This window comes from Protopterus annectens, chromosome 11.part0 (assembly GCF_019279795.1).
Source record: "Protopterus annectens isolate FY-2018-M chromosome 11.part0, PAN1.0, whole genome shotgun sequence".
Taxonomy (NCBI): domain Eukaryota; kingdom Metazoa; phylum Chordata; order Ceratodontiformes; family Protopteridae; genus Protopterus; species Protopterus annectens.
Window position 1 is genome coordinate 1,396,321,450 of NC_056745.1, and position 144,179 is coordinate 1,396,465,628.

Below are 144,179 nucleotides of genomic sequence, written 5' to 3' on the forward strand. Positions count from 1 at the left end.
GTTTGTACACAGTGTATACTTCAACTGTCTTATAGCTAGGTTCTTACTTCTCTTACCTGGTAGACCTGTAGAGGGAATGTTTGTTAGAACTACCTGAATGTTTCTACCCATATTCCCAGATTCAAAGTTAATATTATGCATGTACCTCTCAATCTCTTAATGCACACACTCTGGACAAAGCTTGACAACATGGGGGTACAAATAGGGACATGTTTTGAATATTGCTGTCGTAAACCTGGAGAGTAGCATGAGTGACACGATTTGTTTTAATATGCATTTTCTGATGGTTTTGAGGTCTGAAAATCAAATGTATCTCATTATTTTGTGACTACAATTTTGAGATCATCCCACTGATTTGCCAGGGGGACTGAGGAACAGGCAGAATATATGAGACAATTATCTGGACATTCTGAAAAATCTGTACAGTTGAGACATATGATTATGCATACAGCTTACTACCACTCCCAGGATTCGAACCATGGCTGTGTCTGGTAAAAATACAACAATTTAAGTCACAGTAGAGTGTGCTATTTGGATTTTGCTGTCTATTTCTTTAGTGTTTTTGTCTCTCTTGGTTGTAGAATCTGACCTTGTAATTACAACAGTCTTACATAGACATTCCAACAAATATTTTTATGTAGCACAGTGTGAGAAACAATGTTTGACACAACAGTACTATTCTGATATCAGATGTTACTAAATGCTACATGGCAGGCCATATTATACCAGAGTAAACACTACCAGTCCAGGATTGAAATCTTTATTGGCAGGCACAGTTTTTTTATCTAACAGACCTGTGGAAGGAATGTTTGTTAACACTACCTAACTGTTTCTACACATATTCCCAGACTCCAGTTAATATTATGCACATACCTCTCAATCTCTTAATGCACACAGTCTGAACAAAGCTTAACAACATGGGGGTACAAATAGGGACATGTTTTGAATATTGCTGTCATAAACTTGGAGAGTTGCATGAGTGACAGGATTTGTTTTAATATACATTTTCTGAAGGATTTGGGGTCTGAAAATCAAATGTATGTCATTATTTCGTGACTACATTTCTGAGATCATCTCACTGATTTGCCAGGGGGGCAGAGCAACAGGCAGAAAATATGAGCCAATTATCTGGACATTCTGAAAAATCTGTACAGTTGAGAGGTATGATTATGCATACAGCTTACTACCACTCCCAGGATTCGAACCATGACTGTGTCTGCTAAAAATACAATTTAAGTCACAGTAGAGTGTGCTATTTGGATATTGCTGGCTATCTTTTCAGTGTTTTTTGTCTAAGTCTCTCTTGGTTGTACAATCTGATCTTGTACTTACAACAGTCTTATACAGACATTCCTAGACATTTTTTATGTAGCACAGTGTGGGTAACAGTGGTTAATACAACATTACTATTCAGAGAATGCAACAATAAATGCCATACAATACCAGAGTAAACACAACCAGTCCAGGATTTAGAGCTTTATTGCCGGGTAGTAACAGTTTTATTTAAATATGACCTATATGGGATGATTACTGTCATATTGTCTGGTTTATTCAGTACAACCCATACAACAGTTTTTATATTGCCAGATGACTTTCTACTACTTTATATTTATTTGGTATGACTACTACAAGCAGGATTGTTACTCACCAGCCTCGCGACACAACCTTTGTTGCCTACTTGCATGGGTTTCCTGATTTACAGCCTGCTCAGCTGCAGCTGTAAAGGAAATAGAGACAAATTTAGGCATACCTTTCCATTACATACACACACTGGACTTTAGTAAACAGTAATGGTATGACTACTTACACACAGCTGGGACATCACCACTCTGCCTTACTTCTTGGACCCACTTGAACAAGACCTCCCTCTTTCTCTACTTCAAGTCGGCATAGTGGTGCCTGACCTGCTCACCAGTCCGTGAGATACCAGTGGCACTGGTGAGATCACGGGCGAGACAGTCCCAGGCTTCCGCTTTATATTGGGAGCCCTGGTACTGGCCCTGCAGCAGTCTCTCAACATGTTTTTTTACCTGAAGACCCACCATGACCTTAGACTCTTGTATGCTCTAGTGCTGCACCTGGAAGCACAATCCCTCTCCAACTCCTGCCATCCTGCCTACAGTGGGAAGGTTATGAGCTGTATTCCCACCTGTGGGATTTAAATACGGCCAGTTTCCTGCCCTTTGCCATGATTGGACAGTTTTGAATATGCTGAGCTAAGATAAGCTATGGGCAAACCTGCTCAGCTAAGGTCGGCATTGCTTAAAGGGACAGATTTAGCACTGCTTACCAATGGGCAAATCCACTTAGCTGGGCTACTCGTTGTTTAGCAGTCATATTTACACAATGCTTACACCTGGTAAGCAGAGCTGTGCAATGCTTAGCATTGCTTATTTTTCATTTTATAGACTATCTGCTGTATGGCATTGATTCATCATTCATTACATATTATACATTTGTTTACTGTCCCTGAAATCCCCCAATGTGCTTTCATTATATTTATTCATGTGTGACTATACTGTATGGGTCACTTGTCTTAATATGGGGATTTCACAACTTTATTAAACTGACACCTCACATCTGGACCTAATGCAGTACTCCGGTTAACACATATATGTTATTTAGTAGGTAATACTAAAAAGTTCAGCTGCAGTGGTGCAGTGGTTAGCATTGCCACCTCACAGCAAGACGTTCTCTGGTTCAATCCTCAGCTGGGGTACTTTCTGTGTAGAGTCTGCATGTCCTCCCTGTGGTCATGTGGGTTTCCTCTGGGTGCTCCAGTTTCCTCCCATATCCCAAAGACATGCTGTAGGTGGACTGGACACTCTAAATTGGCCCTAGGTGTGAGTGTGCGCCTTCTGGGAAGGTTGGGTGCCAGGCTGGCAACTCAACACTGTAAAACTCCACTGACAATCATGAGCGGACAGGTGATCTGCTGTGGCAACCCTTAACCACAAAAAGCTGAAAGAAGTATGTAATACTAAAAAAAATTGTTTATGTACTGATTTTACATGTAAAATGTGCATTGGTTACAGTGGGGATCAAACCAGGATTATATCCCTATTCTGAAGGGTATAGAAAAAATAACACAACGAAACTTTTTTTTACAAATGTGATAAAGTTTAAGCATAGCTGCGTGGGTGTGCCCATTGCTTAGCTACACTTAATCCAGCTTAAACAGCACAAGAAGTTAAATAGCAAGAGACATCTAATATAAGCAGTATTGAAATAGTGTAGTGGTTTGAGCATATGCTTTGTGAGCAGCTATTCCTGGTTTGATCCCCACTGTAACCAATACACATTTTACAAAAAAAACTGTGGTGGTGGTGCTGCGATAGCGTTGTCGCCTCACAGTAAGACGTTGTCCCATTCGATTCTCAGCTAAAGCATCTTCTGTGTGGAGACATGCGTGAATGGGCATACCTTTGTTAAAGGTTGTGCGTCAGAGCTGGCAACTCGGCACGTCAAAATCTGCTGCCAATCATTAGCGGACCAGAGTTCCGCTGTGGTGACCCCTAACTGGGAAAAGCCGAAAGACACAACAACAACCCTTCAGAATATCCCTGATAATGGTAAACCTGTTATTTTATCAGCTTTCTGCTTTGTGGGACAATTGTCCCTTTTGGCTTTGTCCACATTCCTTACTCTGACTGGTTGGGAGGTGTGCGTTATGTGCTTATGCTGCCTGTGTTATCCTAATAACTTTTAACTTGGTAGCATACTTCTCAACCTCTTAGAGCAAAATATCTGGACAAAGCCTACAATGATGGGGGGACAACTAGGGGCGAATTTTAAATATTGCTCTTACAAACTTAAAAAGTCGATAGAATAATAGGCTTTACATTAGCATGAATTTTCTGACGATGTGTGGAGTCTTAAACTCAAATGTTTTGTCATTATTTAATGACTTCAATCCTCAGCTATTTGCCAGACAGGTACACATTTTAGGGGGAACACACCATAAATATGAAGCAAACATCTGGGCATTTTGTGAAAATCTGTACAGTTGAGAGGTATGCTTGGTAGGGACGATTGTCCCTTTTGCCTTTGACCACATATATTGTTTGTTTTCCTGATGGGTCAAGGTGTTATGAGTGTTATCGCTCAATTTTAATTGCCAAAAGGCAATTCTGGAGTGCAGGTGGCGTGTGTATTGTGAGAGCTCTGCTCTCAGACACACCCCCTGTGCTCGTACATGGAACTGTGTCTGTTTTAGAGCATGGCACCGCACCTTCATAAATATGTATGGTGCTCTGGCGTGCTGAACAGGAACGGTCCCTGCCGTGCAGGAATAACTTATTTCTGCATGGCTGCTTGCTGAATACCAGGGAAAATAATTAAGGCAGAAATGGAATAAGATGCTTTATACAGTGGAAGATAGGTTGTATATAATGAAATCAATCATTTTTCCAAAATTGTTATATTATATACAATCCTTTTCCATCCATCCTCCTAAGAAAATTATACAACAATACAATAAAATGATGATGAATTTCCTTTGGTTTAACAATAAGCCTAGAACCATGCTTAGTGACCATTTAAAAGGCTGGGAGAAGGGTGGAATTAATCTACCAGATATAGAGATTTATTCATTGGCATCTATTACTAAAACAGTTACTCTATGGCTGAACTCAGCCTATACAGCCAAATGGAAATTAATTCATGAATCTTTATGTATTATCATTAGTAACTCAGCCTATAACACTATAATATAGATCCAACCAAAGTTTTTTATAATGTGATAAGAGATATTTACTAAAAGTATGAAAACAAAGTATATAGTTGTTACTGAAACAATAATATTGTTTCGAAAATATATAAACATGAACCTAAATATAAAGACATGTTTTTTATATTACATCCTATAGCTTGTACACAAGAATGTTAACTACTTTGATTCAAATGTAATTAAAGAGCTTAAAGAAAAAATAAGTGATTTATTGGTATCAAATACTCAATGGCAATACATTACTCATGCTAGATCAAATCAAAAGGAAATTTGAGTTAGATGATAAATTGTGGCTACCAATATAACAAATAAGACAGTACATCACAAATAAGCTAGAACTGATGATAAAATTCCCACGTTCATAGAGCTTGTGATACTTTTAATAAATAATATTTATAAAGGACAAGGATATCTATACAAAATCCATAAGAGACTTAAAGAAACAAAGAATTATACCAGTAATAGTTATTGTAATAATTATAATCACGTTAATCAAATGGATCCTGATAAAAATGGGGAAAAAATTATCCTTTTATCACCAAGCATTACCACCAAGTCAGTTCAGTGGAAACTATACGCATGGAAATTCCTGCATTATTCCTTTCTAACTCCTCATAGAATGGAACTAATATATAAGAAACATATTGATTGCTGGAGATGTAAAACATATACAAAAGCATATTGGGAACACATTGTTTGATTGTCATTCACTGAATAAACACTGGTTTGAAATTAATTATTTCTTTCAAACAATTTTAATGATACTTTTCAGTTAGCCGACTCATTAGTTTTGTTTAATGTACCCATACCAAAATGTGTCCCAAAAGTAAAATATCCTTTACTGTGGACAATGCTTGCCATTGCATGTAAAGCCATAACAACTTACTGGAAGAATAAAGCACCGCCAACTTTTCAAGATTTCAAGAAAATCACAGACTTCGTGTCTCAAATAGAGGTAGCAACCATAAAGAAAAGACCTGATAAGACAACACATCATACATCATTCATTGGCAGAAAGTTGACAAAATATTAGACCAAACAAATCAATCTGATTAGTCAGCACAGCATCTTAATACAAATTGCATATAGGATATGGGAACGTGATGTTATAGATTGTATACTTAGGCAATTGTATATAGTGTGTTTTGTAAATAGTTGACTAGTTGATTATGTTATATTATTTTATGTTTCACTATTTATGGTTCAATCTATTTGAAGATATGGAAAAAGTTTTAATAAAAATTTATTTGAGTAATAAAAGAAACGTATCCTGTATTTGGCTCCCTGTTGGAAATGAGAGACCTGACACTGTGAATCTCAACACTTTGAAAATTAAATTGTGTTTACAAAAAAAAATAATAATCTAATTTTGAAACTCATTGGTACACCATTAAATCATTTTTACAGGGGGATTTCATCCCTTGCAACTCCAAAACAGGGGTCTCTGCTCCCATACCCCAGTACAGATATACATACATATATATGCACACACACACACACACACACACACACACACACACACACACACACACACACACATATATATATATATATATACACACACACACACACACACACACACACACTAACTCACAGATTGCTGAATGTCAGAGAAAGAGAATGGAGAATACTCTAAAATACCATAGTTTTGTAGTTAGCATATACATCCATAAATTGCACTTACATTTTCTGTGTTGCAAGGACTGTACTTATCATCCTGGAACCTTAAACGAGCACACTCCAAGGTTACTGCAAGTTAAAACTGTTGCACACAGGCAGCACTTTATGTATCTTTGGGGTGACAACCTGAAACTTTTTCCACATCACATAAATGAGATGCAGTAGTGGGTGCCTCACTCCCATGGCTTCTATAACAATATTTGACCTATGTTTGCTTTCATACTCATATCTTATCTGAGTGAGGTGCTGCAGCAAGGCAGAGATGGGTGGTAAAACTTTGTCATTTAGTTACCGTTTTTATTTATTTTTATTCTCTTTTTTAGTTATGCTTTTAGAAATTGCTGGCTTCATATATGGATTATTTTCTATGCTATTATGTTTGAGGAGTCATATCAGAGGTTATTCTACTTGTTGTATCTTTCGACTTTTCCCAGTCAGGGGTCACCACAGCGGAACTCTGGTCTGCTAATGATTGGCAGTAGATTTTTATGTGCCGAGTTGCCAGCTCTGACGCACAACCTTCAACGAAGGCACGCCCATTCATGCATGTCTCCACACAGAAGACGCTCTAGCTGAGAAAAGAACAGGACAACGTCTTACTGTGAGGCGACAATGCTACTGAGGTTACTCTACTATTTATTTAAATGGTCTGTCTGAAGATTATCAGTGCATTTGTTCTAAAATCATGAGCCATAGCCATAGTTTGTCATAGGCCTCATCTACTCTCTGGTAGACATTAAATGATTTTTGTTCATTGTGTTATCTCATTTCTGCAGGACTCTTAGAAACAATCAAAATGTTAACAGTGTTAGTCAGCGTAATGCTGAGAAGTGCTTGTGGTTTATCAGTGATTAGTTAAATTACCTTTACTCACAGTGTGTGCCTGTATTGTTACGATAAATATTAATTCTTTCCTTCACTTATTCATTCATTCTTTGAATTTCTGCTAAGACACTTCAGGGTTATAGGGTAAACAGAGTAATTCTTGGTCCCATTGCAGAACAAACACAGGTGTGCAGAGACACACACACACACACACACACACACACACACACACACACACACACACACACACACACACACACACACACACACTCACACTAACCAGACATATTCGGGATTCAATTATCTATTGCTTTGTCTGTGGCTGCTTAGTCATACCTTACCTTAGGTGACCCTCCAGCATCCAATTTACTTGCCAGACATGGTCAGCTGACAGTGTAAAAGCAATAACAGCCTCACCGTTAGAGTTAATAGATAACATTACATTTTATTTTATTTTGTATCTATATTAGAATGGCACATGGGTAAGTACAAGTCATAGCAATCACAAAAAAGGTAATTAGATCATATATTTTCCAGTTATTAAAATCTGCAACAGAATCCATCCTTCTATAACCAACCCCATTCCTTATAACAGTGGGACTTTTTTTAACTGAAGAACAAGGATTTTAACCACTAAATTCTACCAAATATCTGAGCTACAGACATATTCTTTAGAAAATGTGTACTAATGTAGTTCATTTATATCTTAACAGCTGTCCAATAATTAGTACCAGTATTTAAAGTGTCACTGACTGTCACTCTTTTTTGTTGCCTATTTTTGGTTCTGTACATTATTTTTTGAGCAGGATGTCAACAGCTGTGCCACACTGCATACTTCTTCTATGACTGCAAATATCTATAATAATTATCTGCTTTGACAAGCCAAAAATAAAAAAGGTGCAATAGCTCAGCTGCCAGTGGTCCTAAACAGGACCTAGACACACTGCATGCTGTACATATTTGTCCTATGAGGTGAAGAATGTTGTGCCTTTCTCGAAACTTTCATGCTTGCTGCATCATTTTTATGCAATGTAACTTGAAAGTCATCTGCTATTTGTGTCAGGCATCATATAATCCATGTTTCTCAGGTCATCCATTAGATGCAGGAGTTCAAACCCTGAATAAGTTCTGAAGGCCCTAAAGGGAATGCTTTTTGTTTTAAGCTTAGCTTAGCAGTATTGGTTACACTACAATAAGGCTCCATCTTACTCTGGCCACTCCCCTTTTAGGCATGCAATATCTAGAAATATTGTCAGTTTCTTAGAAATGTTTACATGCACAATCCTAAAAATATAAAACCAAATATGAAGTGATGTACTTAAAATATAACACTTACAACAAAGTACTCTTGTCTTGTTCAACACACAATTGTCTGATGTGACTTATACATGTAATTACTGGTTACTACTCTAATGTCATTATAATTTTCTTCTGCATCTATGAATACATAAAATTAAAACAGATTCTAGGTACATAACAAAAAAAATCAAGTTGACAGTATAAGCGGTAAATACGAGAAGAAATACAAGTCAAGATGAATGAGTGCTCTGACCTAAAATACCAAATCCCTTAAAAATCCCATATTTTTCTAATGCTCAGCCCAAAATTTGAATTTATAGTAGTTTTACAAAAAAAAGGAAAATCAGTGTCATTGTAGAGTACATGTAAAAGAGCATGGCTTTACAAACAAACTAGATAATTTTCATAAATAGAACAAAATACTCACAAGCCAAAGCTAAGACTTCCTGTAGCCGAGTCACAAATTCCCAGACTTTAAATCGCATCTCTAAGCTTCAGCCTTTGTGCACCATACCCAGACAAGTGTTAGATGGGACATTTGTCCAACTATCACAAATTATTATAAATTCAGCTCAATTACAATCAACCCAGTTTCAATTCTAATCAACCATTCCATAACAGAAGGCTATGTTCCCTTGATATGGAAAATATCCCACATCATTTCCCTGCACAAAGACACCCGCTCCACCGACCTCTCCAATTACTGCCCCATTGCCATCCTCTCTCTTCTCTCCAAGATACCCAAAAAATGTATCAACACCCAGGTCTCCAACTACCTCCTAGCTAATAATCTCCTCTCCAAAACCCAACATGGTTTCAGGCCATATCACAGGACTACCTCCACTCTGCTCTCCTTCACCAATGCTATACTTCATCAGAAAAACAATGGCCTCTTCTCTACTGCCATATTTCTAGATCTCTCAAAGGCCTTTGACATGGTATCTCATGAGCTACTACTCTCTACTCTCCCCAATCTCTCCTTCTCACAATCAGCCTGCAACTGGTTCCACAGCTATCTACACAGATGCTAGCAATCAGTAATCTGGGATGATAACCTATCACCTCACCTCCGAAATACTCTCGGAGTTCTCCAAGGGTCTATCCTTGGCCCTCTGCTATTCTCACTTTTCACTAAGAACCTACATACTGCCACCACACAAGCATCTCTTATACAGTACGCAGATGACTCTACTCTCATCTGCTCTGCCCCCACTCTACCAGAACTACAACAAATCACATAGGAATCATTCTCTTCTGTAGAAAGCTGGCTATCCAATGCTCAGCTCCTACTCAGCCCAAGTAAGACAAAACTTCTCCTGTTCCAACCTTCCAAAGCCACCCAAAATACCCCCCACTTCAACATTCTCACCAAAGACAATACCATCATCTCTCCATCAGAACACACAGAATTATTCGGTGTGGGAATAGACAACAAACTTAGATTTGACACCCACATATCTCTCACAATAAAAGAGTTCACAAGAAACTTGGTGTATTATATCGAAGCAGCCAATTCCTAACCAAGGCGTCTAGAATCTCCATAGCCAATTCCCAGCTAATCTCCACCCTACTCTATGCATCCCCCATACTTACTAACCTTAGACAGACAGACCTACACAAGCTGGATGCTTGTTACAACAAAAAATGTTAAATTTGCCACTGGAACCTCCTACCGCAGCCATCATTGTATCTCCCTTAAAGAACTAAACTGGCTAGAACTCCCACAACTCCTTCACTTTAATCAACTCACCCTCGCTCATAAACTTATTAACCAGCCCCATAACATCCCTTCCCTTCAAACCCTTCTCCAACCCTATCACTCCACTAGGCCCCTAAGATCAAGCAACAAAAATCAACTCACTGGTATCAAACCCAAAAACTCAGCAGGAGAAGCCATATTTTCATGTACCATATCTAAACTTTGGAATAATCTTCCACCCTCTATAACTACTCTACCTTCCAGCAGCCTTTTCAAGACTGCACTCAAATTCCACTTAAATTTGCACTGGCTTTGTCCTTGTTCTAATCCAGACTAACACCCCCACCCTTACCCCCCCACCTAGACCCTTAACCCAACTACACTACCGCCACTACTAACCACAGTCAGAAATAGCTAGTTGTCTTTACATACTTCAAAATCTTGTCTGACAACTTTGTTACTAATATTATAAAAGACAGGAACTATCTTAACTTGCAACATTTACTGTATATACTATTGATGATCAATATATTGTTATTATATTATTGGAGTGGGACCACTGTTGCTGTACACCATTCTCTGGGCACATATCCTGTAGTGAGGCTGAGATTGTATAGCTGTTTTATTTGAGGGATTAGTTCCTCTTGGAGTTCATGTAGGACGCAACCTGGGACGCCATCTGGTCCCATGGAAGCAGTGTTTGTTGCTTTGGAGAGGGCAGCCTTCACCTGAGCATCAGAGATGTTTGGGAGGCAGCCCTCTGCTGGGATAGATACTTTTGGGGGGGGGGGTGGAGAAGTTTGCACTGAGCCTGTCTGCCAGGATATTGGCGATGTCTGTCGGTTCAGTGTATTTTTTGTCATTTAGAATCAATTCAGAACAAGTCTGGGAGTTGCATCCCAGGTTCCTAACATAACTGAAAAAAGCCTTATGATTGTCTTTGGTGTCCTGTGCAATTTTTCTCTCGAAGCTGGCCTTGGAGAATTTTATGAGGGATTGTAATTTTTTGTTAGTACTGATCAGAGATGCCTTACCTATTAGGGATTTTGCTCTATCATGTAGTAGCTTCCTCCTTCTGTTGTACAGTTTATTTATGGCAGGGGTCCACCAGACTGGACGCCTGCCTTTGGATGGTTGGGTCTTGGTTTTGTTTGGGATAGCATGATCCATGCATTCCTGGAGATGTCTGTAGAATGCGTTTATGTAGGATTCTGCAGTTTGGGCTGTAGTTTCCACTGGCCCTGGGGCCTTGAAGGATTCCACTTTGGTTTTGAGAAGTGAGAAGTTCGCTTTTGAGAAGTTTTTCACTGTGGTTTTCTGGGCTGGGGGTGGGGTCGGGATGTGGACATCCAGTGAAATTAATTTATGGTCTGATCTTACCAATGAGGGATATACTTCTGGTGTGGAGCATAGAGTCCCCATGTTGGTAATGATCAGGTCTAGTATGTTGTCCCCTCTTGTGGGAGTGGTGACTAGTTGTTCCATAGCATTTCAGTTTATAATTTCCAGGAAACTTTGGGCTAAGGTACTTGGGCTTGAGTAGTGCTCCCAGTCAATGTTTGGGTAGTTGAAGTCGCCCAATATAATGGTGTTCGGAGAGATCTTCATGTTCTTCAATGTTTTCAGGAAAGCCGAGTGGGATTCCTGACTTTGAGAGGGTGGTCTGTAGGATGCTATAAACTGAAAAGCAGTCTTGCCCACTGTTAGTTGCACATGGATGGTCTCCGATACTTTGTGCAATGCCACTAACCTGGAGGTGTGGATTTCCTTGATAAATATGGAAACTCCCCCTCCTTTTGTGGTTCGGTCTGGGTTTTGAGGCCGAAAAGCATGATATGAGGTATAGCCTGGTAGTGCTGGGGTGCTCTCTGGAGCCTTGAAACAGGTTTCTGTCACTTCACAGATATCGATGTTCTCCATACTGAGGAGAGGTTTGAGTGCGTGCATCTTGAGGATAAGACTTCTGGCGTTAAGCAGCATTACCCTTAGTTTCTTGTTCCTTGAGCTGTCTATGGGGGTGGGTTTGACTTTTGAGCCTTGCCTAAAAAAGGCACTATGGGGATGGCAAGAGCCTTTGCCAATATCCGAAAGCCCAGTGGTGACAGGTGCAAGCCGTCCCTAGCGAAGCAATGTGGCTTGTCGAGCACGTCATCCCAAGCTGACAGACACTGGATCCCCTTTGAATGACACCAAAATTTTAGCCAATTGTTAAAATCGATCATTTTGTCTTTGTACTGTGGCATCATTCTAGGTGAGGGTAAGATGCTGCTCAAGGTCAGGGTCATACCAGCCTGGGGTACATGATCAGAGAGCTCCTCTATGTCTCTTTTCATGTAGTCCAGGGAGGTACAGCTCAGGTCATTCACACCAGCATGTACAATGACTGAGTTATATTTGTATTTGCTTTGGAGTGACCTGAGTGCTTGCATTATGTGGCGGATCCTAGCACCCGATAGGCAGCTCACCGTGACCTTCTCTTTATTCATCCTGGTGAGCAGGACGTCAGTGTGTCTGACAATAGAGTCACCTATTACAAGAGTATCAGGTGTGTTATTCAGCCTTAAGGGCTGTGGCTGCTTGGCACACTGACTTTGTGGGCTATGTGTTGTGCGTGTTTTGTTTTGAGGTAGCGTTTGCTTGGATGTCTGCTTTGGAGGTCTCTGTTGCTTAGGTAGATTTTTATTTAGAGCCTCCGAGTATGTTTTTGTGTATTTATGTGTTTGGTTCGCTGATGTGGTGGGACTATGTGATACTGGAATTGTGTTGTGTGAGGTTACCTTCTCCTCCTGACTGGTTACACCAGTTTTGGGATGAGAGAGCTCAGCCACCAGTTTGGCTAAATAGTTGCATCTCTCATATATATTTGAACCTGTTTGGAGGAGGAGAGGGTTGTCCGTGTACATGAGACAGTTGTAACATTGCCTCAGAATTCCCAGATTCATCAGCTGGACTGGAGAGGAAACCATTGACTGACCTTTGGACATGCTAGAGTAATATAGGGAAACTGAATTTAAGATGGACCAATAGAGGACAGGGTAATCGTAGAGAGTATAAGAGTAAGTAGTGCTTATGGTTTAGTAGTGCTAACTTGTAAGATTACTTAATTGGACCAGTGAAGGGCCTTAGAATGAGAATATGGTGTTTAAATTGAGAGATAGAGCAGTTCTAAGGGAAAAAGTGAAAAGCAGACTTTGTGGAGCCAGGAATAGTTTAAACCCAATTAGGCGGCGCTGCCCGCTGTTGCGCTATGCACAAAAATGCGTAAAATCACGCAAAAGAGGGTTTTAAGAGCCGTAGATGAGGGTAAGGTGGGTCACACTGCCTATCTAGATCTCACTAAGGCTTTTGACACCATCCCCCACTCTGGAATTATAGATAAACTCACTAAACTAGGTATACATCCATATGTCGCAAGATGGGTTGCCAACTGGCTCACTGACAGAACCCACACTGTGAAAGTAGCAGACTCCAAATCCAACTTCAGACTAGTGACAAGTGGAGTACCACAGGGTTCAGTCCTGGGTCCTCTCCTGTTTGGTATCTACTTTTCTGAAGCACAGGCTAATCTTTTGGCTAATGAAGTTTGTAGATGACTGCAAACTAGGAGCCATAATTGAAACTCCAATAGCCTAGTACCTACCTATGAACCTATGAACCAGTCATTTGTTGCTATGAGCCCCTCTTGAAGTATGTTAACATAATTTTCAGAGTCAATGACAGCACCCAACTTACTGTTGTCCACAAACTTGGTCAACCACAGGCTTTTGTCTTTGCCTGGACCTCTGAGAAGTGGATACCAAACAACAGGGGTCCCAGGGCAAATCCCTGGGGGACACTGCTAGTGACAGGTCTGCTATCAGAAGTAGTGGCACCTATTTTGACCTTGTGGGTCCTATCAGTGAGCCAGTTGGCCACCCACCTGATGAGATAGGAATTTACACCAAGTTCTGTTAGCTTTTTGATGATGCCCGAGTGGGGGATTGTGTCAAAGTCTTTGGCCAAGTCAAGGTAAGCTGTGTGTACTGACTCTCCCTCATTCAGTGCCTTGATGACAGTCCCAAAAATGTCAACCAGGTTCAGCAGGCAAGATCTGCCCTTGCCGAATCTGAACTGGGTGGGGTCAAGTGCTTGGAGATTGCCTATGTCTTTGTTTATGAGGGCCATAATAATACGCTCCATGGCCTTGCAGATCAGACTTGCCAAGGTAATTGGGTGATAGTTACCAGGGTCAATAGTGGCACCACCTTTGTGCAAAGGGATGATAATGGCAGTTCTCCACTCTGCTAGAATGAAGCCTGTACTTAGGCTATGGGTGCTCAATGGTGAGACTAGTTCTTGATGGAGATGATGCAGAATACACACTGGGATACTATCAGGTCCCATGAAAGCTGTGTTCTTTGCCTTGGATAGGGCCTTTAACACTTGATCTACGGAGATGTGAGGTGTCAGCACTTTAGCTAGGTAAATTAACAAAAAACAAACAGGCGATGGACTTGTGTATTTCATGCGACGATTTTATGAACTGACAATGCATTGTTGAACAATTAATATTAACAATTAATAACTGATGATGCCAAGGAAAGAGATATTACACACTTCACACTACACCATGGTTGTTATACACCTGAGGAATCATAACTTAAGTGTTTCTTAGTTTCTAGGAAAGCCATAAATGTTATCTCCACTAACTGTAACCAATCAGGGTCACTGCTCCAAGCTGAAAAAAAAAAAACAACATGCAGGAATCGCATCACTCCTGTCTAACTCCTAGTCACTGACTCATGCATGACAGGCAGAATTTAAGCACTATGGCAAACTAAAGAGAATGTCAGCTGAGGACAAGGTAGTTCTGGTACGACTGAAGAAAATGCCAGTAATTATGTATACTGTCCATTGTTCTTCTTGGCCTTGATAGTCTATCTCTGTTTTATTTTCACTTCAGCAGTCAAAATTTATGAATAGCTCTGCATTGCATTGTGAAAAGTATTCTTTCCTGCAGTACACAAAGGTGGTGACGTATTTATTTCTTTCAGAAATATATTGGAGAGATAGAAGGCATTTATTTAACAAGGACAAATGTAATTAATTCATTATTTTTTCTTTTCTTCTCTCTCTCAGTTTTTTTTGCAAACAACAATATTTGTTCTCTTATGTAAGATGGAAAGATAAGATTAATGTCAGTCTTTACAGAGCATTTACAAAGGCTAACCCTGAATTATGCATTTTAGCTGTGACCTCAACATCAGCATTTCAAAATTCCAATCAGTATAACTCCCAGATGCAGAAATGAAATCAGTAGAAATATATTCATCCCTTCAACCCCTTAACCTATTGCAAACACATAGGGGCGTGATGTGCCTACTTTATAGAACATATATAAACAATATAGAGATATAATTAAATGCTTTAACTGCAAGATGAACACAAGTCCTTCCACATGCTGTTGTAAAGTAAAAAATACTAAAATGCGATTCTGTTAGTATTCCAAATACAAATTTATAGCAGTATTTTTTAGCAGATCTAGAAACATAACAAAAATTAAAAAAAAATCTCTAAGGAAGTAAGATGCAAATGTAAAACATACTTTACAATGTACATCCTACCGCTATATAGCTCTGAAGGTATAATCTGCAACACCTAGATCAAGAAATGTGCACCATGTTGTATTGGATTGCTTTCACAGGAAAATTAAATTAATAAACTATGGTAACATGGTGTCGTGTGAACTGTGTAATATCTCTTTCCTTGGCATCATCAGTTATTAATTGTTAATATTAATTGTTCAACAATGCATTGTCAGTTCATAAAATAGTCACATGAAATACACAAGTCCATCGCCTGTTTGTTTTTTGTTAATTTACTTAGCTAAAGTGCTGACACCTCACATCTCCATAGATCAAGTGTTAAAGGCCCTATCCAAGGCAAAGAACACAGCTTCCATGAGACCTGATAGTATCCCAGGGTGTATTCTGCATCATCTCCATCAAGAACTAGTCTCACCATTGAGCACTCATAGCCTAAGTACAGGCTTCATTCCAGCAGAGTGGAGAACCACCATTGTCATCCCTTTGCACAAAGGTGGTGCCACTACTGACCCTGTTAACTATCACCCAATTACGTTGACAAGTCTGATCTGCAAGGCCATGGAGCGTATTATTATGGCCCTCATAAACAAGGACATAGGCAATCTCCAAGCACTTGACCCCACCCAGTTCAGATTCGTCAAGAGCAGATCTTGCCTGCTGAACCTGGATGACATTTTTGAGACTGTCATCAAGGCACTGAATGAGGGAGTCAGTACACACAGCTTACCTTGACTTGGCCAAAGACTTTGACACAATCCCCCACTCGGGCATCATCAAAAAGCTAACAGAACTTGGTGTAAATTCCTATCTCATCAGGTGGGTGGCCAACTGGCTCACTGATAGGACCCACAAGGTCAAAATAGGTGCCACTACTTCCGATAACAGACCTGTCACTAGCAGTGTCCCCCAGGGATCTGCCCTGGGACCCCTGTTGTTTGGTATCCACTTCTCAGAGGTCTAGGCAAAGACAAAAGATCTGTGGCTGACCAAGTTTGTGGACAACTGTAAGTTGGGTGCTGTCATTGACTCTGCAAATGATGTTAACATACTTCAAGAGGGGGTCATAGCAACAAATGACTGGTTCATAGGTTCATAGGTAGGTACTAGGCTATTGGAGTTTCAATTATGGCTCCTATTTTGCAGTCATCTGCAAACTTCATTAGCCAAAAGACTTTCTGTGTTAGCCTGTACTTCAGAAAAGTAGATACCAAACAGGAGAGGACCCAGGACTGAACCCTGTGGTACTCCACTTGTCACTAGTCTGAAGTCGGATTTGGAGTCTGCTACTTTCACAGTGTGGGTTCTGTCAGTGAGCCAGTTGGCAACCCATCTTGTGACATAGGGATTTATACCTAGTTTAGTGAGTTTATCTATAATTCCAGAGTGGGGGATGGTGTCAAAAGCCTTAGTGAGATCTAGATAGGCTGTGTGAACTACCTTACCCTCATCTACAGCTTTGGTGACTGCTTCAAAGAAGTCTATCAGGTTTAGGAGACATGATCTGCCTTTTACAAACCCAAACTGGGTGGGGTCCAGAGTTTGGAGATTACCAATGTCTTTGTTTATAAGTTCCATGATGATACGTTCCATGGCCTTGCAGACCAGTCTCATTAGGCGAATGGGGCGGTAGTTCCCAGGGTCCATGGTGGCTCCCCTTTTGTGGAGTGGGATAACCATTGCTGTGCGCCATTCAGTGGGTGCAAAGCCTGAGGTGAGGCTATAATTAAACATGGTGCTTAGGTGGGGTGTCAGTTCATTCAGTAGTTCATGTAGAATGCAGCCTGGGATGTTGTCAGGTCCCATGGATGCTGTGTTCTTGGCTTTGGAGAGTGTGGTTTTTACCTGTACAGCCATGATTACAGGAACTTTGCATTCTTCTGGTATAGAGATGGGCCCTTTAGGGGGTGAAAAGGGGGGAAAGTTAGCACTGAACCTATCTGCCAGGATGTTGGCAATATCAGTTGGTTCTGTATATTTAGTGCCATTGTGCTGTAACTCAGAGCAGATTTGAGTGTTGCCATTGAGATTCTTGACATAGTTATAGAATGCTTTGTGGTTGTCTTTAGAATCAGTGGTGATTTTGTTTTTGTAACTAGCTTTGGAGGATTTTATGAGGAATCTCAGCTTTTTACTGAGGCTGACCAGGGAGTTCCTCCAATCATGGGATTTTACTCTTTTTTGCAACAGTTTCTTTCTTCTGTTGTAGAGTTTGTTTATGGCAGGGGACAAGCAGATTAGCTTCCTTTTTTTGGAGGATAGCATCTTGCTTCTGTTAGGGATAGCATGATCCATGCCCTTGTGTAAGTGCTTATAAAGTGCATTTGTGTAGGATTCAGCAGTTGTACCTCTACTGTCCATCTGCATGGGTGTCATGAGCTTTGCCACTTCTGTCTTAAGAAGCATGAAGTTGGCACTGGAGAAAATCTTTAAGGTGGTTTCCCTAATGGGGGTGTGATGGGGGTGAGATGTGGATGTCTAGGGTGATTAGCTTGTGGTTAGATCTGACCAACGAGGAATTGACCTCTGTTGTGGAACACTGGTTGCCCATGTTGGTAATGACCAGGTCTAGGATATTGCTGCCCCTAGTGGGGGTGTGGATAAGTTGATCCAAGGTGTTGGAATTTATGAATTCCAGAAAACGTTGTGCAAAAGAGTTGGTACATGAGTAGTTTTCCCAGTTAATGGTGGGGTAGTTGAAATCGCCTATTATTAGGGGTTGGGTTGTACCCTAATATTTTCCAGTGTATCAAGAAATGAGGAGTGGGAATCCTGGGGCATGGTGGGGGATCTGCAGCAAGTTACAATTTGGATTGTGATCTTGTCCAAAGTTAGTTGCACTTGGATAATCTCAGGTGCATTATGCTGAGCAACTAGCCTGGAGGTGTGGATATCCTTAATGAATATGGACATGCCTCCACCTTTAGTGTTTCGGTCCAGGTTAGGTGGCCGAAAGGTGTGGTATGAATTATAGCCTGGTAATGCAGGGGTGCTCTCTGGAGTCTTGAACCAGGTCTCTGTCACTGCACAGATGTTGATGTTCTCCATTTTAAGGAGTGTCTTGAGTGAATGCATTTTGAGGTTTAGACTTCTAGCATTGAGTAGCATTACCTTCAGATTTTGCTTGCTTGTACCTGTTACAGTGGTGAATTTGTCATTTGAACCTTGCCTAAAAAAGGCACTATAGGGGTGGCAGGAGCCTTAGCCAGTATCCAGAATCCCAAGGGTGACAAGTGCAGGCCATCTCTGCCAAAGTCATGGCCTTAAGTTAAATGCAAAAAAATGTATTATCATACCATTTGGCAAAATCATGGCCCCTACTGATTACCACATTAGTGGCAACCCCCTAAGCACACAACCTGTGGTGAGAGACCTAAGTACACAATCTGACAGCAATCTCACATTTGACCATCATGCAGCGGCAGTGGTCAGAAAAGCGTTTTACTTGGTTCATCTCATAAGTAAAGGGATTGCATCCAGAAAAAAGGAGATCATTACTTCTCTGTATTCCTTCCTCATTAGGCCAATAATTGAGTACAATGCCCCGTTTGGTATGTACCTCTCCAAACACCTGCACCAACTGGAAAGACCACAGAAATACCTCACAAAGAGAATCCATGGCCTTCAACACCTGTCCTATGTGGACAGGCTCAAATCACTATCACTCTACTTTGTATCGTACAGATTGCTCAGAGGTGACTTGTGTCTCGCCTACAAGGCAATCTCAGACCCTGCTCTAATAGAGATGCTCCATATCCATAAGTCTAACTCCTTGCATAGTACCCAATTGATAGGCTTAAATCTAATATGTGACATTAACAAATCCTGCTGGAGAGACAGGTTTGTCTCCCAGAGGCTGTCCGTCTCTGGAATAGACTCCCCATACAAGTCAAGCAAAGTACGTCGCTGTCCCTCTTCAAGTGCAACCTTGATGAGTGGATGGGCAAACACAAATTTGTCCCAGGGTTTCCACCTGTGTCCCTCATTGACAGAGGCGACAGGTGCTGATTGTGGTTTCTTTTCTGGGGATAAACTCTTGGCTAGGCTTGTAAGGGCCCCAGAGCCATTAGCCTAGTATTCTCCAATGATCCTATTATAAAGAAGCAAATGTATGAAAGGCAAAACAGAACTAAAAACAAAAAAGAAAAGAAAAGCATAAGAGGTACTACAAAGCAAAATAACAAAGTATAAAACTAAGACCTAAAATAGCAAAAAACTTCTCACAGCAATGTCAAAAATGAAGTCCAACACTAAGTCTATATAACATACAGATTCAGTCAAAAATCAGAACTTCGACACGGCTATTAACAGGACATGCTGGAGGGATAGATTCATCACCCAAAGACTCCCTATGCTGTGGAACAAAATCCCGGTACATGTGAGGCAGAGCACCTCGCTGGCCTTGTTCAAGAGAAATCTTGACCAATGGATGGGAGATCGCAGATATACCCCAGGGATTACCTCAGTGTCACTGCTCGACAGAGGCACAGCAAAATAACGGGTATAGTTCCCCATACTTAAGGGGTGGCGTAAGCCACAAAACGATGGGCTAGGCTTGCAAATGCCCTCGGGCAGATAGCCTAGTATGAACCTATGAACCTATGAACCTATTTCTGAACTTTAGTAAGTAGAAAACATTGCAGAAACGCAGCTGTTTGAGCAGGTCATCTTAACCTCAAGGCAGTCCGCTATACCAAATGCTAACATGCCAATGTAAGTCTGTAAAACTCATATTGCAAACAGCAAATAAAGTGCTTCATATTCTATATATTTTATAATACACACCAAATCATTGTTTTGGAAGGACAACAAGTTCTCCCTAGCACACCTCATGTTCCAGAAATGTTCATCTTATAACTCTAAAATCATAATAACTTGGGGTAGAGGGAATAGAACTATCCACAGAGTTTTTATATACAGGTACAGGGGCTCTGGGGCTTAAGCGTGCTTGGGAACAGTGCTAGGGAACTTGTCCAGCAAAAACAGTTTAACAGACTTTACTTTGTAACTCATACTATATGTTGAACCTCAGTCAGTTAAGTTATACTTCATTTCACCTACAGCAGTTTTCAGTTGAAACAGAGTATTCTAAATACTTAGATTTGGCTTGTTGGGGGGGGGGGGGTGAAGCCAAGATGGCCAACTGATAGCAACAGTTTTTCAGAGCTCCATAAAACTACTATAAAAAACAGGAAATAACTTATTTTATTTTAGCAAAAATATTTCTAATTGATAGATGAAAGTATAAACTATATTATTAGTAACTTTGGTGAACTTAAGAAAGTTTTTTTCCTGTCAAATTATAAAGGACAATATATAATTTGTGGAGATGAGCACTTCAAAGACTTCTCATTCTGTCATGGCATTAAAAAAAAAGAAATGCAGCTTGTGACATCTGCTCTACAAGAACTCTCACTAAAAATGGATGATTTTAAGGAGACTTTACAAAACCTCAAGGAAAATTGTCAGAAACAAACATATTCTCTCAAGGAATTTATACAGCAGCATCAATCCAGAATAACACACTTAGAAGCATCCCTGAATAATCTTGATGGAAGACTGAAGAAAGAATTAAGCCAGAAAGATTTTCTCATCAAACAAAACATTTGGCTTCTGAATAAAGTGGATGACCGGGAAAAAAGGGAGAGAAGGTCAAATATAAGGATTTTTGGCATCCCTGAGAGAGCTGAAGGAGAATATATAATTTCCTTCCTGAATACCTGGATTCCAGAGATTTTAGATTTAAAGGAGGGTCTGTCCTTTGGTATTGGAAGGGCTCATAGAGCTTTAGGAAAGCCAGTGTCAACATCGTCCTCTACTCCTCACAGATCAATAGTCATAAAGTTTCTATCTTATTTGGACAAGGAGCTGGTCCTAAAATCTGCCTGTTGGAAAAGTCCGTTAAAATTTAATCATAGGTTCATGGGTTCATAGGTAGGTACTAGGCTATCTGCCCAAGGGCATTTATAAGCCTAGCAAGAGTGTATCAGCTTTCGCTGCCCCTTTGATTAATTAACTGATCCTCTGTCAAGCAGAGCCAATGAAGTGATCCCAGGGCTGTATTTTCTGTTACCCATCCACTCGTCAAGGTTTCTCTTGAAGAATGTTAGTGAGGGGATCTGCCTGATGTAATTTGGAATTTTGTTCCAAAGCATGAGGAGTCTCTGTGACAGGAATCTATCTCTCCAGCATGTTCTATTTATTGCTTGAGGTGAGGTTTAGCACACTAGAGCAAGTGGCTCGCAGTGACTTGGATTTCTTTAGGTGGAGCATGTCCATCAATTCTGAGTTGGACATGGCTTTGTAAGTCAGGCAGAGATCACCTCTGAGTAAGTGATATGCCACTGAGTACAGCCAGAGTTTTTTCAGTCGGACTGCATAGGACATATGTTTGAGGCCAGTAATCCTCTTGGTGAGGTACTTTTGTGGTATTTCCAGCTGTTGGAAGTGTCTTGTGAGGTACATCCCAAATGGGGCATTGTACTCTATGATGGGTCTAATGAGTGATGAGTAGAGGGGCACTATAACCTCTTTATTTCTAGATGCAAACCCTTTAGTAATTAGATGGGCTACATAGAAGGATTTCCTAACTACTTTGGCAATATGATTGTCAAAGGAGAGATTACTATCTACCTGGGTCCCCAGATCTCTTATTACCTCTTCTGTATTAAGGGGGCTGCCACCTATGTGGTAATTCGTGGGTGTTTAGTTTTTCCCAAACGGGTTGACTATGCATTTTTTGGCATTTAGCTTGAGGCCATGACTTTGACACCAGGTGTCCATCTCAGTAAGGCCCTTTTGGAGGATGTCTGTGTCAGCTGGAAAGTCAATTATGGCTCCCAGTTTGCAGTCATCGGCAAACTTGGTTAGCCATAGTCCTCCTGTTTTTGCCTGTACTTCTGAGAAGTATATGCCAAACAGTAGGGGTCCCAGGACTGAGCCTTGTGGGACACCACTTGTGACTGGTTTAGAGTTGGACCTGGAGCCGACTATTCTTACCATTTGAGTTCTGTCTGTAAGCCAGTTTGCAACCCATCTTGTGACGTAGGGTTGAGTTTTTCTGTAATACCCGAATGGAAAATGGTGTCAAAAGCCTTGGCGAGGTCAAGGTAGGCTGTGTGAACCAACTTCCCCTCATCTATGGCCTTGGTGACTGTCTCAAAGAAGTCAACCAGGTTTAGTAGGCATGATCTGCCCTTAACAAAGCCGAACTGGGTCGGGTCAAGTGTTTGGAGGTTTCCAATATCTTTGTTAATGAGTTCCATGATGATGCACTCCATAGCCTTGCAGATCAGGCTAGTCAGGCTTAAGGGGTGATAGTTACCATGGTCAGTTGTGGCCCCTCCTTTGTGGAGAGGAATAACCATTGCTGTGCGCCAATCCATGGACACTTAGCCTGTGGAGAGGCTGAGGTTGAACAGCGTGTTTAGGTGGGGGGGTTAGTTTGTTCTGTAGTTCATTCAAGACGCAGCCTGGGACACCATCTGGTCCCATTGATGCTGTGTTTTTGGCTTTTGAAAGGGCTGTTTTCACCTGTGCGTCTGTGATTTTTGGGACACTACACTTTTCCGGTATTGTTGTGGGCCCTTTTGGAGGTGAGAAGGGGGTGAAGTTTGCACTGAATCTATCTGCCAGGATGTTGGCAATATCAGTAGGTTCAGTGTATTTTGTGCAATTTTGCACTAGTTCAGTGCATATCTGCGAGTTGCCACTTAGATTCTTAACATAGCTAAAGAAGGCTTTGTGGGTATCTTTTGAATCCTTGGCTATTTTTCTTTCGAAGTTAGCCTTGGATGATTTCATGAGGGACCTTAGTTTCTTACTGATACTGATCAGGGATGTCTTTCCTTCTTGGGATTTGCTTTTTTCTGAACTAGTTTCCTCCTTCTATTGTCTAGCCTGTTTATTGCAGGGGTCCACCAAACTGGTTTCCTTCTCTTAGAGGAGTGAGTCTTGGTTTTGCTAGGGATGGCATGATCCATGCATCCTTGTAGGTGCTCCTAGAGTGCATTTTTAAAGGTTTCTGCATCTTGTGCAGCGTTATCCTTTAGCGTGGGGGCTGTGAAACTTACCACCTCTGTCTTAAGTAAGGTGAAGTTTACTTTAGAAAATTTTTTTACTGCGGTTTCCTTAGTTGGGGGTGGTGGTGAGGTGTGGACATCCAGTGTGATTAGTTTATGGTCTGATCTAACCAGTGACGGGTTGAATTCCGGTGTGGAACACCTGTCACCCATGCTGGTGATGACCAGGTCCAATATGTTTTCACCTCTGGTAGGGGAGTTTACCAGCTCAGCTGATCCAGGGCATTTGAGTTGATGAATTTCAGGAAGCACTGGGCCTGAGAATTTGTACTCGAGTAGTTTTCCCAGTGAACGGTAGAGTAATTGAAATCGCCCTATATCAGGATGTTCGGTAGGACCTTCATGTTTTCCAGTATCTCCAGAAAGGTGGGGTGGTGGTCCTGGGTCATGGAGGGTGATCTGTAGCAGGCCACAATTTGCATTGCAGATTTGTCTGATGTTAGTTGCACATGGATGATCTCAGAGGTATCATGCTGTGCCACTAATCTGGAGGTGTAGGTATCCTTGATGAATATGGATACACCCCCTCCTTTTGTGTTTCGGTCCATGTTCTGTGGCCGAAATGTGTGGTATGAGTTGTAGCCCGGTAGTGCTGGGGTGTTGTCTGGAGCCTTGAACCAGGTTTCAGATACTGCACAGATGTCGACGTTCTCCATACTGAGGAGTGCTTTGAGCACATGCATTTTGAGATTTTAAACTCCTGGCATTGAGTAGCATAACCCTCAGTTTTTTGTTAATTGTGCTGTTTACAGAGGTGGGTTTGACTTTTGAGCCTTGCCTAAAAAGGCAATATGGGGGCAGCAAGAGCCTTGGCTAGTATTCGAAAGCCTAGGGGTGACAGGTGCAAGCCGTCTCTCGCGAAGCAAAGTGGCTTGTCGAGCCTGTCGTCCCAGGCTGACAGACACTGGATCCCCTTTGAATGACACCAGAAGCTTAGCAAATTGTTGAAATTTATTATTATTTTTCTTTATACTGAGGTATCATTCTTGGTGAGGGCAGGAAGCTACTCAGGGTCAGGGTCATACCAGCCTGGGCTACATGATCAGAAAGCTCTTCCATGTCTCTTTTCATGTAGTCCAGGGAGGTACATCTCAGGTCATTCACTCCAACATGAACAATGACAGAGTCATATTTGTACTTGTTCTGGAGTGACCTGAGTACTTGTGTTATGTGGCAGATTCTGGCTTCTGATAGGCAGCTAACAGTAACCTTCTGCTTGTCTAGCCTAGTGAGTGGGACATCAGTGTGCCTGACTATAGAGTCACCTATTACTAGTGTGTTAGGTATGTTATTTCGCCTTAAGGGCTGTGATTGTGTGGCACACTGATTTTGTGTTTTATGTGTTGTCTGGTTTGTGACGGGAGATGCAGGTTGTTTGGGTGACTGCTTTGGAGGTCTCTGATGCTTTTTCAGGTTTTTATTTAGAGCCTCCGAGTATGATTTTGAGTATTTATGTGTATTTTTTGCCAGTGCTGTTTTAGTAGGTCTGTGAGTGGCTGGAGGTGTGATGCAAGTGTTAACCTTCTCCTCTTGACTGTCTGTTCCAGTCTTGGGTGGAGACAGCTTAGCTTCCAGTTTGGCTGTATAATTGCATCTCTTGCATATGTTAGTGTTTTGTGGTAGGAGGAGAGGATTGTCTGTGTACATGAGGCAGTTGTAACATTGCCTCATGATACCCAGATTCACCAGCTGGACTGGATAGTGCACCTGAAGTTGCCCTTTGGTCATGCCTGAATAGTAGGGTGAGCTGCTTAGTCGCTTGGTTTGTGAGGGGTGAATAAAGAGCCTTGCCCTGCTGGTCAATCAGTGTCAGATTATATTAGTGCTTACTATTAGATCTGAGCAAGTGCTGGGCTGTAAGATGCTTTTTGAGTGCTTAGGTTGAGAGTTAGACTAGTTTCAAGGGGAAAGACTGAAGAGGAGACTTAGTGGAGCCGGGAATAATTTAAGTGTAGCTAACCGGCACTGCCCAGTGTGCAAAACTGTGCAAACGTGGTTTTTATAGTAGGGAAATGAAAGAGATAGAAATTAGCCCAAAATAGCCAATAAACTACTAACTTCTGGGCTGGAACCACTCCTTCAGGGACAGATAGGTTGGTTAAAGCTCCCCTCTCTCACAGGTGAACAGAGAAACTTCCTTCTATCCAAGTAAGGTATGGGCTACTCAGAAACTAGTATCACAGCCCTGAATTCAGCACTAGCCTGAAAACTGGACTATACTAGCTAAGAAAGGCGGGAAACAAGGAATTTTTTTTTTTGATTTTTTGAAAATATAAGGCAAAAACAGTAAAAAATACACTTAAAACAGCTTTAAATGACTACAAAAAGACTATTGCACTTTAGTGTTTAACTTACAACAGTTAAACAAATTATTTAAACAAAAAACAACTTTTTAAAAGTGCAGGTAGTCAAATAAGTACAAAATGTGAAATAAACAAGCTTTTAAATCACAATAAACACTGGAAAATCTGCGTTTAGGCAGACAACAGTTAAGTACAGCAAGAAAGTACAGAAAACTGATACTTAATCACTCCAAAGTCACTCTTCTAAGCTAGAAGGCTTGTATCAGTTTAAGGCTTTCTAGTGCTACCCAGTAGGTTAGTTACAGGAAAGATGGGAAACAAGCACAGATGTGGTCTTTTAAACCAGAAAGTTGAAAGAGACGGGAAAACTGTCCAAATGATCAATAAACTACAATTTCTGGGCCGAGAACCTCTTCTCTCATGGTAGACAGGCTACCTAGTGCTTACCACTCCCACTGATAAGCTAGAAGGCTTTCCTCCAACACAGAAAGGCTTGCGGGGCTCAGAAGCTTACCAACAGTCCTGGATATAGCAACTCTGTATCTGGACTAGGCTAGTTACAGGAAAGATGGGAAACAAGTGCAAGTGTGGCTTTTAAGCAAGAACGTTGAAAGAGATGGAAACAAACTAGGTTTGATAATGACTATTCTACCAGGGCTTTCGAACAGAGGAAAAAAGCTTGGCCATTAATAAAACTGTTAAAGCAGAATAACATCAAAACTCAGCTTGTCTTTCCTGCCAGAATAAAAATTCTATATCAGACTGAAATTAGATCATTTAATGCCCTAGAGTAAGCCACTGCCTTTATTAAAAACAATAACATTATTTCCTTACCTGAAGATATGGAATGGGCATCTGCCTCTCTGAAGAGAGTTACTGATAAATCTTCTTGGACTGATGTTAAAAAGAGAAAAACAAAGATTGCTTTTCCCACTAAATCTGTCAAAGCATGTACTGCAACTGGACTTTAATTTGTTTTATACTTGCTAAATCTTCAAGCAAGGTATGTCATGACAATATTTTTCTTACTGCTTTTCTTTCTCTTTTTGCTTTTTCATTTCTATACTTTTTTTTTCATGTACAAATTAAATAACTGTTTATGCTTTTAGTATATTAGTATAATATTACTGGTTTACTGAGTGATATAACTGAGCAGTAAGCAATCTTTGTTTTTATGATCTTAAGATGACATGCTTTATTTCAAATAATATATAGCCCTTTGCCCTGCTAAATGTTCTTCTGAGTTATTAGACAGGCATAGTCACTGCTTAGATTAATTTATCAAAACTGTTTTGGATACATGGGATAACAGGGCATATCTATGATTTCGTATATATTAACTAGTTTCTTTAATATTTATAACTTCTGATTGTTTCAGAATATGTATTGGTACCTGAGTAAACAAAAAGCTGTTGGCCGGCTTTTAACATAAATTGGGTCTCTCTGACAGTTATATGCTTGTATGTTTTATGGCACAAGGTTTTTAAATGGTTACAAGTTATGTTTCCTGTAGAGTTTAATGTTAAAGTTCTGTTTTCTCTCTCACTGGCATTGAATGTTATTTTACTGTTTAGAAGTATCTGACAGTTAAACGTTGCATTTGTTATGTAAATAAGCAAACTTTGTGACACAGTTAAAGTGAGGTCAGGAAACTGTACTGTGTAGCATGCTGGGCAGGAAAATGTCAGTTTGAAATTTAAGATGTGAAGCTTTGTTACTTAGGTTCTTAGGTTCTTAGATCAGTACTAGGCTAACTGCTCTTGTGAGCCATTTTAAGCCTAGAGAATTATCCCTGGGGAGACTTGAACCCTGCACCTTGTGTTTGTAAGACAAACACCTTAACCATTAGGCCACCCTCCCAACCCAGCGACATCATGCATTCTATGCATGCAGGTCAGATTGCATTACATCTAATGTGTATATGCAAGCCTAATTGTGAATGCCAAGTCTCTGATTGGTTATTATACAATGACCCCCCCCCCCATTAATATTCCAAAACATGTACGCTGATTGGCCACCATGCCCATTGTAAATCCCACAATATACCAACGGAAAAAAGGTTTGGTCTCCTGGACTTTTTTCCATTGGTATAAAGTCCTCAACACATTTTTTTTAAACAAATAAAAGAAAAAAAAAGAAAAAATGGAGCAACAGAGACTTTTTTTCTCTGTTGCTTCCATTTCAAAGCATTGATGTACTGGGTATGCGTGGGACTCAAGTCCCATACGCATGCTCAGTACATCAAAACAAGGAAACAGACTACCACAACCAGCAGAACAGTAATGTGCCGTTATACAAAGACATTATTTAAGAAAAGTAAGTATTTTTTTCTTAAATAATGGCATTTTCTAATAGCAATAACTGACTCCGTGGTTGTGGTATATTGAAATTTACCAACGGTTGGTTTTATTTAATCACTTGGGCTTCACCCTTGTAATTAAACCACACCAACTGTGGGTAAATCTTCAATATACCACACCACATTGTTGGTTATTGCTTTAATATAGCATAGTAGGCTTCTTTTACAAGAATTATGAGCTACACTGTCTGCAGACATATTCATGGTTCCCTTTTATAATAGTGACTATATTTTGTGATCAAATATATACAGAAATTTTATTTTTTTTCTTGTAAACAGTTAATTATAGACACTATTTCTAGTGAATATACTGGAGTTTTTTATAAACAGATCTTTATAAATAACTTTCCTATGCAGTTAGCAAGTGTTTAGTATAGGCTTATACATTTACAGGAAATGCTTATGACTAATGATAATAACTGTAAGGATACTCAAACACCATACTAAATCCTAGCAAATATATGTACGAATAATTTTGATTGAACTATAATTACGTTGCATTTAATATGTTGACTTCCTTACTGAATCCTAGATATTCTTTCTATTTCAGATGTCATGTTTTCAGTTATTATAAAGTCATGGTTTTTAGTATATTAGCACTTTATGACAGGGAAAGAGCTCAGTAATAACTATAAAGTGTGATAAGACAACAAACAAGTTATGAGTTTCAGTATTACCCTATTACTATGGCACATATTTACAGCTATCTCTGTCTTAATTTTGTCTTTGAGTCATTCACTTTTAAGACCTGTTATCCATAGTAAGTTTTATATAAATAATGTTTTTTACTAATTTTTGTCATTTTAACTGATGCCAGTTTATTATTATTGATTTTAGTCAGTTATTTAAACATCTGCTATTCCAAAAGTTTAGGTGTTAATTAAGGACAAATATGTCTTATGGAATATTTCTAAAAATCTATGTTAGCATCTTTTGGAAATGACACACACTCACTATGTGCTAACACCCAATTCTCGTGAAGTTTTTATTTAGTGGGAGTTTGTCACAATAAGATTTATTCAGAGGGAAGTAAATACAAATGCTAAATGATTCTTTGATTTGTTCTGCCATTTTGAAGTTTTTATTAGAAATAATACAGATGACATGCTAGGTATTTTGGGTAATAATTTAGATTGTTAATAAAGCTAATGTTTCCTTAGTCTATTAAGCACTAAATTCAAATTATATATATCCTAATATGTCGCTTGCTTCCTTAGTGAATAATTACTGTATAAATGTTTAATGTTTCTAATAATAGTATATGTAACTCATCTCTAAAACCTAACTGGAATCAATATCTGATTAGTTGTTTATTACTACTATTTTTCTCTTAATTTATAATATATTCTCCATTTTTTACTTTGTTTTCATGGGCTCGAACCAGCAAAGGTTGATTGTTGGGATAGGTAGTCTAGCAGATTTAGTTCTGTTTGTATCTCATTCCATGTATAGGGTGTATTAAAGTTTATACCTGAGTGAAATATGCTAATTTTTTGATATTTAACTGTTTTTCTAGTTTTGAAGTGCCTAACACAATTGTTTTACTTGTATCTTTTATGGGGAAAGTTATTTGGATTGAGATAATTAGAAATACAACAATTGATATTCTATTGTCTATTCAGGAAGAGTTGTTATGTATACAGGATTCTATTATTACAAGTTCCTTTTTTATTTGTTATCTTTAAAGAATTCTGATATGGATTTAACATTGATATCCTTAAATACTAATGGCTTAAACAACCCATATAAGAGAGCCAACCTACTAAGGTATCTTAAACTAAACAAGGCTCAAGTAGTTTTTCTCCAAGAGACACACTTTAAAATAAATGACACATTTATATGGGACCCTAAGGAATACACAATACTTGTTCAATCTTCTTATAAAAATAAGACCAGAGGAGTAACAATTCTACGGAAAAATACTTTCTTAAATCCCCAAATCATTTACAAACATGTAGATAATGATGGACTGATGGCCTTAGTTATACTTAAGTTTAATAATAGAATTTGGACCCTGGTTAATTTATACTGGTTCCTTGGTATGGGGGATGGACTAGCTAATAAACAGACTTTATTACAACTACTTCTAAAGGTAATATTATACTAGGAGGTGATTTCAATTGTATCACAGATATTACAGGAACTACCAATTTGAAATCTCCTAGACTATTGTCCTCAGCCAAATAGTTAAAAAAATGGACAGAAATGTTTAAATTAAGAGGTACCTTTAATGCTTTGGGACCAAATTCTTTACTATTCACACAGCAGGACTATAGACATGGTACCCAAACTAGACTAGATAACATTTATATCTCACAAGATCTTTATTCTAAAATCTTGAATTTTATAATGCAACCTTGTCCCTTTTCATATCATAATTCCCTGTTATTAACAATACACTTGGAATTCAATCAATTAGTTATTACTTCAAGGATTCTTTCATATATCACAAAAATTAAAGACTTTAAATCTTGGATAACTTCTGAACTTCAGCTTTTCTTAGAGATTAATTATAAAGCTGAAGCAAACACAAATATAGTTTTGGATTCTCTTAAGGCTTATATATATGGTAAAACCATTAGCTGGTACAAAAATAAAATTAAAGAATGGAACTCAGAGTTACAGCAACTCCAAAATCAAATATTATCTCTTAAATCTAATAAAAACTTAATTGCTACAGATAATAAGAAGAAAATAGAAGAAGCAAATAAGAAATACAATGAAATATTATCCCATAAAACTAATTTAGCTATGGAAAAACTGAAATTAAATATTTATGCTACCTCTCCTAAGCATCTTTATAACCTATGAAAGTTAAGATACAATCAAAAATTAGTAACATTGATAGTATCTTTCATGAAGAGAAAAGGAAACAAGTCTCAGACATAGGGGACATTCTGGAGGCTTTTAATTATCATTATGCAGAGCATCATAAAGATAAAATAAGTACAAATGAATGTAAGAAGTTAGAGAATATAGTTCCCAACATAACAAGAATTCCTGAGGAACTTAAGTTAGATCTACAAAAAACTATTTCTCAAAAGGAAATTATAGACGGGATTAAAGAAAGTAGATCTAATAAAGCACCTGGAAAAGATGGCTTAATTATCAAAATGTATAGATTGTTCCCTTCTTCTATAATCTCTTTCTTACATAAAACCTTTCTTGAAGTTCAAACATTAGCAAATATTCCTCCTTCTTGGAGATATTCTCTAATTTCCCCTATATTAAAAGAGAATAAGGACCCTAATCATTGCAACTCATATAGGCCAATTTCTTTGTTGAATAATGATTATAAACTATTTATGTCAATTATGGTCAATAGTTTGAAAATACAGATATCTAAAATAATTAATGAAGACCAAACTGGTTTCATACATAACAGGCATATACAGGATAATATTAAAAGAGTATTATGTCTGATAGATTACCTCAATAGAGGAAACCATGAAGCATTGATAATAGGTCTAGATATTCAAAAGACCTTTGACTCCTTAAATTGGGGTTATTTATTTAACGTCTTACAGTTATTTGATCCCCCCCTTTTTATAACAATGATAAAGAAAATCTATGAAAATAATCTAGCATATGTCAGATTAGGTCCCTTTACTTCCACATCAATCCAAATCACTAGAGGTACTAGATAAGGATGTCCTATGCCCCCTATCCTGTTTGCTCTGGCCATAGAAATACTTGTCATTTGAACACATAATAACCCAAAGATAGGTATAAATATATATGACCAATATATTTCTAAAATATGATGTTTGCTGATGATGTCTTACTTACCTTACCCAACTCTAAGGAAGTGTTAGGTGAAGTGGATATAGTAACAATAAATTTCCAAAAAATCTTACGACTCTCCTTCAACAAATCTAAATCAAAATATTTATTATTAAATAAAAAAAGAACATACAGGTTCCAGTTAATCATATTATTGGAAACCAAGTTTCAACTCTAGACTATTTAGGAGTAGTCCTAGGCAAGAATATAGAGGAAACCTTACAGCTTAACTATGCTAAAGCCATAGAATTAATCAAGACATTAATAAGCAAATTGAATAATTTGTTTATAACATTTGATGATAAATTACAACTGATAAAAATGGTTTTGTTGCCTACAATATTATATATAGCAGAAGGCCTTATACTTCCACCAGGAAAGAAAATCCTTAAAGAAATCACTTCATCTCTGATGAAATTCATATGGTACCCCAAAAGAAATAGAGTGGCATATTCTTATCATATCAGAAAATGGGAACAAGGGGGGTTAAAATTCCCAGAGATTGAAACTTATATAAAGGCATCTATAATTAAAATAGTGATGAAATGGATAAATCCTAGATACTCTTCCAACTGGAAACAGTTACACTCCATTATACTAGTGAATGAAAATTATTTATCAAAGAATGCTCTGGTAACTGACAAAGAAAACAAGATATGGCACTATTTAAGTTTAAATTTACAGTATGGTACAACATAATTAACTAAACTAACACTAATAAACAATATTTTTGATGTGTTTAGAAAATTCATTAATACAAATTTAGATATAAAACTGTGGCATAGATTTTAATACCATTTACTATTACAAGGGATTTCCCTGATAAAACACATAGAGAGGTTTTTGGCTTATGGGTAAATAATAACCTATTTTGTTGGTTGCAATGTATTGAAAACCAACAAGCTTTGAACACACAAAGTATATTGTCAACCTATGGCCTATTCCCCCTAATGACTGGTTGGGTCTTCAAAGTGTCACATCATACACTAAGGATCTGTGTAGAATAATACATAACTCATCCTTCAAAACCGTACCAAAAATTATAAACTGGATTTTTGGAATTCTATATAATAATATCAATGTTAAGAATGAATTATATCTATATAACACTTTAATTGTCTATAAGACAGCTCCGAAAGATTCTTACTGGCAATACTTAACTAAAGGGTTTCAAGTATCATTATCAATGGAAGATAAAACAAACATTTTATTTTCAGTTAAACTAACTTCTTACTCACAATTCTAGAGGATTTTTCATTGGAAATTTCTACACAGATCCTTTTTGATACCTGAGAAACTCTCAAAAATGAACCCTTCAAACAGCAAGTTATGTTGGAGATGTTATCTGTCCACTAATACTGACTGGTCTCATATTTTATATGACAGTACTAATATTAAACCATATTGGAATGAGATTAACACATTTCTTCAAGCTATCTATAGTGATAAATTTGTTTTGACAAAGTCTTTCATTTTATTGAATGTTGTTAATAATAATAATATGAAGAAAGATGACCTGTATTTGTTGTGGACAATGTTGGCAATAGCCAGAAAATGTATAACTAGAAGATGGAACTCTAATGTAGCACCCACAATGGAGGAATTCCTATCATCACTGAAGAAATTCATACTAAAGGAGAAAAGAACTAAAGAGTTAAGAACTTTTCCTAAGGCATTGGTTAATAGTCCATGGAGGAAAGTTTTGAATTTGATTTATACCATCCAGATGGAACCAAACTCTTCTTAACTATCATAGTTTATATGTTAACTTATTATTTAACAACAAATGTTTTTATCTGAATCCTTTTTGTCAGGCTGAATGTAAATACTGTAAATAATTATTGAATGTTATGAATGTATTAAATTATTGTGTTATTTCATCAAAATAAAAATCATTTGAGTAAAAAAAAAAGATTTGGCTTGTTAAGAATTCATATTATGACTTTGAATGAACTTACGTAGACCTGTTTGAGCAGGGTACTGGAGTGTGAGCAGAGGGATGGGAATGACAGCAGACACATATATTCTGTGATGATATACAGTACCACCCATTCTGTGATGATGTACAGTACCACCTATTACAGCATGGGTGGTGTAGATGCAGTCACATGGAATTATGGGCCCAGACTAGACCTGTTTGTGCAGGGTATTGGACTGTGAACAGAGGATGGGAGTGACAGTGGACATGCACATTCCATGATAACATACAGTACTGCTCATTCTGTGATGATGTACAGTACTGCCCATCACAGCATGGCTGATGCATAGATGCAGTCATGTGGAATTATGGTCCCAGACTAGACCTGTTTGAGCAGAATATTGGACTGTGAGCAGATGATGGGAGTGACAGCAGGCACACACATTCTGTGATGACAGACAGTACCGCTCATTCTGTGATGATGTACAGTACCGCCCATCACAGCATGGCTGATGTTTAAATGCAGTCACATGGAATTATGGGCCCAGACTAGACCTGTTTAAACAGGGTATTAGAGTGTGAGCAGAGGATGTACAGTGTAACCCATCACAGCATGGCTGATGTGTAGATGCAGTTGCATGGAATTATGAGTCCAGACTAGACCTGTTTGTGCAGGATATTAGACTGTGAGCAGAAGATGGGAGTGACAGAAGACACATTCCGTGATGACATATAGTACTGCCCATCACAGCATGGCTGATGTGTAAATGCAATCACATAGAATTATGGACCCAGACTAGACCTGTTTGAGCAGGGTGTTGTAGTGTAAGCAGAGGATGGGAATGACAGTGGACATACACAGTCTATGATGACATACAGTGCCACCCAACAAGCATGGTTGATGTGTAGATGTAGTCACATTTATGAGCCCAGACATGGAAGGTGTCTGGTGAGTGGTTTAAAATGTGCACTTTATTTTATTTTTATGAAAGATTTTGTGTGCATTGCTGTTAAAGATTAGCATGAAATTCATTTTGATTGTTTTGTTTAAATCATCTGTGCCCCCCTGTTTCGTTTCAGTTTAGTTATTTTGCTGCAGTAGCAGAACATTAACTTAGACTCTTTCCTTTTATTTATATTCTAGAATTCATAAGCTATCTGAAATGTATGTGTTTTATTTGTCATATAATTTTCTTTGGTTTTGCCAGTGTTCACTTCTTTAGCTGACTTACTGCGGTGGTGATGCTGTGGTAGCGTTGTCGCCTCACAGTAAGACGTTGTCCTGTTCAATTCCCAGTTAGAGCATCTTCTGTATGGAGACATGCATGAATGGGCGTGCCTTCGTTGAAGGTTGTGCATCAGGGCTGGCAACGTGGCATGTAAAAATCTACTGCCAATCATTAGCAGACCGGAGTTCTGCTGTGGCGACCCCTAACCGGGAAAAGCTGAAAGACACAACTTCTTTAGCTGACTTGCAGTGCAGGTCAGACTGGTCAAACTGAAACTTGTTTTACTCACAAAAGCACAGTAAGATGTTTGACTTACACCAGTGGTACAAACCATGTTCTCAAAATAATTTTCAAACAGTATATTTCAGCTCACGTTTTTATTGTGACATACAGATCCCGGGCTTTTTTGCCCAGGCTTTCAATGGCTTTTAAAATGTGTTATCGGAATTATCTTTTTTGTTTTGAGCAACACAAATGGAAAATAAATCATGCTTTTACTACTTCAGTGTGAACAAACTTTATTTCTATCTGAAATGGCATTAAAAAATGAAGTTAAAAAGTGGTCGGCAATGGAATAGTCTAAAGCTCTTCAGAGTATGGAAAGAACCAGGGTAAACAAGCTAAGATGTCTCTATCTTCTTTATCAAAAATCTCAAGTTTAAGTGTTTTCATTATTTAATCATTAATGGTTAACAGAACATGTTGTATAGATAAGCATTCACTTCTGTGATGACAACAGTCAGAGTAAACATTTTTTAGGATCTCAGTATATTTTTCCAGCATATGCAGCAGATCTAGATTTATAAATGGCATAGTATTAGAAGGATTCAGAGACAACATCAATAAACAGTACCAAGACCTGTCTGAGGGGCATCATATTGTATTCACTGATGAATGCAAGATTCACAACCAGATTTGTATGTCATTATTATGACAGCAGGGTGAGCAGTATCAAATATAAAGGTATACTGACCAGCAGTTTAAATAATATTCATTTCAAGGGCATGTACCTCTCCACTTCTCTGCTCAAGCATTCTGGACAAGGCCAAACATAATGTGTGGCACAAAGACCCAAAGACGGGGACAGTTTTAAATATGACTCTTATTCACTTAAAACACTTAATAGAACAACACACTTTGCATCAACATGCATTTTCTGAACAATAACAAGTATGACTCTGTAATGTCTGGCATTATTGACTGACTATAATCCTTACTGATTTACCAGAAAGTCAAACATTTTATGTAACAAAACCAATGACATTCTGCAAAATTAGGGATAGTTGAGTGGTATGAGTACATGGAAGACCACATGCATAGACACAGAAGTTAGAGGGGGTGGCAGCAGACACAGACACAAGACACCACTGTGTATCCTACATTTGAAAAAGTAAAGGCCATGCATAACAATTGGTATTTGCTGTATTATTTATTTGTGATTATCAGCTTGTGTTAATATGCATTTTAGGAGAGGTGCAGAGGTGAATGGGTATGACCATGGCTATCCAGTCCTTTCACTTCTCCAAAATTTCCAGCACAACTGAGATATAATGTGTGTATGTTGAATGCATGAATTTTGAATTATATTTACACACACACACTTATATATCTATCTATCTGTATATATATATATATATATATATATATATATATATATATATATATATATATATATATACATATACATACTTCTGATTGTCGAAAACAAACTTTCTTGACACCCAGAAAATTGAACCGATTAAAGCGAAAGTACACTAAATTGAAAGTGCACTTTTGCAAAACCCAGTTCTCCAAAGCATGTTACAGTGGGTGTTAAGGAAATATATCCTTTTCCCCACTGTAGTGCGATCTCAGAGTTAGTATATTTAAGTAGGGGGGTGGGGGGTACAGCCCCCTCATGGGGGGTGCAGGGGGGCATGCCCCCCTGCAAAATACTGTTTAAAGTATTTTTTTTTGTTTACTTTTTTCCGGTTTGGAGAACCAGCTTTTGCAAAAGTGCACTTTCGATGCAGTGCACTTCCACTTTAATGGGTCTCGGTGTTTCTTGTTTGAGATTATGAAATTTCGACCAAGAAACATAGACTCATATATATATATATATATATATATATATATATATATATATATATATATATAAAATATATATATATATATATATATATATATATATATATATATGTGTGTGTGTATATATAATATATATATATATATATATGTGTGTGTGTATATATAAAATATATATAAAGCTTGTCTCACCCTTTTACTATAGCATCTTATACACAAAATATTTCACATGTATACAAAAAAAAAAACAAAAGATGAAAGCGTGGAAAGAATGGGTGCTGGCTTCTGAAGTCCAGGAAATTGTTTCTATTGGTCTCCTTCCTGTAAATGTTGGATACCAGGGGATTATTAGGTCTGTTGATCGAGATGAGGGTGTTCAGGAAAGCTATGCTTGAACCACAACCAGACATGACAAAATCCAAGTAGGGTATGCTGTCCGAGAGGACTTGTAGGAAGGTGGTCAGCTCTTTTTTGGGTCCGTTCCAAATAAAAAACTAGTCATCTATATAACGGCGGTATAAACTTATTTTACTGTGTGTGGACATCAGTGTTACAGACAGCAGGTAGCAATACCTCTAACAGCAGAACCTGCAGACACAGGCAAAATCCACATTTGGGTAAGGTTCCAGACCTACAGACTGCGTGAGTAGTGTTGTTGTGTGCATTGTATCTTGCTCTTCTTACAGGGTTTCTGTGTACACGGTACTTTTCATGGAATGTTGTCTGTCTGCATAGCTCTCAACTGTGGGCCTATCCATATGATACCAGGGGGATTGGCTGTTAGGTTTTGTCTGTGCACCACACAGGTATTATCCCAGATATATCTGTGGCATTCTGTCTGTTGAGTGCTATCAGTACATGGCTACATCCATTCGTATTTCAGTGTTGTATTCCTGCATAAGGGTATGCTGCAACAAATCCTGTAACACCAGCAATTTCCAGGGTGTGTAACAGCAATAATGCAAATATGGCCCTATGTTCCTGCCTCTGTCCTCCACATATATGCCAGTCTTTGTCCTGCTGTGATACAGGAAGGGCTGTTAGGTAATGGCCTTGCATTATTTACTGCTAGCATTACTGCTATCATCCAAGTCATATCATGGACTCCCACACCAACTGTTGGGCCACGTCTATATATATGAGGGCAACAGCTGGAGAACACATATGTGCCCTTGTGCATTCCAGAGGTAAGTATGTGGTACACAGTGTTCCTTGCCCTTGTACAGCTATTTATGGGGGGGTTCTATGCCATTAACCTAGGCTATGACACCATTTCAGGGACATAAACTATTAAGACGAGGGTCATTCAGTGTGATAGTGATATGTTAGGTTAAGCAATATGTACAAGATACTGTGACATTAACACAAATGCTACTTTTCCCCCTAGGGCTTGACTACAGGGTGTAATTGGAGGCTGCTGAACTACATCTGTAATAGTTGATTGTTACGTATCCTGAAGGCAAATCCTATTTCTACTGTTGCACTAATTGAAAGTCTTGGCCTGGACAGCATAGTATGGCATATATATACACATTGCTTGCATCTACTGTTTTGTGTAGGCCTTGCATTCATCACTGATTACATATTTCAAACCTTATGTGGTGTAAGTACTGGCATACATTATTGTATAGTACACAAATGAAGGCTGTCTGTGTATGCATACCTGTGGGTCATGTCATGTCCATTGAATTGTGGGTGGGTATATGTTTAATGTCAGTATTCTCATTTGTGGGAATGGTTGCCACACTGCACATTTCACAGGTGGCAGTTAAATGGCTTGTGACTGAGGGATATACTTTGCACCCAGTACTTCCACACTACTTCTACATATGTATGGCTACTGATACCTTTTGTGTGTGTATATGTGTATGTACCTATATATAACACATATGGCTATATCTATTTATATGTATCTATATATATATATATATATATATATATATATATATATATATATATATATATATATATATATATACACATACATACATATGAACATATATATGCATCTATATACAATTGATGTTACATGATTATTTGTGAGTCATATCTACATATAGCTGTCTATCTGTCTACATTTACAGATATATATCTGTCCATATGTCCATGCATGTTAGGCTCATATTTTGGCCTGTTCTTCATTCACTTGGCAATTATCATGGATTGAAGTCAGTAACTAGTGCCAACACTTTTGTGTTTCAGACATCATCTCCTTCTACATATGTGTTCTAATACATATAACTGTGCAACTAGCAACATTTTAAGTGTATTAGAGCACCAGAGTCTAGCCTCCCAAACATCTCAGATGCCCAGGTGAGAGCTGCTCTCTCTAAAGCAAAAAACACAGCATCAATGGGACCGGACGGTGTCCCCGGCTGTGTGCTACATGAACTCAATGAGGAACTAAACCCACACATAAGGCTGCTGTTTAATCTTAGCCTTACTACAGGATACGTACCCAAAGAATGGCGTACGGCAACTGTGGTCCCACTCCACAAAGGCGGTGCTTCTACGGACCCTGGAAATTACCGCCCCATAAGCTTGACGAGCCTTGTCTGCAAAGCTATGGAGAGGATCATAATGGAACTCATAAATAAAGACATTGGGGACCTACAGACACTGGATCCTACCCAATTTGGCTTTGTCAAGGGCAGATCCTGCCTCTTGAACTTGGTCGACTTTTTTGAAACAGTCACTAAGGCCATTGATGAGGGTAAGGCAGTTCACACAGCCTACCTTGACCTAGCAAAAGCATTCGACACAATACCCCACTCGGGCATCATAGAAAAGCTCACCAGCTTAGATGTAAACCCATATGTCACAAGATGGGTTGCAAACTGGCTCAAGGACAGAACACACAGGGTTAGAGTTGATGGTGCCATGTCAGACTCTAAGCCGGTCACGAGCGGTGTCCCACAGGGCTCAGTCCTGGGCCCCCTCTTGTTCGGCATTTATTTTTCTGAAGTGCAGGCAAACATAGGGGATTGTGGCTGACAAAATTTGCAGATGACTGCAAACTGGGCACCATAACTGACACTCCATCAGACACAGACATCCTCCAGAAAGGTCTCATAGAAATGGATAACTGGTGCCAGAGCCATGGCCTTAAGCTAAATGCCAAAAATGTATAGTCATACCCTTTGGGAAAAACAAGGTAACCCCTAATTACCACATAGGTGGTAATCCATTAAACACGGAAGAAGTTATCAGGGACCTGGGGACCCAAGTTGACAGTAACCTCTCTTTTGACACTCACATTGCCAAAGTGGTTAGGAAGACCTTCTACATTGCCCACCTGATCATGAAGGGATTCACATCCAGATCAGGAGAGGTCATTGTACCCTGTACTCTTCACTTATCAGACCAATGATTGAGTACAACGCCCCATTCGGAATGTACCTTACCCGACACCTGCAGCAGTTGGAAAGACCCCAAAGTTCCTCACCAAAAGGATAAAGGGGCTCAAACATATGTCATACGATGCCCGACTGAAGAAACTCCAGCTCTATTCGGTCGCATACCGTCTGCTCAGAGGTGATCTGTGCCTGACATACAAGGCCATGTCCAACCCGGAATTAATGGACATGCTCCACCCCAAAAAATCCAAATCCACCAGAGCCACGAGCAAGAGACTTAAACCTTAACACGGATATAAATAGGACGTGCTGGAGGGACAGATTCATCACCCAGAGACTCCCTACACTATGGAACAGAATCCCAGTCCATGTGAGGCAGAGCCCCTCACTGACTCTGTTCAAGAGAAATCTTGACGAGTGGATGGGAGATCGTAGGTTTACCCCAGGAATCATCTCTGTATCACTGCTGGACAGAGGCACAGCAAACTAATGGGTATAGTATTCTCATCCTAAGGGGTGGTGAAAGCCACACACACTCTGGCTAGGCTTATAAATGCCCTAGGGCAGATAGCCTAATATGAACCTATGAACCTATGAACCTATGAACCTATTAGTTGACATATATCCCTATTTGTACCCACAGTGTGGCATACTTTGTCCAGATGTCTTGCATTAACAGGTTATTTGGTATGATATTAATACATTTCCTGTACTGTTGACTGATTGTGCTACATGCTATGTTTGTGAAAACTTCAGATGATGTATATCTGCCATGGTTTAGTGGTAAATCTCTTTGTGTATGGAGTGCAGGATCCTGGGTTCGAGCCTTGGAGAGGCAGTTTACTTTGTTGCTGGGCAGAACAAGGAATGTTGACTACAGATTGATTAAGGCACTTTTAAGCAGTTGTAAGTGGGTTTGCGCAATGGTAAGCACTGCCAACATCCGCTTATGTTTTCTTGCAGTCAGTTAGCTTCAGATTTCTCAGCCTGTGTAGGCATAACTTACCCCCATGCAAACCTACGCAAACCCACTTAGCGCTGCTTAACACTACTTACTGCCATTTACCCCCGTGCTAATTCCTTTAAAAGAAAATAAAAAGGGGTTGATAGGAAAGTGGTGAAAAACAGGGCACAAAGAGGAAAAAACAGTAGGGGAAATAGCTAGGCATGTGCAAGAAGGGTATAGGAAAGGTCCATAGCTGTCCATTTCTTCTACAGCAACAGCTGTGCATATACACTATATTTGCAGGTACATTTGGACCCTCAAACCCCTGGGAGAGGGGTGAGGGCAACATATATTCATTGTGATGCCAATTAGACCAGATTACATGTGTCTACTGGACATGTGTGCAAAATGGACAGCTATGTATGGAGCGGGATTCTTTTGTGGGAACAGATTGCCCCCTTTTTTTTTTTTTAGGTGAGAGTGGGATGTTGGGGAGAGGTAGTAGGTATATTTTGGGAGGTAGGTTGGGTAGGTTAACAGTCAAGACACACAAGATGCATACAGGACCGGTATGTGACACATGTGGGGGGTAAACACCTTGGTCAAGGAGGGGTGTTTGGAAGTCGCAAGCCCATGAGCCCCCAACTGGAAACAGTGGGACTGAGGTCCCCACCCATGAGCAGTCACCACTGCACCTTCATGGCCCTGAAGGTGGCTGTGCTGGGGGCTATGTAGGAGGGGTAGGCTCACCTTCTAATAGCACCACTCAGCCCTCAAGCTGGTGTAGATGCTCTCAATACTCCAGATCGAGCTCCTTATGCACCATGGCCCAGACCTGTTGACGGATAACAGGTTCCCCTCTGCACCCACTCCAAGGGGGGTGAGCCCCATCCACTGCAGTGGTTCCACCTGAAGGTGTTGCAGGGCCCACGGAGGAGGAGGTCCCAGGCTGGGCCCCAGCTGTGCTGGTGCGCAGTGCCATGGCCAGCTGAGGTGGGACAGATGGGTTCGCTGGGACCGGCCTTCCCATACGAGATGTGTTGTCACAGGTTTATGACAGATATGGGTTAGTAAAAGTCAACAGCATTCAGGATTAGTTATAAAAGTATGCATAGGTATTCCCATTAACCCAACACACCAGATTTAACATAGTTGCAGAGCAAGCAGAACACATGCATATATGGAACAACAGTGGCCATTACAGGAGCATGCATGTTTTATTGATGGCAACAGGCCACCAATATGGGCGTATTTTCACATGGCACATGCATAGAAAGAAATGTGAATATTTATAAACCATTAGGACATATGTCCCAACAAAAGTTTGGCGTGTACACATACCAGTTGAGGAGGGTCATTGGGTTATTATGCACATATGATAGGGCTGAGAGAGAGAATTCAATTAACAACTAATATATCCTTATAGTTTTCATAACATTCTTAGTCACTGCAGTGGTCTTCCCCTTACATGTATTATTACACTACACAATTGCCTTATATTGTACACTGGTATGTTTATAAATTATTAAATACGTGACCTGTGTCTTACATACAGGCGTGACAGGCTGCAGGTGTTAATGCAACACATGTTGAGAATTGCTGTCATACACTTTGGGTGAGGTGCTAGAATGACAGGTTTGTTTCCATATACATTCTCTGACTATGTACACATTTGACTATCAGTTATATGTCATTGACAGCTGCCTACATTTCTTGGATCATCACACTGGATTTTCAGGGTAACAGGATACCAGGCTAGTGCTATGGGCCATTTATCTGGACATGCTGGATAGATTGGAACAGTTGTGGGGTATGAATATGCATACAACTTACAATATGAGCATTCTAGCACATTCTGTACTATTGTTGGGTGTAATTATGCATACAGCTTTCTATCTTAACATTGTATCACAATCTGTACAGTTGTGGGGTATGATTATGCATACAACTTAGTAGCATTCTTAGGATTCAAACCCCTGCTGTGTGTGACAAAATACTGTAGCTAACATCACAGTACACTGTGCTATCAGGTAATTCATGTAAAGCTTTCAACTCTTTTCTGTCTAAGTCTCCCTAACTTGTACAATATGACTGACCTCTTGGCACTTCTAACATTGTTATGCAGGACTTCATACCTATTTTATAAGCATACCACAGTGTGGGTGACACTGCTTAAGATACAACAGTACTATTTATAGTATGGAACAGATCACCAACATATGAGAGAAGAGTAAACAGAAGCACTCCAGGGGTTATACCTTTATTCACAGACTATTACACATTTATATCTACTGGTACAACACTTTCTAAGGCTCTTATATTTATTTGTTATGACAGTGCATGCAGACTGATTACTAACCTGCCTTGTGATGCAACCTTTGCAGCCTAGCATCATGGGCTTGCTGGTTCACAGCCCGCTCATCTGCAGCTGTCAGAGAAATGCAGTGATATTTAGCCATACCTATCCATAGTATACACAAGCTAGGAAATTATTTACTACTTAGTAGAATGAGTATTTACTCACTCCTGGGGCATTGGGCATCTGCTGACACTCCTAGATCCACTGTTCCAGTACATCCCCCTCCACCACTTCAGGTCAGCATGGTGGTGCCTGACCTGCTCACCAGTCCGGGGGATACCTGTGGCACTGGTGAGGTCACAGGCGAGACTGTCCCAGGCCTCCGTTTTATACTGCGAGCCCTGGTACTGGTCCTGTAGTAGTCTCTGATCATGGTGTTTTACCAGGAGCCATACCATGATTTTTGACTCCTGGATGCCCCAGCGCTGCGCTCTAAATCAAGTGCCTTCACCCACTCCAGCCATTCTGCCTGCAGTAGGAAGCTATAACCAGTTATGGGAAGTATTCCCACCTGTGGGGTTTAAATACAGCCATTTTCCTACACTTCCCCATGATTGGCCAGTTTTGAAAAGGCTAAGCTATGGGCAGACCTATTTACATGAGGCTGGCACTGCTTAAAGAGGTATACCAGCAGGCAGATTGAACTGGATCCCCTACACATTGCTTACACTTACTAACTTGAGCTGTGCTGTGCTGTGGTTAGCATTGCTTAATAGTTATTTAGCACTATATTTGCCACTTGGCAATGATTTATTCTTCATTACAGGTTATATATGTGTCTGGTATCCATGATTCATGTGTACATATACTGTATGGGGACCTGGGGACTACTACACTTTATTACAATAACACCTTAAATCTATGCTTACTGCAGTACTCCAGTTCACATATTTATGTTCTGTGGCAGGTTATCCAACATCACACTGTACATAGATTCAGTTCACATGTTTGGTTTGATTTTCCTGTGGTGAGGATTAGTTTGCTAATACCTCATTCATATCTATTGCTATGATGGCTACATATTTATGTTCTGTGGCAGGTTATCCAACATCACACTGTACATAGATTCAGTTCACATGTTTGGTTTGATTTTCCTGTGGTGAGGATTAGTTTGCTAATACCTCATTCATATCTATTGCTATGATGGCTTGGTGGTTAACTACTGTAACTATGGTGTGCAGGATCCTGAGTTTGAGCCGTGCAGAGGGAGTTTATGTTTTTGCTAGGCAGAACAAGGGCCGTTGGATACAGTGTGATTAAGGTTCTTTTGAGCAGTTGTAAGTGGGTTTGCATGGGGGTAAGCACTGCCTACACAGGTTAAGCAATTTAGAGGCTTACTGGGTGTAGGACACTGTAACCAGAAATTAGCAGTGCTTACCTTCACGCAAACCCATGCACATGGCCTTAAACTCGCTTACTAGTGCTGACATATGCTTACTACTGCTTCTTGTTGCTTAACCTAACTACTGCTTTATGCATAATGATACTGACACCTCACATGTGCATTTCCTGCAGTACTCTAGGTATATATATATATATATATATATATATATATATATATATATATATATGTTTTTTCATCACAGCAGTACTCCAGTTCATATATATAAATGTTATTCCATGTGTTATGCAACAAACATATTCCTCATAACATGCTTTGCCATGGGAAATGGTATGTCTCAGTTACCTTCCTGTTTCCCCCCCTCCTTTCTCACTTACATCCATGGGGAAGTCCCATTAGAACGGGTCTGTCCAACCCTGGCACACCTTGGTCCATAATGTCTTACCCATCATTCCCTCCACCCCCTCCACATCAATCATCCTTCCTACAGGTGCCATCTGAATCTCACCACACCAGTACACATTGCCCACTCTCCACTTCTCGGGATCCATCATGTAAGTTGTCTCATCCCATTGATCTTCAGGGTTCCCACACATTCAGTCCGCGAACATACATATCCTCCTTTGCTTACCTGTAAGGCATGGTATGTTACCCCGAGGACTCTTTTTAGCAGAATTTTTGGGGTCGTCCCGCTAAGGACGAACATACGTTTGTTTAAGATTAGACTTTGCAGGTTGACACTGTTTCTCCCACTGGTAGTATCCTGCCAGCAGTATGGTTAGCAGTGCTGTGCAATGTTTAGCAGTGCTTAATATTCAATTTGCATGATATTTGCCTTTTGGCATTGATGTCTTTTTCATTACATGTTATATATGTGTCTTGTATCCTTGATTCATGTGTATGTACGCTGTATGGGATCCTGGGAACTTCAACACTTTATTGCAATAACACCTCACATCTGGCCTTACTGCAGTACTCCAGTTCACATATTTATGTTATGTAGCAGGTTATACCACTTCACACTGTACATAGATTCAGTTCACATGTTTGGTTTGATTTTCCTGTGGTGAGGATTAGTTTGCTGATACCTCATGTGTTTCTATTTCTATGATGGCTTAGTGGTTAACTACTGTGACTACAGTGTACAGGGTCTTGAGTTTGAGCTTTGCAGAGGCAGTTTATTTTGTTGTTGGCCAGAACATGGGCCATTGGATCCAGAGTGATTAAGGCACTTTAAAGCAGTTGTAAGTGGGTTTGCATAGGTTTGCACGATGGTAAGCACTGCTAACCTCCCATTACAGTTACTTACACTCAGCTTCTATTTTGCTTAATCTGTGTAGGCAATGCTTACCCCCATGCAAACACACTTAAACACGCTTACTACTGCTTATTTGTTCTTAAACCTGCTTACTAGTGCCTTATTCATTATGACACTGAAACTTCACATGTGCATTTCATACAGTACTCCAGTTCACATTTAAATGTTATTATGTAGGTTAAACGGCAAAAAAGATGTAAATATATGTTCATATACAGATTTCACATGGAAAATGACGTGCTCCAGTGGGACTCGAACCGGGAATGCCTGTTTGTTAGGCAGATGCTCTAACCACTACACTACTGCTGTGTTGCTTCTTTTGCATATATATTCCTTGTTACCCTCTTCAGCCTTTTCAGCTGCTTTAACTGTAGCTAAGTGATAGGCAGACCTGTGCACCTACGGTTAGCTGTACTCAGGGTTTTAAAAAAAATAAATACAAGGGTTTCTTCATTTTATTTCAATGTACTGTTGCTGTTGAACACATGGGGACTGTTGGTGAGGATATGTGGACACCTATGAGCAGTCCCGCTCATTTATTTACACTTTCTTCTGTTCTACTTTGCAGGGGCGTGTTTATTTTGAGAGCTCTGCTCTCAGACATGCCTCCTGCACTCATCCACGCTCAGTGTAGGATTTGGAGCTCAGGCAGTGCGCCTTCATTAATATGCATGACGCACTGCCATTCTCTTCTTAAACTGCCGCTTCCATGCAGGACTAGATTAGTCCTGCATGGAAGATTAGTAAATCCGAGGGTATATCTTAATTATAAGATAATAATTTCTTTAGTTTCCTACTTGTAGCTGAGAGTGCAATGTTCCATCTAGAAATTGATTTCATTGACTCCCAACAGCTAGTAACTAAGTAATTTTGTTAGGCTGTATGTCCTAGGTGTGGATTCAATAAAGCCTACATAGTGTGCTAAAATTATGCACGTATCGTGGTAAGACATGCACACTGTAGTGTGCTGATTTTTATTCATACTCTGGCTCTACATAGTGTGTAGGGCATGCAAACACGGAAAATATCATGCATGCCAATTATAGCATAAGCTGCTGAACTGTATGCTAATCAACCAATCCAAGATGGAGGAACTATTCAACAAGCTATAAAGCAATCATGTACACTTAGGGTAGGTTTAGCCTCAAATTCCAAAAACTATTGGAATACATCCATGGAAACTACTCTACACAGAAAAATGTTAGGGCTGTTGCTGCTCTTCTGCGTGTGTATGTGCAACAGGCCCAAGTCTATGCTGCTGTTGCTGTTGCTGCTAATAGGCCTTAGCTAAGAAGAAGAAGAAGGGTATTTAGACCCCATTTAACTTTTCATTGTCTGCATGAGGTAGAAATAATAAAATGCTACAAGGTGAATAGACACACACACACACACACACACACACTACTGGAACTCTGCAATCTCTGTCATCATCAACTGAGAGCAAGGGCAAACCGAGGGGAATCAATACCTGTAGAAACTAAAGTATGTATAGCACTTGCATCATAGAATCATAGGAGGTTACTAGGCTAATGGCCCTGAGACCCTTACAAGCCTAGCCAAGAGTTTATCCCCAAAAAGAAACCTCAGTCAGCACCTGTTGCCCCTGTCAATGAGGAACACAGGTGGAACTCCTGGGACAAATTTGTGATTTCCAATACATTCATCAAGGTTGTGCTTGAAGAGGGTCAGCTAGGTACTCTGTTTGACATGTATGGGAAGTCTATTCCAGAGATGGGGCGGCATCTGGCAGACAAATCTGTCTCTCCAGCAGGTTCTGTTGATGTCACATACTAGATTTAGGCCTATCAAGCAGGTAATGCACAAAGATTTAGACTTACAGATACGGAGCAGCTCTAGTAGAGCAAGGTCTGATATTGCCTTGTGAGCAGGATACAGATCACCTCTGAGCAATCTGTATGATACCGAGTAGAGTGATAGTGATTTCAGCCTGTCTGCATAGGACATATGCTGGAGGCCATGGATTCTCTTTGTGAGGCATTTCTGTGGGATTCAGGCACCTAGGCAGCGAGACATTTCCCCTGTGGTACATTTGACTGGGGACAAATGGCTGAAATTACATTTAGCTGCAGAGAAATATGTCTGTTTGCAAATTACATGAGACAGCAGGCAATATGGCAGGCATAGCAGCAGGCTGGGGGCATGTCAGTGGCAGTAAAATGCAGTGCACAATGGGCAGTGCCTTTATAATCAGTGTGTGGACCACTACCCTCTTCACAGTGTCTAACAATCATTACTTCTTCTGCCTCCATGCATTTGGTTATTAAAGCTGTGGGCATGGCAGTATATACTTCTGCACCCAGGAACAGCCATATTTCTCTGCAGCTGAATGTCACTTCAGCCATGTGTCCCCAGCCAAAATGTACCACATGGAAATGTTTCGCTGCCTAGGCACCTGAACCCATTTCTGTGGCCTTTCCAGTTGGTGCAGGTGTTTGGATAGGTACATACCAAACAGGGCATTATACTCAATTATAAGCCTAATGAGAGAGGAGTACAGAGAGTTAATAACCTCCTTTTTTCTGGATGCAATCCCTTTAATTATGAAATGAACCATGTAGAAGGCTTTTCTGACTGCTGCCACCACAGATGGTCTAATGTGAGATTGTTGTCAACCTGAGTACCCGGGTCTCTCACCACAGGTTGCATGCTTAGGGGTAATCAGTAGGGTCCTTGTTTTTGGCAAATGGTTATGATAATACATTTTTTTGCATTTAACTTAAAGCCATGACCTTAACACCAGTTATTTGTAATTGTGAGACCCTCTTCCAGTATGTTAACATCATTTGGGGAGTCAGTGACATCACCCAACTTACAGTCATCTGCAAACTTGGTCAGCCACAGGCCCTTTGTCTTTGCCTGAACCTCTGAGAAGTAGATGCCAAACAGTAGGAATCTCAGGACAGATCCCTGGGGAACACCACCAGTGACAGGTCTGCTGTTGGAGGTGGTGGTGCCTATTTTGACCTTGTTGGTCCTATCAGTGAGCTAGTTGGCCACCCACCTGATGAGATAGGGATTTGAGTCAAATTGTGTTAGCTTTTTGATGATGCCAGAGTGGGGGATTGTATCAAAGGCCTTGGCCAAGTCAGGATAAGCTGTATGTACTGACTTTCCCTCATCCAGGGTCTTGGTGACAGTTTCAAAGAAGTCAACCACATTCAATAGGCAAGATCTGCCCCTGAAGAATCCAAATTGGGTGGAGTCATGTGCTTGGAGATTGCCTATGTCCTTGTTTATAAGCTCCATAATAATAATAATAATAATAATATGCTCCATGCTTTACAGATCAGACTTGTCAAGCTAATGGGGGCAATAGTTTCCCAGGTCAGTAGTGGCACCACCTTTGTGCAAGGGGATGACAATGGCAGTTCTCCACTCTGCTGGAATGAAGCCTGTAATTAGGCTGTGATTGAACAGGGTGCTCAATGGCGAAAGTAGTTCTTGCTGGTGATGGTGTAGAATACAGTCTCGGATACTATTAGGTCCCATGGAAGCTGTATTCTTTGCCTTGGATAGGGCCTTTAACACTTGATCTACAGAGATGTGAGGTGTGGGACAAGTATCGGAGATGTCGAATGGGCCTTTGGGGAGGATAGGGGGGTGAAGTTTGCACTGAACCAACCAGCCAGCAGGTTGGCTAGGTCAACAGGATCATTGTAGGTGATACCACTAAGTACTAATTTGGAACAAACCTGGGCTTTGCCATGACGGTTCCTGACATAACTGAAGAAGGCATTATGGTTTCCCTTTATTTCTTTTTTTTTTAAAATATTTTTATTCATTTCCAAACACAAGAAAACATGAATGCAGGTTATTTATGACAATGAAGTATTTACAAATTATTTAAAAAAAAAGGTAAAAAAAACTAAAAATAGATAAACAAAAAAAAAAAAAATAAAGTATTTACAAGGTGTCTACTGTTGACATATAATTGACTTCTATACAATTGTTCTGATTATAATCTGCTGCAGTCATTATTATTCAGTATTTCAGTTACTTTTTTTTTTTGCCATGATGTAATGAATGTAGTTCTTCTCCTTCTTCAGTAATCATGTTCATTTCATTGTGATACTGCTACATATTCATTGAATGATTGCTTAAAGTTGAGGAGCTTTTGGATTTCCAGTTTGATGTAATGTTTCTTCCTTGCTAGAGATTCCATAAGATTACATATTTTTTCTGTTCTTGTTCTTGGGGTACAGGTGGGTGCATTAAAATAAATAATAAAAAAATAATTTATCATTGAATACCATTTGATTGAAAATAATTTATTTTATTTTTTTATGGTTTAATCAATAATCAAATGGCATTCGTAGAACATATGTTGCCAGTCTGCTTTTATTGATAAATCACATCTCCAGTTTCCCTTTATTTCTGAGGCTAGCTTCAACTAGAATATTAGCTACAGAAACCTCCTAGAGACCAACAGAGGATATGCTAGGGGTGTCACAGGCATTAGCATCCAGGATCCTCAATTAATTCTTAAATGCTATGCTACAACATGCCAGTGACTACATAAATTTTTCCTCTACACTCGAGGACAGAGCTACAACTATGCAGGATTTCTACCCTGTAGCACAATTCCTTGAAGTCCTGGGTGCCAGATTGCATGCACATTGAGATCAAAGCACCACCCAGGGAACAGGGAAAGGTGTACATAAACAGAAAGGGCTTCCACTCCATTAACTACCAGGTCATGTGTAATACTAACAGAATCATCCTGAATGTGTGTGCTGGTAACTCCGGCAGCTACTGCGACTCCTATATCTGTCACATCCCACAACTTTACCAGAAGTTTTCTGGGGGGGAATATCCCACAAGGTCATTTACTGGGGATGCAGGTTTTGCACTTGAACTGTGGCTGATGATGCCCATCAGAAATGTACTCACACCTACCAAAGATTACTATAATGAGGCACACCCACAAACAAGAAAATCACAGAGCATGTGTTTCGGCTGCTGAATTTATGCTTCCGGTTCCTAGATACATCAGTACAATCCCATACTTGTGCTGAAATTTTCACTGTCTGTGCTATCCTTCACAATATTATCCTGAGTAAGCACCTTCAACAGGAACACCAAGAGGAAGGGGCACACATCCCACCACCACTGGCAAGGTCACCACAGCCACACACAGATGATGAGTCAAAGGGGGAACCGCCAGATGCTGTGGGTGATGGTAGATGTAGGCGTGCACAATATGCCCACTTTTTGGCCAAGATGCAATAAATAGCACACATGCTTACCACCTAAGGGAGTACAACAGTCATCCTATACACATACATACAGTAACACTGATGCCAGGCAACGGTCACAGTCTTTACTTACCCATGTAATGGCTGTGTAGTGCAAGCATCACGTAGAGTCAGCCTTGAATTAAAACACCTATAACTGCTGGACTATTAAGGTAAGCGTTGAACCTGGAATAGGAAAATAAATGGGTAAGAACACAAATGATTGTCAGATCCTTGCATGCTGTTACATGTTAATATACTTGGGTAGAAGGTATGTGCGGTTTACGGCAATGCCATCAATATGTGACAGGACTGAGTTATAGCAATAGATGTGTGCTATTCTCCAACTAATAAGCCTCATGCATTAAGGATACGCACTAAGAAAACAGTACAATTTTCAAAAGAGCATCACAAACACATATATACTAAGTACTCAGTCAAGTATGCAGTCTGTGCATCAGACAAAAGACTTATGTATCCCTGAATCCAAAAGATAGAATCAAGGATATGGCACAGTTATCATCATTTGCACAGGGTTCTGTCTGGGGGGGAGGAGGCCTAAGCTGACACAAAAGGTAGTGAGTGCATGTGAGTAAGAAAGACAGGCAGACAAAAATGTAGATAAATTATCAACTAGCCAATGAGACAGAATGAGATGCAAGCCTCATGAATGACCCATGTACCGGTTATGTGTGTGTGTGCATGTGTGCATGTGTGTGTGTGTGTGTGTGTGTGTGTGTGTGTGTGTGTGTGTGTGTGTGTGTGTGTGTGTGTGTTTGTGTGGGCACTCAAGGCAAAAATGTGTGTGAGTGTTTGCAGGAACACAGCCAAGCTCTGTGTTAGTTCTACATCCTGCCATGTCAGACAGTTGTGAGATATGCATGGTACAGGTAACAGTGCATCATCATTGTCCACAACTGTAAGAACTGGCTCTGCCAGGAGTTGCACTGGCATATCTATGCCCATGGTCAGATGTGTTGCTGCTACTTGAATGTGGCTGATGTCTGCTGGATGAGCTCTCCTCATGAGTATGTTCAGGACCGCAACCCCTTGGCCTACTATGTTTGGGTGTTGACACCACAACCACTGACGGAGAACTGAAAGTAATGCCACTACTGGTGCATGATCGAGCACTTACTTATTGGCTAACAGCAGAGGATGCTGCTAACCTATGTCCGCATGGATGCTGTCCCCCTCCCAGCAGATGTTCTATCAGAGACACTGCCCATTCCATTGTGTCATTCACCTGATCCACTGAATTGGCCACACAGCAGAGATAGTCAACACATCAGCCTGAGCTACATCTACAACCCTAAGCATGTCCTCAGAGGCCCTAGTAAAACATGCCTGTGCCTGTATGATGGTTCTAAACATATGCTGAGTGGCACATAATGACATACCAGGATCAGGTGGTGGGTGGACAACAGGCCTCCTCTGAGCACTCCTAACAACCCTATTGCATGGCACATTGCCCACAATTTGGCTACAGACACAGAAATCCATCACTGAAGCCACAGTAACCACACTACCTTGATCAAGTGTGTCACCCTCTACCTGTCCAATATGTGAGGGCTTAGTGGAATAGATATGCATAGGGCTACTGACTGTGTCTGAGAGAAATACAGATGATGGCTGAATGTGAACCACAGTGTGAGATTCATCCTCTGCACCTCCAATTGTTCCTTTATTTGGCCATCATCATCATCATTACAGTCTACTGATACTCTGACATCATGTTGTAAGAGTCCTACACTTCCTGTATCACGATCATTGCCATAATAAGCAACAAACACAGGAACAAAAGTAATACTGCACTAAATATTTCAAACAATTTATATGATAACTAACACTGGTCCCACTATCACAGATGGTACAGCAATACATACATGAACCCCCTCACACATACAGACAAATGCATATATCTGACAAATGGTCATCAATAAAAAAAAAAAGAAAGAAAATTAGCTTACCATGTGCTGATGACGCCACACTTGGTAAGGCAGGATGGTCCTGGAAGAAATGAAGCAAGGTAAAGACACACGTTAAACATCACAATTAGAATAACACAGGAGGACAGCAAATACACAGTTTTGCCTATATGTCCATTAAGAATAGTTTTAACTGAAAGTTGACTGACACGTCCACCCAAAGCCTATGTGTAATGAACAAGTATGTCATATAAGTCTATTAATTTCTCAACAGGGTCATAAAAAACTTACTTAAATTTTTATATATTTTACTATACAAGCAAATCGAAAACTTGCCGTGTGTAAGCTTACCTGGAAGATCCTCCTGGGACATAGGTGTCCTCCCAGACACATCAGCACCAACATCAGTCACACGTTGATGTGCAGTTTCAATTGAGCTCTCTGGATCTCTGACAATGGACAGGAACTCTTCATTTGGTGCCAGTGAGGGCTTGGTAGCATCTCCTCCTCATAGCCAGCAATTTATGGGCAACTGCAGCTCCCCCTGAGCTGATGAAATCATATCAGTGGCCCTATGTTGCATCTGATCATAAGTTTTGGTGTGACCCTCTACTGCATTGATGTCATTCACTAACTGGTTTCAAATCTGAATTCTGGCAGCCATATCTCCATGTCCTCTCTCAAGCAGAAAGGCACCAAGGTGCCTAAACACTTGCACTATGACATCATTTTCTGAGTTACTAAGAGGGGGTTTACATGGATTTGTATACTTGGGTGCCATAATTCTATGTGACATAAAACAAAGAAGGATACAACCCATCAATATCACCTAACTAAATTAATGCTTATATACACATTAATACGTTAAGGACTGGAAACACACATTTCATATTAGAATTGATGGTCATGTGGTTGTACCACATCACACACACACAAATCAATGTTTGGTCCAAACCAAGGAATACCACTTTAGTAATGTATTGTTTCCCACTAAAATAACAGTATTAATACACATTTTCAAGAAAAAAATACTTGAAACACATTTTTGTTGTGTCAACACACAAATAGTAGGTGGCTCCCCCACTCCCAAAACAAACAAAAAAACAAATGAAGGTTTGTACAAACCAAGGAATACCACGTAATTCAATTGGTATACATGCTTTCAACACAATTCTCACAATGTGTACTCATTTACAACTGAAAAGTTAATTTTATGATTGCCAGTCACCTCTCACTGTGCCCACCACTCCTCTGGAGATGTGTTTGGGCCATCTCAGAAGCATAATACCCAGTGTCCTTGATATAGTGCATTACATTTCCCTGCAATAACATAGAAGATTGCAAAATAACAATTTTAACAATAGCACTTGTGATGAAAGATAATAATCTGTGTAGCTGCAAAATGTAAATACCTGCCAAAAATTCCTGTCAACAGTGAACTGTATGAAGTGCATACAGATAAAACTTCCATTTTCTACTGCATATATATAAATTGTTTTGTAACACGTTAAAATATAGAATGCACTTGAAAAATACAAGCATACTTTACAAAATTAGAAGCCTTCTCTGCAGATAAATCACTTTCAAAGGAATAACAATTTTCTATTTTGTCCAAATACACGTCTCCTCACCTTCACCTTCCCTAACTACATGGTTACCTTTTTACTTCTGACTTTGTATAGCAGGTGTAAACATAATGTAGGCAATACCTGACTGTTAGTTGCTAATGTAGTGCAACTGTAAATGATTAGTGAGAGGGAGAAAGACACATCGGCAATTTGGACTACCTTACCTGTATTGGTTATGTCACCCAGGATACACTTACAAAGTGAAGTAACTTTAGCAAGCTTTTAAATGGAACTAAACAGCTTACATTTATTATTTGTGTTCACTAATACTCAAACTCCTGCATAGCACCATTGCTAGGCAGTCAGCAGCTTCTATGATAAGGACAGCATAAATGGAAGCAGTGAATCAGTTGTGTGTGCAGCACACCTGGTAAATATCCTGAAGCACATAGGATAAGTAGACCATGGTTCAAGTCCCACATTTTTAATAATAAAAGTTAATAACCAGTTTTTACAATGATAATGCATTTTGGCCTTTAACTATCTCATTTGCACATTGCTTACCTGTGCACAAATATGGCATAGTGCTGCATACAAAAAATACATTGTAACTTTCAAAAAAGATACATTGTTGCTTTTTTGCCTTCAGTCATGTAAACACAGTAGGTGGCATTGCGCGGTGGTCATCATGCATACAAAACACCTGCAGTTCCACAACACCTGCAGAAAATAGAGACATTGTCAGTTTCAAAAAGATACATTGTTACATGTGGGGTCTTCCGTCATGCAAGCATGCTAAGTGGCATTGCACAGCAGTCAGTACCCATACCAGGGGCGGCTCGTGCTATAGGACTGCAGGACTGCAGCCCCCCCACCTGTAAAAAGAAACGTCCCCCCACTGTACAACATGAAAATAAAAAAATTAAAAAAAAACAATTCATCGAACATGTGTGCTGCTGGAATTCCTGACTGCTGTGTTTGTCCCAGAACTCCAGCACGCAGGCATGCTGAGCTGGTTCCGAACCATAGACGCTGCTCAGATTCTGGGAGGAGAGGAAAGGAAAAGGACCCTCCAGCCCAGAGCCAGAGGTCTGTCATCATACAGACCAAGAGAACAGAACAGCACTGCCCCGCCTGCAGGCCTGCCTAGTCACATCTCATGGGATCTCAAAAAAAACCCAGAAACAGCCTGTGGGCTGTGGGGACTTGGGCTATGAAGTGATCGGGACAGAAGACAGGCACAGACAGGCAAATTAGGGAGACTCAGAGTGCTCATTCGGGCTAAGAAGGTGTGTGTGTGTGTGTGTGTGTGTGTGTGTGTGTGTGTGTGTGTGTGTGTGTGTGTGTGTGTGTGTGTGTATGTGGTGTGGTGTGTGTGTATGCTTTTGTGGCTAGAACCCTGTACCTGGGAGAGACCCTGAATGAATACCCTGTACCCCAACCCCCTTCTTAAGAGCCTGAATTCCCTTTCCACAGATTTTTTTTCTGTCATTTTTTCATAAAACTGTGGTTTTTCATATTCTTGTTACTAACACAGCCAGTAGTGCAGTAGTATGTTTGTCTGACAGCTGCAGGTTGTCTGTAGTATTGTCTGGTGGGGGTGCCATCTGTGTGGGGTTCTGATTCTGTGTGGAAGTGCCTGTAGGGTGTCTGTCCTCCCTTTTGTGCTGTGGGGTTGCCAATGGATATTTGTCCTGGATTTGTGACTGTATTTTTACATTGGGTATTTTGTCTTATTGGCTTTGTCCGGAGTATTTTATGGTAATAGGATGAATTCCATATTGATATTTTGTTCATGTGTTTTGGTGTTGTGGGCTTATTTTGACCTTTATTAGCTGTTCCCAGGTGTTTATAGAACAGAATATTTACTATGGTGTGAAACTGAATTCACTTTCAGTCTATTTTTTTTAGTTAAAACAGTTGATTTTCATATTTTGTATTGTTTGATGGTTTTGGTAACACAGGTGGTTCAGTACTTGGCAACAAAATTATTTTATTAAAACAAGCATTTTAATCTAACAAGCAATTTTTTAATATTTAAAATGTAAATTGTCTTTATTCCTTTTTTAAATTTGAGGATCCTAGATTTTTTTTTTTTTCCAGATTTTGTGCGGAAAGAGTTAGGATGCAGTTGATTAATTTTAAAATTGCTTAGGCAGGGGACGGAAAGTTTGTTTTAATGCCTGCTGTATGCTGGGTGCATGTTGTTAATAGCTGTGTAGGTAGTGTGCTTGCTTGTAGGTGCAGAAGGCTGTGGGTTCTACTCCCTGTAAAAGAGGGTACTGCTGCTGTACTGTTTTATGTTTGAAGAGGTAGATGATGCACTCCTTTTTTGTGAAATGCACCTACTAATTATGATACCTACTAGCTATTGCCATGTTATCTTGCAATATTACTTTCTTATTTATTGTTTAAACAATTTTATTATTTGATGAAACAACAAACATATACTTTGTTTTTAGATGAAACAGACAAAATATTATTGTTCAAGTTTCTTTATTAAAAGAGTTATCTTTTGACTTTACTGTTCTTTTTAGTGGGGAATTATTTACTTCTTCGAGATTGTTCAGATTTACTGATATTTTTGGACTGTAGAATTTTGAGTAAGTTTGGGTGATAGACATGTTATGAATTTTTGTGTTTGGGTTTATTGTTTACATGCATTTTGTGGTTTTTTGGGTATTTGTTGTGAATTGGGTGTTTTGGGTTGGGTTTGGTTCAAATTAAATTTTCAAAATTTACTGAAAAATGTTCGAAATAAATTTACTACAAAATAAAACAAAACAATCTTTAAACACTGGGTATAGTTTAATGAAATGATTTAATACAATCATGTATGTTTATCAACCATGATTTGAAAATCTTTATTTGCCAAATTCAAAATATGTATCTTCTTTGAATGTGGGTTAAAATGTGGTTTCTTTGAATGTTTCTCAATGCTGGAGCTGCAGAGGAGAAGTTTTAATGCTAAGTCTGTTTTCATTGTTTGTTTTGTTGCTTGCAAAATAAAACTTTCAAAATGTAAAAATGCAAAAATAAAAAATTCAATGCAAATATGTAGTTCAAAGGTAAGTAGAAGCAGTATACAGTAAAGTTTATATGAATGGTTGGGTGGGATAGAATACCATAGGAATTCGAGATTGGAATGTGGGGAGGGAGACGACCCCGCACCACCTATTTCTCTGAGGGAAACATTTGAACTGTCCCAGCTGAACTTTACCAATACCTGAACAGGTGCCATTTTCTGAATAGTTAGTTTTTCTTATTTTGGTTTTTTCCACTCCCTTTAAAATAATGTTTTCTGGAAAATTTTCTGGAAAATAATTTAGAGAAAAAATGACAACACTGAAGAATCAGCTTACATAACCTTCAGAAAAATGCAGATAAAAGCAAAATTGTTAGCAAATTAGTTGTACTGTTTATATGTTTAACCTAATATATAGTACTGTTTATTGTTTATATGTTCCTCCATATCCTTGTCCCTAGTAAATAAATTGCGGTTGAGAGTGCGGTATAGAAAATTGGCTAAATAAATCCCCATATCAAACCTCTCAACTGTAACCTTCCTCTCATCCCTTGCAAGAAATGCAAGTTTGCCATAAAAAAATTGCAATAATAAAGAAAATGTGGAGAAATACAATTTTGAGAAGAAAAGCAATTCAGAGTAGACTTTTAATGCATGTAGATTCTCAGATAGCGTGTCTAATGCAGTTAGCAGTACTAATGTATGTAAGCGTCCCTTCTTGGACAGGTTCATTTTTGTGTTGCTTGGCTATTTTTGGTTTTTTTTCCATGTTTTGTGCGGTTTCATTAAATTTGGCCATTTTATTAAAAATTAGCTTTTAATGTTAATGGATGGAAGTTCAATAATAGACTACTACATTTCAGATTACAAAGACTTTACCTTTCAGATTTATCATATTAATATACTAATACTATTATCAGATCTTTCTACATTTTAGCTTCTTTTGTTGGTTTTCCTCATTTTTCTTTCCCTTTTTCTCTATTCATTGACAAAAATTGTCATTTCTTGTATGGCCTTGTCCCGTAAATGTACATTGTGGTATCACACATAGCCAGAGAACCCCAGAATTGTGACATGTGAACCACTAACCTCCCAATACTCCCCATCAAAATTTGTTAGTAAAGGCCCAGCAGTTTATGCAGAAAGTGTATACAGTGTAGCCCCTTCAAATGCAAGCCCCTGTGCTACCAGTATTCTGTCATGATTTTGCAGAATATTCTGGTTTCTGTCATATTTTTATGCCTGTTGATTTATTACTCATGATTTTGCCTTGTTGGTTTGTTTTAATGAGAAGTGCTTCTTTAATAAGTAGAAATGTAGTTTTGTCTGAGATGCATTTAAGCAGTGGAGCTTTAATGTTTTGCCTGTTAAAAATTGCCTTGTACAAAAGCCCATTCTGTATAAAATATAAAGAATACCCATAACTAGATAATGTATAAACCTTAGGTATTGATTGCCATATGAAGAAGGTTAATAAAAAGGAGGAATTTATAAACTTTAAGAAGGTCATTACATTTGTTGACAGAACAGTCATCTTTTTGCAGGTAAAACTAACCTTTGATGCCATCCTGTAAATGTATTTGTCATAACCTTTGCAGTAATCCTTTAGCTTAATGTAATGTGTTTTCCCTTGTTTGCTGTTTTTTTTTTTCACTACTTTCATGTTTTGCATAAAAGATTAGTTTTAGTTTCAGAACCAACAGGTTTTTGGAAAGAAACATTTTTACAAGTGGGGTTATCACAGGATTGCTACTTTGGCATATTTACTTGGTACTTTAATAAAGCTAAATATAAAATATAGTTAGAACTGCAGTGCAAGGAGATGGTTTGAGTTGAATACTTAACTATTTTTTTTATACATTTTTTTTGATGGGCTAATGGTAATTTATTTAATTTTTTTTATTTTTTCTTTTGTCACTCAGCCACTTATTGTTTTGAGCTATATTTTAAGCTAGCATTTAATTTGAAATATTTTTTTTTTTTTTTTTTCTATTTTACACTGTGGCAGCTCTTTTAATGAAATTGATGGTTTTTGGGCATTTATTTAATTAAATTTTTTGTTTTTGGCCACACCTTTGTCTTGACTCCCTGGTATTTACCTGCCTTTTACAGCCCCCTCACCTGTCTCCTGCAGCCCCCTTGTTGTACCCATACACAGCAATGAATATAAAAAAACACATCTGCTGCCTTGTTCTACGTGTGGCAACATGCATAAGTTCATTGCCACAATACAGGTGAACTGGGATTCTACTCCAGTTTTATTAATGCAGTTCCACTGCAATTTATATCTACAACATAAAAATAATTATACATAAAAATAACTATGTATAGCAGGTGGATTAAGCCTACACATGAAATCATATATATTATTTGTCTAACTGTGTATCAGTACAACTAGGGTTCTGCAGTTAACAGTTTTCTTTTCTGAACTGTGATAGACTTCATGCTGTACCGACAGCCATGTCACGCACTTACATGGTTAACCACTCAACTCTTTAATGTGTCTATATAACTAATAATCATGTCTAACAAACATGTCCTCTGTGAAAATGAACACCCTGGGAAGTAATGAGTGTAAAAAAACACCTGCGGCCCCACCTTCCCTCTGGCAGTTGGTGTAACTTGATGGCCACAATACAGATGAGCCAGTGTTGTAATCTAGCACATTCCAAATTTTAGCAATGGTTCTATTCAATTTTTAATAAAAACTGACAATATAAAGATAATTATACATAACAATAACTATGTATAGCACTGGAAATCATATGAATTACATGTGTGGTATCCTGACAATTATGTTTCTGTAATTAAAAGTTTCTTTTCTGCCCTGGGATGGACTTCATACTTCAATGATAGTCATACACACAACTCACATAACACAAGTCTATCTGCAAAACTAAATGTATCCTGTGGTCTGACCCAGAACTTGGGAATCTTTCCTGCAATTAATACAAGTATATGCAATTCCACTATATTGTCACATATTACCCCTGCAACACACATGAGTAAGCATAAACCAGGACCATGTTAGGTCACACAAATACATTATTAACAATTCACTCTTTATTGTGTCTATAATTAATGATCATGCCTGACAAATACTTCTTCTGTCGCAAGGACAAAAAAAAATGCCTATGTGAAAATGTGTATTCTCTGTTTTACATAGGTTTCAATCCCACATTTTACAGGTCTACTTCACCCTGTCGAAGGCCGACAATATCGAAGCTGATATTGTTGACACCAAAATGTTGAAAGCGAAAGTCATCGCGCATGTAAATGGAAATCTCCGTAAGGGGAGATTTTCATTTACTGCAATGTAGTGCAATCCCAGAGTTGTTATATTTAAGTAGTGGAGGGGGGGTGCATAGAGCAATTTGTGTTGTGTATTTTTTTGTTTTTTTTGTGTGTTCGATGTTCAGGGGTTTCGACATTTTTGTGTTGATTATTACGCTGTCGACAGTTTGAGTTTTCGACAGCATAATATAAATGAAATTTTACAAATAAATTTTATCAGTGTGTAAAGCCACACAAAAAATATGTCAAGTCATAAAAGCTATACCCCCTCAAAACATGTCTTCAAAGTAAAGTAATCTAACAGGTACAGCAGCTGTCAAGCCATAAATTAATGTCAAATGTGACATTACCCCTCCTCATAGGTTCATAGGTAGGTACTAGGCTATCAGCCCTAGGGCTTATATAAGTCTAGCCATAAAGATTCCCTGGCTTCAGCCACCCAAAAAAATATATTTTCCTGTGCCCCTGTTGAGCAGAGCCACAGAAGTGATCCCCAGGGTAAATTTCCTATTTCCCTTCCAATTGTCCAGATTTTTCTTAAAAAGGTCCAATGAGGTGCTTTGTTTTACATGAATCAGCAGCTTGTTCCAGAGTATGGGAAGTCTCTGGGACAGAAACCTATCCCTCCAGCAAGTTTTGTTTATTGTGGTGACAAGATTTAGGTCCCTGGAACATGTGGCCCAAAGGGATTGGGATTTTTTAAGTGTAGCATGTCCAACAGCTCTGGGTTTGATATGGCTTTGTATGTGAGGCAGAGATTGCCTCTGAGTAGGTGATATGCAATGGAGTAGAGTTGGAGTTTCTTAAGATGATCTGCAGAGGGCATCTGTTTGAGGCCAGTGATCCTCTTTGTGAGATATTTCTGTGGTCTTTGCAGTTGCTGCAAATGTCTTGTGAGTTACATCCCAAATGGGGCATTGTACTCTATAATAGGTCAAATGAGGGTTAAGTAGAGGAGGACAATGACCTCTTGTTTTCTAAATGAGAAACATTTTGTGATGAGATGTGCCACATAGAAGGATTTACTGACTACTGTAGCGATGTGGTTATCAAAGGAGAGAGTACTGTCCACCTGTGTCCCTAGGTCTCATATCACAATTTCTGTGTTAAGTGGACTACCACCAATGTGGTAGTTCATTGGCACAGGGTTTTTCTCAAAGGGGATGAGTATGAATTTTTAGCATTGAGCTTGAGGCCATGGCTTTGACACCAGGCATCTGTCTCAGTGAGGCCCTTTTGTAGAATGTCCACATCATTAGGGGATTCAATAATGTCTCCCAGTTTGCAGTCATCTATGAACTTTGTTAGCTATAAGCCCTCTGTGCTGGCCTAGACTTCTGAGAAGTAGATGCCGAATAGGAGGGGACCTAGGACTGAACCCTGTGGCACTCCACTTGTCACTGGTCTGGAGTCGGATTTGGAATTGGCTACTTTCACAGTGTGGGTTCTGTCAGTCAGCCAGTTGGCAACCCATCATGTGACATAGGGGTTTATCAATGATACCAGAGTGGGGGATGGTGTTGAAGGTCTTGGCGAGGTCTAGGTAGGCTATGTGAACTGCCTTACCCTCGTCCATGGCTTTGGTGACTGCTTCAAAGAAGTCAATCAGGTTTAGGAGACATGATCTACCTTTCACAAACCCAAACTGGGTGGGGTCCAGAGTTTGCAGGTTACCTATGTCTTTGTTTATAAGTTCCATGGCCTTGCATATCAGACTCGTCAGACTGATGGGTTGGTAGTTCCTAGGGTCCATGGTGGATTCCCCCTTTGTATAGTGGGATCACCATAGCTGTGCGCCATTCAGTAGGCAGAAAGCCTGTAGTAAGGCTGTGATTGAACATGGTATTAGGTGGGCTGCCAGTTCATTTTGTAGTTCGTGCAGAGCACAGCCTGGGATGTTGTCAGGTCTCATGGATGCTGCATTCTTGGCTTTGGTGAGTTAATTTTTCACCTGTGTGGCCATGATTATAGGGACTTGATATTCATCTGGTATAGAGATGGGCTCTTTAGGGGGTGAGAGGGGGGAGAAATTTGCACCGAACCTATCTGCCAGGATGTTGGCAATATCAGCTGGTTTTGTATGTTTAGTGCCATTGTGCTGTAACTCAGAGCAGATCTAAGAGTTGCCATTGAGATTCTTGACATAACTATAGAATGCTTTGTGGTTGTCTTTAGAATCTATGGCAATTTTGTTCTCGTAACTAGCTTTGAAGGATTTTATGAAGGATCTCAGCTTCTTACTGAGGCTGACAAGGGAGTTTTTCCAATCTTGGAATTTTGCTCTCTTTTGCAACAGTTTCTTTCTTCTGTTGTAGAGTTTTTTAATGGCAGGGAACCACCAGATTGGCTTCTTTTTTTTTTTTGAAGGATAGCGTCTTGGTTCTATTTGGGATGATATGGTCCATGCACTCATGTATGTGTTCATACAATGCATTGATGTAGGATTCAGCAGTCATACTACTACTTTCCATCTGCATGAGTGTGGTGAAGTTAGCCACTTCTGAGATCCTCCTATTTCATAAACTGCCTTCCTCTCTGTTTGGCAATGTTGCTGTGTGTGCAACATCTCACATACGTGGTTGAGATGGTTGCACAGGTTTCCTCACTAGCTGTAAAATGCAATATCATTAATTGGTGGTGGGAAAACAATTTGTTGTAGGATGACCTGTGCAAACATGGCAGGAGCTAGGAGGGAAGGTGCCCAATTTAGGGCTCAAAGATTTGGTGCAGAGGAGTCCAGAATTTTTATTGCACCCTCGTAAAGTGCCACAGCTGTAGGCTGCTGCATGGGGACTATACTGGGTCTCAATATAAATCAGAGACTTGGAACAGTCTAGCCAAGGCTGTCTGCAGTGCAACTGGCATACCATGCACTGATGAGCAATGCAGCCACTATTACAGTGGCCTGAAAAGACACAAGCAGGAACAATTCAATCAGTGCCTAGATGAGTTTAGGACTGCTGACATCCCACAGTTGTGTAAGTTGTGTAAGTATACAAATAAAGATACTTTAAATTATATACAAAGCTGAAGATAGTCAAGAAGGTTCATAGGTTGGTACTAAGCTATCAGCCCTAGGGCCTATACAAGCCTAGCCATAACAATTCCCTGGATATTTCTTCCCACAATATTTACTTCTCTGGACCCCTGTCTAGCAGGGTGACTGACATGATCCCCGGGGTGAATTTCCTATCACCCATCCAATCGTCAAGGTTCCTTTTGAAGAGGGCCAAGGAGGCGCTCTGCTTGACATGTATGGGCAGTCTATTCCAGAGTATAGGGAGTCTCTGGGTCAGGAACCTATTCCTCCAGCATGTTTTGTTCATTATGATGACAAGGTTTAGATCCCTGGAGCATGTAGCTCTGAGGGATTGGGATTTCTTTAAGTGGAGCATGTCCAACAGCTCAGGGTTTGACATGGCCTTGTATGTTAAGCATGGATCGCCTCTGAGTAGACGATATGCCACAGAGTATAGCTGGAGTTTTTTTAGATGGTCAGCATATGGCATCTGATTTAGGCCTGTGATTCTTTTAAGTGAGGTATTTCTGTGGCCTTTCCAGCTGTTGCAGATGTCTTGTGAGGTACATACCAAATGGGGCATTATACTCTATAATGGGACTAATGAGGAATGAGTACAGTGGGACAATGACCTCCTTTTTTCTGGATGAAAATCCCTTAGTGATGAGGTGTGCCACATAGAAGGATTTCCTGACTGTTGTGGCGATGTGGTTATCGAAAGTGAGATCACTGTCCACCTGTGTCCCTAAGTCTCTCATCACACTTTCAATGTTTAGTGTACTGCCACCTATGTGGTAATTCATGGGTGCATGTTTTTTACCAAAGGGGATAACTATACATTTCTTGGCATTAAGCTTGAGCCCATGGCTCTGGCACCAGGCATCTGTTTCTGTAAGGCCCTTTTGTAGAATATCCACATCATTTGGGGATTCAGTAATGGCTCCCAGTTTGCAGTCATCTGTGAACTTTGTCAGCCAGAGTCCCTTAGTGTTGGCCTGTACTTCAGAGAAGTAGATGCAAAACAAGAGCGGTCCCAGGACTGACCCCTGAGGTACTCTACTTGTCACTTGTCTGGAGCTGAAGTTGGTGTCTGCTACTTTTACAGTCCGGGTTCTGTCAGTAAGTCAGTTGGCAACCCATTGAGTGACATAGGGATTAATGCCCAGCTTAGTAAGTTTATCTATGATTCCAGAATGAGGGATGGTGTCGAAGGCCTTGGCGAGGTCCAGATAGGCTGTGTGGACCACCTTACCCTCGTCCACAGCTTTGGAGACTGATTCAAAGAAGTCAATCAGATTCAGGTGACAAGATCGGCCCTTCACAAACCCAAACTGGGTAGGGTCCAGTGTTTGAAGGTTGCCAAATGTCTTTGTTTATAAGTTCCATGATAATGCATTCCATGCCCTGGAAGATCAGGCTTGTCAGACTGATGGGATGGTAGTTCCCGTGATCCAAGGCGGATCTCCCCTTGTGGAGTGGGATAACTGTAGCTGTGCACCACTCAGTGGGCACGAAGCCTGAGGTGAGGCTATGATTAAACATGACACTTAGGTGAGGTGCCAGTTCATTTTGTAGTTCATGTAGTACACAGCCTGGGATGTCATCTGGTCCCATGGATGCTGTATGCTCAGCTTTGGAGAGTGTGGTTTCTACCTGTGTGGCCGTGATCAACGGAATTTGGCAATCTTTTGGTATTGAGATGGGCCCTTTAGTGGGTAAGAGGGGGGTGAAGTTGGCACTAAATCGATCTGCCAGGATATTGGCAATATCCTTGGAATCAGTATATTTAATGCCATTCTGTTGTAGCTCAGAGCAGATATGAGCATTGCCAATTAGATTCTTGACATACCTATATGTTTTTGGTTGTCTTTGGAATCTTTGGCAATTTTATTTTCGTAACTAGCTTTTGAGGATTTTATAAGGGTCTCAGCTTATTACTGAGGCTGGTGAGGGAGTTTTTTGCATCCTGGGATTTTCCTCTTTTTTGCAACAGTTCCTTCCTTCTGTTGTATAGTTTGTTTATAGCAGGGGACCACCAGATCGGCTTCCTTTTTTGGAGAAGAGTATCTTGGTTCTATTTGGGATGGCACGATTCATGCATAAGTGGATGTGCTCATACAGTGCCTTAGTGTAGGATTCTGCAGTAGAACTTTCAGATCCTGTCTGCATGGGTGTCATGAAGTTTGTCACTTCTGACTTCAGTAGCATGAAGTTGGCTTTGGAGAAGATTTTTAAGGAGGTTTCCTTACTGGGGGGTGGGATGTGGATATCAAGGGTGATTTGCTTATGGTCAGACCTGACCAATGAGGGGGTGACCACTGGTGTGGAGCATCTATCTCCCATGTTGGTAATGACCAGGTCTAGAATACAGGAGCCCCTGATGGGACAATGGATTAGTTGATCCAGGGTGTTGGAATTTATGAATTCCAAGAACCGTTGGGAAAAGGAGTTGGTACCCGAGTAGTTTTCCCAGTTAATAGCAGGGTAGTTAAAATCACCCAGTATTAGGGTGTTTGGTTGTATCTTAATATTTTCCAGTATGTTTAGAAAGGTGTAGTGAGAATCTTGGGGCATGGTGGGGGATTAATTTGGATTGCAGTTTTACTTGTGTTAATTGCATCTAGAGAATTTCAGATGCATTGTGTTGGGCAACTAGCTTGGAGGGGATGCAAAATGCTCTTCTTTTTTTCTCCTCTTTATTTTCCAGCTGCCCAAAGATTTCAGCGAAAAGGGAGGCCAATGCTGAACACTTAGAAAGACTAAGAGAAGAAAGGGGTATGTATACAACACAAATTAACAATTATTTTATTAAAAGCATTGCTCTTCCATAAATTACTATAGCAATAACCCCGGGCTGGGTGTGGTTAATGCTGGATTTACCCATGGTTGGTATAGTTTGGTGACAAGGGCGAAGCCTGAATGACCAAACAAAGCCATCCATGGGTAAATCCAGTATTACCCACACCCAGCCATGGGTTATTGCTATTATACAATGATGTTAGTTTTGTGTTGTGTTATGTTTGTGTTGTTGTTATTTAGGTTTTTGTTTGCTTTACTTTGTATTCTTCCACTTTTTGTGAGGTAAAATAGTCCATACTTTGATGTAGTTAACCACAGCCCCTCTGCTTTGTCTTGAACTTTTGAAAATTATATTCCAAACAATAGGAGGTGACATTGAATAATAACCCTTTCTTCATACTTATAAAAAGCTTTTTTTGGATGAATTAATGTTTCAAAATAATTTATCATGGATTTTGTTAAAACATTACCAGTATATACATGACAGTCTTTTTCAGTGTTGAATAGCCTATCGGGAACGTTCCTCATAGAATAGTTGCAGTATAGAAGTATGATTTACATCGGCTTTTAACATTTGCGAAAAATTGAATGGTACATTTCATGTTGCTATGCAGTAAACGTAATTTTCCCAAGCACTGCTGCTCTTCTGCACTACTCTATGTCTATCACACCAACTATAGATGGAAAAAAATATAATTTAGATGTTATGTTCTCGCTTACCTTGCTAGCCGTGTAAAACTTTGTCGGACTACAACAACTACGGCTAAAGAAGCCACTAGGGTGTTGACGATTAGAGCCGCTTTGTACATAATTTCACGTTCCATTATAGAGAACTGATCATAAAACAGACATTCTCCTCCTTCACGCCTCAGACTCGTATGTAGCTAGGCATGCTGTTTCCCTGTCATGTAGCGTCAGTTTCAGCGCGGGAGCTCCCTTTTGTTCTTGTGTGCCGAAAATCACAATGAGGGAGTCGTAATGTGACCTTTGATGATTGGGGGTGGGTAGGAATCATTGTTCACAGTGAAAATGGAAGGTCTAGCCGTTTTGTTTTCTTTTCTTCATTTTTCCCACATTTCAGTAGCCAAACGGGATGTAAAACCGTTGAAATTGCCTTACTGTTTTTTTTAATTCAATATGCACTTTTGTATACGTAATACTAATAGTCTAAGGGGGTGCTGACAATGTGGTATTGAGAAAAAATGAGACTGGAGAATAGACTTAATATAACGTTCTCTGCTCCCTTCTCATGAAATGTGGACAGGTGAAGAATGCTTTTATTATACAATGTCATCTCCGAAAAGAAAGGCAGGGCTGCATGATTTCTTAGCGTCCGTACTTGTAACTTAGGTTACTTTGGATTTACAGTGTGCTCGCTGTTTGGATTGGCCAGCATGACGTTTCTCGTCTTTTCAGAGATGACACTGTATAATAGTAAATTTTGCATGCATATCTTAACTGTAAAATCAAACATGCATGCTTCATTCTGTAGCTCAAGGTAATTGTTGGAGTCAGTTGTAATAGTGTATTTAGATGTTGTGGGTTTCAAATCCAACAGGTAACACATGCATACTAAAATAATATTAAATATTAATTTCAACAAAATTGGTATAAATGCCATGCTGTTAACTTAATTTGTATTATTTTTAAAAGCATATGTGCAATATATGCATATTGCAAGGATTATTTGGAACAGCTGTCAGTCCTATTTTGGATTTTTTAAAAGTATAGTTAATGTAAAAGTAAAAATATATTTTTATTGTAGTAATTTATTGTATGTGACATATGATAATGAGAACTATCTTTTGCTTTTCTTTTCTCTATCCCCACCGCTTATCTCTCTATTTTATTGTTATATGTGTGATCACACTGCTCTGATGTCATAATTTTCCTGACAACTGGAAAATGATTTCCAGCACAGGGAGGTAGGCCAACCAGTGCAGCTCAGCCTGCCACCCCTCCAATGGCTGTTGCACCAATACCCAGTACATCTGGGATGCAACCTAGCAGTACTACCTCTACAGACCCTGCACTGTCTGGGTCCTCAACATCAGGTAGCATTACTCCAGCAGCTGATGCAGTGGTACCTTCTGGGAGTAAAGGTGGAGGTGCAGATTTTGTCACCCGCCAGGAGCTGCCAGGTATGGTGTGTATGGTGTTAGAATGTACCATTGGTGGGTGCCGCAGCCATCTGGAGAAGTTGCTTGTTAGAGTGCAGAGAAAACCAAAACATCAAGCAATCCAACAGCAAGCTGAGGAAAGGGACAGTGATGACAGTTCTGAGGGTGAGGACTAGATTCTCCCTGTCCCCATGCTTGATGGCCATGGGCCTACAATGTCCCCTGTCTATCCCCCAATCATGGTGTCCCCCAACTTTTTGTGTCCCTCGCCATCCTTGTCTCTGCTTTGATTGCACCTTCCTCAATATGCCTCTCTTTTTGAAATGAAATAAAAAAACTGGTCACTTGTTCCACAAAAAAAAAAAAAAAAAAAATCATCCCATACATAGCTCTCCACTTTGCACATGTATTTTCTTGACATACTTGATTCAGTCCATTTGGGTATGCAACATGATTGCATTGTTGTCACCCATCTGTGTTGTGGTAACAGTCCAAATTCAACAAAGTATCTATCCATACTCGTATTACATTGTTGAAGATGTGGATAGCTATGGTTCTTTGCTAGTTCCCTCCTGCGCATTCCTACATTGCTTACCTTTTGTTCTTCTCCCTGCTTACCCCTCGTTTCACCATTTTCCCACCTACCTTATTTTCACACCTTTAATCTGGTCAAAAAATAGAATCACAAACCATACACATAGCAGAAATGCCCCCAATAAAGCCCTTCACTTTTTGTCCTCTGTGTTTGTGCGGAGTTTGGCACCTCACAACAATGCCGAGTGAAATTTTATGGCTCTTCATGTCCTATGGCATCAGCCACACTAGTTTGGCTCCCTCTGCACAATGCTGCTTAAACTCACTGCTCTAAATGAAGAAGAGTTAAAGTAAAGGTAGTACTTTAAATATGTACTCAACATTTATTTAAACTACTGAATGTATAAAAATGCAAATCTATATGTGTACTGTTGACATAAACCAACTGACTGATATTTGTTTTCATACAGTACTTCACTGAAGTCACAGCTTCTCACATTTACAGGAATTATTATATTTTCTTCTGTAATGCCATCCTGACAACATGTGTAAAAAATTAGATTGAGCTGGATTTGAAACCTGTGTCATTTGTACTCCAAACATGAGCCCACTGTTCTTACGCCTGCTGCCACAGGGAAAGCTATGCAGCAAGTGTATTTTTTGCACTCAGTATTGTCAGAGTGCTGATGGATGCACCTCTCCACTTAGCATGTTTGTGTGATGGACAGCGAACCATAGAAATATTATTTTCCCATTTAAGCAGAAAACCGTTGTGTCACTATCAGCATTTGTATCAGTAATTGTTCTGCATGAGCCACATCCACCTCATTCGTAATGTGTCCATATGTGGTATCAGGCCACTCACACATAGCTTTCCAATGAAAATAATACTGGCTTATGTTGTGAAGTTAATGTAATTATGTGACATGGGTAGAGTTGTATGACTCTGTGAACAATACCTTCATGTGGCATGCGATGTGTACCCACAGTTGTATTTGGAGATGTTGTCACAAATCACTTTTTAAATAAGTAAGAAATGTTCAGCGTAATACAAAACTAAGCACAGAGCTGTTTGTTAATGCCACCAGGCATATGTAACCAGAAACAGGGGTCCAGGGAAGTAAATACTGTGGGAAGAAATAGCCAGGGAATTGTTATGGCTAGGCTTATATAGGCCCTAGGGCCGATAGCCTAGTACAAACCTATGAACCTATGAAAACAGACAATTTTCTAGCCAACAATTTGGATCAAACTTCAACCCCACACCCTCCACCCCCACTGGCCATCAGCCAAAGTATACATGCAAACATTACTCAGCTTATTTTCTCAGGACAGCAGCTCATCTGTGCATTATCTAAGGCTAAAAACACAGAATCAATGGGCCTTGACAACATCCCAGGTTGCCTTTTCTGACCTAGCAGACACAGTTGGATCCCTATTTAAACACAGCCTCCAGACAACCTATATTGTGGCAGAAGGGTATACAGCAACAGTAATTCATTTGAACAAGAGGGGACGTTCTCCTGTTATAGGGAATTAAAGACCCATAATCCTATGCACCTATAAACCTATGAAGTACAACTGTATCCTAGGTACAGCTGTAGTGTGACTGTACAGCATCATGGATGTACAAGTTCATCACATCAGTATTATCACTTGATAGTTTGCATGAACAGTTATGGATGTATTCATGGTAGTTTAAAATTTCCATGGCAATGTCAAGGTGGCAGTGATCATATGGCATGTCTTGGGTATGACATGTGCAGATATGAAGTGTGCCCCATGTATCTCTTGGTATGTGAACAGTATCACAGTGACAGCATCCTTGCTCATTAACACTACACTTTGCAGTGCTGCAGTTTCTGTGTACAGTGGCATACTGATGCAGAGCCATTGATCTCACATATTGCTTGCACCATTCATTATAATGGATCACTTCTTAATTCAGACAAATTGCAGATGTTGCAGACAATAGCCATTGATATTACCTGTTGCAGATGGATGAAATACCCAGTGAGCGGGGGGAGGAATCTACTGATAATAGTGTGTAGTTTTTAAGTGTTGTTATCCATATGACTGGCACCTTTGCCTTCCAGGGACAATTTACTCAAGTGCATCACTTATGCCACAGTATGATGCATAACCATTAGGCATTGACAGTGCAGACTTCCCTTCAAGGTGTTCTACAAGATGCATGTGTGATACGTCTTCCTGCGATGCACCCAGTGAATACACAGCTCATTGACAACATCGATGGCATGGGTTACATTCTTGCAAGTGTGGATTGAGGCACATGTGTCATGCAAACCTCTCAACTACCAAGGACTGCTCCTAATTTAAACTACAGGTGCAACAGTGTCCCTCTTAACACCTCCAAAAAGTGGTCATTTTTGAGGAAGGTGTGCTTGATTCCCCTTATAGATTACTGTACTGACAAAGCATTACAGTTCTACATGTGTGTTCCTGCAGAACATTTATAATAACTCACAATTACATATCTTATGCCAATGTCACAGATTAATGGTGGTATTATTCTGATATTGTCAATGATTGTGCCTACTTCTATCTACTGTTGTCCAAGACCCTGTTGCTAAGTGTCCCTGATTGGTTGAGAGCTATGTTCACACTTCAGTCACAGTCAAGCAACTCATTTTGCACACCTTCACAATTTGCAAATACCCCTATTGTATATACTGTCCTTGTTAAATGTCCTCTCCAGTGATCATGTCATGGTGTTTATATCACAACAAATTATCTCCATTGATATTTGACCTTGTGTGACAGTCACATAATATACGATAACTGCACGATGATATGGATATACCTGCACAGGTGGTGTAAACAGCAATGCATATTGTATTATGTACATATGTTATATGATCACTCTTCATGCTACTGACTTGTCTTTGTGGTGTACATACATTGACATGCCCTTATCCAGTGCACATTGCCATGTTTCATGTGTCCTATTCCTCTTTCCTATCATACATGTCTGTTGCCCTTTTTAATAAGCAAACTTCCCCAGACTAGTGTATTTATACCTCATTCTATGTACCCTTGATGATCACCACAAAACCTTTATTTCAATATGCCAAAAACATGTTGTAGTGTACATTGCACTGAGTACACTTTTCTATTATATAAACCAAACACTGGAGACGGCAGAACAATATGCTCCAAGTAGCAAATCACAGTCACAGTTCGTCTCAGTAAAATATATTAATCCAAAAAACGAATAGTCTCCAACCTCCAAGAATTATACTCCAGGCAAAAAGGAAAAACACATTTATTGGTATAAAAGGCAAGCGCTTTCACCGTCTAGGCTTCCTCAGGCCAATTCATAGATTTTTTAAAACAAAAGAGCACCTTAAATACTACAGGATATGATGACATCATTTCCACTTTCAATCAAAGCTGGAAATAAAAAACAAAAAGTGTTCTTGTATTTAAAGCGCAACTACAAATAAAACAACAATTAAAAACATATAAATATAAATCTATCTAGCCTACATATCTATTTAAATTAATAAATAAGTAAATAGAAAATCCATTTACATAGCGCTATAAGGGTGCATAGAAGAATAAACTCAATCCACAAACATTCAATGATGTATAAGTTAATAAACTTCATAAATAACTATCAAAAATCAAATACTCATGTAAGTGCAACCAACATACATTCATAAAAAAGTAGATATTAAAATATTACAAAGATAAAAATAGCTAATATATTTAAGTTATCTCACTTCCATACATCGCCATAAGCAGCAAAATATATGCTTACTTATGACTTATTTCCTTAATGGTCTACCTTTTAGGATTGGCTTAATCAATACCCTATCATTCAGTCCTGGTGTATTATCGGCTCTAAGCCTGATAATCCATCGACATTCAATTTCTTCAGTTTTATTCCTAATGTCCCCTCTTCTAACATTAGGAAAATTCCTTTGAATAACTTGAAACCTGAAAGTATGTTCTGGGGTATTACTACAGCCGTGTTTGGAGAGGGCGCTTTTCAAAGATGTAACACTAATATCATAGATATGTTCTTTAATCCGGTCCCTCAGCCTCCTGTCAGTCTTGCCCACATAAAATGCTGGGCATGCCGTACAGGTGGCGAGGTAGACCAGATGTTTTGTTACACAACTAGCATTAACTTGGAAAACAAACTCTCATGCAGTGGCGGGATGCATAAACCTATTAGTGTTATTTATGTATTTGCAATAATTAAATTTCTTACAGGGCTTTGTACAATGATCCATATCTACAATTGATGAACCAGCTTTTAAAATATTAGGACCACAAAGGATCCTATGTAAGTTCATCTTATTTTTGTAAGTAAATCTGGGCATATCACCTATTAACTTATATATCTCAGAATCAACCTTTAATACATCCCAAAACTTAGAATATGTATCTCTAACCTGACTAACATCTTGTGTATAATAAATACAGACTTTCACTTTATTTTCATTGCTTTTTCACTTTGATTAATAGACAGACTCTCATCCTGTTTCCTAGTGGCGAAATAAGGATATGCTCTATTTCGTCGCAAATCATCCAGGCCTGAAAAGCCTGTTGAAATCTCTTCGGTCTTGTAGGACTTCTCCACAAATTTCTGTTTGAGCTCAGATAATTAATTCCTATACCCTAAATCAGACAAATGCAAACGGGACATCCGCATAGCCTGGCCTCTAATAATATTTTTTTTAAAAAAATTTAGGATGCATACTGGATCTGTGTAAAAGTGTATTCCTGTAACATTCTTTTCTGTACACACCAGTGTTAACCAGGCCAGTAGTAGTTCTTTCAATAAATACATCCAGAAACGAAACTCTGGTTTCGGATGACTGTAAGGTAAATTTCAAATAGCTGGTTAGCATATGTATCTGTTGTAAAAATTCACCCAGCTTGACATCATCTGAACTCCAAACAAGAAAAAGGCCATCTACAAACCGAACATAAAACTTAACAAACTGTCTAAAATAATCCAATTTAAACAAATGGCCATCCTCCCAATCAGCCATGACCAGATTGGCATAGCTATTGGCACATGAAGTGCCCATAGCTACGCCATCTCTCTGAATGTATAACTTGTCATCAAAAACAAAAACATTATTTGCAAGAACTATTTCCATCAGGCTACACAGTGTCTCAACTTGTGTACCAGTGAAGGAACCTTAGTTCTCTAAACATCTGCGTATACTCCCTAAACCATCGGAATTAAGTATGCACGTAAAAAGTGATTGGACATCAAGGGTGGCAAAAATAAGATGTTCATCTGGAGTGACATCTGTCATACTGTCATATAACATGATTAAAAATTGTTGGGTGTCCTTCAATATATGTGCACACTGATTAACCACTGGTCTTAATTTAGTTTCTAGATATACAGAGATGGGTTCTGTGACCCACCCTCTCCCCGCCACTATTGGTCTCATAGGGGGGCTTCTAGGATTCTTGTGGATCTTAGGTAGACCCTGTATGCATGGGATCATAGGTTCACTAACTGAAAAGTATTTAAACAACTCATCACTAATCATAGCTGTATTGACCATTTGCAAAAGGGTGATAAACACCCTGTTGACAATCTTTTCTAAATGTTGAGTGTTTATACACTTATAAAAGTGTGAATCACTTAACAGATGTTTCATACTCAAAATATAGTCTTTATTGTTCATAATGACAGTAGGTCCACCTTTATCGGCCGGTCTGATAACAATATTACCATCATTTCTAAGATTTCTCAATGCAAGCCTATGTTTATAGTTCAAATTTCCATACCATTTCTTATGGCGATTATTTTCAGCTCTAATATGGAGCTCTTGCTCTACCAACTTCGAAAAAGCATCCACTAGGGGATGTAAAATGGGAACATAACTACTAGGCTTCCTATAGTGTACATGTTCAACACTAGAATTAGAATAACCATAGTTCAATTTTAATTGTAAATTACGTACAAACAGTTTAAGATCCATTACTGAATCGGTGATGTCACTTCTAGTAGAAGGAATAAATGAGAGACCTTTCTCTAAAACATAAACTTCCTCTTCTGATAGATATCTATCAGATATATTCCAAATTAATGATTGATCGCCCTTTCCCACATTTTTTTCAAGGTGGGCCCGATGTGTTCCTCTTTGGCTGCTCTCTTCTTCTGCCTTCCTCGACTCATGGAACGATCCCTCCCTTTCTTTCGAAAATCTGAAATGGGGAAAGGAGCCATCTCACCCTCTCCTACCTTGGTACTAACATCATTACTTATTTTCTTTCTAACTACCACTACGTCTGACTGAATGTTGACATTAGATAAATTAAAATCAGAACTGCTCTCTAAAGGAACAATGTCATCACTTCTATCAACCATTCGAGAATTACTAACTGAACGACTTACAGGACTATGAATAACAACAGGTTTAAATACATTTTCATTATGAACATCAGCTACAGTCACAACTAGATGGTTGTTATCCACCATCCTATTATTACTCTCATTGATAACCAAATTAGTCCCATCACCATTAGTGGTAATTTCAGTATTAGCATTCAAACGACTGTTCAAGTTAATGTCTCTCACGTTATAACCTGTAGTTTTATTTATATTTTTATGTTGGAACTTGCTATCACTATTACCAACATTGCCATTAGTCACTTTATCAGCTCTCGGCCAAGTGAAGATTTGGCCTCTCTTAAAATCAAGTGTATCTCTTCAAATTTTGTCCCGTTTCTGTTCTAACAGCTTTTTTTCAAAGAAAAATACATTGTCCAGCAACTTGTTAAGGCTTTTATCTAAAGCACGACTCGGATAAGTCTCTAGTATGTGCCATTGCTGTTCCTTTACTTTATCTCTTAACAAATTCTCTTCTATTGAAAAATAATCAATCAATAGCTGCATATATCGCATACCGGTATCGATATTAATTAACTGCCATTTATATAACAAGTCTGGATAAAGAGTACCTGTTGTGGGCATTTTAAGTATGCGTAAACCTCTCGGCACAATCTTTCGTTGAATACAAAGTTCAAAATGTTGCCGCTGTAGTTGCAGGCGTTTCAACTTAATAAAGTCAAATTCCATCTGATCAAGCAACGTACTAAGGCCACTATAATTCTCTTGTTCAGTAACTTCACGCATAGGGTCACTAGTGACGTCATACGCTAAAAGCGGGTTCTCCTTCCCAGCAACATAAGATTCAAATCTCTGTGTGTAGTTGAAATTCAATTCAGGTTTGTATGGCAATTCAACAACATCTTGAGCAAGTTCCGCCATTACAAATATGCAGCAAAATACGAATAAAACCAACAGAAAACAGCTGCTGTAATAGTCTCCAAAAAATAAAAACATAAACCAAACACTGGAGACGGCAGAACAATATGCTCCAAGTAGCAAATCACAGTCACAGTTCGTCTCAGTAAAATATATTAAACCAAAAAACGAATAGTCTCCAACCTCCAAGAATTATACTCCAGGCAAAAAGGAAAAACACATTTATTGGTATAAAAGGCAAGCGCTTTCACCGTCTAGGCTTCCTCAGGCCAATTCATAGATTTCTTAAAGCAAAAGAGCACCTTAAATACTACAGGATATGATGACATAATTTCCACTTTCAATCAAAGCTGGAAATAAAAAACAAAAAGTGTTCTTGTATTTAAAGCGCAACTACAAATAAAACAACAATTAAAAACATATAAATATAAATCTATCTAGCCTACATATCTATTTAACTTAATAAATAAGTAAATAGAAAATCCATTTACATAGCGCTATAAGGGTGCATACAAGAATAAACTCAATCCACAAACATTCAATGATGTATAAGTTAATAAACTTCATAAATAACTATCAAAAATCAAATACTCATGTGAGTGCAACCAACATACATTCATAAAAAAGTAGATATTAAAATATTACAAAGATAAAAATAGCTAATATATTTAAGTTATCTCACTTCCATACATCGCCATAAGCAGCAAAATATATGCTTACTTATGACTTATTTCCTTAATGGTCTACCTTTTAGGATTGGCTTAATCAATACCCTATCATTCAGTCCTGGTGTATTATCGGCTCTAAGCCTGATAATCCATCGACATTCAATTTCTTCAGTTTTATTCCTAATGTCCCCTCTTCTAACATTAGGAAAATTCCTTTGAATAACTTGAAACCTGAAAGTATGTTCTGGGGTATTACTACAGCCGTGTTTGGAGAGGGCGCTTTTCAAAGATGTAACACTAATATCATAGATATGTTCTTTAATCCGGTCCCTCAGCCTCCTGTCAGTCTTGCCCACATAAAATGCTGGGCATGCCGTACAGGTGGCGAGGTAGACCAGATGTTTTGTTACACAACTAGCATTAACTTGGAAAACAAACTCTCGTGCAGTGACGGGATGTATAAACCTATTAGTGTTATTTATGTATTTGCAATAATTAAATTTCTTACAGGGCTTTGTACAATGATCCATATCTACAATCGATGAACCAGCTTTTAAAATATTAGGACCACCTATGTAAGTTCATCTTATTTTTGTAAGTAAACCTGGGCATATCACCTTTTAACTTATATATCTCAGAATCAACCTTTAATATATCCCAAAACTTAGAATATGCATCTCTAACCTGACTAACATCTTATGTATAATAAATACAGGCTTTAACTTTATTTTCATTGCTTTTTTCACTTTGATTAATAGACAGACTCTCATCCTGTTTCCTAGTGGCAAAATAAGGATATGCTCTATTTCATCGCAAATCATCCAGGCCTGAAAAGCCTGTTGAAATCTCTTCGGTCTTGTAAGATCTCTCCACAAATTTCTGTTTGAGCTCAGATAATTCATTCCTATACCCTAAATCAGATGAATGCAAACGGGACACCCGCATAGCCTGGCCTCTAATAATATTTTTAAAAATAAATTTAGGATGCATACTGGATCTGTGTAAAAGTGTATTCCTGTAACATTCTTTTCTGTACACACCAGTGTTAACCAGGCCAGTAGTAGTTCTTTCAATAAATACATCCAGAAACGAAACTCTGGTTTCGGATGACTGTAAGGTAAATTTCAAATAGCTGGTTAGCATATTTATCTGTTGTACAAATTCACCCAGCTTGACATCATCTGAACTCCAAACAAGAAAAAGGTCATCTACAAACTGAACATAAAACTTAACAAACTGTCTAAAATAATCCAATTTAAACAAATGGCCATCCTCCCAATCAGCCATGACCAGATTGGCGTAGCAATTGGCACATGAAGTGCCCATAGCTATGCCATCTCTCTGAATGTATAACTTGTCATCAAAAACAAAAACATTATTTGCAAGAACTATTTCCATCAGGCTACACAGTGTCTCAACTTGTGTACCAGTGAAGGAACCATAGTTCTCTAAACATCTGCGTATACTCCCTAAACCATTGGAATTAGGTATGCACGTAAAAAGTGATTGGACATCAAGGGTGGCAAAAATAAGATGTTCATCTGGAGTGACATCTGTCATACTGGCATATAACATGATTAAAAATTGTTGGGTGTCCTTCAATATATGTGCATACTGATTAACCACTGGTCTTAATTTAGTTTCTAGATATACAGAGATGGGTTCAGTGACTATATTTTGAGTATGAAACATCTGTTAAGTGATTCACACTTTTATAAGTGTATAAACACTCAACATTTAGAAAAGATTGTCAACAGGGTGTTTATCACCCTTTTGCAAATGGTCAATACAGCTATAATTAGTGATGAGTTGTTTAAATACTTTTCAGTTAGTGAACCTATGATCCCATGCATACAGGGTCTACCTAAGATCCACAAGAATCCTAGGAGCCCCCCTATGAGACCAATAGTGGCGGGGAGAGGGTGGGTCACTGAACCCATCTCTGTATATCTAGAAACTAAATTAAGACCAGTGGTTAATCAGTATGCACATATATTGAAGGACACCCAACAATTTTTAATCATGTTATATGACAGTATGACAGATGTCACTCCAGATGAACATCTTATTTTTGCCACCCTTGATGTCCAATCACTTTTTACGTGCATACCTAATTCCGATGGTTTAGGGAGTATACGCAGATGTTTAGAGAACTATGGTTCCTTCACTGGTACACAAGTTGAGACATTGTGTAGCCTGATGGAAATAGTTCTTGCAAATAATGTTTTTGTTTTTGATGACAAGTTATACATTCAGAGAGATGGCGTAGCTATGGGCACTTCATGTGCCAATAGCTACGCCAATCTGGTCATGGCTGATTGGGAGGATGGCCATTTGTTTAAATTGGATTATTTTAGACAGTTTGTTATGCTTTATGTTCAGTTTGTAGATGACCTTTTTATTGTTTGGAGTTCAGATGATGTCAAGCTGGGTGAATTTTTACAACATATAAATATTATTAGTTTATTTTTATTCGGCAAAAGGACAAGACGTTATTGTGTGGTACCCGGTATAGTGTTTTCTCTCATATACTTCTCTTTTTATATACTGGGTTTTACCTGTAAGCCATTTTGCTTTTCGTTTATTATTTTTTTAAGACTGACAGGAGGCTGAGGGACCGGATTAAAGAACATATCTATGATATTAGTGTTACATCTTTGAAAAGCGCCCTCTCCAAACATGTCTGTAGTAATACCCCAGAACATACTTTCAGGTTTCAAGTTATTCAAAGGAATTTTCCTAATGTTAGAAGAGGGGACATTAGGAATAAAACTGAAGAAATTGAATGTCGATGGATTATCAGGCTTAGAGCCGATAATACACCAGGACTGAATGATAGGGTATTGATTAAGCCAATCCTAAAAGGTAGACCATTAAGGAAATAAGTCATAAGTAAGCATATATTTTGCTGCTTATGGAGATGTATGGAAGTGAGATAACTTAAATATATTAGCTATTTTTATCTTTTTAATATTTTAATATCTACTTTTTTATGAATGTATGTTGGTTGCTCTCACATGAGTGTTTGATTTTTGATAGTTATTTATGAAGTTTATTAACTTATACATCATTGAATGTTTGTGGATTGAGTTTATTCTTCTATGCACCCTTATAGCGCTATGTAAATGGATATTCTATTTACTTATTTATTAAGTTAAATAGATATGTAGGCTAGATAGATTTATATTTATATGTTTTTAATTGTTGTTTTATTTGTAGTTGAGCTTTAAATACAAGAACACTTTTTGTTTTTTATTTCCAGCTTTGATTGAAAGTGGAAATGATGTCATCATATCCTGTAGTATTTAAGGTGCTCTTTTGTTTTAAAAAATCTATGAATTGGCCTGAGGAAGCCTAGACGGTGAAAGCGCTTGCCTTTTATACCAATAAATGTGTTTTTCCTTTTTGCCTGGAGTATAATTCTTGGAGGTTGGAGACTATTCGTTTTTTGGATTAATATATTTTACTGAGACGAACTGTGTTTTGTGATTTGCTACTTGGAGCATATTGTTCTGCCGTCTCCAGTGTTTGGTTTATGTTTTTATTTTTTGGAGACTATTACAGCAGCTGTTTTCTGTTACTTTTCTATTATATGTTATTACTGCATTCATTACATTAATTTTAGCCCTGGTAAACGTTGTGGCTGCCTGCTCAGTCTCACAGAACATGTTTACTTGTAGGTAAACTTGTCTGCTTGTGTTATATGCCTTCATGCTGCTTACACAATTTCCTGGCTGGCAACAATGTTGCCAGCCATGAAACATTTATTGTATCTGTGTGGCATGCATATGCAATTAGCACTGCTGCTCATCACACAAAAATGTAAACTCCATGTAGACTTTGCGCTAAGCCTACATGGAGTTCATTGCATCCCCAGGCTGATCTTATTTCATTTTCAAGTATGTAACAAGTCATGATTTTCTTTCAAATGGATATTCATCCTTTAGAAAAACAGGATAATAAGATATTGATGGCAAAGACAAGAGAAACTACACATGCCCACACAAAAAACAGTGCGATAGGAGGAGAACAATGGAAGCAAAACATCCGCAAAATAGCGGAAGCCCATAAACTCAATGAAACAGATGAACAAAATGTAACCTCGGATAGGATGAACTAAGGGAAAGTCTTCCAAAAAGAGGAAATGTGACCTCAGACACAAAAAGAATGCACCTATAAACAAAATGAAATTTGTTAACAGCTCTAGACTCAGGGAGCTTGACATTAGGTTAGTCTTGCAACAGCTGTTATATCAGCGTTCAGCTCATGAAAAAATTCTGTAATTGAAGTAAAAACATGCACTGACATACAAACTAGTTTATCAGGATCACCAGGACTGACAGGTTGACTGCCTTTACCAGCATACAAACAGTACTGAAGGAAAATGTAAAGTCAATGAGATATGTACACTGTCACAACTAGTTAACAAGATTCAATTTGATATAAAATGAGACTTTGTAAACTTCACTGATATAGGATGATTGATCTGTCAATTTTTCAAGATGTTGCATCAGTAAAATGAATTGTGTTTGACCTGTGAAATCCAAGATGTAAGTTTAACAAACATTCTTCAGATTTTCACAAGTAAGCTAAGACTGGCTGCAGTAAAACATAACTTTTAAATGCCTGCCTCTTTTGGCAAGAATGCTAACCTCTTTCTTTAGCTAATGAGATAAAATATTTGAAATGTGTACGTACAAGTGTGAATTTAGCATTTTATAAGCTAACACATCTGAGTAAAATATTTTACATCTGTAACATTTTTTGAATCTGATACAAGTACTTTACAAGTTCTACAAATGTCATATTTAAAATTCTGTATTCTAGCTATTAAGGGGCTGATGTTAAGGCAGTGTCTCAGAAAAAAAAAACAGTACTACACATTGCCACCAACTGAAAATATAGCTACATGACTACATATTCTGGCGATTTATAGATGGCTCAAGCTGGATTTGAGCTCCAAGAACTGAACACAATTTTTTTCCATTGCTTTCATGGCATCTAAAGTATAAGAAAGTGTGAGGTACTTCTGGTGTAGACTGACATGGATGCAACAACTGAAGTATGAAAGACATGAGTAGTAGATATGTTTTTAACAAGAAACAGAGACTGTCTGCCTTAAGGCTTTGCCAGAGAAAACAGATAAAATGTTCATATGATGAACTGAAGAAATGCTTCTTATATGTGAATTCATAATGATATGTGCATGAGAAAAGATTCAACTCACTTATTTTGTTTTCTGTAGACACAAAGTCTTGGTTAGAATGACTTCAGTAGACAAAGTTGCCTGCTCTGTGAAATCTGAAGCTGATCTTCATACAGAACACAGTCCATTACAGAGATGTGCCCTCCCTTCACAACATAGAAAAAAGCAGACTGTTCATCTGATCTAGTTATGACTGCAGGAAAAAGTGTGACATGTAGCTCGGCAAATACTGAAATATCTGGTTAATGACTGATAATATAACCAGCGTTCATGTAGTTTTCTAATTTTCTGAGGCAACTATTGAGAATCATGTGTCCACATCATCAATAAGCCCCCGGATTTACAGTTTAAGAGGAGGATGGCAGCGCGCCATGCATATTAATGAAGGCGCGCTACCTGAACTCCTAATGATACATGGAGCGTGGACGAGTGCAGGGGGCGTGTCTGAGAGCAGAGCTCTCAGAATAAACATGCCCCTGCAAAGTAGAAAAGAAGAAAGTGTAAATAAATGAGCGAGACCGCTCATAGGTGTCCGCATATCCCCACCGACAGTCCCCATGTGTTCAACAGCAATAGTATATTTAAAAAAAATGAAGAGACCCTTTTATATTTTTTAAAACCCTGAGTACAGCTAACTGTAGGTGCGTGGATGTGCCCATCGCCTAGCCATGGTTAAAGCAGCTGAAAAGGCTGAAGAGGATAACAAGGAATGGTTGTAGCTTCCCACTGCAGACAGAATGGCTGGTGTGGGTGAAGGCACTCAATTTAGAGTGCAGCGCTGGGGCATCCAGGAGTCAAAATTCATGGTATGGCTCCTGGTAAAACACCATGACCAGAGACTACTGAAGGGCCAGTACCAGGGCTCGCAGTACAAAATGGAGGCCTGGGACAGTCTCGTCCATGACCTCACTAGTGCCACAGGTATACCCTGGACTGGTGATCAGGTCAGGCACCACCATGCTGACCTGAAGTGGCAGAGGGGCGATGTCCTGGAACAGTGGATCCGGGAGTGTTGGCAGATGGTCAATGCCTCAGTACTGAGTAAGTACACATTCTACTAAGTAGTAAATAATTGCCTAGCTTGTATATACTATAGATAGGTATGGCTAAATATCAATGCATTTCTCTGACAGCTGCAGCTGAGTGGGCTGCGAACCAGCAAGCCCATGATGCTAGGCTGCAAAGGCTGCGTCGCAAGGCAGGTTAGTAATCAGTCTGCATGTACTGTCATAACAAAGATTATAAGAGCCTTAGAAAGTTTTGTACCAGTAGAAATAAATGTGTTAATAGTCTGTGAATAAAGGTATAACCCCTGAAGTGCTTCTGTTCACTCTTCTCTCAAATGTTTACAATTTGTTCCATACTATAAATAGTACTGCTGTATCTTAAGCAGTGTCACCCACACCATGGTATGCAGATAAAATGGGTATGAAGGTCTGCATAACAATGTTGGAAGTGCCAAGAGGTCAGACATATCGTACAAGTTAGGGAAACTTAGAAAACAGTCGAAAGCTGTACATCAATTCCCTGAAAGCACAGTGTACTGTGATGTTAGCAATAATTTTTTGTCACACACAGCAGGGGTTTGACTCCTGGGATCATACCCCACAACCGTACAGACTGGGATACAATGTTCAGATAGAAAGCTGTATGCATAATTACACCCAACAACTGTACAGAAACTGCTTGAATGTCCAAATTGTAAGTTGTATGCATATTAATACCCCACAACTGTTCCAATCTGCCCAGCATGTCCAGATAAATGGTTCATATCACCAGCCTGGTACCCTGTTCCCCTGAAAGTTCAGTATGATGATCCAAGAAATGTAGGCAGCTGTCAATGACATATAACTGATAGTCGAACGTGTACATAGTCAGAGAATGTATATGGAAACAAACCTGTCATTCTACCTCCTCACCCAATGTGTATGACAGCAATTCTCAACACATGTTGCATTAACACCTGCAGCCTGTCATGCCTGTATGTAAGACACAGGTCACATATATAATAATCTATAAACATACCAGTGTACAATATAAGGCCATTGTGTGGTGTAAATAATACATGTAAGGGAAAGATCACTGCAGTGACTAAGAATGTTATGAAAACTACAAGGATATATTAGTTGTTAATTGAATCCTCTCTCTCTCACCCCTACCATATGTGCATAATAACCCAATGACACTCCTCAATTGGTATGTGTTCACTCCAAACGTTTTTGGGACATATGTCCTAATGGTTAATAAATATTCACATTTGTTTCTATGCATGTGCCATGTTAAAATACACCCATATTGGTGACCTGTTGCCATCAATGAAACCCGTATGCTCCTGTGATGGCCACTGTTGTTCCATATATGCATGTGTTCTGCTTGCTCTGCAACTGTGTTAAATCTGGTGTGTCAGGTTAATGGGAATACCTATGCATACTGTTATAACTAATCCTGAATGCTGTTGTCTGTTACTAACCCATATCTGCCATAAACCTGCGACAATACAGCTCGTATGGGAAGGCCGGTCCCAGCGGACCCACCTGTCCCACCCCAGCTGGCCATGGTACCAGGCACCAGCACATCTGGGACCCAGCCTGGGACCTCCCCCTCTGTGGACCCTGCACCACCTTCGGAAGGAACTGCTGCAAGGGATGGGGCTCGCCCCCCCCTCGGAGCGGGCATGGAGGGAAACCTGTCACCCGTCAACAGGTCCAGGCTGTGGTGCATAGGGAGTATTGAGAGTGGCTATGCCAGCTTGAGGGCCGAGTGGCGCTATTAGAGGGTGAGCCTGCCCCTCCTACACAGCCCCCAGCACAGCCAAAATCGGGGCCGTGAAGGTGCAGTGGTGACTGCCCATGGGTGGAGACCTCAGTCCCACTGTTTCCAGTTGGGGGCTCATGGGCTTGCAACTTCCAAACACCCCTACCTGTCCAAGGTGTTTACCCCGCCACATGTGTCATATACCGGCCCTGTATGCATACTGTGTATCTTGTCTGTTAACCTACCCAACCTCCCTCCCCAAATATACCTACTACCCCTCCCCAGCATCCCACTCTCACCTGAAAAAAAGGGCAATCTGTTCCCACAAAAAAATCTCACCCCATACATAGCTGACCATTTTACACACATGTCCACTGGACACATGTAATCTGGTGTAATTGGCATCACAATTAATATAAGTTGTCCTCACCCCTCTTCCAGGGGTTTGAGGGTCCAAAAGTACTTGAAAATGTAGGGTATATGCACAGCTGTTGCTGTAGAAGAAATGGGCAGCTATGGACTTTTCTTATATCCTTCCTGCACATGCCTAGCTATTTTCCCTACTGTCTTTCCCTCTTTATGCCCCATTTTTCACCACTTTCCTATCAACCCCTTTTTCTTTTCTTTTATAGGAATTAGCGCAGGGGTAAGAAGCAGTAAGCACTGTTAAGCAGCGGTAAGTGGATTTGCGTGGGTTTGCGCGAGGTAAGCTATGCCTATACAGGTTGAGAAATCTGAAGTTAACTGACTGTAAGAAAACATAAGCGGAGGCTGGCAGTGCTTACTGTCATGTAAACCCACTCAAACCCACTTACAACTGCTCAAAAGTGCCATAATCACACTGTATCCAATGGCCCTTGTTCTGCCTAGCAACAGAATAAGCAGCCTCTGCTAGGATCAAACCAAGGACCCTGCATAGCATAGCCAAAGTGATTTACCACTAAGCCATCTCAGATATACCTATCCTTGATGTATTCACAAACATATCATCCAGCCCAGTCATTCAACAGTGCAGAGAATGTATTCCAACATGTAGATGTATGTATGTGAGTAACTATATTGTTTAAATGGTTACAACATATTGATATATGTATATATATATATATATATATATATATATATATATATAGATATATATATATATATATATATATAGACACATATAAATATTTATGAACATGTAAACATGCAAATGCCTACATCTATAGATATATATGTCCACGTCTACATGTCTAAATATGTACGGCAGTTTATATAATTATGTCAGCAGATATATATATATATATATATATATATATATATATATATATATATATATATATATATATATATATATATATATATATATATAGAGAGAGAGAGATGTATATATATATATATATATATATATATATATATATATATATATATATATATATATATACATACATAGGTATATACAGACATACATCTGTAGATAATGAGGAAATAACAGAACATATATGTCCTCATGCAACGTTAATGAGGTTGAGAGGCCCCACACAATATACATCTGTTACATATAGGTATACCCCCCCAGCCAAGCCCGACCCCCTGTAATACAGTACTAAGTGTTGCAAATCCCATAACCAGGACCAGACACAACATGACCATCCCTTGGATACATATACACAGACACATATATGCAGATACAGGTATATATATATATATATATATATATATATATATATATATATATATATATATATATATGTTTGTAACTACACATACACACACAGAGATTTGTAGATTTGTACAGTAATATACATATGTAGTACATGCGCACAATATGGAGCAGCCAGTATTCCTACAGCCACCACCTTACCAACTGGAAAATGTATGAGCCACCCATACAAATGACATTCATAGCCTGCAACATATACCCACAGAGATATCAAAGGGTATAACACCACACACATGTGTGCATAAATGAATGTGAAAGCTTTATTTGTGTACTATGGCAGTTGTATATGCCATGTCATATAGCTGTTTAGACACTGACATCCATATGAGCAGTGCAATGCAAGTGTGAAACAGTTATACTAAGACAGTAGTCTGGAAAGGTTGACATATGTTGCTGTCCAGGCCGAGGCTTCCAAGTAGTACATTAGTAATGACAGACTGGGCCACAGCATACCAGACAATCACCAGAAAGTAATGCAGATGTATAGGTCAACAGCCTCTATCTACACTCTGTACACAATCTGAGATAGGCTGCCTTAAGGTATCTGGATGTACTTTATCATACAGACAGACCCCAGCTGACACAATGGGATGTATCTGTTACATAACAAGGCATACTTGACACCATCACAATCACACTGACAAACAGAACATTCCGTATGGCAAGAGGCAGTAGGCCTGCATTTAACCAAGGTGGATTGTATGGTAAAGTACATCCAGATACCTTAAGGCAGTCTATCCCAGATACCCACACATGTTGTGACTACCTAGGTTAGTCATGGTGCACCCCCCTACACTCACTAATATGGGGCCATATACCACTGTAACATACACCCACACATATATGGCCCCAACCCCCCCCCCCGTATGTGTGGGAGACACAACAGCAGTGGAGTGATGGCAGGAATGACAGCATGACATACACAGAGCCCACTACATAACAACCCCTGACAGCATGTCATATGTGCAAAGCCTGGTATGTAGGTGGAGGACAGAGGCTGGAACACAGGCACATATGTGTAAAACTGTTGTCATACAGTAGGCAGGATAAGTATATGTGTACATATCTATATGGATATATGTATACTTATTTATACATATATGTTCACCATATGTCCTGCACATGAAGTAGAGCCCTACCTCAGCCCCAATAGTTCCAACCTCTCAGTATATTTGTAGACTATTGCTACTGTAATAGGGATTGTCTTTACAAAAATGGTGTGTGTGGGAGGCCACATCTGCTGTTAACATGTGCACCATTGGCTACTTACAGACATCCTATGGTCATCATAGTACAGTACCACTCCTAGCACAGTAATGCCCCTGTGGACCACAGCTGCGATATGGCCAATATATGTGGACAGTCTGACACACTCGGGTCAGTCCAGGGGTATACACAGAAACCCTTCATGCAAGACATGTGGACCAGGCCTGTCAATGTGGATGTTACCGGCCATGTAGATGGGTATAACATGTACATACTGGTATACATTTGCCCCCATAGCCTATGAGTTCATACACCCCTGTCTGTCCTGACACATAATAACCACTGGTACAGAGGTGCCATGGCCACATATTATCCACTAGTTACTGACATACATCTGAACAGCATCCCACTGCTTTGTCTGACATACGTGACTGTCATGGTAGCCAGGCAGCAGTACATCTGGCAAGTATCTGGGCATGACATCTCACTGGATAAGTACAGTAAGCTGCTAGGCATGTAACAAAGCACAGTGCAGGCTACAGGCAGACTGACTCAACACTGGGCTATATCTCCTATGTGGGAATACACATGTACCTGCATAGATAGCAGGCTCTACAGGCATGTCACATCACAGAGTAACAGACACCTGTGTGAAAGTGCATAACCACAACAAATGTGAACACAGCCACAGCCACATATGGTAAGCTAGCGTACTATCACAGTATATGGACTATCTGATGTACACAATCCTCATATGAGCCACTCACACAACAACCTTACATATACTGGGCCGCTACACTGTGTGGTCCAATGGCTGTCTGTGGTGTGGGACATGTGTGTGTTCGCCTCTACAAACATGTAAGCTAATAGGGTGACATACAGTGGAGCAGCATGTAACATCAGATAGAACAGGACTAAGAACAATGACATCTACCACAGTCTCTACACAGGCCAAGGTATATATGCACTATACACACACTGTCGACAATTACCAGACTTACACATACTTCAGTACTGTACACAAAACCACAGAATGCCCAGGCTATGTCCTCAAATATAACCCCCACTATACATAACATGTGTAGCAGTCTGATATCTCACTGGCTTATCAGATATGCTGTCACTGAATATGATGTACAGAACATATGCACCCCCTACTGCATGACATATGTACAAAGGTTGACAGGGTTGTGGCTGGAGGCACAAACACAGGCCCAATATTGACATGTCACCGTGATGACCTCATACATTTCCTGTTGTAACAGGGTTTGATGCAACATATGTCCTACAAGCGATATGACATCAGTAACTCTCCCGGCTGTCACCATTTACTGACTGCAATCCTCACACTACCTTCTGCAGTTGAGAGATAGGTGCTCTGTGGATAACACAAGGAACACAAGGCACCACCCACTGCCCAGTCTGCAGATGACCCTACAGATGGGGATTCCTCGTAAACATAGCACTGACATGACAAGTATTAAAACATGTAGGACAGCCATATCCACACACACCCTGTTAAACTAAGAGTACCCCAACTGCAGTATAGCAGCACTTACAGTCTGTAGTCAGGACAGGCACATCCCCCTCCTGTGCGTTGGCCTGTTTTCACAGTGTATGTTGTCAGAGGTAAGTCCCCAATCCATCTGTGATGCTGTTTGCCAAACAACCGATCTAGTTCCTGCTCACAGTGAATGAAAAGGCCCAACACCAACAAGATGTTCCTAGATATTGGAGTGTGTTTCCATGCAATCGGCTATGGGAATGTTACCACAGCTGTTCCGCATGCAATCGGCTAGAGGAGGGCTGTATTCTGTGCAGAGGCCATCAGCTGATCATGAGCATCACTGACAATACACATGCCGCTGCCTAAGCAAAGCAGGTGTAAGTCTCCACATCCACCAGAGAGGGAGTGGGAGAGGCAGATAGAGGCAAAGGTAAGTCAGGGTGGGTTGGGAGAGTAAAAGGTGAGCATGTTTGTGTCACACAACTACCAGTCCCAGGTTTTGTACCCGTGACTGACTATGTACTGATATCACATCTGTTATCCCTGCATGGTGGATATTGTGATTTATGCTAGGGGCACCATATAAGAAAATTTACAAACACACTCAACATTGGGTCCAGTTGTTGCACATTCACAACCACCTCCACACAGGACATGAATGGCATACATTAGCACACACACACACACACACACACACACACACACACACACACACACACACACACACACACACACACACACACACACACACACACCTATCAAATCTGGGATTAGAACCCCTACCTAACTAGTGATTACACTACAGCACTAGGCCATTACAGAATGCACCATGGAGATTACTGGAGTAATCTTTCCCCAAAGGTTTACTTCACAGTGAGTGACATCAGCAGGCTTGCCATAGTAGAATGAATGAATTGTAGTGAGTGTGACTAGCCAAGCATGCAGTGCTCTCTACACAGAGCATAGGAACAGACACAACAGCATCCACAACTCCCATGTGTGAGAATAGAACCTCTGTCAGAGTTCCATATCACACTACAGCAGTACACTGTTATAGCATGCACCACAGAGATTGCTGGATTGCTCTTTCCTCAAAGGTGTACTTCACAGTGATTGACATCAGCAGGAATGGCAAAGTAGGGCATTTGAATTGTAGTGAGTGTGACTAACCTAAATTGCCCTAATTAGTCTGTATGCATTAACAGCTGTTCTGGCCAAAACAAAAATAACCTGCCTTCACAGGTCATGAACCCAGGACCCTGTACACTGTAGTCACAGTAATTAACCACTCAGCCATCACAACAGTACATGGGACTGAGGTTCCATCAAAGTGATCCCACCATAGGCTAATCAAACTGAACATATGAAAGGAATATATATGCAGTTGTCCATAAAACGTAAAAGACCTCTCCGAGGCCAACTTCATGCTACTCAAGACAGAAGTGACAATGTTTGTGACACCCATGGAGACAGGAGCTGACAGTTCAACTGATGTATCCTGCACTAAGGCACTGTATGAGCACAGCCACTTGTGCATGATTCCTGACATCCCACATAGAACTACGACGCTCACCTCCGAAATAATCAAGCCAGTCTGATGGTCTCCTGTCATTAACAGAATATACAACAGACGGTAGACACTGTTAAAGGAAAAAGGATAATCCAAGGATGCAAACAACTCCCTTACCAGCTCCAGTAAGATGTTGAGATCCCTCATGGAATCCTTCAAAGCTGATTATGCAACTAAAATCGCCACAGATTCCACAGACAACCACACAGCATTCTATAATTGTGTCCGAATTCTAACTGGCAATGCTCAGAAGTGCTCTGAGCTGCAACAGAATGGCATTACGTAGTCTGCTCCCACGGAATGTGCCAATATCCCAGCAGATTGATTTAGTGCCACATTCACCCCCCTCACACCCCCAAAAGGGCTCATGTCAATACGTAAAGGGTTCCATTGCCCAGTAATCACATCCACACAGGCAGAAAACGCACTACCCATGACTAAGAATACAGCATCCATGGGACCAGATGACATCCTGGGCTGTGTACTACATGAACTACAAAATGGAATGACAACTCTCCTAACTGTCATTTGTAATCATAGCCTCGCATCAGGCCTGGTGCCTACTGAGTGGCACACAGCTGCATTTATCCCACTCCACAAGGGGGGATCCACCTGTGATCCCTGGAACTACTGTCACATCAGTCTGATGAGCCTGATCTGCATGGCCATGGAATGCATTATCAGGGATGTATTGAATGCAGATATTGGCAACCCTCAAACACTGGACCCCACACAGATTGGGCTCATGAAGGGCCAGTCTTGTCTTCTGAAATGATTCACTGCTTTGACTTCATCTGCATAGCTATTAAAGAGGGTAATACAGTCCACAAAGCCTATGTGGACCTCGTCTAGCCCTTCAAAACCATCCCCCAGTCTGGAAACATAGATTAACATACTAATCCAGACATACATCCCTATGCCACTCACTGGTTTGCCACATGGCTTTCTGACAGAACCCAAACTGTAGGTGTAACTGACTCCAAATCCATCCTCAGACAAGTGACACGTGGAGTACCTCAGGGTTCAGTCCTGGGACCACTGTTGATTGGCATCTACATCTCTGAAGTACAGGCCAACAGTACAGGTCTCTGGCTAACAAAGGTAACAGATGACTGCAAAATGGGAGTCTTTATGTGCCTGACTGTACTGCATGAAATGTTACTGATACCAGCCTGACATCATACAGGTGGGATGGAGTACTGTTAACATCTTGCACCCTTGCCGTGTAAGGTCCTGGTTATGGGATCTGCAGCAGTTGGTAGTGTATTGCAGGGCAGACGTGTTTGGCTATGGGGGGATACCTATTCATGCATGGCATATGTTGTTTGTGCCTGTCAACCCCATTAATGGAGCAGGTACTTTAAAGCAGTTGTACGCAGGTTTGCATAGGTAAGCAGTGCTAAAGTCTGGTTACAGTTTCTTATACTCAGTTAGCTGCTGAATTGCTTAACCTGTGTAGGCATACCTTAGCTTTATGCAAACCCACGCAAACATGCTTACAACTGCTTTAAAGTGCCTTAATCACTGTGTATCCAATTGGCCATGTTCTGTCCAGCAACAAAATAAACAGCTCTTACAAGGCTCAAACCAAGGACCCTGCACACCATAGACAAAGTGCTTTGCCACTAAGCCATGACAGGTACAAAGAGATTTGATGTTTGTAGAAACATATCATCCACTCCAGTCATGCAACAGTACAGATAATGTATACTAACATCTAGATGTATGTGTGTGTACCTATATATATATATATATATATATATATATATATATATATATATATATGTATATATATATGTATATATATATATATATATATATATATACTAATTTCTAAGACTATATGCATATATATCAATATATATGCACATATATACATGCATATGCCTAAATCGATACATATATGTGTCTACACCTATATGTCTACATATACACAGCACGTTACATATGTGTATGCAGATATATATCTATGCAGGTTTATACAGACATAGTTATATATATATTAGCAGATGTATAACTCTATATAGGTATATATGGCCATGCATTTGTAGATAGCAATGTCAGATTAACAAATACACATATGTCCACATGCACCGTTAATGGGGATGAGAGGCCCCACACACTATATGTGTTGTATGAATAGGCACCCCCCCACAGCCAAACAAGTGGCTGGCCTTGATGTCACATGTATGGGTATGGATTTGCATCCCAACCTCTCAGCTAATTTACATCTGTTATCTCTGTATGGTTGACATTGTGATATATAGTAGGGCCACCATAAAAGAAATAAGCAAAACACCCTCTACATTGCCCACAGGTGTCACACACTCACCCCCACCTCTACACAGGATACGAGTTACACAAACACCCACCTGTTATGTCTGGGAGTTGAACTCCTACCTAACTAGTTTATTACACTACAGTACTACGCAGCTGTAGTACATACCATGGACATTACTGAAGTACTTCTTCCCCAAAGGTGTATTTCACATTGAATGACATCAGCAGGATTACCAAAGAAGGCCATTTCAAATGTACTGTGAGTGACTAGCCTAAAATGCATTGCTCCCTACACAGACAGTGAGACATACACAAAACATCCACAAGTGAGTATAGAACCCCTGACCTAGGTCTATATCACACTACAGCATGGAGATGTTATAGGACACAACACAGGGATTACTAGAAAATCCTTCCCCAAAGGTGTATTTCACAATGAATGACATCAGCAGGGTTGCCAAAGTAGGGCATTCAATATGTACTGGGAGTATGTAGCCTATAATGTATTCCTCCATACACAGACATTGGAACACACACAAAACATCCAGAACTGCCATGGGTGGAGATGGAACCCTACCACAGTTCTAGATCACACTACAGCTGTACGCAGTTCCAGGACATGCTACAGAGATTACTGAGCTACAACCTTCCCAGAGGTGTATTTCTATGTGGGTGACATCAGCAGCCTTGCCAAAGTTGAGTATATGAATTGTACGGAGTGTGAGTGGCTTAAAAAGCATTGCTCTCTACTCAGTCAGACACACACAGTTGCCAAGTCTGGGGTTAGAACACCTACCTAACTACTTTATCACACTACAGCAGTACGCAGTTACAGGACGCGCTACAGAGATTACTGGGCTATGATATTCCCAGAGGTGTATTGCTAGGTGAGTGACATCAGCAGCCTTGCCAAAGGTAAGTTTATGAATTGTATGGAGTGTGAGTAGCCTAAAAAGCATTTCTCTCCACACAGTTGGAGACAGAGAGACATGCACACAAACACACACTCAAACAGTTGCTAAGTCTGGGGTTAGAACTACTACCTAACTAGTTTATCACTACAGCAGTACACAGTTATGGGACACGCCATGGGGATTACTGAGCTACAGCTCTCCCAGAGGTGCATTTCACATTGGATGACCTCAGCAGGCTTGGCATGATACTGCTATGGGGAGGGCGGTGTGTGCATGGGCCATAACCCATTCATGTAGGGGTTGTCATGCCACATGCAGGCACACACGGGGTCATATGCCACAGATGCATGTATACAGCTACTAGGTGACTACTTCCTTGTACAGTCATGTTGCACAGCTGGCACGTGCACCATATAGTCTGTCATGCTGACAGATACTGGTAGCTAGTATCTGCAGTGAGTGACACCTGTACCTCATGTGCTTGGGGCCCTTTGGCTGTGTGCTGGGTGGGACAGGCCCAAATGGCTCCTTGTCATGGTCACCCTCTTCCACATATCTATGCCCATCTACCTTTGGCTTATTATAGTGTGTTGGCCTTACATATATGTCTGTATTCCAGTCCACTGTGTGTGCAAGGCAGGAGTGGTGCATACTGACATGTGTCTGCAATAAGAACTGCAACTGTCAGATATGTCTGGTCCGCTGGTGTTTACAGACATGGCCTTCATGTGTTTACGTGTGTGAGCATGCCCAGTATGACCTTTCAGTATGTTGTTGACTGACATTGCCTTCAATCGTCTAAGTGTGTGAGCATGCCCAGTATGGAAATCTATATTGCATGTGTGGATCAAGTCCAGGTAGTTTGTACTACGGTGCTAACCTTTGTGTTGTACACCGACAGGTAGCATGCTGTGTCTGCAGGGTATACATTGGTCATTTGGTATTGACTGTTGCTACATTTCTGCATAGCGGTGGGGGGGGGGGGGCACCTGACTGTTTCTACATTTCTACACAGGGGTGGGGGGGGCACACCTGACTGTTACTATAAGTGTAAGTAGGATGGTGGGGCACACCTGACATGTTTACTCATTTGCTAGGACTGTACTGGTATGTCGGGTACACAATTTCAGTCTGTGGACTTACCTATCGTGCTGGCTAGAGGCATAACACTGTACTACAGATCTTAGCTTTCACTACCTACATATTAGTTTTTGACTTCCTAGACTTCACAACTTACATCCAACTGCCTGCCCTGCTGTAGTCTGTCTGTGTAGGCCTGGGGGAGGGGTTACCTGTAGGGCTCATTCAGAGGCCATAGTACAGCATTTGTTTGTGTTTGCCTACACCTATCCTGCTGGCTGTGACTGTTGTTGGGCATGTGCCCCTCCCCGACTGGCATGTGTGAGTCACATACCTTGTGGGTGTCCCAGTATTGAGGGCGGTGCTGCAGGGCTGCCTATATCGGATGCATATAGTACACTCATACATACATGGTTGAGCACAGGTAGTGTCATGTTTGGCATCCCTTTTACTGTATGTGCGAGTCGAAGAGAGGTGTCACCCCCTGGGTCCTTATTGTGTCAGTGCATGTGCTATGCATTGCCTCTTTGCCAAGGCTAGGGCATACTGGGCACACCTTCTTCTGCCTACTGGGGCAGGCTCAGGTTGCTCGTCCTCCAAGTCACTCTGTGCCTATGCAGGCCTTGGCACTGGTGGGGGGCTGTGTGACCCTGCCCCATGCTGTTCCTGCTGCAGCTGTTTCCACAGGATCATATTGTGTAGCATGGCACATACAAGGACAATTTGAGTACATGTAGTTGGTGAGTACTGCAAGGCTCCACCGGATGTGTCCAGGCACCGGAACCATGACTTGAGCATCCCAAACACACACTCTATTATGATTCATGTTTGTGCATGTGCCTCATTATGGAGGTTTTGTTCGGGTGTTTGTGCATTTCTGATGGGTGTCATCAGCCATGGCTCCAGTGCATATCCAGCATCCCGCACTAGGTGACCATGTGAGATGTCCCCACTGGCAAATATCTGGTACAGCTGTGTCAGATGTCAGATGTGGGAATTGTGGTAGCTTCCAGGACAGCCAGCACACGCATTCATTATTATGCCCTGGGCATCGCACACGACCTGGCAGTTGATGGAGTGGAAGCCCTTGCAGTTGATGTAGACCCTACCCCACTCACCTGGTGGTGCTTTAATGAGTATGTGCATGCAATCTATTGCACCCACTACTGCAGGGTATTTTGCTATTTGGTGGAAGAGATGCATATTGCTGGCCAATGCCTCACTGGGTGATGGGAAAGTATACGTGCTCACCGACATGTGCTGACATGGCATCCAGGAACTGGTGGAATACCCTGGATGCTGATGCCTGTGAAATCCCCATCATATCCCCAGTTGGCCTTTGGAAGATACCCGTGGCTAGTATTCTTAGGGCTACACATACCTTGGTATCCACTGGGAAGGGTTCCCCTCTGTTAGTTCTGTGTGTGAGGCGTGGCTGGCACAGCTCAACAATTTTCTGTAGGAGGTCCCTGTCCACCCTATAGCCCTCCACTATCTCCAGCTCATGTAGCCCTTGGTAGGTTACCCTGGGTCTGTACACTCTTCTCTGTCTCCTCACTGTGGGTTGCTCAGCAGCATTCACATCCTCACCACCCTCAGCCTCTTGCACATGCTGGTTTATGATAGCAAAAGCAGCCCCTAACATTTTTTCTCTTGCTTTCATTTTGTAAAATTTCCCCGTTTGTATACACCGGTGGTGCAGAGTTTTTGGGAAAAACAAGGGGGATGGGTGTTTGCATAGTTTATAGTAGTGTGCTGGGCTGGGCTGCTGCCTGTGTAATTGGCTGTTTCTGATACATTTCACCTGTCAGCTAAGCTAGTTCTCCTTGATTACCTTCCTACTGCTGTTTTCCCTTCCCATTGCCTCCCAGTTTAAGCCTGTGTGCACGCCGTGCAAACAGAGTGCTCAAATGTGCACAGGGCTGCTATTTCCTGGTTTAACTTAGTTTTTCTTCTTGTAAGACCTGATGCACGGTGCGCACACCCACTTACACGTTTGAAAGAGTGCTAGGCAGTTTGGACACACCTCTAGCTTAGCTGTGCTAAGCTAGGAGCAGTCCAGAGCCACAGGGCTCCAATCCACTTACAGTATGCCTGACACCCCCCCACATGATGTCACCTAGTCTTGCAGCCAGCTATTTATACTCTTACACTCTTGAGACCTGTCTCACACCCTGGGAAAATCTGGGATTCACTAACCTTTCCCTCAGTTGCATAGGATTGCCTACTAATGCATAGTTACATGTCCCACACTGAGCCTCCCCCCTAAGCAACCCCTACTCACTGGCCAAGTTGTATTTTGCCTGCCATTGACTTGCATGACAGAATACTGATTTTTGTTAGAATGCTCATTTTCAGTTTATTTTCACCCCGATCCCATTTGCTCGCCGCTGCCCTATGCTTAAACAGCCAAGATCGGCAAAAAAAAAAAAAGTTGTTGTAATTATTTTTTAAACAGTTTGAAGTGCCAATGACCTTCTACTTGGCCATTGACATACTTCCACAATGATGTGCAGCCTTTATTTGCAGCTGTCATAGCTCCATTTTGGAATTTGCAGAAATGTACTTGGTTACCAACTGAGTACATTTCTGCAGATTGCACTTGTCTTGCACAGACTATTGCAAGCTTCCTGGATTGCAATATCTCCTCAGTTGCATGGATTTCTTCAGCAAATGAGGTGATTTGCATACCAGGGCTTAGTCCGTGCAAGATTAGTGCTAGAGTTCTCATGCACGCCCCTGCCGGCTGTTCCTGGATCACACGGCAGACATATTGCCTGCGTGAGCTACTGCACTCATTTTGCACTCCGTGCAGGCTTTTGAGAATCCGGGGGAAGGACAATATTTGAAATAAAATATGTCAAATATTTTACATTTTCTGATTTAACTCACATGATGAAATTCAGACACTACTTACTGACTTTAGTGTGTAAGTCATACTTATTGGCAACCCCGAGGGAACCCATCCAGATGCCTGACACATCATAAGGAAAAAGTGTTAATAATATGATTTTTATGCATCTCTTTAAAAAAAAGCATAATGCCAATGTATACGCTATAAATGGAGAGGAAAATGGGAGATAGTAAGGATAGAAATCAGGAATGGTGAGGAAAATGGAAGATAGTAAGGATAGAAATCAGGAATGGTGAGGAAAATGGGAGATAGTAAGGATAGAAATCAGGAATGGTGAGGAAAATGGGAGATAGTAAGGATAGAAATCAGGAATGGTGAGGAAAATGGGAGATAGTAAGGATAGAAATCAGGAATAGCAAGCAGGAGATCACACAGAAAGACAAACGAAGGAATGAGAGGTGAGGGAGGATGATTATATCTTTCTTGTGGGGCAGGTACCCAATTATCATACATAAATGTTACATATAAGTTCAAGGTTTCACTAGGTTTACACAAAGCACACATAAAAAGATATAGTAATTTTGCATAAAGGGTCACATGCTTGGTGGTATTAAACAACAACAAAAAAATCATAATGCCATCTTGCAGCACTAGACAGCATGGACAATTTAGATCAAAATGGACAGGTGCTGAACAGGTATGTATGATTACCAGTACAGCACTGTCATGCTAAGGACAGGGCTATGTAATGACACATCACAACCACATTAACATTGCTGACCACAGTTTTGAAAAGACTAAGTTATCCAACCCAGGGGAAACCATCAGGCATGTGGCATGCCCAACACTGGGCACTTTCATGTGCAAAAGGAAGCATCTTATAGAAGCAACATGGGTACTGTAGGTAGTCTGTACAAGGACAACACAGCAAAGTGTCAAGTCATTTGTATAACACAAATGGTGAAGAAAGTGGGAGACAGTAAAGACAGATATCAGGAATACCAAGCAGGGGAACCCGCAGAAAATCATCATGAAGGGATGACAGGTGAGGGTAGAAGGGTATATCCTTTTTGTGGGACAGGTGCCAATTTTCCACTCTTTTAAAAGGGTAGAAAAAGTAAGGTAGCAAGAAGCAAGCACAAACAAGATGGAAGGCATAGTGAAGGAATCAGAGGCAGACAGGCAAACAGACCTAAAATGAACACTATGACTGTGGAAGGTACTAACAAAAGAGGGGGGACAGTGGATTGGCATAGAGTGACTGAGGGTGCACAGAGGGTGGTGGGGAGAACTGAACAACAAACAAGGGATAGAGAATGACACATAAGGAAGAGAAATACAGTAATGGGGATAGGGAATGGTAGAGTGGTCCTGCCTGACCAATCCAGAGGGAACCCACCAAGATGGCAATCACCCACATGGTGGATATCATAGTCGGGTATTGTCTCTAGTGGCTCAATGTATGTGAATGGCCAAAAATGTGTTTCAATACGCCACACAAGAAGATGCTCCAAGGAGCCAGTGTGGGCATCCAGCTATTAGGCCACCTCAAACCTCAACAGCTGGCACAATGTCCACTGAGTGACCAAGGAGGACACCTCTGGACCATTCTTAGAGGAGGAATCTTCACTTTCATCCCAAGAGGAGGCTATGCAGGCCACCTGTGAGCCATCTAGGTCACCTTCCACAGGGTGGCTTCATCTCTCTGCAGACAAGTAGGCCTGGTGACTGATGGGTACCCAGTAGCTTTCAGTGTGGCTGTATCAAAGTGGATCGGTCATGATTTCGGCACAACCTGTGCTATGACTGACTCTTTAGAAAGAGAATTAAGTAAAACAAAAGGCAACATATAAAAGAAAAATAGGAAAATAAATTAGACAGATTATTACATGCTACTTTATTAAAATAGTAAAGTACAGACAGCAATAAACGACACTTATCCCACCAACTGAGGAGTTTGTCACATCTCCATAAAAAGGCCATCCTGTTTGATTCAATCTCAGTAAGTGTTAAATGGCTAGTAAGTCAGGAAGCTTAATTTGATAAGAAATACCTTGTAGAGGACATGAACTATTGTGATTAGGAGGCATTGTGGGTAAGCAAAACATAGACAAAGGCAACATAACTCCCTTTTCATCTGAGACATAGTTCAAAGAAAGAAAAGGGTGGGTGAGGTTTTTCAGGGAGATGAGGGAAAGAGGAGGAAAACGATGAAGAAATGTGAGATAACGGTGTTAATGTGAAACATAAAGGGCAAAGGCCAATAGAGAAGATGGCAAATGGGTTATGAATAACTGTTTTGGGAAAGTAATGTAAAGTAAGCTATGTGACTTAATTTTTTGCCTCCAGAGGTATTCCAGAAGGCTACCATATCCAGAAGGTTACCATATAATTAACAGCCCTTACATCCCACTCTTTTGACAACCTTTTGACAGAATCACATTATAAACTTACAGTACAAAAATGTGTTCAAAGTTCTAGCTCAAAAATATCTCATAAGTTTAGAAGCATAAGTGTTACTACAGAACACCAAACAGCAGAGCATTCAGCAGAAGCTCATCTTCACAGTGCTGCAATTCATTATATTTAATGCCCTAAACTGAATTTCATAAGTTACAATAAACAAGGTAATATTTTTTGTCATGTTTGATAATATAATACATATAAAATATGTCAATGAATGTTCAAGCTGCATACATGCTGTCTGCACCATTTTTGATCATTGGTTGTGAATTTTCATTCATGGAAAGAAAAAAAAATTTAAGAAATGCCATGTTGCTCACTAAAAAAAACACAAAGACAGTGGATTACAGAGTTGATGTAATACCTTTTATTGGATCAACATAAAGACATGCAGTAGGTGGATTGGACACTCTAAATTGTCCGTAGGTGTGAGTGCATGTGCATGTGTGCATGGTACGGAAAAAAAACTGGGGCAGTTTGGCTACTTGTCAGTGTGAACCTTGGCTCTAGACGATTATCATTGTTGAAGTGACACCTTGACCCCATGTGCAAAAATGAGAAAAAGGGCATGTGGGTGGATGGATAGGTTTTGCAATTACTCAAGCTTTCGAGCTAGCAAGAACCCTTTGTCACGAGTTATTAAGTTACTGATATTAAATACAGTGCTTGAATATCTATCTACTTGTGCTACAAAGGGAAGTACATCACTTATTCCCAATTGTAAAAAAAAAAAAAAAGAAAAAAGAAACTTTGAAAAATGCTAGTTTGGAAAAAATGCAGCTCAGACTACACCTCACAGACAGAAATTGTGTGTGTGTGTGTGTGTGTGTGTGTGTGTGTGTGTGTGTGTGTGTGTGTGTGTGTGTGTGTGTGTGTGTGTGTGTGTGTGTGTGTGTGAGAGATAGAGAGACTGAATCTGTTGAACCAGGTCAGAACATGCTATACAAATCAAGGTTTGGCATATTACATTAGAGTTAGTGATTTTTAGCAGAGAAGATAATACTCAGGGAGACTACTCTACATTTAATGAGACAATAAATCTCAAAACAAGAGATGTATAGGGATATGAGCTAAATTCAGTGAAGGAAACAAGAAGTTATAATTCGTAAGTTGTTAGTCTGTCTAAACAAGCAAGCTTTGTGAGATAGTTGTTTTGCTTAACAGAAAATATCAATTAGCAATGATGTTCAGTTCATGATAATGAGAAAAGCAGGGGCTACCAAGAGATCTTAGAGATCAAGAGAGGGGCTTAGAATGTGTGGATGTTGTATGCTGTTGATTCACTACTCAGGCTGAGGTTTAACTGACTGAGAGAAAGAAGGAGAGAGAGGGAGGGAGGGAGAGAGAGAGAGAGATAGAGAGAGAGAGAAAAGAAATAGTGTTGTTATGTGAGTCTAAGGTTCTGAAGATTTATGATGCATTCATAGCCAGCCTTAGGCATAGGCCAACTATGTGGCCACCTAAGGCGCAGCTCTAGCAGGGGTGCTGTTCCAGTAATCTGGATGGTGTAGATAGACCAGGATGGGGGCACTGGTTGGGGGGGCAGGGCGCTGTGGAGACCTTTTGCCTAGGGCACTAGTTGACCAAAAGCTGGCCCTGGATATATTTACTCTGAATACTGAATTTTAAACTTTAAGGCCTTGCTGACTGTTAAGTGTATCGTTACTACTGTTCAGACTAGAATGTTGCCTTATGTGTAAGTAGCTAGTCTCTTGTCATGAACAAAACATAGGTGCTAAAACATAGACCAAAGTAATCTTAACAGTTACTGTTAATATTCTAAAATAGTCAGTGGTTTGAATTCTGAGTAAATTTGTCATAAGTCATGCATTACCAAAAGGAAAACATTTGTTGCTCTTCGATATACCTTATTTATGTACACTGTTAGTTGTGTGAAAGGAAAAGTTAGGTAGTATAGTTTCTCATGAAACCAATATCCAGGTACAAACCATTGAATGTCAAATTGAACGATTGAGTTAACTAAATCTCCATTGTTTTTCTCTCCAAAAGAGTGCAGAAATGTGCTTTAAATGTGCTTTAAGAACAACAACAGTCCTATCTGACACAGAATGATCAGACTGGCAAAAGTGGGCTGACACTGGCTTGTCAGTAATTTTATTTGTAACTAGATATGTCTATGGTCATTCATCCTAGTTCTAGGTAATTGGCCTGTCTCTCCTATGTAACTTGTCTCTAAATATTTTGTGCATTTGATTAGATAAAACCACATTTTTGGAAATGCAAGTAACTGAACCCAGTACTTTGCCACCTCTGTTCTGTGAAACTGTTATGTTAGAAGCAGTACAAATCATGTGACACATTCTGTATATTGGATGGCTGCAGAGTTTTGTGCCATTCTAGCCTATTTTCTTTTCTGGTCTATAGAAGTTTGCTTCTGGCAAGAAGATATTTTAGATTTTGTGGTTGTTTAAATGACAGCAGTGTGAGTGCTGGAAAAATGTTTTGACTTGTCATCTTCACTGAACATTGGTTGGAGGTCCTTTACAATTTTGTACATTTTTTAAGTTCTGGGTGATATGTTGTCACTAGGGAAACTCTCTAACAGGGCTGTCTCTCTTTCTACTGAAGTAGCTGTTGTCACAGTAGCTCTACTGCTCTGACTACGCCTCTTTCAAACTCTCTGGCAGCAACTATGAGCAACCATGGCATCTTTTAGCTGTGCCAACTGCGTGCCTCTTTATGCCTCACCAGAACAAATGCAGTGGTGTCAAAGTGCTTGTGTGTAAGTAACTGACTTCTTTGTGTGATTGGGATGATTACTGCTTCTGAGCAGATACATCTGTCTGCCAGTTGGTTTCCTGTAGACAAATTTGTAATGCCTCAGGCCCAGGGGGAGGACGCCCCCCCCCCCCATTATAGAAGTAAGTAGTAGTCCACAAAAATCACAAAAACTGATAGGCCAAAGAAGAGCCATAAAGATGATAAAGTGTACTATTGAGGATGTTGTTTGTCTTTCGGCTTTTCCAGGTTAGGGGTCGCCACAGTGGAACTCCGGTCCGCTAATGATTGGCAGTTGTTTTTTATGGTGTTGAGTTGCCAGCCCGACACCCAACCTTCAACAAAGGCACGCCCATTCAACGCATGTCTTTCAAACACCCACTCAACCGTGGGGAGGACATGCAGACTCCACACAGAAGGCACTCCCAACCCAAGCTGAGAATCGAACGGGAGAAACTCTGGCACCACTGCACCACTGTGGAAGTATAAAGTGCACTATTGAGGGTAAGAAAGAAATTATGTATTGTTATTATTATGCAAAAAGCCCAGAATTTCCAGGCACAAGATATACAAAAAAGATTAAGGGAGAAATTAGAGGAAAGAAAAATAGTTCCACAAGAAAAACTGTCAGAAGCTTCAAATAAAAATTTGTATTCATTAACACAACAGATTTTTGAAAAACAGTAGATAGCTCAAGAAACTTTGATCTGTTTGGAAAAAGAAGCATCTGAGGAAGTGTAAAAATATAAACAACAAAAACCTAGAGATTTTTGAAAAGTATAAAAAAAAGAAATATGGACATGGGAAAGAAAGAGAGATTTGATTTGGTGCAATATTTATGCAAAAGAGAAAGCAAAACTAACCAATACAAAAAAGAGCAGCACCAAAGATATCGCCAAAGAATCTCAATGGCAACACTCAGATCTGCTCTGAGTTATAGCACAATGGCACTAAATATACAGAACCAACTGATATTGCCAACATCCTGGCAGATAGGTTCTGTGCTAACTTTACCCCCACTCTCACCCCCTAAAGGACCCATCTCTATACCAGAAGAATGCAAAGTTCCTGTAATCATGGCTGCACAAGTAAAAACCACACTCTCCAAAGCCAAGAACACAGCATCCATGGAACCGATAACATCCCAGATTGCATTCTACATGAACTACAGAATGAATTAGCACCCCACCTAAGCACCATGTTCAATCATAGCCTTGACTCAGGCTTTGTGCCTACTGAATGGCGCACAGTGATGGTTATCCCACTCCACAAAGGGGGAGCCATGACAGACCCTGGGAACTACCGCCCCATTAGCCTAACAAGCCTGGTCTGCAAGGCCATGGAACGTATCATCATGGAACTTATAAACAAAGACATTGGTAATCTCCAAACTCTGGAACCCACCCAGTTTGGGTTTGTAAAAGGCAGATCATGTCTCCTAAACCTGACAGACTTCTTTGAAGCAGTCACCAAAGCTGTAGACGAGGGTAAGGTGGTTCACACAGCCTATCTAGATCTCACCAAGGCTTTTGACACCACCCCCCACTCTGGAATTATAGATAAACTCACTAAACTAGGTATAAATCCCTATGTCACAAGATAGGTTGCCAACTGGCTCACTGACAGAACCCATACTGTGAAAGTAGCAGACTCCAAATCCGACTTCAGACCAGTGACAAGTGGAGTACCACAGGGTTCAGTCCGGGGACCTCTCCTGTTTGATATCTACTTTTCTGAAGTACAGGCTAACACAGAAGGTCCTTGGCTAATGAAGTTCGGAGATGACTGCAAACTAGGAGCCATAATCGAAACTCCTAATGATGTGGACATCCTACAAAAGGGCCTCACTGAGACAGATGCCTGGTGTCAAAGCCATGGCCTCAATCGCAATGCAAAAAGTGCATTGTCATCCCCTTTGGTAAAAGCTCTATACCCATGAGCTAACACATTGGTGGTAGTCTACTTAACAACGAAAGTGTGATAAAAGACCTTGGGACACAGGTGGACAGTAGTCTCTCCTTTGATAATCACATCACCACAGTAGTCAGGAAATCCTTCTACGTGGCACACCTCATAACAAAAGGTTTCTCATCCAGGAAAAAAGAGGTCATTGTTCCCCTCTACTCATCACTCATTAGACCCATTATAGAGTACAAATGCCCCTTTTGGTATGTGCCTCACAAGACATCTACAACAACTGGAAAGGCTGCCAAAATGCCTCACAAAGAGGATTACCGGCCTCAAACAGATGCCCTACACAGACCGTCTCAAAAAACTCCAGCTTTACTCCATCACATATCACCTACTCAGAGGCGATCACATCTCTGCCTAACATACAAATCTATGTCAAACCCAGAGCTGTTGGACATGCTCCACTTAAAGAAATCCCAATCCCTCTGAGCTACACACTTTAGGGACCTAAATCTTGTCACCACAATAAACAGAATATGCTTAAGGGATAGATTCCTGTCCCAGAGACTTCCCATACTCTGGAACAAACTACCTATGTATATCAAACAAAGCTCCTCATTAGCACTCTTCAAGAAAAACCTTGATGATTGGATGGGAAATAGGAAATTCACCCCGGGGATCACCTCTGGGGCTCTGCTCGACAGGGGCACAGGAAAATAATTTTCTTGGATGGCGAAAGCCAGGGTACCTTTTTGGCTAGGCTTACAGAGGCCCTAGAGCCAATAGCCTAGTACCTACCTATAAACCTATGAACCTATGAACAGGCAAAGGGATCCAGACATGGGAAAGTTTACAATAGAAAAAATAAGAAGACAAAGAGGAAAAGTAGAAAAGGAGATCAGTAATGGAGACGTTCAAGAAATAGAAACTGAGGTTATGGAGTACCTGCGATGTGAAGGATTCAGTGTAGAAAATCTAATTCAGAAAGCACCATAACAAGATAGAGAAATGGATATCCAGATTAAAGGGAAACCAGTGGAAAAGGAAGCAATTGGTCAGGTGCTATATAAAAATATTTTGGAGCCTTCCACAGGAAACCAGTGTAAATGTTCACTTGAAGCTAGACTGCTAGGGAAGGAATAGGAAACTCTGATGCAGTCAAGTTGAAGGGTGATAGGCCAGTGAGTTCCCATATGACAGAGCAACGGATGGCACAGGAAGAAATTGAAGAGAATGTGTGATAGGAAGATGCTATAGAACTTTCTATAGAATGCCTGCAGGAAATAGAAAACAAAAAAAATTTGCCCTCAGTTTAGAAGAAAATGAGCTAATAGAAGAGTTACTTGATTTAATAAACATAGATAGACATATTAAGATCACTGAAAGAAATAGACTGCAGAAGGTCAATAAAACCCCAAAATTCAGAGGTTTGATAGAACAAAGGAACACAGTAATTAGGACTGTCCATAGAGATTCATGCAATATAACAAAAGTAAACAGAATATATTACTGTGCAGCTAAATTAATAACTGATAAAAGTTCTACCACAAGAACACAGGGTAGTGAGGGAAAGGAAGGTGAGAAATCGAATACCGTCATGGAAGTATCGCATAGAGAAAACTATAAAGCAATTAAGACAAGAAGTGTCACTGTCACTGTTAGAAGAATATAGAAGAGAGATCAGCAAAAATAATAAGAAAGATAGATGTGATAAAAGCAATGTGCAGTATTAGAACAGACCAGGATCTATCATGCAGTATCACAAATAACAAACAGAAAAATCTCAGCACAGGTGGGAAAAAAACGATACACAGATAAATATAAAGGAAAAGTACAAAATAAGCAATTTATTGATGACCCAAAAAAGTTTTATAGAGAACTGGGAAACAAGATAAAAGGAATTGAAAGACCACCAAAGAAAGAGGAAACAGATACATTTTGGAGAAGTAGCTATGAAGACCCTGTGAAACATAACAAAGATGCTAAATGGATAGAAGAAGTAAAACAAAGAATAAGAAGTTTAAAGGTGCAGGATATGAAATGGGATGAAGTAACAACCAGAGAGATTGAAACAAAGTTAACAAAAACCTCTAATTGGAGAACCCCAGGCCCAGATGTAGTACTTAACTTTTGGTTAAAAGTATTAACATCTTTACATGAAGATTTAGCCATGAGTAAGAACTATTTATATGTGCACCCCAAACAGGCACCAACCCGGCTAACAACAGTCAAAACAATGCTCCTACTTAAGACTGAATGTGCAAGCTACCCTAAAAATTATAGACCAATAACTTGCCTTCCAACGATGTATAAACTATACGTGGGAACTGATGCTGACAGAGTTTATAGTCATTTAGAAGAAAACTCAATGATGGCAATAGAACAAAAGTGCAATAAAAGAAAGTCATGGAACAAAGGATCATTTGTTGTTAAATAAAGTCATACTGGAGAACTGTAAAAAGGGTGCGAATTTAAGTATGGCATGGATTAACTATAAAAAAGCATTTGATAGTATCCCACATTCATGGATAAAAGAGTAGTTAAAATGTATAAGATACACCCTACACTGACCAACGACATTACAGTGACCATGAAACAGTGGTAGACTATACTGCAATTAAGCAATGATAAAGGACACATTATTATCCCAGGGATAAAAATTCAAAGGGGGATATTCCAGAGTGACTCTCTGTCACCATTGCTATTCTGCCTTGCCAATAACCCATTAAGCTGTTTACTTAATAGCTTAGGCAATGGCTACAATTTGGCTCCTAGAAAACACCAAAGTGTAAAGACTTCTCATCTTCTCTTTTCACTGATTTAAAACTGTATAGCTCATCAGATGAGGAACTTAAAGCACAACTGCAAGTTGTCAAAACATTTTCAGATGATATTAGAATGTCATTTGGTCTTGATAAATGTGCAAAAGAAACCTTTAAAGCAGAAAAACTGCAGTACCAGAAAAAACATCAGTTTGGGACAAGAATGCAATATAAAAGAACTTGAGCAAGAGGGAGTGTATAAATATTTGGGAATTGATGAAGAACCAACAATAAAACATGAACAAATGCAAATAAAACTTAGTAAGGAATACTTTAGAAGACTTAAATTAATCATCAAAACAGTGTTGACATCTAGGAACAAAATCCAAGCTATAAACCAATAAAACTGGATATAGTGGTCTACATAAAAAGACATTGTGAGTTTTGGGTGAGTGACTGGCCCTAAAACATGTTGGATAGATCAGACAGGGAAACAAGAAAGATGCTTCATGCTCACCAAATGATCTATAAAAATCAGTGCATACCAAGATTACATATTCCCCGTTCTGAAGGAGGGATGGGCCTCCTTGAAATCAATTACATATAGAGATCTGCAATCATGGGACACCACACATATCTGCTGACCTCACAAGACCCAAACATAGTGAAAATTTTGAAACATGAGGAGAATAAATCTAAGATGACTTCTCTGCTTAATCTAGCAGATGCATATAGGTGTCAAGCAGGAATGGAAATCAAACCAGAAGTAGATAAAAATCAGGCAGCAAATGAACGTGCCAAATAACAAAAGAAAGGATATAAGGTGAAAGACCAGATGAGAAGGCAAAAAATGTGGAAAATGCATAAATATAGTTGCAAGTACAGAAAACTTCTGGAAGAACCTCATGTTGATCAGGAACAAATGCAGGAATGGTTAAGGAGAGGCGAATTCAAGCCAAGAGATAGAAGGTTAATATTGGTAGCCTAAGAAAGTGAGCTGTATACACGCTGGTTTACAAAGTCCACTGAACATGACAGAGAAAAAGACAAATGTAGGTTTTGTAAAACCAAATTGGAAACAGTTGCACACCTTGTTGCTGGTAGTGACATACTAATGGCAGAAAGACTATATACTGAAAGGCATAATAATGTGGCAAGATTGTTGCACTGAGGAGTGTGCAAACATGGTATTAAAGTGGCTGAAAAACACTGGAAACATAAGCCACAAAGTATCATAGAAAATGATGAAGTTTACATCACATGGGATCATTCATTACTAACAATTCAAAAGATAGAGGCTAGAAAACTGGATATAGTGGTCTACATAAAAAGACAAAATTAGCATTGATCACTGAAATCACCACAACCAGTGACTACAGTGTCTTGCATACAAAGAGACACAAAGTCATAAAATATCAGGATTTGCAGGTAGAAATGAGAGCAATGTGGAAGAAAGATACCCAGACAGTCCCATTAGTAGTAGGAGCAATGGGTCTTATAAAAAAGAATGTACAATCGTATTTAGATATGATACAATACATGTAACTCCCATATGAACTGCAGAAGGATTCATTACTGGGCACATTGTGGGTGCTGCGAACAGCACTTTTGGCTTACATCAAAGAGGAAAATAATAATAATTTTATGAACTTTAATCATATTTTGACTTAGGAATGGGGTCCATTCCCATCATGGTATTAGAAACCCAAAAGATTTGGAGAAATTAAAAAATGAATAATAACCTTAGTATCCGGACGGTTACACCTGAAGTCAAGTACTCCAGAGTTTGATAGGTGGGTGGATTCTGTTGAAGCTTTGGTGGAATTCCTCAATGTTGTGTGTCTAGATTATAAATAAATCATCAGTAAAATGAAAATAAGAAAGTTGTCTATGTGTGCACTGTTGGAGAAATTCCTCTTTTAGGATTGCCTTGAAGAGGTTTGCATATTGTGGAGCCACTATGGTGCTCATTTCAGTGTCCATAGTCTGAGAATAATGTTTCCCATTAAAGAAAAAACATATGTGTTAGAATAAATTCTATAGTTTGTTCCACTATAGCTGGGGTAACATTGTGATGATTGTTTTTTTTTTATTGTGAGTACTTGAAACAGGCAGCAATTCCATCTTCATCTGGGATGTTTGTGCAGAATGATGTAATATACATTGTGGCTAAAACAGTGTTAGATGGTGGGTGAAGATAACTTGACAGAACGTGAAAAAAAATGAGAGTTGTCTTGAACATAGCTGCCACTCTCATTGACTAGTGGTTCCAGAATATTCTGCAGAATCTCAGAAATCCCATCTGTCAGGGTTGCTTTGCCTGATGCCATTGTTCTTCCTGGGTTTCCTGTCTTATGGATTTTTGGCAACATGTAGAAAATTCATGACCTAGGCTTATTTAGAATGAGGTCAGTTAGTTTGACCTGGATGGAATCCAAGAAGGATTTAACAAGGCTGTTTAAGTTTTTGTGTACTGTTGAACTAGATCTTCAGTTAGCTGTGTGATTAGAAAGGTGTCTCTTACCTTCAGCAGTACGGTTTACATGGTTCTGGATAACTACTGTAGCCCCTGATCTCTTTTAAGATGATGTCATGGTGGAATTTCAAAAACTTTATTGCAATTCTTTCTGAGGGAAAAATGTAGTAATAGGTCTTTGTACATTCAGCATTTGATAATTCATACCTTATCTAAATCAGTCAATATGGCTATCAAGCTTTGCACTGCATTTACTTGGAGAAGTAAAGATGGAAGATTTTCTTGTACCCATTTCTAAATTCACATTATCTCTGTTCTCCTGTATTTCTGCACCATGAAAGAGTTCCCTAAGTCCCTGTCTGCAAATATATTCCTCATGTTCTCCACAAAACTGCTCTCTGTCAACTGGTTTAGTGGGGCAAAATGTAAGAACTCTCAAAAGGACTGACAGTTCACTGGGAGTCAGTGCCTGGTAGGAAAGATAGAGAGATGCACAGGTATTCAGGGTTCTTATTCTGTAGTGCTGTTATCCATATCCTGATTGTCTCACAAAATGGCATGTTGAAGGTCGCGTAGTTTCTTCTTCTTCTTCTTCTTCTTCTTGGACACAGCAATTCTTAATAGTCTGTTGTAATTCATCTTTATTTCTTGCAGAAAGACAGCATTTGTCTCAGCAGATATCCATTCTAGTGAGAAAAGTGTGCTACACTATAGTTTGTATAAGAGATTTTTCTTTGCATAAATCGCATGAATCAAGTAATTCCTCAATTTCTCAAAAGTCCTTCTGTAGAGCTGTTCCACATACAAAGAGATGCAGGTAGTCCACAAGGGTTTCTTTATAAATATGCCTTTGGGAATAATGTTCCTTTTCTTGCACTGGGCTAAGAAAAATAAATCACTATCAAGCTCTGCATCTTTCTTGATGGTATGTAACTGTCAAAGTACACAGCGAATTACAGTATCACCAATGATACAAGGAAAAAAAAGAAAGAAAAAATAATGTTCATCCTGTAACAGAAAATACACTGGAACACAGACATGATGTAATATCTTTTATTGGACCAACAAAGGGTTTTCATTTACTCAGGCTATCCTGCTGGCATGAGCCTTTCATCAGGAGTTAAGTTACTTAGGTTAAATATGGTGCTTAAATATCTACTTGTGTCTAGAAAGTGAATTATATAATTTATTTCCAATTCTCTGAGAAAAAAAGAAATTTTTAAAAATGCTACTGTGAAAAAAATGCAGCTTGGACTACACCTCAGAGACAGACATTGTGCGTGTGCAGGAATGTGAGTCTGAGTGTGTGTATGAGAGTGAAAAGGAGAGAGAAAGAGAGGAAGAGAAACTGAAACTGTACAAGACAGGGTCCAGACATACTATAAAAATCAAAGTTTGGCAAGTTACATTAGAGTTTGTATGCATTTAGCAGACAAGATAAAGAGGCTGCTCTCACATTTAATGAGGCAATAGATTTCAAAACAATAAAACTAAATGGCCAAAATAAGAACTTAGAGTGCTGCGGTAGCATTGTCGCCCCACAGTAAGACGCTGTCCGGTTTGATTCTCAGTTAGAGCATCTTCTGCATGGAGACATGCGTGAATGGGCATACCTTTGTTGAAGGTTGTACGTCAGGGCTGGTAACTTGGCACGTAAAAATCAACTACCAATCATTAGCGGACCGGAGTTCCGCTGTGGCGACCCCTAACCGGGAAAAGCCGAAAGACACAACATACACCCAGTCCAAGATGACCATTTTCCAGTATATTTCCTTTTCTCTGCAGTATGGTGATCATGGAGATATATATATATATATATATATATATATATATATATATATATATATATATATATCTTTCCACACAAGCTAAGGTGAGAAATAAGTGTTTACTTGTGTTCACTAAACCTTGGCTGAACTCCAGTATAAATAATAGTAAAATATATGTGGAGAGGATGTCATTATTTCCTAGTGACAGAAATCAGTCTCTCTGTGACAAATCTTGTGGAGGGGGTCTTTGTGTGTATATCAACAACAACTGGTATACAAACTGTGAAATAATCGCCTCTCGCTGCTCAGAGAACATTGAGCTCATGTCACTAAAATGCAGACCTTTCTGCTTGCCTAGACAATTCAATGGAGTGAGGATAACAGCATAACAGTTGTTTACATCCCCTCTAGTGCTAATACCAGCATGGCATTGAACATTCTGTAGCTGTCAATAAATGACCTCCAGAATAAGAACCCTGAGTTTACCCATATAATTGCAGGTGATTTCAGTCAAGATGACTTGAAATCCATATTGCCCCATTATCATCAACATGTGAACTTTGCAACAAGAGGGATGAACACTCTGGATAAGGTGTACACAAATGTAAAACTGGCATACAAAGCAGTACCTCATTCACATCTGGGCAACTCAGACCATCTGGCCATCAGGCTGCTTCCTGCAAACCTACAACCAAACAAGTATAGGATATGACCTGAGGGAGCAGTCTTGGCACTACACGACTGCTTTAAATGTACTAACTGGTCAGTGTTCAGAGATGAAGCTGTAAAGAACCACCATATTGACCTGGACAAGTATACGGAATCTGTAATGGCCTATATTTCAAAATGGGCTGATGACGTAACAGTAATCAAATGTATCACCATGTGCGCTAATCAGAAACCCTGACTATCTGGTGAAGTATATGAGCACCTAAAGGCAAGAAATGCTGCATTTAAATCAAAAGATAAGGATACCCTAAGAGAGGCCAAAGCAAATCTAAGTATAGGTATAAAGGAGGCTAAGAGGAGCTATGATTGTAAAATTCTGGGACACTTCTCTGACCAAAGGGAATCCAGATGACTCTGGCAAAGCATTCAAGCCATAACTGACTACATGCCTCCATCCTCCCCATGTGATGGCAACACAGAATTTCTGAACAAACTAAAGACCTACTTCAGCAGATTTGATATGGGTAACAATGCTGTGCCAGAAAGCTCCCTGTCGGACAGAGTGAGGAGTTGCTATGTCTAAGAACATCTGCAGCTCTGAAGACCCTGAGGTGAGTAAACCCAAGAAAAGCAGCTGGTCCTGATAATATTATGGGAAGGGTTATAAGAGACTGTGCTACCCAACTGTCCACTGTACTAACAGATATATTCAACATATCCCTGCAACTAGCCATTGTACCCAGTTGCTTCAAAATACGACAATCATTCCCTGACCCAAAAAATCCCAGTTGACAAGCCTAAATGATTACCGCAAGTTGCTCTTACATCAAATGAAGTGTTTTGCGCAGTTGATCAAGAACCATATCTCTTCAAGCCTACCTGGAACACTGGATACATTATAGTTTGCTTATAGATCTAACTGCTGCACAGCTGATGCAATAGCTATACTGAATCATTGGCACATCTAGAAAACAATTGTGATGTCAGAATGCTGTTCATCGATTTTAGATCCGCCTTTAACATTGTTATCACCTAGAATCTGATAATGAAGCTGATCCAGGTGGGCATCAACACCACCTTATGTAACTGGATCCCGGACTTTCTCATCAACAGATCCCAAAAAGTTTGTGTGGGAAATAACAGTTCAATCAATTTACACTGAGCAAGGGTGTCCCTCAGGGCTGCATCCTGAGTCCTCTGCTGTTCACCTTGTTGATGCACGACTGCATGGCTAAGCATGAATCCAACAAAATCATCAAGTTTGCAGATGATACCACTGTCATAGGTCTTGTCAGAAATGGTGAGGAAACAGCCTACAGTCATGAAGTGGAGCATCTGATAGGCCAGTGCGATAACAACAATCTGGCCTTAAAAGTAAGCAAGACTTCAGACTTAACAATGGACTTCAGGAGGAGTCAGGAGATACATCAACCACTGGAAATTAAGTGGGTGGTAGTGGAAAGAGTCAAAAACATCAAGTTCCTGGGGGTGCACATCTCAGATGACCTATCCTGGTTGACTCATATTAGCCACACAGTAAAGAAGGCACAACAATGTCTGCACTTCCTACAGAAAATGAGGAAGGCAAACCTGTCTCAGTCCATCCTCAAAGCCTTTTACAGTATAGTACAATAGTATAGTCTCAAATAACATCATAGTTTGGTATGGTAACTGCAAAGCATCTGACCACAAGGCTCTCCTGAGGGTAGTGAGGACAGCAGAAAAAGTAATTGGTTCCTCGCTCCCATCCATGGATGATCTACGCGAGACTCAGTGTGTTGGAAGGGCTAGGAACATAATCAACGATCACGCTCACTCTGCCCATGACATGTACTTTCACCTTTCTTCAGGCAGGCAGTATCACAGCTTACACTGCAAAACATCTAGACTGAATAGGAGCTTTTTCCCTCTATCTGCTGAACTTGAATGCCAGGAATGACAGCACATAATTAGATCAATATGCCACTTGCTATGAAGTATCAGCTGTAGTAATCACTGTGGCAAGTTGCTTCAATAACTGGTACAGTTAGCCTGATTTTTTATGCTATTGTTTCCTAAATGTGCAATAGTCAGGTGTGAATCACCATATCATACATGTGCAATATGAACATCAGAATATATCATACTACAGCTGATGAAGTGCAATAGTCTACGCAGTCACAATGTGGTGTCATAGTCTTGCAATACTACTAGTATAATATTGTCTAATGTCTTCCTGTCCAATTGTGGTAATTTATTGTGTTGTTAATATTTTAATTATTATTTATTTTATTATTATTTTATTTTACATTTGTTAACCGGGTTAGTCCATCTGAGCATTAGCTCGTTTTCAGTGGAGACACGAGGAGAAAAGCTCCGCAATCAGTATTAACATTTTACATAAAGTCAGCAAGAAAATTGCATTGGCAGCTAAAACAATTAGAGAAATAACATTTTACAATAAAATTTTACAGAAAACAGTTGGGTACAAATGTTAGAGATCAAACTGCAAAAAGCATTTACAACAAATCATACAGAAAAGCAGTAGAGTACAATGTCAGAATTTTTACAACAAAAACTTAGGTACAATGTCACTGTAGGGAAAACTTCATTATTCCTAAGTAGTTATACACAGTATAGGTACAGATGGAGTAGTAAGGCAACGTAGAGGTACAGATGGAGTAGTAAGATAATGTAGAGGTTCAGCAATGAGACAGAGAGGTAGATGGATATTAAGACAGACAGTGGAAGAGAAAGGAGGGATGAGGGACAAGCTAGGGTTAGGTAGTTTCAGGGAGGATGATTACAATGGCAGGACCATTTATTTATTAGATATTCATGAGTGCTTAGTTTGAAATGTTTTGTTTGGTTAAGGGGCCATATTTCTAAGGGTAGTTGGTTCCAAGTTGTAGAAGGGTAATAGTTATAAAGTAAACACCCTGATTTGGTTTTGGGTTTATAGATCTGTAGGAAGTTTTGGTCTGAGCTGTGTAATGTCCTGGTTGGGGAATATTTAGTTATAATTGATTGAAGGCTAAGGCAGAAAGATGGTAGATAGAGGATTGAGTGGATAATTAACAGTTGCAGTAGTAGCAGCAAATGAGGGAATTCAAGCCACTGCAACTGTTTAAAAGATAGGCAATGGTGTGATTTGTAGGTTTGGCTTGCAGCAAATCTGGCAACTTTATTATACGTAGTTTCAAGTCTGGTTATGAGTATGGTGTTAAGATTTGTGTATGACTGAGAGCTATAAAGGAGGGTGGGAAGAAGAAATGCATGGGAGAGAGTTATTCTGGCTGAGTTGGTTAAATGTCTTTTGTTTTGGTAAAGGAGTCCAAGTTTCTGGTGAGTCCTTTTGATAGAGGCGGTGATTTGGAGATCAAATTTAAGCTGATCATCTATTATGACTCCTAGCAGTTTAGTGCTATATAGGATGGAAAATGTTGCTTTGAGATTGATGAGCTTTTTGGGAGGAAGAGTAGGAGCTTAGTTTTCTTAGGGTTGAGAATTAATTTGTTGTCACAAAGCCATGTCTCTATGGTGTTGAATGATGCTTGGGTAGTAGAGTGGAGGTCAGATGGATTGTCAGCAATGGTGATGACTCTGGAATCATCAGTATATTGTACAAGTGTGGAGTTGGGACAAGAAGTGTAAAGAAGGTTGGTGAAAATATTGAAGAGCAGTGGCCCCAGTATGGATCCTTGGGGGACACCCTTTGGGACGCTTAGGGGGGGAAAGAGCAGAGTGACATTTAACAGCTTGTTGATGGTTAGAGGGATAGCTGGAAAACCAGGATATGGTGGGAGGAGAGAAACTTAGGTGAGAGAGTCTGTCTAGGAGGAGGGGATGGGAGACAGTGTCAAAGGCTTTGGACAGGTCGAGGAACAGACATGAGACTAGTTTATTATTGTCACAGGCCAGTGATACAGTATTAATGAAGGATATTAGTGCAGTTGTAGTGCTGTGTTTGGGACAAAATCCATGTTGTGTGTGTGTGTGTGTGTGTGTGTGTGTGTGTGTGTGTGTGTGTGTGTGTGTGTGTGTGTGTGTGTGTGTGTGTGTGTGTGTTAGAAGGTTCTGTTGGAGAAGGTATTGCATTATCTGCTTGTGAATGCATTTCTCAAGAATCTTGAAGAGGGGAGACAGTAGAGCAATTGGTCTGAAATTTGATATATCAGAACAATTACCTCCTTTATGTATGGGTAATGCATAGAAAGTTTTCCATATTGATGGAATGTATGATTCAGAGATAGATCGGTTGATCAGGATGGATATTGGGTAGGCTATGGGGTTAGCAGCTATATGAAGGAAGTAAGAGGGTAGGTTATCAGCTGAGGGGGAGCAGGGTTTGAGTTTGGAGAGTAGAGATTTAATATATTTAGTTGAGACATATGTAAGAGAGAAAGAGTTAGAAGAAGAAGGAGGGGAAGATGAGAAAGTGGGGTTTTTAGTATTTTTACTAGTGGGGAGGTCATTAATTATGGTAGTTATTGAATTAATAAAATAATTGTTAAATTCAGTGGCAGTTTCTTCAAAAGTTTTATTTGGGCATGGGTTGGGAGGGGAAGGGTTTCCTGGATGCAGTATATGATTGACTGAGTTCCAGAATTTTTTAGGGTCAGATTTTAGGGTAGTGGGAGGGTTTGCATAGAAGCTGATCCTGTCTTTGTTGATAATTTTTTTATTTGATTTCTAAGTTCTTTGTACGTCTGTAGGAGAGAAGGGTCTTTGTTTTGGTCCATAATTTCCATATCTTGTCATGTCTTTTCATCAAAGCTCTAGTATGTTTGGTCAGCCAAGGAGCGGTGTTTGCTTTGATTCTGATAGTACAGAGAGGAGCTAGGGAGTTGAGGATGTTTAGAAAGCTAGAGTTGAAAGAGTGGGCAGCCTCATCTAAGGGGAGTGTAGTGAGATGGTACCAGTTAATATTAGAGAGTTTGTCTATGAAAGAATCTGGGCTAAAGGATGAGGTTTTGCAGGAGGTGATAAACCTGAAAGGTCTGGTGAAATGGGGAGTGTGTCTAGTTACTGTGATAGGGCAGTGGTCACTAAAGGAATTTGGTAGAGTGTGAGGGTTGTGGTAATTTTGGGGATGAGACACCAAAATCCAGTCCAGGAGAGACTGTGGCAGGTGTGACTTGCTAATATGGGTAGGAGAAGTGATTAGTTGCTCATATCCATGTAGGATGATACAAGAGGTAGTTTGGGGAGTTTGAATTGTAAGCCAGTCTATGTTTACATCCCCTAGAATGATGGTTTCATTAAGGATGGTCTGTGAGAGGTGGTGTAGGATGTTCTCCATTATAATAAGATTATCACCGGGCCGGGGGGGGGGTGTTGATTGCTACAACACTTATGGTGGTAAAGTTGTTAAGTTTAATATTGGTAAGTAGGAGTTCAGCTGCAGAAAAAGTGGGTAGAGGGAGGTTTGGGGTAGTTATTGAGAGGTGGTCACGGAAGAGTATGGCTACCCTTCCTCCTCTTTTCTTTTGTCTATCAAGTCATAGGATGTTATAGCCAGGTGGGGTAATTTCACTATCTTTATTATATGGTTTCAGCCAGGTTTCAGTTAGGGTGACTATGTCAGGGGTATAGTTAGCTAACCAGGGATGGAAGTCATGTACTTTATTTACTACACTCCTGAGGTTTATAGAGCAGAAGTATACTTGTTTTTTTAAGGGGGTGAGGTTAGTAGATGTTTGTACAAGAGGATTATTATTTATGGTAGGTTGGGAGGGGCCTGGGTTAGGATGGATGTCTCCTGATAGAAGTAGTGGTTTGAAGTAGAGTAAGTGTTTAAATGAGGAGACACTCTTTTTCTGCTTTGATGTGGTTAGGAGGGAGATGATTTAATTTTAGGAAGGGGAGTGGCATAGTTTGGGTTACTGTATGTGCATTAGTCATGCTGTCATTCAAACTATGTGTTCATTGTTATGTCTTGCAAGGGGACCAAAGCAACGTAATTTCGCTCAGCTTGCAGTGCTATGTATATCTGATCGACAATAAAGTTTACTTTGACTTTGACTTGACTTTGATATATATATATATATATATATATATATATATATATATATATATATATATATATACAGATCTACTTCTAAACATTGAACCTCATACAACCGATCTTCATTTTCACAGCATGAAAAAAGCAAAAGCTGAAATACCCAAATGGCGAATTGTTCCCAGGGTAAGTAAACACTTCCCTAAACCAACACGAAACACACACCAAAGTAAGTAAAACCCACCTAGGTGGGAGGCTATGCCCTCTACACCCCCATACCCACTAAGTATACATACCAACTCTGGGATCGCACTACAGTGGAGAAAAGGGTCTGTTGGGCAAGTGTTTACTTACCCTGAGAAAATTGTTGCTCAGGTATTTGAGCTTTCACTGTTTTCATCTTGTGAAAATGAAGTTTGGTTATAAGAGGTTCGAGGTTTAGATGTAGATCCATACACACACACACACACACACGCACACGCGCACACGCGCACACACACACACACACACACACACACACACACACACACACACACACACACACACACACACACACACACACGCACACACACATATAGATATATAGATATAGATATATAGAAAGTTCAGGGGGTGCAGAGGGCATCCTGGGCGGTGCAGTGGTTAACATTGTTAGCTCACAGCAAGAGGTTCTCTGGTTTGATTCTTGGCTGGGGTACCTTCTGTGCAGAGTCTGCGTGTTCTCTGTACATTCGTGTGGGTTTTCTCCGTGTACTCTGGTTTCCTCCCACATTCCAAAGACATGTATCTGGAGTGTTTCTCCTCAGGCTTCCACTGAAAATAGGGTCTGTTCTAGTCAGACTTTCCTAGTCAGCAAATGTTAAAATTAAAAAAAAAAAAGTGTTAAGGACAGCAATGTCCAAGATATGCTCTTCCCCTGCAGTTTTGATGTTTTTTTGTTTTTTTTACATTATTGACACTTGCTATTTGGAGTGCCAACATTACAACAGGGAGTCATGTTGCGAGATAAATTAAATCCAGATAAGGAAAACATGAAGTTATAATTTGTAAATGGTTAATTTATCTAAACAAGCAATCTTTGTGAGATATATGCCTTGGTTAACAGAAAATATGAATTAGCAATAATGTCCAGTAAACAATGATGAGAAGGGCAGGGACTAACAAGTGAATAAGATACAATGTTAACCACAGAATAAAACATACAGCTACAGCAACCATGCAGCAGTTCGTTAGTATTCCAAAGCGATATAATCCAAGATATTCAAGCTTCGAAAAATAAAAGCAAAGTCCTTCAAGTATACAAAAAACAAGTTTATTGTGCACAATAAACTTTTTTAACTGTTTTTTATATATTTGAAGGACTTTGCTTTTATTTTTCAAAGCTTGAATATCTTGGATTATATCGCTTTGGAATACTAACGAACTGCTGCATGGTTGCTGTAGCTGTATGTTTTATTCTGTGGTTTACATTTGGCATTTTTTACAGCACAGCATTTGCCTACAGGAGTGTGGCTGCCTATATTTTCATTGTCAAGATACAATGTTAGAATGCATGGATACTGTATGCAGTTAATACACTACTACAAGATGAAAAAATATCACATGATTTGTAGAGCTTTAACTATAACAATTTCACAGAACAAAAGTTTCAAAGTAATGTTCAGACAGTTTTAACAGTATAACAAAAATGTATCCAATTCTGCTGTACTTCAGAATCTTAGAGGTCTCTCTCTCTCTCTCTCTCTTTCTCTTTCTTTCTCTGTTTCTCATATTTTCTGTTGCCAAAACATCTATATCACAAAGACTGCTTGTCTAGACAGACTAACTATTTACAAATTATAACTTCTTGTTTTCCATCTCTGGATTTAATTAATTTCCCTCTATATCTCTTGTTTTGAGATTTATTGTATCATTAAATGTCAGAGCAGTCGCTCTAAGTGTAATCTTCTCGGCTAAATGGACACTAACACACTTACACACATGCGCATATACACTCACACACACACACACACACACACACACACACACACACACACACACACACACACACACACACATTCTCAAAAGCTTGCACGGCGTGCGTGATCAGTGTAAGAGGAAATTTTGCCAATATGGTGGCCGAGTGATCCACTTACGTGCGCGAGCGCTCTAGCACTAGTGCTGCACGTTCCCAGCCCCCATATGCAAATTACCCCATTTGTAGGTGAAAACCATACAAATGAGGTAAATCTGCCATCCTGGAAGCAGGAATCAGGGCGTGCAGGACTAGAGTAAAATGTAGAAATGTACTCGGTTAGTAACCGAGTACGGTACTGCAAACTCCAAAATGGGGACATGACAGCCCCAAATAAAGGCTGCATATCATTGAGGAAGCATGCTAATGGCAAGTAGAAGGCCATTGGCATTGCAAACAATGCAAAATGTACAAAATACAACTTTTATTATATGTCCACCAATCACGGCTGTTGAAGCCTAGGGCAGCGGCGCACAAATGGGATCGGTGGGGAAATAAGGAAATAAACCTAAAAAAAGCAGTCTAACTAAAATCAGTATTCCGCCACGCAAGTCAATGGCAGGCAAAAGACAACCTGGCCAGTGAATAGTGGTTGCTAAGGGGGAGGCACAGTGTGACACATGTAACTATGCATTAGCAGGCAATCCTATGCAAATGAGGGGAAGGATAATGAATCCTGGTTTTCCCCAACATGTGAGGCAGGTCCCAACAGTGTAAGAGTATGAATAGCTGAGTGCAAGACTAGGAGGTAAGTGACATCATGGGTGGGTGTGTCAGGCATACTGTCAGTAGACTGGAGCCCTGTGGTTCATGGTTGCATCCAGCTTAGCACAGCGAAGCCAGGGGATGTGTCTAAACCTGCCCAGCACATATGACAAAGTGTAAGTGGGTGTGCGCGTCGCTCAACGGGATCTACAGGAACATAAAGGAAGTGAACCCAGGAAATAGCAGCAGTGAGCACATTGGAGTAAATTGATTGTGCAGCGTGCCCCCAGGCTGAAACTGAAGGGCAATGGGAAGGAAAAGCAACAGTAGGAAGTTAATCAAAGGGTACTAGGTTCGCTGTCAGGTGAAACATATCAGAACCAGCCAATTACACAGGCAGTAGACCAGCCCAGCCCAGAACGCCACTATAAACTATGTAAACACCTACTCCTCTGGTTTTTCCCACACCCTACACCACTGGTGTAAACAAGTGAGGAACATTTAACACTCACAACAGCAAAATGTTAGGGGCTGCAATAGATATCATACAACTTGCGGAAAAGGCTGAGGGTGGTAAGGATGTGAATGCTGCTGACCAACCCACAGTGAGGAGATGGAGAAGAGTGTACAGATGCAGGGTAACCTACCAAGAGCTACATGAGCTGGAGATAGTGGAGTGCTATAGGGTGGACAGAGACCTCCTACAGCAAATTGTTGAGCTGTGCTGGCCATGCCTGACACACAGAACTAACAGAGGGGAACCCATCCCAGTGGAAATGAAGGTATGTGTAGGCTTAGGAATACTAGCTACAGGTATCTTCCACAGCCCAACTGGGGATATGATGGGGATCGCACAGGCATCAGCATCCAGGGTACTCCACCAGTTCCTGGATGCCATGGCAGCACATGTCGGTGAGCACATATATTTCCCCCTCACCCATGAGGCTTTGGCCAGCAATATGCGTCTCTTCCACCAAGTAGCAGAATACCCTGAGGTAGTGGGTGCAATAGACTGCACGCACATACTCATCAAAGCAACACCTGGTGAGCAGGGTAGAGTCTACATCAACCACAATGGCCTCCCCTCCATCAACTGTCAGGTCATGTGTGATGCCCAGAGCATAATACTGAACATGTATGCTGGCTGCCCTGGAAGTCATCACAATTCCCACATCTGGCATCTGATGCAGCTGTACCAGAAATTTGCCAATGGGGACATCCCACATGGTCACCTAGTGGGGTATGCTGGATATGCACTGGAGCCGTGGATGATGACACCCATCAGAAACGCACCCACATCTGAACAAGAACTCCATAATGATGCACACTCACAAATAAGACTCATAATAGAGCATGTGTTTGGGATGCTCAAGTCATGATTCTGGTGCCTGGACACATCCGGTGGAGCCTTGCAGTACTCACCAACTACATGTATCCAAATCGTCCTTGTATGTGCCATGCTACACACAATATGATCCTGAGGAAACAGCGGCAGCAGGAGCAGGGCCACATAGCCCCCCATCAATGCCAAGGCCTGCACAGGCACAGAGTGGCTCGGAGGAGGAACAACCTGAGCCTGCCCCAGTAGGCAGAAGGAGGTATGCCCAGCATGCTTTGGCCCTGGCAAAGAGGCAATGCATAGCACATACTCTGACATGGGAGGGACCCAGGGAATAGCACCTCTCTCCAGTGGCAGCTGGTGACTTCAAATCAAAGGGGGGCTGCAGGAGATAGCCGAATGGGTGGGGTCAATGGGAAGGGGTGCGGGCAACTAGAAAGGGGAGGAGCTATGCTCAAAACCACAAAAACTAAACTTTAATTAAATATGCTGCCCTGGGTGCCAAACCCTCATTATGAGAGTCCAATCAAGACAAATGAAGTATAAAAGAATAAAAATATTTCAATGCATTAGCTGCTTGACAGCTTACTTAATATCTAGATGGAAACAAAAAGGTTGTGAGGCATGAAAAAATAAATTACTTTTTAAATACATTACTGGAATGCCAGTCAAAATCAAGTATAAGAAAAACATGCAGCACTCAACTCAAACCGCTTCTCCTTGCACTGCATTATAATTTATATTCAGCTTTATTAAAGTACCAAGTGACATGCTGAAAGTAGCAATCTCTGTGATGCCCCCACTTGTAAAAATGTTTCTTATCCAAAAAAGACCTGCTGCCTGACAACTATCTACTTGTTTCATGGGGAAAACATGATCAAAGTAAAAAATGAAAAGCAAACAAGCTCAAGATACATTGCTTAAAGGATTACTGTACAGGTTATGGACCACACATATGCATGGCATTCTGTTTAGTTTACAGGTAAAGCCCTCAGAGATCACTGGAAGTCTCCAACAAGTGTAATGAGCTTCTTAAAATAATGTAATCCTGTCCTTTATTACAAATACTGTCATATGCATTTCAATACCCAACGCTTATACATTATCTAGTTAAGTATTCTCTGCATGGCAACAACAGAAAGGCTTCAATGTTGGCAATTCTTTAACAGTATGCTTATTAAAGCTTACTTGCATGTTATGATCTCAGACAAGCTTACCTGATGGTCATTAAAGCATTGCTACTTAAAACACAGAGCAACAGGCACTTTGAGTAATAAGCATAAATCAACAGTACAAAAATATGACAGAAACCAGACCATTCTGCAAAACCAAGAACAGATGAAAAGCCACTGTAGTACTTGTGTCTACGTTGGATGGGGAGATACCCTGCACATTTACACTGCATGGGGGGATACCCTGCACATTTACACTGCACAACTGCTCCTTGCCTTGCTTGGACACATCCAGAGTCACTACATGGGGGAGTGGGGTGCAACAAGTATGTCACAATTTGAAATGTCTCTGGCTGACTGATGGCCCTGACACATTTGTCATACCTCACCCTCGGAGCAAACCCATACATAGAAGTGGGACAAAGGCCCAAAAATAAGACAATTTTTAAACATTGCTCTTATAAACTTAGAAAGATAATAGAATAGTAGGTCTTGCATTAGTATGAATTTTCTGAAGGATATGAAATCTGAAACTCAAATGTCTGTCATTATTTTCTAACTTCAGTCTTTAATGATTTACCACTAATTTGCCAAAAAACAATTTTATGAAAAATGGACCAAAAATATGATGCAAAAATATAAAATAGCCATACAATACAGCTGGGAACCTGTCAAAGAAGGGACACTTTTTTAATAATAGTACTGCTAACTTGAGCAGCTGACAAAATAAAATAATCTACATGCATTTCTGAAATAAAAGTAATATATAACTCTGATTATTACAGTGATTTCTAAATTGTAAACCCTCCATGTTTTCTTCCAAAATTGCTATTTTGCGGAGGGATTATTAGGGGAAGAGCAACATTTTGAGCCAGATTTGGGGACAGTTGAGAGGTTTGGCTATGCCTAATTCTATAAAGCAATTTGCATGTACCTCTCAACCTGTTAATGCAATAAATCTGGACAAGGCCAAATATATTGGGGGAACATAAACAGTACTAAAAATTGCTCTTGTATAAACTGAGACAGTTGATAGAACAGGTCTTACATCAGCATGCATTTTTCTGAAGGTTATGAAGTCTGAAACTCAGTGTCATTATTTAGTGACTTAATTTCTAAATGATTTTCCAGAAAACCACAAATATTATGTGGAACAAACCAAAAATAAGAAGCAAAAATCTATTCATTCTGTGAAAATCTGGATAACTGGGAGGTATAGTTCAGCTGAGGCTGTCTTTGAGTTTGCCGCCCTTCCCCCTCACAAAATCATGGTCGAATGGAGCCCTCCCTCCTGCAGCCATTCCAATGATCCATTACTTGGCTATTTCACTCCATTTACCATAAACACTAATGTGCATACTGCTTTACTTCTATGATGATCTGGATTTAATTTTGGAAGTTTTATTTTGCATTTTACAGCACAATCACTAAGACATCTGCTAAACAAAGCAACGCAGTCTCACAATGAAAACCGGCTTAGCATTAAAAACTTCTCTGCCCTTGAAACGCACATTCAAAGAAAATACATTTTGCCAGTGGCAGATAAAGATTAACTTTGGGCTGTTTTCAAATCATAGGCCCCTTGCACATGAAACATACATGTCCTCTTTGATACACCTTCCTGATTCTACTAAATTATATTCCTTGTACAATACAGTACAGTTGTTAGACGGCATTTTAAATTTATTGTTTTGAACATTTTTCCAGTAAACAATGAAACAAAATGCATGCACCAATGACAAAACTACCCAATTCAGAACATTTCCATCATAAGTCTACTCAACCTTCTACAGTCCACCAGTAACAGTAAATATGCACAATTTACCAGATAGCCACAAACTGAGAAAAACGAAGAACTAAGCAGTTGAGCACTCCCAAAAGCCAATTTATTAATCAACAATAACGTAAGCAAAGCACAAACTAAGCTTTCGGTGAGCCCAGTGTCTCACCTTCATCAGACAACATTTACAAGCCAACTAACGTATTTTATGTACTGAATTCTTAATTGGTTAATTACATTCAATTATGCAAAGACAATTTAAATTGTATATAAAAAATCTTGTTTTAAAAACTAGGACCATCCCATTAGAACTACTTTAAACACTTCAACAAAAAACGTTCTGGTTTATTAATGTTAAATAAAAACACTTATAAAAATCAAATGTAAAAAGTTCTTAGAAGAAACTTTTTGTATTTAGAATACTTCATATTTAACGAACTTTATATTTATCTTACTCAATTGTCCCACATTACTTTAAATTCTAAAACAACACTTACATATAATATATTAGATTTGCAATATGTGTGTAATATACATAAAATGATAAAACTAAATTATTATCTAATAAAAGATGAGCGTTTTAGGGGTTGCCTATTTTTTTGAAGGTGAAAGCATTTTAGTAGTAAGTAGGTATAAGGCTTTTATAATGCACGATGAGTGTAAGGTATTCACCTGTTGGGCTTACTTATTTTTAAGCTATTTTTAATTAACTTATTTTGATTAAATTATTAAATTATATTCCTTGACAGACTATGATGGGTAATTGTTGTAGTTTTATCATTTTATGTATATTACACACATATTGCAAATCTAATATATTATATGTAAGTGTTGTTTTAGAACGTTTTTAGAACGTTTTTTGTTGAAGTGTTTAAAGTAGTTCTAATGGGATGGTCCTAGTTTTTAAAACAAGATTTTTTATATACAATTTAAATTGTCTTTGCATAATTGAATGTAATTAACCAATTAAGAATTCAGTACATAAAATACGTTAGTTGGCTTGTAAATGTTGTCTGATGAAGGTGAGACACTGGGCTCACCGAAAGCTTAGTTTGTGCTTTGCTTACGTTATTGTTGATTAATAAATTGGCTTTTGGGAGTGCTCAACTGCTTAGTTCTTCGTTTTTCTAAATATGCACAATCTCTGAAGTAGTAAAAGTCATCTAAATAATTCCACATTAAAGAAATCTGTAACATGAAGAGGTTGCTGCTAGCAAACAACTTTATATGTCACTGTTTATTCATCTTCAAATAAAGTGCCTGTTGCCCTTGAGGAATAAATTGCCTATGTTGCATGCATTAAAAAAAAAATAAGCTAGTAATATCGCAATAGGGATTGTATGGCAAACTGATAACAGGTTCATAGTTACTACTCTAGGTATCTTTGCCAAAAAGGACTGCAGCATCCACCCACTTTACAACACAATACAGTATCAACAATGCATCTATCTACTGTGGGAGTAGAACCCACAGCCTTCTGCATCAAAAGCAAGTATACTACCTGTTGTGCTATTAATGCAAGCAGACTCAGAATAAGCAGCACTAAAGTTTTGTTCCCCTGCAGCTCTCAGCTCCTTGTAAAATTTACTCGACACCCAGTTATATCTCTGAACTTTGCAGCACAAGAAATCTGGAAAAAGACGAAATTTATTGGGGGGGGGGGGACAACCAGGGACACATTTTAAACATTGCTTGTATAATGTTGGAAAGTTGCTAGAATAAAATGCTGGGTTACCACCATACATTTCACTGCCACGTCTTTAACCCAGGGGACCCCGTGCAAAACAGTCAGAGAAACATGCCGCTATGCCAAATCAGCTGTTTTGTAAAAGAGAGGAAGACAAACGTAAATGGCTACCATTTAGTGAATTCAGTTCTCAGCATTGCTGTCAACCTCTTGTCACAAAACACCTGAACAAAGCCAATAATGGGGGGAATACAGCCTCCAAACATATTCAGTGAATTCAGTTCTCACTACAGCTCTCAAACTCTTAGCAGAAAACATGTGGATAAAGCCAGTAAATGGGGGGGGGGTACAGCCCCCAAACATTCAATGAATACAGTTCTCACCATAGATAACTCTCAACCGTAGCACAAATACCTGGACAAAGCCAATAATGGGGGGAATACAGTCTCAAAAATAGGGACAAATTTCAAATATCCATGTTATAAACTTAGACAACTGCTAGAACAATTTTGTGTTACCATGTACTTTCTGAAGAATATGAAGTCTGAAATTCAAATGCCTGTTATTTTTTAAACATTTAACCAGGAAACTAGTCTGACTTGGAACAAAAGACAATTTTCAGCAGAGCAGAGAGAAATGCCAGACACATCTTTGCAAGATGAGAGAACATGCAGACACCACACAGAAGGCAGCCAGGAATCAAACCAGAGAACATGTAGCTGTTAGGCAACAATGCTACCAGTGCACCACTACACTACAGACTTTGCAAGGAAAATGTAGATACAGAAACCACAGATTTTATGAGGAACAGAACAAATATGAGGCAAAAGTCTGCAAGTTCTTTTTAGAAATGGTGGTGGATAGGGAATTCAGGTCCTTGCCACCTGCATCCAAGGTATAGGGTTCAAGCCTGTGTATCTCTATCCACCACCATTTGCTCTCTCTAGCCACCAATTTACACACACACCACCATTTGCTCTCCAGTATATAGTAACTGGGGCATTACACACACACACTTACCTGATGTATGTATGGCCCATCTTACCCAGCAAAGTAATCCAAGCAGCAAAACCCATCTCACCCAGCGAAGTAATCCAAGCAGCAAAACCAGCCGAGCAATCCAGCAGCTTGAAGCAGCAAACACCACCCGTGACACGGAGCAATCCAGCTAGCGACCAAAACCTGCTACACCTACCTCCTGAATGAGCCTGTGCAATGAAAGTCCTGTGAGAGCAGCTCACCTCTCTTAATCCTGATTGGATCTGTCTGTAGCTGAAGCAGTCTGGACCTCCTCTACTGTGCAGTCATCCCCGCACTGATTCCTGGGTGCATTTGCAGCAATGATTGCTGGGTACCTGTCTATCTCGATCCGGTTGTGCTTTTTTTTTTTTTTTTTCTGTTTGTGTTTTAGTTTTAAAGATTTTTCTTTTTTTTTTTTCTAGGTGAGAGGACTGCAGTCCGACAGTCCGATACCACAAGCCGCCCCTGCCTCTCTCTGACTCTCACATAGAGTAAAAGGGATGCCAAACATTACACTACCTGTGCCTAACCATGTGTAGGCAGTGTACTATGTGCATCCGACATAGGCAGCCCTGCAGCACCACCCTCAATACTGGGACACCCACAAGATAAGGGACTCACACATGCCAGTCAGGAGGTGGTCACATACCAGCAACAGTCACAGCCAGTAGGACAGGTGTAGACAAACACAAACAAATGACATACTATGGCCTCTGAATGATGGGTGTGGGTAACCAGCCCCCCAGGCCTACACAGACAGACTACAGCAGGCCAGGTAGTGGGATGTCAGTTGTGATGGCTAGGAAGTCAGAAACTAATGTGTATGTAATCAAAAGATAAGAATGGTAGTAAACCGGTATGGCTTAGCCAGCATGATAGGTATGACTACTGACTGAAATGGACTACAGGACATACCAGTACAGTCCTAGCAACTGTGTACAACTGTCAGGTGTGCCCCCCACCCTACATAGAAATATAGTAGCAGTCAGGTGTGCCCCCTCAATCCTGTGTAGAAACATAGAAATAGTCAGGTGTTCCCCCCGCTATGCAGACATGTTGCAACAGTCAATGCCAAATGATCAGTGGATACCCTGCAGACACAGTATGCTACCTGTCAGTGTACAACACAATGTTCAGCTGTGCAGTACAAACCACCGGACATGATCCACACATGCAAAACAGACGGCATTATTGGGCATACTCACACACTTAGAGAAATGAAGGCAATGTCAGTCATCAACATACTGAAAGGTCATACTGGGCATGCTCACACACTTAAACACATGAAGGCCATGTATGCAAACACCAGTGGAACAGAGACATCCGGCAATTGCAATTGTTAGTGCAGACACATGTCAGTATGTACCACTCATGCCTTGCACACACAGTGGATAGGAATAGAGACATATATGTAAGGACAACACACCATAATAAGCCACAGGTAGATGGATATAGATGTGTGGAAGAGGGTGACCATGACAAGGAGCCATCCACACCTGTCCCATCCAGCACACAGCTAAAGGGCCCCAAACACATCAGGTGCAGATGTCACACACTGCAGTTACTAGCGACCAGTACCTGTCAGCACCACAGACTATGTGGTCCACGTGCCAGCTGTGCAACATGGCTGTACAAGGACATAGTCATCTAGTAACCCTATACAATGTACCTGTGACATATGACCCCATGTGTGGCCACTTATGGCATGTCACCCCTACATGAATGGCTTATGGGCCATGCACACACCGCCCACCCCATAGTGCTACCCTGACAAGCCTGCTGAGGTTATCCAATGTGAAATACACCTTTGGGAGAGTTGTAGCCCAGTAATCTCCATGGCATGTCCCATAACTGCATACTGCTGTAGTGTGATAAACTAGTTAGACAGGAGTTCTAACCCCAAACATGGCGAGTGTGTGTTAGTGTTTGTGTGTGTGTGTCTGTTTCTCACTGACTGTAGAGAACAATGCCTTTTTGGCTACTCACACCCCTTACTATTCACATACCCACCTTTGGCAAGACTGCTGATGTCACCCACCTATAAATACTCCACTGGGAAGGCTGTAACCCAGTAATCTCTGTAGCATATGCTGTACCTGTGTACTGCTGTAGTGTGATAATGTAGTTAGGTAGGAGGTCAAACCCCAGACATTGTAACTGTGCATGTGTGAGTCTGTGTGTGCGTATGTGTGCATGTCTGTCTATCATTGACTGTGGAGAGATCTATGCCTTTTAGGCCACTCATACCCCTTATAATTCACATACCCAACTTTGGCAAAGCTGCTGATGTCACCCACCTAGAAATACACCTCTGGGAAGGCTGTAGCCCAATAAACTCTGTAGTGCATCTTGTAACTGCGTACAGCTGTAGTGTGATGAACTAGTTAGATAGGAGTTCCAACCCCAAACCTGCCAACTGTGTGTGTCTGTCTGTATGTTTTGTGTGCATGTCTGATTGTGTAGAGAGCAATGTTTTTTAGGCTACTCACACCCCTTACAATTCATATACTCACATTTGGCAAGGCTGCTGATGTCACACACCTTGAAATACACCTCTGAGACAATTGTAGCCCAGTTATCTCTGTAGCACATCCTGTAACAGCATATGACCATAGTGTGATTAAGGAGTTAGTTGGGAGTTCTAACCCCAGACCTGCCAACTGTGTGTGTCTGTGTATGCGTGCAGGTCTACCTGTGTAGAGAGCAATGCTTTCAGGGTACTCACACCCCTTACATTTCACATACCCACCTTTGGCAAAGTTGCCAATGTCATGCACCTAGAAATACTCCCCTGGGAAGGCTGTAGTCCAGTAATCTCTGTAGCACATGCTGTAACTGCATACTGCTGTAGTGTGATAATGTAATTAGGTAGGAGGTCAAACCCCAGACGTGGCAACTGTGCATGTGTGAGTCTGTATGTGTGTGTCTGTCTGTCACTGACTGTGTAGAGAGCTATGCCTTTAGGCCACTCACACACATTACAATTCACATACCCAACTTTGGCAAGGCTGCTGATGTCACCCACCTAGAAATACACCTCTGGGAAAGCTGTAGCCTAGCAAACTCTGTAGTGCATCCCGTAACTGCGTATCACTGTAGTGTGACAAACTCGTTAGGCAGGAGTTCCAACCCCAAAACTGGCAACTGAGTGTGTGTTTGTGTGCATGTATGACTATGTAGAGAGTTAATGCTTTTTAGGTTACTCACACCCCTTACAGTTCAAATACCCACCTTTGGCAAGGCTGCTGATGTCACGCACCTTGAAATACACCCCTGGGACAATTTTAGCCCAGTAATCTCCGTAGCACATCCCGTAACAGCATATGGCCATAGTATGACTAAGGAGCAAGTTGGGAGTTATAACCCCAAACCTGCCAACTGTGTGTGCATGTCTGACTGTGTAGAGAGCAATGCTTTTAAGATACTCACACCCCTTACATTTCACATACCCAACTTTGGCAAGGCTGCTGAAGTCACCCACCTAGAAATACACTCCTGGGAAAGCTGTAGCCCAATAAACTCTGTAGCACATCCCATAACTGCGTACTGCTATAGCGTGATAAACTAGTTAGGTAGGAGTTCCCAAACCTGAAAACTGTGAGTGTGTGTCTGTGTTGGTGTGCATGTCTGACTGTGTAGAGAGCAATGCTTTTTAGGCTACTCACACACCTTACAATTCAAATACCCACCTTTGACAAGGCTGCTGATGTCACGCACCTTGAAATACACCTCTGGGACAATTGCAGCCCAGTAATTTCTGTAGCACATCCTATAACAGCGTACAGCCATAGTGTCATTAAGGAGTTAATTGGGAGTTCTAACCCTAGACTTGCCAACTGTGTGTATGCATGCGTGTCTGACTGTGTAGAGAGCAATGCTTTTAGGGTACTCACACCCCTTACATTTCACATACCCACCTTTGGCAAGGCTGCCGATGTCATGCACCTAGAAATGCACCTCTGGGAAGGTTGTAGGCCAGTAATCATCGTAGCACATCCTGTAACTGCATACTGCTGCATTGTGAATTAGAACCATGGTAGGGTTCCATCCCCACACATGACAGTTCTTGGATGTATTGTGTGTGTCACTGTCTGTGTAGGGAGCAATGCATTTTAGGCTAGTCTCTTGTAGTCATTTCAAATGCCCTACTTTGGCAATCCTGCTAATGTCAGACATTGTGAAATACACTAATCCAGTAATATCTGTGGTGCGCACTATAACTGCATAGTGCTGTAGTGTAATATACTAGTTAGGTAGGGGTTCTACTCCCAAACATGACAGGTCTGCATGTGTGTGTGTAACTCGTATCCTGTGTAGAGGTGGTTGTGACCTGTGGCCAATGTGGAGCAGGTTTTGCACATGTAATATGGCTGAGAGGCTGGGGTGCAAAGCCATAACCAGACATGTGACATCAAGGCCAGGCAATCACAGTTAGCAACCCCAGTATTACCCAGAGCACAATCTCAACCCATGTGTCATACACACATGCCTAGGTAACAGCCAATATGTGGGTAATACACTGCATATTGGCCACTGATAGTAACTATGGAGTGACAACAGTGGGCCACAGAGGGCATGTGTGCAGACAGTGCACCTCCCCTATGTTCCCCAATGGACGCCTGCACCACTTGTGGTGCCATCACATGTGACCGACAACGGACATATCATGCCTGATAACATGCCCATATGGACAGATGTCACTGACACCAGGGAATGCTGATAGCATGCACTCAATGTAGGAGTAGGGTAAAGCTGCTGGCCATTAACCAGTTCCCACCACAGGTGGGCAGGCCTGGCACATCTGATGATAATCTGTGTTCACAACATGGGCCGGACACCACAGGTACAGTTCCACATGTCACTCTACATGCATGTGGGAGGTGTGCACATCCTAGACACCATCCATGTCATGGACAAAGGAGCATAGACATGGCAAGCGATGCACAGCATTGGCCACACACAATAATCACACAGGTGACTGGATGGGAGATACAATACCAGCCTGTGTGGGCAAATGCAGACACTACATCCCTGAGCCACAATGCAGACCATTGTTATGTGGCCTGATGCCAAGGTACACCCATCACCTAGCCTAGGACAGCCATCTGGCACAGTTGAACACCACACATTTGTGCAGACATGCACCCATGCATGTCAATACTGGCACCCTGTGTGTTTGTGTGTGTGTTGCATGCTCCAGATGTTCACATCCACACTCCCTACAACCCCCATGGGCATACTGCAGCACACTGTCTGATGTCAAACACCTTCCCATACCCTCCACCCATACAGCCCCCCATATGACCTGTGTGGTGCATGGGATACCTCTACAGTGATGTGATGTGGCAATTCCACAACCAATGAGTTATACACCTGGCCCTGCCACATGTGTCAATGTGTGTGTTCTTGTGAGAGTGTGGCTGTGTTGATGCTGGCACCTGTTCATGCCGACAGGCAAGTGTATGTCACCTGACATACAGCCACTGTATCCCTGTTGCAGATGTCACTCACCATCACATATATGTTCTGAGTGCTCCACAACAGGTAACCCATGTGGCAGATCCAATAATTGCATTGAACTGTGCTAGTACTACATAGTTGTCAGGGGTTTGATATCCTGTGCTGTTAGGGGTGTGACACAAACATGCTTCAGTTTTACCCTCCCACCCCTCCCTGACATGTATTTGCCTCTGTCTGCATCCCCCACCCCCTCTCAGGTCGACATGGAGACCTACACCTGCTTGGCTTAGGCAGCAGCATGTGTAATGTAAGTAATGCTCATGGTCAGCTGATGGCCTCTGCACGAATCGCAGCCCTCCCTGAGATGATTGCATGTGAAACAGCTGTGGTAACATTCCCATAGCCAATTGTGTGGAAACACACTCCAATACCTAGGAACATCATGGTGGTGTTGGCCTTTTTCATCCACTGTGAGCAGGAGTTAGATCTGTCATGTGGCAAACAGCATCTCAGATGGATAGTGGTGTACCTCTAACAACATACACTGTGGAAACAGTGCAACAAACAGGAGTGGGATGTGCCTGACCTGACTACAGACTGTAAGTGCCACTATACTGCATTAGGAGTAATGTTGCTTTAACAGTGTTTGTGTGGATATGGCTGTTGTACATGTCTCAATACCTGCCATGTCAGTTCCATGTTTATGGGGAATCCCCACCTGCAGTGTCATCTGCAGCCTGGGCAGTATTGTGTCCATGGTTGCATGTGTCACCCATGGAGCATCTAGCTGTTGACTGCAGTAGGCAGTGTGAGGATTGCAGTCAGTAGATGGAAAAAGGCATCATAGTCACAGACATCATATCCCTCAAAGGACATATATTGCAACAACCCTGTAACAACAGTAAATGTATGTGGTTATCACAGCAACATGTCAATATTGGACCTGTGTATGTGCTTCCAGCTACACCTCTGTCAACCTTTGTACATATGTTGTGCATGAAGTGGCGCATATGTGCTGTACACCATAATTTGTGACATCATATCTGAGAACAAGCCACTGATATATCCGACTGCTACACATGCTATGTACAGTAGGGGTTAGATTACATGACATTACCTGCACATTCTGTGGATGTTTGTACAGTACTGAGGTCTGTGTACCTATGGTGAATGTCGACAGTGTGTGTACTGTTGATATGTACCTTAGCCTGTGTACAGACTGTGGTAGATTACATTGATTTAGTTCCCCTACTATCAGATGTTACATGCTACCCTACTGTATGGTACTGTAGTGGAGTACATGTTTGTAAGGCCATAAACACACATGTCCCATACCACAGACCAGCCACCAGACCAAACTGTGCAGCAAGCCAGTATATGTAGGGTCAATTTGTGAGTGGCACATATGAGGATGGTGTAGAACACACAGTCCATATACTGCAATACCATGCTAGCTAACCATATGTGGCTGTGGCTGTGTTCACATTGGTTGTGGATATGCACTTTCACACAAGTGTATCTTACCCTGTGCTGTGACATGCCTGTTGAGCCTGCTTTATATGCAGGTACTTGTGCATTCCCCCTTAGGAGATGTAGGCCAATGTTGAGCCAGTCTGCTTGCAGCCTGCACAGTGTATTGTGAAATGCCTAGCAGCTGAGTGTACGTACCCAGAGGGATGTCATGTGCAGATACTAGACAGATGTCCCGCTGCCAGCCTTCCTTTAACAGTCATGTATGTCAGACAGGGCAGTGGGATGCAGTGCAGATGTATGACAATACCTATTGGGTAGTATGTGGTCATGGTACCCCTGTACCAGCGGTCATACTGTGTCAGGCCAGGCAGGGGTGTGTGAATGCATGACCTATGGTGGACATCATATACCAGTCGTTATGTGTTATACCCATCTACATGGCTGTCTACATCCATATTGTCAGGCATGGTACACATGTGTAGCACTAAGGGCTTATGTGTATACCTCTGGACTGTACAGACTGTGTCAGACCCTCCTCATATATTGGCCATTATCTCTGCTGCAGTCCACAGTGGCATTACGTGCTAGCAGCGATATTGTACAATGATGTCCTTTGGATGTCTTTCAATAACCAATGGCAAGCATGTTATAAGCAGATGTGCCCTCCCACACACACCACGTCTGTGAAGATAATCCCAATGACAGTAGCAATAGTCTACTAGTATACCTGCTATACATACCTGACATCCCCTGCAACTACAACACTGGGAGCACATGGGCTGCGGTTGGCCTATACTTCATGTCTAGGACATATGGTGGGAATATATGTACATATACTTATCCAGATAGCCAGACATACATGATTACACATGTGTACTACACCCAATTAACACTGTCATGGCAACCACCTACTATAGATCCCCACATCATGTGTGCATGGTCCTGTTACATTTCCTGTGTGATGGACATCTGCCTTGTGTGTCGGCAGCAGTGCTACCGACAGCATGTAGCAATACCCCTTACAGGAGAACCAGCACACTCAGGACAGCCACATATTTGTAGGAGGATCAGGAACTACAGACAGCCAGACTGCGAGTAGAGTTGTGTTATGCTTTGTATAGTACTGGTGTTACAGGGTGTGGGTGTACATACTAGTTTGACGTGGAATGCAGTCCATCTGCATAGCACACAACTGTGGGCCTATCCTCATGCCTGCCAGAGCTATGCCTATCATGTCTTGTCTGTCCACCACACAGGTCTTGTGTCAGATATTACACTGGCAGTGTGTGTGTTGCATGTTACCGGTACATGGCTACATCCATGACCGTCTCTACCATCAATTCCCTGACTAAGGGTATGTTACAGACTATCTTGTAATACCAACATCTTGCATAGTATATGGCAACAGTTTTCCACATATGTGCCTGTATTCCAGCTTATGTCCATCACCGACATACCAAGCTTTGCACATATGTCATGATATCAGTGGTTGATCCATAGTGGGCTAGGAGTATAACACACTGCCAGTGCTGCCATCAGTCCACTGCCATTGTAACCCCCACACATACAGTGGGGCTAGGGCCATATATGTGTGGGAATCACCTACACAATACATGTGTGCCCTTATGCACTGCAGAGCCCAGTGTATGTAACAGTGGTATATGGCCCTGTATTACTGAGTCTAGGGGGAGCACCATAAATGACCTAGGCTGCTACAAAATGTGGGGGTATCAGGGCTGAGCTGCCTTAAGGTATCTGGATGTACAGTACCATATACTTCACCTATATATACATTACTGACATGGATCTGGGTAATACAGGACTACTGCCCCCTGCCACACAAACTGCTCTGTTTGTCAGTGTGCTTGTGATGGTGTCACTTATACCATGTTATGTATTAGTTACAACCCATGTGGTTATATGATGTCTATACCACCTACTGAGTTTGTACAGTGTGTAGATAGAGGCTACTGAACTATACACCTGCATTACATACTGTTGATTGTTAGGTATCCTGTGGCCCAATGTGTCTTTCCTATTGTACAATGTGAATGGCTTGGCCTGGACAGCAACAGCTGTGAACCTTTCCAGACTATTGTATGACTATAACTGGTCCACTGTAGCATCACTCAGTTAATATAGTTGTCAGTGTCTGAACAGCTATATGCCATGGTAAGCAGAACTGTAATAGTACATGATTAAAGTTTCCATGTCTGGAAACCTGTGGGTGGTGTTGTACCTATGACCTCTCTGTGGGTGCATGTTACAGGCAATGATTGTCATTTGTATGGCTGGTACAGTGTCCAGTTGTTCAGGGGTCAACTGTAGGCATAGTGGCTGTTCCATATTGTGTGCACCTTCCACTTATGTATCTTACTGTACATATAACTGCGTGTGTATGTGTAGTCACATGTATATGTATGGGTCTACCTGATAAGACCGAAAGCTCAAAAGGCCAACGAGATCACCGACACCACAAGAACAAAAGTGCAAAAACTCAAAAGTTGACATGCTCGACAAAGCACAATCCTGACAGTTAACAAAACATGCTCCCAACTGCCTGAATAACCAGCACAGAAAGAATACAAGCAGATTAGTAACTGCCATAGGGTTCCTATCATATAATCGAACTTCCAGAAGTTCGAACTTGGAAGATCAAAATGTGACAACATCGAAACATCAGAACAGCACACACATGCAACACAAGCACACCAAAAACCTTATAAACCTAGACTAAACCTTACATACACAACTATATATGCACTAACCTTAACCCAAACCCTAACCCTAAGGTCCATAACTATCGCACACTTACCTTACCCGCACCCTAACCCTATGGTCCATCACTATCACACACTTACCTTACCCGCACCCTAACCCTAAAGTCTGTCACTATTGCACACTTACCTTACCTGCAACCTAACCCTAAAGTCCATCACTATCGCACACTTACCTTACCCTCACCCTAACCCCAACATCTGTCACAATCACACACTTACCTTAACCCATTCCGTAATAGTCATAGGATGTTTTCTTTTCACACATACCAGCTAGAGAAATGTAAATGCTTTAATCTTGCTGTAGAACATCTCCATGTTCACTGTAAACACATAGAGAAACAGTTTGCAATGCACACAGTCACACTCAAATGCAAGCACTCAAGATTTGTATGTCAGTGTTTTTGGTGTCGGTATTTCAGCTTGTCAGTCTTCTGGTGTCAGTTATCTCTCTGTCATTGTTTTGGCTTGTTGATCTTATCAGGTAGACCTATATATATATATATATATATATATATATATATATATAGATAGATAGATAGATATATAAATATGTATACCTGTATCTGCATATTTGTGTCTGTGTATCTGTAACCTGGGAATGTTGATGGCTTCCACATAATACATTACCCATGGGAGCCAAACTGTACTGCATGATATGTTACCAATACCAGCCTGACATCATACAGGTAGGATGTAGTATAGATAACATCATGTGCCCATGTTGTCACAGGCCCTGGTTATGGGACCTTCAACACTTGGTAGTGTATTGCAGGGTGGACGTGTTTGGCTGGGGGGATGCCTATTTGTACAACTCGTATAGTGTGTGGTGCCTCTCAACCCCATTACTGTAACATGTAGCCTGTTACACTCCCCTCCCTAACAGCTACATGTGCCTTGCAGTACCAGCACAACAGTGTTGTACCTATGGGTCGGTAGGCATGGGAATACCATTGAGGTCTGCCACGTGTGTGTATGTGTGCATGTATGCATATCTGTAGGGTACACCATTCCGAGGCCACATACTCCTATTGCAATACACATTGCCACACAGTAGTAAAGACATTGTTGTTGTCACCCATAGGTGTGGCAACACAATGCAACATCCTACTATGCCTGTGGCCTGTGCATCACATGCATATCCCTGTGGTACCACTATTGTGATATGCAATGGGTTGTTTTGGTGTCGTGGCCAATGTGTGTTAGTGGGTATGTCAGTGTATCAAATGGGTTCCAGTGTGTACAATATCCAGTGCAGGATGTGGGTGCTGTATACACTGTCTTTACACCATGATATAACTGGTATATGGCCCACGTACCACTCTCTGGTGGCCACTGTCACCATCACCCATACAGGTAACAGATAACAGGATTCAGCACAGTTACACATGTGCTGTGTGCAGCCTACCTGTAACACATTAGACACACAGACTAGTTAGCTACCAATAATACAACCAGGTCTCTAAGATGCGTGTCTACCTGTTATGTGTCAGTCAATGTGTATATGATGGTATGACACATTATGTATTCTCCATATACAAACATTACATCCCCCATTACCATATTGTACGTGTCTGCGGATGGTCTGCATGTAACATGTGACCTGGTACACACCTCCCCCTACAGATGGTATTGTGTGTGCAATGACAGCCACACAGTTCAGTAGCACTACATACCTGGGTAGGGGTCTAGACACAGTGTCGCCAAGTAAGGATGTGTGTGTGTGTGTGTATGTGGATGGGTTGACATAAGGGTGCAGGTTATACCTGTACCAGCAGGCCAACAGTCAATTTTGCATAGCCAATAACTGTTATACATACCTGTGGCATGTGTGCAACTGTACACCAGATATGTCACGACCATGGTGTCACCACACTGATATACCCTTGTGAAATATGACTGCAGACCATCCTCCTGCTGACACATGTATGCCTACAGCACAAATGGATAACAGTATGGGGATAACAATTGGTGTTACCAACAGCTGAGATGCATCATAGCTGCATAGCTACACTACCTGACATTTATGCATTACACATTACCCCTGACAACATCTTATACTGCAGTACATTGCAGCACTCTATTACAGTCACCATGTGCATCAAAACCATATTAGCCTGTCCCTGCATCGATGTTATGGATGACAGGGATGTGGCACAGGTATCATCATATGCACAGGGTGTGTGAAAGTCATCTTAGCTGCATGGCTACACTACCTGATATGTATGCAGTACACATTACCCCTGACTACATTCTACACTGCAGTGCATTGCAAGACTATATTACAGTCACCATGTGCATCAGAATCATATTAGCCTGTCACTTCATTGATGTTATGGATGACAGGGATGTGGCACAGGTATCATCATATGCACAGGGTGTGTGAAAGTCATCTTAGCTGCGTGGCTACACTACCTGACATGTATGCAGTACACATTACCCCTGACTACAGTCTCCACTGCAGTACATTACAGCACTCTATTACAGTCACCGTGTGTATCACAACCATATTAGTGTGTCTCTGCATCGATGTTATGGATGACAGGGATGTGGCACAGGTATCATCATATGCACAGGGTGTGCTGCTGGTGTGCCAGAGGCCAAGAGTGGTCCAAACATATGTCACCATGTGTGTGGATGAGGGGTGTGGTTCATTGATTGAGGCGTGGTGATGTGGTGTGTGTTGGTATGGAGTCACCCTAGGTGTGGTTGCATAGTATGTGGGTATGCATGCACACAGTTCCGCCATATGGCTGCCCTATACAGGTGATGTTGGACAGCTGCAGACCATACCTGGCAGGGTGTGCAGTTCACTGCCTCCGGCCACAAACACGCTGACTGTGCCTACCAGGGGTTCCATGGACAGGTGCAGGTTACAGACTGTGAGGTGCTACTCTCCCCTGATGATGACATATGTCTGCTGGAACCATGTCCTGCCTGGGACTGGCCAGGACCACATGCATGAGGCCTGCTGTGATGTGGTGTGGACAGCAGCCCCAGGGGTGTGCTGGGGCTGGTACTGCCACTACGGGAGCAGCAAGGCATCCTGGCACTTCCACATTGACTGCCAGCTGCTGGTGTTTCTAGCCTACGTCCACACGGCTGTCGCACCACTCCCAACACACATTCTAGCATGGACATACCATGGTTGAGGAGGCCCACCATCTCACCCCACTGTCTATCCATGACCTCGGTATATTCACGGAAGGCACCAGCGAGTTCATGGTGGTTGACACTTACAGCTGCGAAAGCAGACCTCTGCAGCCTCAGACCCTGCCTGGTGTGCATTTCCATACATGCCTGTGCCTTCATTACGGCCTGAAACATGCTCCTGGTGGTACCAGTTGTGGCACCTCTGCCAGGGGCATGATGACCTGCAGTCCTCCCACGAGCACCACTGTACATCTGTTGATGTGGTGGCCTTCCGGATATCTGGCTATGCCGACTATAATCTGACACAATTGGCATGGACACCACACTTTCCTGGTCATTGCCACCAACTGCCAACTGTCCCTCTGCTATGGCCACATGTGATGGGGTTTGTAGGGGCACTGTAACTGTGTGCAGGCTTGGGGTGGCGAGGAGGGTGATAACACATGTTGGCGCAGTGTCGGCTACTGACAACTCCACTTGTGCCTCACCTGTACCATCATCATCGGTGTCTCTAGGGACACCTATCTCAGTTTGCGTGCAGGAGGGACACTGACCCACCTCACCACCTGTGGGGGGAAACAAATACACACTTTAAGACATGCACAGCATTGCATAACAGTACACACACTCACACACACACACCTGCATTAACAGCTACCTTACTACGCACTTTCCCTGGGTTTGCAGACAGTCCCACATTCAGTTACATATGTTCCCCATCCTGCATGACACTTGCTAATATACACGCATTACTACTGCCCATTAACATATCATTCCTCTCCATGCCTACATGTGTGGTTACAACACCTGACATGTTACTCCATCACCTCCCTGACTTGGGTGGAGTAGGTTGTACATGGCCTCACTGCTGTCATCCTGTAGTACCCTGTGAATCAGCAGTAATGGTGTACAAGGCCCCTATATGGTTGGGGCTGCTACATTCACTACATATGTCACACACCAGAGCCTCATACTACAGTCTTGCTCAGTCTATGCCACATCTACTGCACAAATGACCCATCATGCGGACAACAGAACTACCTGGATACACTCACTGATGTGCTGTAGTAATTCCCCATTGCATTTGTAGTGCTGCATATGTGGGTAGCCGGTTACCTCTCTCCTGCTGGCAATATGATGTGTATACCTGGTATGTACTTCACCTCCCAATGCATGCTCCATGCTACAGACCTTGTTATGCTATCAGCTGTCCTGTGTTTACATACCAGACAGCTTGTCCGAGTGTTCCATGTCTCGCTCCATGTACATGTACAGCACAATCCCAAGGGGAAGCACTGCCATGTGGTCAATCAAACTATCCCCTGTGCATACATTGACACACACACACACACACACACACACACACACACACACACACACACACACACACACACACACCTGGCAT